Below are 108,337 nucleotides of genomic sequence, written 5' to 3'. Positions count from 1 at the left end.
CACGTAGAACTCGCTTTTCTCTTTATTAATTAAAAGTCCGGCTCCGTATAACGCGTCGAGTATCTTTCGTACGTACTACTTATACTCCTTTAAAGTACGTAAGTAAATAAGAATATCGTCGAGATAGTATACTATTATTTTATTAAGGTATTTCCGTATCGTATAGTTAACGAAAGATTAGAACGTTGCGGGCGTATTAGTTAGCTTAAATAGTATTACGAGATATTCGAAATAACTATAGGGTATACGAAACGCTATTTTCTATTCGTTTCCTTCTTTAATCCGTATATAGGCGTACCCGATAAATATATTTAAATGTATAAAATATCGCGCCTTTACTAATTAACTCCGTAATTTAGATATTAACGGTAGCGGGTAATTATTTTTTACCGTTTCGTTATTTAGCTAGCGGTAATCTATATATAGTCGTAAATTATTATCTTTTTTTAATATAAAAAATATGGGATATCCTACTAACGATATAAACTCCCTAATATACCTTTTCTTTAAATTCTTATTTAAGTATTTCCGTAACTCCTTACTTTACTTATCGTTAGTATAATAGACCTTAAATAGCCGTAGTTTAGCTCCTTCTTTTAATTTAATTTCGTAGTTCTACGGTCCTCGCTTTAAAAGCTTTTTTAAGTATTTAGCCGTAAAGGCTAGGTATCCTTAATATTTTACCGGTATTACTTTTTTCTCGCCCTTCTTTACGTTATTATAATAAATATATTTATTAATCTCCGATATCTTTACTAACGTCGTTAACTTTACTTTTTCGATTTTACTACCTATATCGATAGAATATACTATTACTTCCTATACTCTTTACGGTAATACCGTGGAGGGTGCTTATTTTACACTCTACTCCGTACGTACTTTTAATCTTCTATCGTTAGTTAAATATTTTTAAAGCTCTTTTAATCGTAAATAACTACTATCTTTCTAATCGATATCTAGATTATAGTCTTTATACTATAGTTACTTTAGGATTATATTTTTCGAGGGTCCTATATCTATAATATCAAATATAATTAATATTATTTTTCCTTCGACTATAATGTCTAGAGGTAATATCTCTTTATAGACCTTTTATATAAGAAATAGTCTTTATATAACGATTTATTTCTTTTTTTTCTTTTATAGTATACGGGCCTAATATATAAACTATAGTAAAATTAAATTCGTTTCTATACTACCGTTTATTAATATTATTGTCTAGAGATCCCTCTATCGTATAGTAACCTAAAGGCGTTTATCTTTCTTACTTCTTCCCTATATAGTAATGACTTCGCTAACGAGCGCCGGATCGTTATCCTATACCTTCGCCTTACGCCAATACTTTTAAAAATACCGTTTATAGTCCGTTAAAGGTTAACGGCCCTCGCGAAAGGCCGCGAATCGTTTTTTAAACGGTTATATCGTTTAAAAGCGTCCTTTTACTCCGGGTTAATTAATAATACGAAGTTTTTTAACTATACCCGCCTAGCTTCCTTCTATTTTCTATCTTTAATATTTACTCGTATTTACGTTCGATAACGGTTTTTTTATTTAGTCTTAAGCGTTTTAGTTTAATAATATCGCTTAACTTTCTTTCGTAAATATATAGCGTAGTCTAGGCTTTAGTACTATCCTAGTATTACTTCCTCCCACGAGCGTATATTATTATTTATATTTTAACCGTTTACGTATTCGACGTAGCACCTCGTATACTTTAGTACGATCTATATTACTTAAAAGCTATCTTTCAGTTTAATTAGGTCTTAAACCTTTTATAAAATATAGTCGTTTAGGTCCTTCTATTAAGCTTTTTCCTACCGGGCTATAGTCCTTTTAACTAGCTATAACTTACCCTCTTTACTTACCTTACGTACCGGCTAATAACTATATAGCAATTTACTTTAATAGTACTCTATATATCCGTATATAATATATTAAAACTAAGGTACTCTCCGATACTCTAAATATCTAAGATAAAGCTATACCGTATTTCCCTTATAAGGTATATACTATATAGGTATTAATATATCTCTTAATAACTTTGCGATCCCGATATTAATAACCTTCCTACCTTTTTAATACTCTTTTTAGCTTTTATATAAAAGCTTTATAGGCTATAATATATCCTATAAAATAGTAATTCCGTACTTACTATACTATCTCTCTAATATTATTTATTTAATAAGTCTTTACGTAAAACTTTTATCTTTAGCGACCTCTGTAGTAACTTCCGTAATAATCTATATTATTTAATTCCGTAAGGCCTATATCTAGAGATTTCTTTCCTCGTGCTCCGCCTTTAGCCTTTCTAGTACTTCTTTTACTTTTTAAAACTCTATATTTTTCTATCCGGCGTATTAGTTAAAGTTTTTTTCGGAGCTTACCGCTTTACTTTATTAATATCCGATAGCTACTACCTCTATAACCCTCGGTCCCTTCGATATAATAGTTAATGCGATTTCCTTTTTTTATCCGAGCCGTTTAGGTACCCTATAGTCCTTTTTAAAGTATTTTACTTTACTATAGTTAAAATACTTAAAGTTATTTTTGCTTTAGCCTCGGCCTTACGGCCTTTATTACTATATAGTATCGACGTCTATCGGTCCCGAGTATATAGTGCCGGAATAACTAGTGCTAGGGTATTTTCGCTTACGCCTATCGTTAGAACGGTTACCGTTAAAGTATCCCCTATAGCTATTACCGTAGCTACCTTTACCGTTACTTCCTTTTTTTTCTATATAATATTTAAATTACTAATCGTCGATCCGTATAGCTATAGTAATATATTTATCGATAGTATCGGGCTTTATTTCCTTATATAATTTATCCTTTACCTTATCTTTAAGGCTATAGTAAAAAAGCTATATTAACCCTTTATCGTTAATAGCGCTACGTAGGCTATCGATCTTAAACTAAGCCGCGTAGTCGGCTACCGAGTACGTTTAGCGTAGATTTAAGAGTCTACCCTGCGCGCGCTTTGCCTTATCGTACTTCTTAAATACCTTTTTAAGCTTAGCCTTAAAGGCACGATAACTCTCGAAGTATTTTACGGTAATCTTTTTCTAATCCTTTAGCTCCTACTTATAATAGTCGTTAAGGATAGGCTCGAACTATATAAGAGCTTTATTTTTAAACCTAGTGGCCGCGAAAATTACTTTCGACTTTTCGTTAGTAAACTATTTTAGGTATTAACGAAAATAGGTTTTAAGCTAGATTAAAAACCCTTTAAGCTCTGCCTTTTCTTCTCTATAGCGCTCCGGTACCGGAAGCTTAATAGTCGACTTAGACGTAACCGAGATAGCGAAAATCTGCTCCCGGGTCTATTAAGCTTTATCCTTAAGCTCTTTAAGACGCTTAATAACTTATTTTACGGTAGAGGGTATAGGTTTAGCAGAAGGTCTTTCGGCGCTTAAGCTAAGCGGAACGCCTTTTATTTAAACGTTTTTAGGTCTAATTATAATAGTAAAAAAACGCCTTTAACTTATTTGTAATAGAGTTAAAGTAAGTATATAATATATAACGAACCCCTATCCAGAACCTCTAAAAGGGATATCGGTTAAAGGTATTTCTAAATAATCTTAATTCGGTATAGCTAAATAATATATAATAAAATATTTCGATATAAATATTAAATACCGTAAATATAATTTAAATTATATATTACGGAACTATTTATTTACGCTAGCTAATTCCTCCGTATATATAGACCTTGGAACTCTAAAGTACTCGCCCTACTACGGCCTCGATCATTTTTAGCACATTATATCCTACAATATGCTCGTCGTGCTATACCTCTAATTACCCCTAGCACTTTGCATCCTGCAGACTGCTCGTAAGCCTTAGCACCGTAGCACTTCTGTCCATACCTGATTGGCCGTCCCCTAACTTCCTTAATGATTAGTTGGGCGCCCCGCGTCCCACATATAGCGTAGCCCGCTATTAGTTTAACTGTGATATATAATAGATATATTTATTAACCTTCGATATTTTTATTAACGTTATTAACCTTACTTTTTTAATTTTACTATTTATATCGATAAAATATATTATTACTTCCTATACTTTTTACGGTAGTACCGTAGAGGGTACTTATCCTATACTTTACTCCGTATATACTTTTAATCTTCTATCGTTAGTTAGATACTTTTAAGGCTCTTTTAGTCGTAAGTAGCTACTATCCCTTTAATCGATATCTAGATTATAGTTTTTATATTATAGTTATTTTAGAATTATATTTTTCGAGGGTCCTATATTTATAATATCGAATATAATTAATATTATTTTTTCTTCGATTATAATATTTAGGGGTAATATTTCTTTATAAACTTTTTATATAAAAAATAGTTTTTATATAACGATTTATTCTTTCTTTTTCTTTTATAGTATATAGGCTTAGTGTACGAACTATAGCGAAATTAAATTCGTTTCTATATTACCGTTTATTAATATTATTACTTAAAGATCTTTTTATCGTATAGTAATTTAAAGGTATTTATTTTTTTTATTTTTTCTTTATATAGTAGTAACTTCGTTAATAAGCGCCGGGTTATTATCCTATATTTTTACCTTACGTTAATACTTTCGAAAATATTATTTATGGTCCGTTAGAGGTTAACGGTTTCCGCGAAAGGCCGCGAATTATTTCCTAAACGGTTATATCGTTTAAAAGCGTTTTCTTACTCTAGGTTAATTAATAATATAAAGTCTTTTAATTATATCCGCTTAGCTTCCTCTTATCTTCCGTCTTTAGTATTTTTTTATATTTACGTTCGATAGCGGTTCTTTTATTTAATCTTAGGTATTTTAACTTAATAATATCGTTTAACTTTTTTTCGTAAATATATAGCGTAGTTTAGGCTTTAGTACTATTTTAATATTACTTCCTTTTATAAATATATACTATCGTTTATATTTTAACCGTTTACGTATTTAATATAGTACCTCGTATATTTTAATACGATTTATATTATTTAAAGGCTATCCTTTAATTTAATTAAGTTTTAAACCTTTTATAAAACGTAATTATTTAGGTCCTCCTATTAAACTTTTTTTTACCGGGCTATAGTCCTTTTAATTAGTTATAACTTACTTTCCTTACTTACTTTACGTACCGGCTAGTAACCGTATAGCGATTTACTTTAATAGTATTTTATATATTTATATATAATATATTAAAACTAAAGTATTTTCCGATATTCCGGATACTTAAAATAAAACTATATTATATTTCCTTTATAGAATATATATTATATAGGTATTAATATATCTTTTAATAATTTTGCGATTCCGATATTAGTAACTTTCTTACTTTTCTAATACTTTTCCTAGTTTTTATATAAAAGCTTTATAGGCTATAATATATTTTATAAAATAGTAATTCCGTATTTACTATATTATTTCTTTAATATCGTTTATTTAATAAGTTTTTACGCAAGACTTTTATCTTTAGTAACTTCCGTAATAATTTCCGTAATAATCTATATTATTTAATTCCGTAAAGTCTATATTTAGAAATTTCTTTCTTTATACTTCGCTTTTAGCTTTTCTAATATTTCTTTTACTTTTTAAAACTTTATATCTTCCTATCTAGTATACTAATTAAAGTTTTTTTCGGAATTTACTACTCCGCTTTATTAATACCCAATAATTATTACTTTTATAACCTTCGGTCCTTTCAATATAATAGTTAATATAATCTTTTTTTTTTATCCGAGCTATTTAAGTACTTTATAATCTTTTTTAAAGTATCTTACTTTACTATAGTTAAAATACTTAAGGTTATTTTTACTTTAACCTCGGCCTTACGGCCTTTACTACTATATAGTATCGACGTTTATCGGTCCTAAATATATAGTGCCGGAGTAACTAGTACTAAAGTATTTTTACTTACGTTTATTATTAAAGCGGTTACCGTTAAAATATTTTTTATAGCTATTACCGTAATTATTTTTACCGTTACCTCTTTTCTTTTCTATATAATATTCGAATTACCGATCGTCGATTTATATAACTATAGTAATATACTTATCGATAATATCGGGCCTTATCTTTTTATATAATTTATCTTTTACTTTATCTTTAAAGCTATAATAAAAAAACTATATTAACCCTTTATCGTTAATAGCGCTACGTAGGCTATCGATTTTAAATTAAGCCGCGTAATCGGCTACCGAACATATTTAGCGTAAACTTAAGAATTTACCTTACGCGCGTTTTACTTTATCGTACTTCCTAAATACCTCCTTAAGTTTAGCTTTAAAAGTATAATAACTTTCGAAATATTTTATAATAATTTTTTCTTAATCCTCTGGCTCTTATTCGTAATAGTCGTCGAGGATAGGTTCGAACTATATAAGAGCCTTATCCTTAAATTTAATAGCCGCGAAAATTATTTTCGACTTTTTATTAATAAATTAGTTTAAATATTAATAAAAATAAGTTTTAAATTAAATTAAAAACTTTTTAAGTTTTACCTTTTTTCCTTTATAATACTTTAATACCGGAAGTTTAATAGTCGACTTAAACGTAGCCGAGATAGCGAAAATCTACTCCCGGGTCTATTAAACTTCGTCCTCGAGCTCTTTAAGACGCTTAATAACCTACTCTGCGGTAAAGGGTATAAGTCTAGCGGAAGGTCCCTCGGCGCTTAAGCTAGGCGGGACGCCTCCCATCTAAATATTTTTAAGTCCGGCTATAGTAGTAAAAAGACGCCTTTAACTTATCCGTAATAAAGTTAAAATAAATATATAACGTATAACGAACCCCTATCCAGAACCTTTAAAAGGGATATCGGTTAAAGGTACTTCTAAATAATCCTAGTTCGGTATAGCTAAACAATGTATAATAAGATGTTTCGATGTAAATATTAAATGCCGTGAATATAACTTAAATTGTATACTACGGAACTATTTATCTACGCCAGCCAGTTCCTCCGTATATATAGACCTGTGGACCGTGGACCGTCGTCTTATATACGGTCCTCGGTCCGCTCCGTATTGGCCGATACTGGACCGTGGACCGTGAGCCCCGCCGCGGTCCCCGGTCCCCATCTTATTGGTCCGTCTGATCTCCTGGACCGTGAGCCCCGCCCGATGGCGCGGTCCAGTCTTGATTAGTCCTCGTAGCCCCACTGTCTTCCAGAACCGTGACATCGGTGCCAAATTCATAATTAGCTCCACGAAAAGGTGGGCCGAATAATGTTATTTAGGTTATGTCGAGCTGATAATAGGATGAGAATCGAGTGCGAGCGAGTAGGAAGTGTATGCTGGATAGGTGAGCGAAGGGGGATGCTAAACTAGGATAAAAGGAGATATGCCAAGCTTGCGATTAAATAGCACGTATTTGAGTAGGGGCTAATTAGTACCTTCACTTGTCATTGCGCTGTGAGAAACATTACCTAAGGGCCGAACTGCCTTAGTCAGCATCTCGAATGATAATAATAATAATAATTTACTAACGCCCGGCGGCTAAGCCGAAAGGCCAACTATTACCGATTGAAGCATACATTTCTCAAAATATACCCTAATCTCCTTAAAGCCCATGCAAAGTTCATTCTAGCTTATACACTCTGTTTTATTATTTCTCTTCGGATTCTCGTAGATTAGTAAGATTATTAGTAGGCTGGCTTGAAGTTGGTTCTTTAAGTGTTCAACGTCCTATTTTCGGCGGCTGAAGCCGTACCTGCTATTCGTGGCACAGGGTGATAAGGGTAGGGTCGGTGGAGAGTGGTAGTTGGCTGGTCAGGTATATTAGTCGGCCCGTGGTCATTGCGAACCGAATCGTTGCCCAAACGGCCTCGACATTCGGAGTCCAGTCTTCGTCATCCGATGAACAATTTCCTTCCCAGATAGAACGAAACACTGCCTCTGTGGGTATGCTCCATCGTTTCGTTCTCTTACACCTTAGCTTCTCAGCCCCTTACCGCCGGTATCCCAAAAGCCGTCCAGATCTTACAGGATTATAGCATATCGCCCCGATATCAAAGATCCCAAGACCCGAGATTTGTGGCTGGGCCAGAGGGAGCAAATAACTATATACCTGAGGTGCTGACCTGGGCTGTGCCGCAGTGATGAGCTAAGTCCAGTACAAACACGCACAGACATCCAAGTGCGATTCAGTTGTTTAGCTGAATCCTCAGCAAAACGCATTCCTTGCGATGGCATATAGGTAATCATGATTTCGGCTTCAAAGGTCGGTGTAGTAAGTGTCCAGATATGTAAAGAGCTATGCTGTATGATTATTCCGCCTGGGAGCTTGAAAATACGAGCTCGATATACCGATATACCTATATTTCTTACCGCCTATTTTATTTTCGATTTTTATGTTCTGTCGGCCCTTATATGCTTCAGGTTCATTGGAAGACTGAGACGTGTGAGTGTAGAAGATAAGGAGAGGAAATCTCCTCAGCTTTTGGCAGTATGACATCCGAAATCTGCGTTAGATTTCCCTGGAAATGACAGTCTGGGTGCATAACCTATTACGTCTTCCTCCCCATCACTAAAACGCATTTCCATTCTCTAAACATCATCCCACATCACCTTCATGGTAACAGGGAAGGGCGTCAAAGCACCCCAGTCCTCCCTGAGGTAATCCACCCCGTTCCCATCCGCCCTCGGCACCTTCTTTAGCTCTCCCTGCGGACCAGGCGCGCGCCGGACATTCTTCCTCTTGAACAGAGCACGGAACATCTCTGTGAGGGCAATCTGGCTGATCTCCTTGCCCAGGAAGGCATGGGGACCGGCGTCAAAGTGGATGTACTTGTCCAGTGGACGGCGGGGGTTGACGGTTTCTGGCTCGGGGAAGTAAGCTGCGTCGCGGGAGGCGGTTGACTAGAAACAAGAGAGGTTAGTACTGGAGGGGACAAAAAGGGTAAAAGAGGGGCATACAGAGTTGATGGTAACCTTGCTGCCGGGCTGGATGTGAAGCTCCGTGCCATTGGACGCCGTGACAGTGCCGGCGGTTGTGGCTTCAAAGTGAGACCGAGCTGAACCTGACAGGCGGATGCCTTCCAGGACGTAACCCAAGAGAAGAGCGTCGTTCTGGGAAGATGAGGGCTGGGAGGCAATGGCGGTAATGTCCGCTACGTGCGCGGCACCCTCGGGGGAGAGGTAGTAATCCACTGCCTGGGTGAACAGCTCCCCTTGGCTCGAGGCGAGGGCCGCAGCGGTGGGGAGGACATGGTTCCAAGTGATGTCGTGCGTGGCCAAACCGGCCTTCTTAAGCTCCTTGATAAAGTTGACGCCGAAGGTGTTGAGGACGCTGTTCTTGGCTGCCTTGGGGCTCTTGACCGTCTTTTCGACGAGGGTGCCGAGCTGACCAGCGACCGTCTTGGCTGCTTCCACCACGGGGAAGAGCTTAACAGGCTCCGAGTCGACGAAGAGGGCAGCGGCGATGATCTGGAGGACGGCATAAAGCTCGTGCTCGGTGTAGATGCCCTTGCTGTTTTCCTTGGTTGTCAACGGAAGGCCGAAGACACTGGCGGCAAAGTGGGTTGGCACGATATTGGCAATGTCGCGGACGAGGTCGGCAAACTTGCTGCCGGGTACCAAAGTGTAGCTCTTGGTGGTGAGCAGTTTGTCGGTCAAACTCTCGTAGAAGGCCTTGATCTGGGTGCCCAGCTCAGGGGTGAACAGCGACCGAGATGCAGTGGTGCGGTGTCTGTCGTGGACAACAGCATCGCCAGAAAGCTCAGGGCTCGCCTTGGCGCGGATGCCAGCGACACCAGCATTCCAGGTGCTCTTGAACTTGTCCTCAGCAGCAAAGATGCGCTGGGCACCATCGTACGAGGTGACCTCGGTGGGTGTGGCGATCCTGCCTGGCCGGGAGAAGTCAAAGAGATGAGCGCGCTTGAGGTCCTTGAGAATCTTGCTGTTCTCCGACGGAGTCACCATGGGGTAGTGCGCGTAGACCGAGTTGTACTTGAAGTGGTTGGGGAAAGCCCGGAGGAAGAGCTTGTAAAAGACGCAACCGTGGTTGATGTTCAAGTCATACTGGACTTCGTTGAAACCCCAGTTGGTGAGGTTTCGTGGCGTGTAGTCGATGGTGTAGTGGCGGTCACCTCTCACCAGACACACAGCATCCGACAAGACGACACGGGAGATCGTGTAGGTAGGCGCAATGCCGACACCAGGAACCATGGGCTCCTTCCTCTCCTCCGCCACGAGACCAGGGTACAGCTCCACAAAGTCGGGGTGATCATACAGGCGACGAAGAGACTCAGCAACACCCGGGTCGGAGTTGATGTCCTCAAACTTCTCGTAGGGCTTCAGGCCGAAGTGCTTGCGGAATTCGTTCAAGCCAGCAACATTCCATCTGCGGCCTTGAATGATACCGAGAATCTCAACCGCCCGCATAGACTCGGGCACGTTGCGGGCGCCAAAAGATCCAGCGGGGTCCTCAATGGCGTCTGAGATGCAGTTGACAAGGTCATCGTCGTTGAACTTGCCATCCGGCCCTCTCTGGAACTTGTTGAAGGGACGCTCCGCAGGGTCATCTGGGATCATGCCCTCGAATTTGCCGAAGCCCATGATGAGCTCATGAATAGAGAGGTCCTTGCCCGGCTTCTTGAAGAGATCATAGTAGAAATCCTGAATCCACTTGTCATCCTTGGCCGAGATGCACGAGTGCCAGCGGTAGCAGAGGTTGAACTCGGCCGAGCACACGTTGCCGGTACCACGCTCGGCACCCTCCTTGGTGTCAACGTTTATGCCAGTCTCGACACGGGGGTCAAGAGTCCAGGTGGTATCAACACGGTTGAGGTTGACAATGTTTCGGACGTAATCCAGCAGTGTGATGTTGATGTACAGACCAGAGGTGATCAACCGAGCATGCTGGAACAGGTCATTGTCGTACTTCTTCCACGCAGCCTCCTTCTTCTCGCCCTCAAGGTTGGGGCTGGGGGGAGAAAACCTGCCATCCTCGTTGATGCGGGCCAAGTTCTCAGCCACATGGTTGTGGACGCGATTGAACATGATCAAAAACACACCGACACCGGGTGGCATGCCCAGGAGGCGCTTGTCAGCAAAGCAGTCAGGCTTGATCTTGCCGTCCTTGAAGGTGCGGATGGTGTCCTGCATGTCCTGGTTGCTGCCGTACAGAGGAGACAGGTCCAGGTACGAAGAGGTCTTGGACTTGCTCATGTCCCTGTAGTCTGTCCAGAACAGATCTGCACAGTGCGTTAGTGATGATGTCGACAACCGGCAGCTGACAGGAACACCTACCGTGAATGATGATACTGGCCCAGTACCACAGAATGCTAGAGACGTTGTTCGGATGTTCTGTGTACTCCGTCCGCTTCATGACCGACTCGAAGATGAGATTGGGGTCTGGAAGAGCGCCCTGCCGAACGACATTGGCAGCCACCGATCTGGAGTACGAAGTGCCAGCGGCACCAAGCTGGGGAAACATAACATTCTGGAAAGGCGTCAGTATGAGGATGAGTAATTGAGTGATATGACAAACCCAAACTCACATTATATGACCCATCAGCCTGGCGATACTGGAACTTCTCACCCACATACATCGAAGGGGGATGCTCAAGGGTGTACCACAGCTCGCTCAAAAACGAGTTGGTGAGCTCTGTGCGTGTCTTGGAGTTGCTAGGCAAGTTGGACACAAGCTGGATGACCTTTTCCATGGCCATAGTCTTGTCATCCTTGATCTTCTCGCCCTTGATCTTGGCCTTGACCACACCAAGAAGGGTCTTGTAGTCTGTCTCGAGGTCAGCAACGGTGTTCCGACCGGACCAGTCACCACATCATCACATGACACTTACCAGCAAGCCGCAGTTGCTTGACATCGTCTCTGAGTTTGCCCCATTTCTTCGATCGGCTGAATGTGTCGGCGCCATGCTGATTTGGCAACGGAGCAACTGATGACTGCATCACTTGGCCATACCGCTCAAAGGCATTGGCAACGCCAGCTCTGTTTGCACCCGTGGGCTTCAAGTCAAGAGGAGTAGGCCTTGGCTTTGCTTGACTGGCGACAAGTTCCATTCCCTCGCGTGATTGGTGGGCAGACGAGCTCCCGTGGCTCGAGCTTGAGCCATTGAGAGCAGTAACTCCCGTGCCGTTCGAGGCCTTGTGCCCGTTGCCGTTGTAATCTGACATGATGAAAGCTTGTAAGAAGGGGTATAATGAGTATAAAAATGAAAGAACAAAAGTACTAGATGGGATTGATAACAATGGTAGCTTTCCCAAACGTCATGAGGAGATGTGAGATGAAGCAATGGAAGCACAGAGTGCTGCAGACAGGCCGGTTAAGAAGGGATGTCGAGAGCTCGAGGAGAGGTCCGGTCTCCCTGAGCTCGTGAGACTGTGTTGTGTGATGTCACCCTAGCTGGGATCGACCCGCCCCCCCATGCCGCCTCTCGCGCACTTTTTTGTCTTGGAGATCGAATGGTTGGAAAAGGGAAAATCTTCAGGTGAGACAAACCCCGCCTGGCTTGCTTGGTGGCTTGACTTGAACAACAGGGGAGCTATCTGGCCAACCTATTCAGGTGCACAGCACTCGGGTGCTCGCCGAATTCAGAGTGGCTTGAAGGGGTTCAACCCAGACGCGGACATCAACCTTGCAGCACAAGAGACCCTTAACGAAGCACCGCTTATCAAAGTACTACACTACCTACATGGTGATTGTTGTGCGGATCGACGTGTCGCCCAGGGGAACGGTAGCTCTTGGGCCCAGGCGGTGACAGCAAATGGCTGGGGAACTTTGACCTCTGCCGATGGACCGTGGAATACCATTACTAATAGTTGGTGGACATTGATGGCCGATGAGTGGTGGATAGGGGAAGGCAGGCCATGCCACTGGAGCATGCAGGTCTGTCAAGTGAGGTCGTCGAAATGGCTGCAGGGTTGTGCATCTGCCAATTACCGACGAGGGTGACCTTGTGGGACGGCGGGTCACTGTGGTCGATCAGGACGCTACCCAAGCCCACTACAAGGTGATTATCGCTGTCCAAGACGGTTTAGCGTCGAGCCCAAGACACCATGATCCGCTAAGATCGCCGTACCGTTCCTCCTCCCGGGAACGATCCGAGCACCCAAGGTGCGGGCCGGGATTGAAAAAGCTTTTAGTATCGATCTGGTGCATGGAGAGGCTGAAACCCAACCAATGATAGCCGTCTGCTTCGGCTTGAAGACCGCAATTGCCGCCGTGGTTCGGCGTCCTGACTTCCCCATCCGGCCCCCTTGCGCAGACCGCATAGCAGCTGAAGGCCGGGGTCATTGCTGCACTCTAACTACCCATCTCGTTGTGATAGGCCATCAAGAACCGCTACCCACGAACTAATGCCCGACCTGCCATCCTTCTGCCACATCGACCAATGGCAAATGAGCCGACAACCAGCATCGTGGACATCAGTGCCTCCTTTTTGATAGGACGACTGGTCTCTCCTCGCAGAGTGTCTCACCTCTCAGCGATCGGCATCAGTGCGTCGGGGGAAAAGATTGGGAGGTTCAAAGAGTCATGAAGGGAGGTGAATGTGTCAAGAGCGGGGGCTCTCGTTCAAATGACGGAATCCTGCAGAAGGGGGTGGTAGGCTGGCGTCGTGGATTGGTCCTCGAGAAAGTGGCATTGATAAAAGGGGAATGCTGGTGTTGTCCCAGAACATTGGTGATGCGATCACGGGTTCTTGCGCCGTCTTGATTCACTTTCTGTGTCACCCCCCCCAGCGTCGGAATTTTGTGAGGTCAGCCCACTGTAGAGAAATGGATAAGTCGCACCTCATGCCCGAGAGGCCGGGTAACCGTGTCAGAGTCTCCAGTCCAGATCGGGAGTCCCACATTGACGCACACGAAGACTTTTTCTCAACACATCTGCCATCTCGTCCTGTCACTCCAATGGGTCCAGACAGAGACCATCAGTCTCGCCACCGGAAGCCGAGCAAGATTGTGTTGTGCTTCGATGGCACAGGCAATAAGTTCCATGGCGACGACAGCGACAGCAACATTTTGAAGATATTTCGAATGCTGGACAGGACAGCGAGGGATCAATGTAAGTATTTCGATACCGTCTATTATCTGGCTGGAGTGCTGACAATACGATTAGTTCATTATTATCAACGTGAGTGATAAAGAATTGTATTACATTGTGTTGTAGGGCGTCGTACTAAACTGTATCCTGAAGCCGGAATTGGCACCTATGTTGTCTCGAGCAGCTTGACTCGCACGGGAACGGTGGCGCGTATCAAGTCTTGGTACATGAAAGCCAAAGACAGTGCCATTGGGTCCTCGTTCGATCATCATGTTGTGGGAGGCTATCGGTTCCTGATGAGGTTTTATAACCCTGGAGATGAGATCTACATCTTTGGCTTCTCGCGTGGGGCGTACATTGCGCGATTCTTGGCCGAGATGTTGGATTATGTCGGGCTGCTGTCGCACGGTAACGAGGAGATGGTGGTGTTTGCGTGGAAAGCCTTCTCCAACTGGCAGAGCAGGCAGGGAGACAACACTCCAGAAGGGAACCAGAAGAAGAGGGAGATGTACACCTTCATGAAGGGATTTCGTGAGACCTTCTCCCGCCCTGTCCGCCGCATCCGCTTTCTCGGCCTCTTCGACACAGTCAACAGTGTACCTCAGTTTGAGGCTGCCTGGATGCAGAGGAGCAAGTTTCCTTACACGGCGCGCACCTCGGCAAAGGTTGTCCGTCACGCCGTGAGTATTGATGAGCGCCGCGCCAAGTTCCGGCAGGACTTGGTGTACCAGAGCAAGAGCGGCAAGAAGCAGCACCACCATCACCCAGTGTCCGATGGTCTCCACAATCTCCACGAGAAATACAGACGAAAATCCGCTGCCGCTCCCGCCCACCAAGGTAAACAGGGCCAGGACGACAGAGGGCGACGGCCCACGTTGGGCGTGCCCACGGATCCAGAGCCATATCGCAGGCGCTCCCACTCGACACGATCACGGCACACCAACAAGACCGAGGCTTCGGCGCGCCCGACGGAGAACGACGTCAAATCCGAGGTATCAATCGAGCCCCATCCTCATCTGGAGGACGCTGAATCATTTGCCGAGAGTGAGGAAAGCGACGAGGAGGAAAGCCATCAGGACATCGACGAAGTGTGGTTCTCAGGAGGCCATGCGGATATTGGTGGTGGGTGGGAGGAAACTTTTGAGGACTCCAAGGTCGCCAGCCACGTTCCCTTGGTCTGGATGGTCCACGAAGCGATCAAGGCAGGCCTGATGTTTGACGAGGAGAAGGTCCGCGAGATGGGTTGCGTCGAGGCTCTCCATGGCCACGACGAGTCCGACACCGAGGATCATGGGTATAGGCCGCCGTCGGCAGGACAGGAACAGCCTCTCAATGACGAGATTGCCCCTCACGAGACCTCGGGCGAGCCCAACCCACCGATTCCAAACATCATGATCCGCAGTTCGAGTATGAGCACACCCAAGTTGTTCCAGCAATCCAGCTTCAAGGACTCATTTTCTCAGGCCAACGGCGGGGGCAGTGGTGCCAAAAAGTCGGGCGAGAAGGAGGGTGACTGCAGCGGGCAGCAGAAGCCTTCGTCGTTCCGAGAAATGATGCACAAAGCGCACACGGCTCGAATTCACGACTCCCTCGAGTTTGACTGCGGGCTGAGCAAGACTTCAGTGTTAGCTTGGAAGATTATGGAGTACGTAGCCACTATTTTCTGCCTTACCGTGTATGCCGGCCGGCTAACAGTTGCCCTCCCAGGTATCTCCCCTTCCGCCGTATGGACCTTCAAGAAGATGGCTCTTGGAAGCCCATTCGCTGGCCCCTCCCCTGCGGGGAAGTTCGTGACATTCCTGAGGATGCCCGTATCCATGGCAGTGTGATCCGCCGCATGAAGGCACACGAGAAATATCGGCCAGGAAATTTGATCATTGGTGGTGGTGGGAGAGGGGTGAGGCGTGCTGGAGAAGAGCATGGTATTGGCGATTGGGTCTGTGTTGAGAAGGATGGTTGTCCGATTGGGGAGATTTGGATGAAGAGGAGCGCTTGGGAGAAGATGCATGGGAATTGCAATGGCAACGAGAAGAATGGCAATGCCCACTGATGAGGATACGTGCCTAGTGTAACACTTGAGGATATGCTCAGAAACAAGCAAAAAGCATACCATCTTCTTCACCTTTCATCATGGGACATGTGAGGCGGCCAATGAAGAATCGCCTTGTCCTGTGCCACTCATGCTGATAGCGCTGCAGCCATTTGGGCTGAAATCCCCCGTGATCCCCTCACCCTTCATACCTTCCTAATCCCTCATCTGATCGGACGACTGAACCCCGACCACCGACTACCGTAGAACGTACCGCCTTGGTCCGCCCGTCCGGTATTCGTCAGGATGCGCCTGCTGCACACAACCACCCTAAAACTTGCGGAGTTTACAGACAATAGTGTGCCTCCCTATACCATTACCATCTTGTTACACACCTGGGGCTACGAGGAGGTAACGTTTCGGGATATGGAAGTGGGCTGCGCCATAGAGAAATAAAGATACCGGAAGATCGAGGCCTTTTGCGCCCTCGTCAGAGAGCGATACCAATATGCTTGGGTCGACACCTGCTGCATCGATAAGACGAGCAGCGCCGAGCTCTCAGAAGCTATCAACTCCATGTACCGCTGGTATCAAGAAGCCGAAGTCTGTCTCGCTTAACTGGCCGATGTACCGTCGCAAGCCCAGTTCTCTGATAGCAGGTGGTTTTCCAATCTAGGGCGTGGACCCTCCAGGAGCTCATTGCACCACGCAAAGTGAACTTTTTCGATGAAAACTGGACAAATCTAGGTGGAAAGCTGAGCCTACAACGAGCCGTGGCAAACTGCACCCGGATACCATCGGAGCTTTTTGACGGGAGAGTGATATTGATGACTTCAGTGTCGCTCAGAAGATGATGTCATGGGCAGCTGGAAGGGAAACAACAAGAGTCGAGGATCGTGTCTACAGTTTATTGGGAATATTCGATATCAACATGCCGCTAATGTATGGAGAGAAGGAAAATGCTTTCATCCGACTACAAGAGGTCGAGGAGAGACCCATCGCTATCTATCTTCAAGATCGCCTGTTCGGTACGGTATGACACAGTTCAAGCGGGTTTTGAGCAGCGATTTCGAGCCCGTCATCATGAGCAGACACCGACGGTCAATGTTTCCGCTTCGAAGGATGTGTATCCGCAAAGGGCGTCTGGCACGAGGCGACAAACTACCTAATATGGTTTTCCGCGCCGTAGAACTGGGCCATGAGCAGGTGATGGAAATACTACTGGCTCGAGTCGCGATCGGTGTTGAGCCGCAGGATGAAGATGAACAAACTTTATCATCGAAGGCTGCGAAGGCTGGCGATGTAGCCATTCTCAAACAACTTCTGGCAAGCGAGAAGGCTGATGTCGAATCCAAAGACAACGATGGCAGAACCTGTTTATCGTGGACTACCGGAAGTGAGCATTGGGATGCGACACAGTTGTTGACTGAGCATGGTGTCAATATTGAATCGAAGGGCACATCAAACCGTAGTTGAGGTGCTGCTCAAAAGAGGCGAGAGGTTGGTTAACAAGAGCCACTCTGAATTGCTAAGCAGTCATGTCCAAACGATTGACCTGGAAAGGAAGGACGCAAGTGGCCGCGCGGCATTTTTCAGTGCCGTTGCGGATGGTCATCAGTCGGTAGTCGAACTTCTCCTCGAAAAGGGGGCCGACATTGAAACGTCAGGTGCGGATGGATTGGCGCCGTTGCAACGCGCTCGTGCTGCCCCAGGGTTGAAAAACCTGAATCATATGATTCCCCTACTGCTGAGAAAAAGAGGCTCTCACCCGTTAATCATCCATGTTGAATGCAAAATGTACGGCAGAAGTTGTTGTCCCCGACTACAGAATTCTGTAGGCTATTTTATTCCTTTAACCTAAACCGAAGAAACGAGAAAATATTACAAACTTGTCCTCTCTGTCAAGCTGACATGATAGGGTTCTTTCTGCCAAAGCTCAAACGCCTTCTGATCTGTCCACTGGTTGAACGATGGAAACTTCTCCTCCCTGACCACCTCCATGTCAAAATTCCACAGAATCCGAGCCAACACAACGCGAAACTCGACCCATGAGAGGTTTTGTCCGATGCAGTCGCGGCCGCCGACCACGAACGGACGAACAACGCTGCGCACATCCCCCGCAAACTGCTCGACATCTTGCGCAAGAGCGCTGTCGCCAATCTTTTCACCAATCTGCCCCGCCTGCTCCACTGACAACCATCTCTCGGGCACAAAGTCGTTGGGGCGAGTGAAGTTCGACGTCTGGCGGTTTGCCGCAAACTGAGTAACACCAACAGCGGTCCCTTCCGGAACAGGGAACCCAGCAATCATGGTGCCAGGCCTGTTGACCACACGAGCAGGCCCGTTCGCGACCGGTGGACACAGCCTCTGCGTCTCCTTGAGCACAGCATTGAGGTAAGGCATGTTCTCCGTGATGAACCCAAAGGTAAGCTGCTCCTCGGATGTGACGGTTGCCCTAACCTCGGCCGTTATCCGACGCAAGACGGCGGGGTTTTCACACAGGTAATGCGTAGCCCCCAGCAGCGACGTCGTCATGGTTTCGCTCCCGGCCAACAGAAGCAAGATGCAATTCGCCTCGAGCTCGTCCTTCGTCAGCCCCTTTTCAACCCCCTTGCCCAGGGCAGCAGTGACGAAATCATCGTTGTCATCGGGCGGAAGAGTGCGGTTCATTCGACGCTCAATCTTCTCCCGCACAAGCCTGATAAAAGTATCTCTCATCTCCATAAGTCTGGCTGGTGCTAGGGTGAAAAGCAAGGAAGACGAAGGAGGATAAAACCGCGAGATCATCAACAACGCTGACAGTTTAAAGTGTGTCAATACCATCTCGATCCAAGGGTGATACGTCCTCTTCTCCAGGCAGCCAAAATCCTCGCTGAGCGTCACCCTCGCCGCCACGTCAAACGTCAAGAAGTTGTACCACTCGCGCATGTCTGCCGGCTGCTTGGTCTCGACGTATTGCTTGCGCAGCTGGTTGATCATCAGAGCGGTGTACTCCTGCACGATGCGCTCTTGGCGACGGGCAGAGTTTAGCGAGAAGAACTCCTTGCCGAGGAGGTTGCGAAGGCGTGTGTGGTTCTCATCGTCGGCGTCAAAGAGTGAGACAAAGGTCTGGGCGTTGCGGTAGGCGTCGTGCTTGGGGAAGCCCTTGTTGCCGTAGCCGCCGCAGTAGATGTCATGCCAGGCCCCGTCGAGGGTGAATGACAGCTCGTCGGGGGCTATCCGCACCACCGGGCCGTACTGGTCGTGCAGTTGCTTGATCCGGTGATGCAGCCGGCCGCGAACGAGGTTGGCGGCATATGGTACGCGAGACGAGGCCCACAGCCGTGGTCCTGGGAACACGGCTAGCGGGTGGAAGAAGGCGTTGTACAGCGCTCGGCCGACAACGAAGCACTGTCAAGAGTGGTCAGCAACTTATCCTTTGTTGTTGGAGTAGGCGAGACTCACAACGGCAGCAACAACGGCCGCTTGGGAAAGCGTGACGAGTCCAAGAATGGACATGATGCTTGGAAGCAGAGTAGGTATCAAAGGTGGAAAAGAAAGAATGAGGCAAAGCTGAGCGAACAATCTTCCCAAAATTCGGTGCTGACTTGCGTGCGGTGACAGTCTGGTCTAATGATGATAGGGATTTCAAGCATCCGCTCAAGAGGAAAGCCGACGACGCATACAAGAACCACCGCTACCCAGCGATGGCAACCCAGCACCGCAAAAATCTGCCCGCTTGCTCATTGCCTGCCTACCTGTGCCTTGTTTCCAAACAAAGCGTCACCACCGTGTCACCCAGAACCGAACTAAGCCGTCGCAGCAGCGAACACCTCCTGCGCCGCCTCAGCAAACCATCACCAACTGACGGACGAATGGAGACACTGCCGTCCATTTATGGAACCAAGTTCGTCCCGATGACCTGACCTTGGCCCGTCATGGTTGAAAGGATTCTAGGGATCGATCTGGCTGTGCCTAGATGAACGCCGCAACCTGGGTAGGTACAGGCAGCACAAGTCACGGTACATGGGGGCCTGGGGGCCCTGCTACGCCCCCCGGGATTGGTTTCCGGCTAGGCTTCGCGAACCGTTGGATGCTACAGTGTACCACCGGTGAACAAGCCACGGACAAACCTCAGAAGCCACGCACACCGGGTTTCACGGCTGACGGTGCCAACAACCGCAAACCAAGCAAAGATGAGACACACGAACCCGCCGACGTGATATCGACTCCCCTCCCTCCGAACACAACACCGGTGAGCCGTATGTCCCAGTGTCACCCTTCCATCACAGAAGCCCATCACCAACCAGCTCGCTGTCTCGCTCGGTTGCAGCCAGCGATCAATTCTGCTCGAGATTTTCATTCCCAGTCCACCACCCAACACTCCGGTAACATCCACCGCAACGTCTCAAGAGGCACAGTCTACTACAACCTGCCCCATAAGGCTCTTCCTCCCTCTCCCCCCCTGGCCAACGCAGATCCTTCCGGCAGTTATGGCGCCACTCCCGCTTTCTTGTCAGGGGGGAGGAACACGCGCTTCAGGGAATTCGGACCGTTTGGTGGCGCAGTCTTGTTGTGGGATTTTGTGAACAGTGACCGGTGCGGTGCGGGCAGCAGAGATCCTCCCCGGGCCCCTCCTCCTCTCAACAAGCGATCCCGAAGACGCCGAGATTTGCACCTGCCCGCGTTCGGGGATCAACGGACGGGCTGTGCCGCAGTGGTACTTAGGCGCCCGGGAATTACGGTGGGTCCTACAGCGTATGTTTGGTGGGAGAGGATGGGCGCACGGGAAAGAGAGAGGACGAAGAAGAAGTGATGCGATTGGATGACGTGAAGAGGTAAGCAATATACATCACAGCATATGGTGGGAATGGATGGATGGTGTTTGTTTGGGAGGTGCCCGGCTCACCGGGGGGGTGTCATCCTTCCATTCTCGTTGCAACACAGTAGGGTAGGTACCTGGATGGGTAAATTTGACTGATGTGATGTGGGTGTCATTTTTGGCGTGCGCCACGGGGGAAAGTGTTTGAGATTGAGACGAGAGGATGGCTGCAGTGTTGATTGAGGTACCGTGATGAATCGGGGAAGAAGTGATCGAGGGGGAGCGAGAGGGGGCGGGACAGATCTCCAAGATGAACCCGGGGGGAGAGCAAAGATCAGCCAAGAGGGCTGCCACATGGCTTCCACCTGCACGGGTGGTGGCCGCCGCTGATCCGGCACTGGAACAAGAACTGGTCGGGGCACACCCTGTTTTTACCACCGTGTGTTGGAGATTGATTCCACGTGTTTCACGAGGAGCAAAACGATTTGACAAGATCACGCGGTAGATTTACTGCTAGCTACTAAGAGAATCTCATCCATCTGTCAAAATCATCAGGAACCCAACATCAGGACCCAGAGACAGACTTGTAGAGAAGACGCGCGACGATAGATCTCAAAGACAATGTGTTTTTTATTTGGTATCATCAAATACTCATAAACCCGAGCGCGACCAACGCTCCTATCCAATCCCACAGTGACCGGATATATCCAATTCCATCAAATCACCCTTCTTCACCTCCCCTCAGTAACCGCATACCCCTTCTTCACCTCAATCCCCCCTTTGACCCCCTCCCCGCTCTCCCCGTCACTCCCTACCCTCGTCTCCGTCTGCGTCTGCAACGTCGGATCCATCCTAAACATCTCCCCTCTCACCTTCCTCTCCTTGCTCCTCTCATCCCCGTACAGCCCCGGCATGGAATCAATCACGTCAATCGTGTCCAACCCCACCTCCTGCGTGGTGTTCTTGCTGCTGCTCTTGCCCGTGGGCGGTCGGAGGGAAGCAGTACCGCCAAGCTCAGGGTCGATCTCCCCGCTTGCGTTGCGGTCCTTGGAGTTGCCGTAGTAAGCGTAGTCGTTGGCTGAGGGGTGGGAGCGGTTGCCTCGGGAGCCGCGGGAGCCGGCCGAAAGGATGCGGTCGCGGAGGGATTTGAGCGAGATCATCCAGTCGGCCGTGATGGGGGACTTTTTGGCGAGGGCGGGCAGGAAGGGGACGCAGGCGCAGATTATGCCGACGCAGCATTCGATTGTGCTGGGCGGAGTTAGATAAGATGAGATAGAAAGGAGTGGAGATAAAGGGGGGCTTACTTGACTAGGTAGACGTTGGAGAGGACCCAGGTGAAGTCGGGGTCGTCGGCGGCGCGGAAGCGGTAGACTGCGCCGACGATGCTGAGGATGCAGGCACTTTTTTTTTGTGGTTTGTCAGTGAGCGGTTCAATGGTACCTTCATATGGGGAGATGACATACAGGAAACCACTGGAGAAAATAACAATGAGACCAATCTTCTTTCTGCGCTCCATGCGAAGCCACACCACGGCAGTGAGAGGCAACACGAGAAGGTAGAAATCGGTGACGATGTTGAACACGGCCATGGCCTTGTTCGCCTTCCACGCCGAGGCCTCATCCATGAAGACAAAGACGAAGAAGAGCGTCGTGTACAGTGGCACGACGACAGCCATGCCCACGAGCGAGCCGATTCTGGTGAGGTCATTCACGGCGAAGAGCTTGTAGTAGAAGAGCAAGAGACCAAGCTTGGTGAAACCGATGGCGGGCTCGGTGACATCGCCAATGGCTCGACCAGGCTCGATGAGCTTCATGACGCTCGCGACGGAGACATCCCACATGTGTCTGCCCACGCCGTGGAGGGAGACTGTCTGATGGTTAGCAAATTATCACTCAGATCATCTGCAGAAAAAAGGTATCAACAACGTACGCCAGATAGCCAACCCAATATAGGCACCTTGACACAACTTATTACATCACAGTCAGTCACCTCCTTCATCACCAACAGCCTCGAACCAGCATTACTCACCAACGCCAAAAAGATAAACACTACCGCATCCGTCAGCACTCAATCCATCATGACTTGATCAGTAACAAAAACTCACAATCATCCCACCACGGCGCCCTCTGCACAAAAAACCGCGCCCAGAACCTCACACCGGCAAAAAACACCGTCAGCGCCATGAACACGGCCGCGACGGCGATGTACGCAGGCGCCTGGTTCACCGACGGGTTCTCAAAGTTGGGCACCTGACCCTCCGGCGGCGCCATCGCAGGTATGAGGTTAAGATCCATCGGCATCCCGTCTGGTCCGTCCATCTTGGCGGTTGGCGGCGGCGTTGTTGTTGTGTTTGCCTTTTCCAACAATTAAGAAAAAACCTTGGTTTGGGGGTGATGTCTAGGCTACCACTGCGGCGGCGGCGGCGGTGGTGGTTGTGGTGATGAACGGGCTGTGCTCGCTCTTCTCCTCCCCGGAAAACTCGGAAGAGAAAAAAAAAACACAGAAAAGAAAAGCAGAGTTTGTTGTGTGTGTGTAGCAGTCAGCTCGTCCGGTTAAAAAGGAGTTGTACACCCACGCAACTTTGTGAAGAATAAAAGGAGACGGACAACAACTCGACGGTTTGTTACAAGAGGCGAAATGCGGATGGCATGTGGAAAAATCCCCAATACCACATCGACCCTCTCCTTCGATGGCGTTTCTGCCAGCGAGCAATAGAGAAACGCAGTAGAAGGGCACGGCGTTGCAGGCAATGTCCTGAAAAGACAGACTGCAGAAGGTGGGAGCTGGAGGGTGTATGGAAGGATCGGACTCTTGTTCCCGTCCTTTGCAATGCATTTGTCAAATCAATACAAGCAGGCAGTCCTGTGGCGCAGCTGATAGCAACCAAGAGGGTTGAGTGGTTGTGTGCCGCCCAGCTGCACCCTCCACGACCAACAACCGTCCAATAATTCGTTCGGCTGGGGGGGTGGTATTGGTGTTGGTTGGTGTGTTGCACAGTACACACGGGGTCGGAAGCCTCCGCGGTGAACCCGGTGCCCGTGCCGCTCTGGAGTGGAACAGAATTCGGTCGAGATAGGCCCGAATTGTCTCGCTATTTCGTTTCTCCGCTGTGTGGTTGCCAGTTGGTGTGGTGGTCTAAATGCAAGGATTTTTCATGCAGCAGTGGACGAAGCAAATATTGTAAGAACTCGGTGTCAGATTATTGCTTGGAGAGAAAATAGTTCTAGAAGGCCGCCCTGCATTCACCTCGTTACATCCAAGCGGTTACCCGCATATGTGCTGAAACTCTTCAGTTTCCAATGCCGTATTCCTTCTTGATAAGGTCAGCAGCTCTCTCTGCAACCGCATACACTGTCGTCTGGGTGTTGCCACGCGTGGCCAGAGGAATGATACTGGAATCGACAATGCGAAGGCCCTCGACGCCGTGAACATGCAGCCGAGCATCCACAACACCTCCCCGCTCACGGGGAAGCATGGCACAGGTGCTCGTGGGATGCCAGCAGCTGAGCGCCGACAACTTGGAGTATTGCTTTGCCACATCCAGATCGCCGAGGTCAGCGGGAGCCCCCGCGTTCCGGCGTCCGCCTCGCTTGATGAACTTGCTCAGGGGCTCGGTGCGCACAATGGTCTCTGCGTACCGCAGAAGACGGGCCTGGACTTCCAGATCCAGAGGGTGCTCCAGATATCTGGGGTCAATGACCGACAGGTCTGCGGCGTTGGAAGACGTGATGTGGGCGCTGCCACGTGAAAGCGGGTAGCACAGCGCCGCACAGATTGTAACAAAGTTGGCCGGGGACGCATCCTTTACAATAATGTCGGCGCCCACGCTGTCAGGATTGACATTGGCGCAGGCCGCATACATGAATAGGTTTCCCGCACCTTCTGCTCGGTTTGCCAGGACCGAGTGCACAAACTCGGTGTGATGAGGCGTAAAATCGCCAGATGACGGGCTGGGGTTCGAAGCTGTTATCTGCTTGATGACCTGGTCAAGGGTAGACTTTCCATCAGGCCCGACAAAGTCGGCCACGGGTAGAAGTGACCCCGTGAAGTTGCCCACAGCAAAGGGGCCTGACTTGTTGGTCATGTATTCTTGCATCGCGGCACCGACGGCTTCGGGATCCTGTCGGGTCAAAGCATCGATGGTCTTGACGCCCTCCTCAACCTCAAAGCTCACGCTGGAAACGGGGTGATCTTGCAGATTCTCACCCACATTGGGGTTATCCACAACCACCGGAATGTTTAGCTTCTCAAGAAGCTCTCTGTTACCAACGCCCGACAGTTCCAGAAGCTTTGGCGACCCAAAGACTCCGGCGGCGAGGATGACCTCCTTCTTGGCGGCGAGAGTGACAGTCTTGCCGTCCTTTTGGATTTGGACCCCAACGGCCTTCGGACTCGCGCCAGCAGTGTCGAACAAAATCTTTTCTGCGAGGGCACTGGTCACAACATGGAGGTTGGGACGGGATTTGGCAGGCTCGAAATAGGCCGTCGCCGCATCACTGCGTGTGCGTGACTCGGGGTCAACGCTCAAGGCGTTGACATAGCCGCCAGAGAATTTCCCACTGAAGGGATCTCCAGAGGCTGGGAAGCCCAGGGCCCCGATGGTGTCGACCCAGGCGTTTGGAAGAGGATCTTTGGATTCTTCGGGGAAGGATGCCTTGATGGGGCCGTCGCAGCCACGGACGCTTTCATCGACATAGGAAAGACGGAGGTGTTTGCCAGCAGCGTCGGATGGGTGTGCTAAAGTGTGGAACCTCTTGTAGTAGGGGCCCAAAGTCTCCCAGTCCCAGCCCGGGTTGCCGAAAGCACCCCAGGCATCAACGGCAGCTTTGGAGTTGGCCACAAACGCCAGGCCGTTGATAGCACTTGAGCCACCGATGAGCTTGCCCTGCGACAGGGGGATGACTTTGCCATCAAGTCCTTTCTAGGCGACAGTTAGTGGCTGCTGACGATGAGGAGGATGATTGGGGCGTTCGCACCTGGGGGACGGTCTTGTAAGCCCAGTCAAAGTCAGGTGATCCCAAAACAGAAAGCCAAAAGGCCGGTGTCCGGATGCGTGGGTCGTTGGTGTGCTCGGTGCCAGCTTCAACGACAAGAACCGAAGTGTTTGGATCCTCTGTGAGCCGGGCCGCAACCACCAGCCCAGACGTGCCGCCGCCGACAATGATGAAATCGTGCTCAGAGTCCATGGTGGTTCAGGTAGGTGTGTGGAACTGGGAACCAGAGTAGAGGTAGAATGCCGAATATGGAGAAGGTGATGACCGGTAGGGAAATGGTTGGGAGGATAGCAAAATGAACAAGTAACGGGATCCGGTGCGAGGAAAAGTGATGCTTTCAACTTTGATGTCCTGCCACCAGGAGGTGGTGATGCCAGGTGACGATGGAGGGGCGGTACACTGGCATCCACTGGCAGCAGGTGTCCAGTTGGCGGGTGTCCCATCCCCGGTGCCTGTGTAACGTCAGCAAGGGCCCTTCTGCAGGGGTACTGTGTCGGGCACGGTGACATGGGCAGCCGCTCCAATCTGTTGGTTGTTTGCAGCGGTCCATTCAATCTACACAAGGCAACGCAACAGGCGGCGGAGCCAGTAGCCGATAATGCCCTTAGCACTGCCGGCCGTGCAGGATTGCGGCGCGGCGCGAGACGGGAGGAGGAGTCCTGGACGGACCGCTGAGACTAAGGTAGGTGGGTGAGAAATGACATCTGATCAATTTGTTGCTGACTTCATGTTCTGACTAGCTACCTCGCAGCGGATAGCTCGGGTTTGGACGCCGATACCACCAGCGAGTACTACCTACTCTTTTGTTTGATGTCTCTGCCGCAGGTAGACACGACTGGCCGGATTATGGAACGCCAGCTCCAGCAGCTGTATCTTTTGAGGTCTGACACCCCCCTTTCCACTCGGATGAAAGCTTACTTCGTACCGTTCCAGCATAGCCGCAAGCACCATTTTCATCTCCAGGGACGCCACGAACCGTCCGGGACAGGCCAGTCTGCCGTGCCCAAATGTCAAATGGTCGCGGTCCGTCGAAGTGTACTGGTACTTGGTCATGAACCCGGGGTCCTGGCGCATCCCTGCGTACCGGAACCCATCGAACTTGTCCGGCCCCCTCCCGATCGCCGATTGATCGATCATGCACACGTACGCCCCAGCCGGCAGCTTCAACCCGTCCGACAGCGTAAGCTCCTCCTTGACGATCCGTTTCTGGCTGAAGGGACTCGGCGCGTTCGTCCGCAGTGACTCCTTCATGAAGCTGTCCATCTTTACCAGTTTGGCTGCTGTGCCCCTTTCCCACTTCCCGCCGCTCTCTGCCATCACCTGCCTGAGCTCTTGGCGTAACGGCTCGACATGCTCGGGATGCTCGGCCAGGTCCAGCAGGCAGTCAGTCAGGGCACCCGAAACCGTGTACAGGGACCCAATCACCGAGTACACGTAACGCTCGGTCAGGTTCTCGGCAGATGACTCCTCCTCGCTTGCGCCGTCCATCAGCCACTGGAGAACATCCTCCTCCTCCTCAGGCACCGTCCCAAGTTCCGCCTGACGACGCCGCCTCTCCTCGATGAGCGGCACAAGGTATGACTGCACCTTTTTGATGCCTTCGCGAATGCGTCCGCGCGTGGGCAGAAGCGCCCCCACGATTGGGTGCAAAGCTGGCGGCACAAACCTGAGCACTATCGCCGTCATGAAGATATTCTCAACCGTCCGGATATTGTCGGTGTGCCAGCCATCGTTGCGGCTGAGCTCTTTGCCCACCCACACACGTGTCGTCAATCTTGACACGAAACGGGTGAAGACGTTGCCGAGATCAACGGCCACCCACTCTTTGGAGTCCGGTAGCTCTATCTTCAAGGCATCCTCCAGCTCTTCCATGAGCGGAGTGATGATAGCGGGCATTTTGGGGGTCAACTTGTTGCGAATAACATTGAAGGTCAAATGAGTGCCCGTGAGGATTGAGATTCCGCTGTACTCGTCACCCATGTCCTGCGGTGGTTGTCAGTCTCGATTTTGCAACCATCAACGGGTAAAAAATATACATACCGCAGCGAGCGCTTCAATACCATTGAGCTTGGTATCCGGCAGATTCTGAAGTTCATCCAGGTACCGCGGTGGGAGCACCGTGACGTTGGAATCAGGACGGGCAATCGTGAAGATGCGATCGCCATACTGAAAACCCGATTAGCATCGCATCCAGAAGGAGTAGCTAACAACAGAAGTGCTCACCTGATCCCATCCTGCCCGGGTGACCGACCAGCCGTTGAGAAGAAAACGATATCTTGTAAGAATCAGGGGTTCAAACCACCACTTTCGACCAGCGACTGGCGAACCAGACACAGTGCAGTACTTGGTGTTCCAGAATAATATGTTCAAAACGAAAACAAGGGCGACCAAGCCAACAATGGCTCGTCCACTCCCAGATGGCGCGTGATCCAGCAAGTCAACAAGCAAGGCCATGGTGGTGGGATAGATCTCGCATTGACCGTCACAGTCCGGTGAACCGGCAAGATTGTTGGAAGCAAGATGCCGCTGGGTGGACCTTTTGATGTACCTGTACCCCAGCTGCGCCGCACAGGGTGCATGTGACTGGGCGGCAGGGGTGAGTGAAAAAGGTACTCGACAGCTTTGTAGAGACCATATGCCGGCAAGGAACGGGTCTTTTTGTTCTCCAGTCTCCAGGCACGATACGCATCTTGAGTGGCTTGGACCAGAGCGGTGGGTATGATGGAATGCGACTCTGAAAGCGGCAAAGCAGCAATCATGCCGTGTGTTAGCCTTACGTGTGATCCGGGCCTTCCTGCCTAGCTGTGACTACCTGCGCAGCCCCTGGGGTTTTTATTTGGACTGCCTCGGTTTGATTCGGTTTGACGTAGCACCAACCGCCAGTGCGATAACCTCGTCTTGGTTTTCAGACTTGCGCCGCCTCCGGCCCACCTCGAGCCAACTCACATGCCGGTTTGTACCATGGCAAGAGAGGAGCCTGGAGGGAAGAGATGTGAGTCTGCCTCGATGTATCGCTATGTTGTCATCACGTCCGTTTAATCTCCGTGCCGATAGACTTATGTACATGTAGACATCTCCCGAGTGTTCCTGCATCTGAGGAGTCCGCTGCACATTCTTTGCAGACGCCATCGACATCACCATGCTTATCGACGCGGCAGCAGAGCTCGTTGAGGGTCTCGCCCGAGGCCATCACCCCACCTATGGCGTTGGGTCCATGACCTGTTCCATCTATGACACAGCATGGATCTCTATGATCACCAAGGTCGTCGGCGACCAGACAGAGTGGCTATTTCCATCCAGTCTCACCCTGATTCTCGACCAGCAGCACGAAAATGGCGGGTGGATTGGTCACGGCACTGAGACAGATGTCATCCTCAACACGGCAGCGGCCATTCTTGCCCTTTGCAAGCATCGGGGAGAGTCCAACACTACTGACCTCAATGATCGGATCTCACGGGCAACCCAATTCTTGGACAGGGAGCTGAAAGCCTTTTGGCTTGACGCTTCAACCACTTTGCCTGTGGGATTCGAGATGCTACTCCCGAAGCTGCTCCAGCTTCTCGCCAAGGAGGGAATCAACCTGGAGTTCCCAGCACGCGCCATGTTGGAAAAGATTCGGGCCATGAAGATGGCACGAGTCAGGCTTGACAAGCTATACGAAGGGCACAAATCAACACTCCTACACTCGCTTGAGGCCTTTATTGGAGATGTCGACTTTGACCGTCTCAGTCAGCACAAGCAGATGGGTAGCATGATGGCCTCGCCTGCGTCTACCGCAGCATACCTCATGAACTGTTCGACATGGGATGACGAAGCTGAGGCCTATCTTCAACATGTTGTTCTCTACGGTGCTGGGCATGGCAGTGGTGGTGTTCCAAGCGCTTTCCCTTCGACATATTTCGAATACACTTGGGTCGTGGCCACTCTGTTGGAAAACGGCTTCACTCGGGAGGACCTGGGGACCGAGAGTCTGGAAATGATTGGCCAGACTCTTGAAGGGGCGTTTGAGGCAGGATCTGGGTTCATTGGATTCGGTGAGTTGCCCTTTCGACACACATGGCAAGAATGACTGCTAACCCCGGTAGCTGAGGGGATGGAGCTGGATGCAGACGATACGGCCAAGGGTATCACCACTTTGAACCTAATAGGATCCCCAACCCCAGCGTCCAAATTGGTCACCCTAGTTGACAGGAAAGCCAAGGAAGCTCACTTCAGGACATATGCCGGTGAGAGAGACGCCAGCATCACCACTAACTGCAACTGCTTGACCTCATTGTGTGCAAGCCCCGATGCCAGTCAGCATGTTGATGTTATTGAGATGGCAATGCGATACCTCTGCAACAAGTGGAATACCGAACCTGTTGGCATAAGAGACAAATGGGTAAGTCTACCTTGGTTCCCAAACAGTTTGGACATAAACAGAAGTGCTAACTGGTTACCTTGGTCACAGCATCTATCTTCGCTGTATCCAATGATGCTCATGACACAAGGACTCATGAGCGGGTTAGACAGCTGGGGACGAGGGGTTCTACCCAACCTACCAACAGAGGTTGCTGTTGATGCCGTTATCGTCGCCCACCAGATTATGGGCCATCTTCTGCGGTTTCAACGAGACGATGGTTCTTGGGATGGAGAACGCGAATGCACAGCCTACGCCGTCATCGCCATTACTCGCATTGCTTCACTTCCCACCGTCAAGCCGATTCTTTCCCACATATATTCAGCCCTCGAACGTGCGAAGGGTTTCCTTAGACAATATCTCAACTGCGACCTCGAGCCCGAGCATCTTTGGATCGAAAAGGTGACATACGGGTCGCGCAACCTGTCTCAAGCATTTCTCCTCGCTGCCATGAAGTGCACAATTCTGCCCGCTCCGCCCCGTCTGCAAGAGCTCGTTCCTCCCAACCTCGAAGCAACACTCAAGTCAGCCAAATTGTTCCGGCAGTTGCCCATGTTTTCCGAGGTCTCCACCTCCAGGATTGATATCTCCCTCATCGAAAGCTCTCTTTTCGTCTCTCGCCTACGCGAGCGTTGTCTGGAGATATTCCCCGGTCGAACAGCCACCAAAGAGAAGCACCTCGCCTACATCCCCTTCACCTGGGTAGCAGGCAACGAGCTCCACGGCCGGCCCCTCGGCTCCCACATCCTTCTCGAGATGATGGTCATCTCAGCCCTAGCCTACCAAGTAGACGAGTTCATCGAGACCTCTGTCTCCCAGCTCCCACCCGAAGCCATCACCAGACTCCATTCAGAGCTCGACACTCTTTTCCATCTCCCGGCTACACCACCCACCACCACCCCATCCCTCTTCAGCTCCATCCCCATTTTGGGCAACCTATTCACCCCTCCACCAACCCCCCTCCTCGTCACCATCAAGCAGACCCTCTCCCACTTCCTCACCACCATCTCCGCCCTCCCTTATGTCCAGACCGCCCCACCCATCCTCCAGTCTAACCTCCGCCTCCAGCTGAAAGCCTACCTCTCCGCCCACCTAACCCAATTGGAATACAACCACGCCCTCTCCCTCCAACCAAACAAAAACACCCTTGTATCACCCCCCTCCCCTCTCTACGACTGGCTCCATACCACCTCAGGCACCCACACCGCCGGCCCCCTCGCCATATCCCTCTTCCAATGCCTCCTCTCTCCTTTTTTCACTCCCACACCGAAAGTCCAGCACTTGTTTAATTCCATCTCCCGGCATTTATCCGCCATCTGCAGGATCTACAACGACCTGGGCAGCCTGGACAGAGACAGGGAGGAGAACAACGTCAACGCGGTCAACTTCCCCGAGTTTGAGGGCGTGGTCGATATAAAAGAGCAAATGATGGGGATCGCCGGGGTTGAAAGGAAAATGTTGGATCTGGCACTCAAAGAGCTGGAAAAGGAGCTGGGGGGGACAAAGGGGGGGAAGGTGATGAAGGGGTTGGGGGTTTTTGTGAGCAGTGCTGACGTTTACGGGGAGATGTATGTGGTTAGGGATATGACACCCAGGGTTAAGTAGACCTGAGAGCGGCCGGGAAAGGGGGGAGGGGGGAGGTAAAGGGGTTCTTTTGTTGTGGCGTTTTAGCGGGGTGGTGGCGCGTTTGTTTGGGTTTGGGTTGTCTTTCTATCGGTCTGTCAGTGGTGGCTGTTGTGTTTTGCTTGTTCACGAGTTTCAGAGCTTTGTAATTGTTTTGAGAGATATCACTTTGTTTGTTTATTTGACAGTTCGCTACAGGCTGCTTGTGTCGTCGTTCGTAGACAATAAATCTTAGATTTATATTCTGTTCTACTCTGCGCTATTTGACCCATTAGGTACACCGAGCCCGAAACTGATAGTCAATGCTAAATTTGTAAGAAAAAATCAGCATCACAAGCTCAGACTACCTTGGAATCATGCCCCCCCCCTTCTCTTGCTCCGCACCAAGCTCTTTCTTTCTAACGCCTCCCCGTGGCCAAAATACTAAACCCCCCCATAGTATACTCGGCCCCCGCACTCGTCAGCAGCACATAAAAGTCAAAATGCAACGACATCAACCCCCCTTCCACTGGCTGCGACCCCCCGAACCCAACACTGTAAGCAAACGTCTGCTTGTACTCAATCCACTCCCCCAGCGGCGGGATCTTGGGCGTGTCGAGGAACGGCACGTTGTAGTTCCCGATCCACACCCCCGGAATCCCATTCGGGTACACGTACCCCTCTGGCGCGATCGCCTCATTTCGAATGCTGAACTTGATCTCGTACTGGACGTTAGGACATAAAATGGCGTGGGTTCGGAGGTGGAAGTCGTTTTGCGTGTTGGAAACGACGTGGACCGAGAAATCACCTGGCAGACCCGGTTGAGGTCCGAGGCGGGTGAGGGTGTACTCGGGCATGTCGGGCTGGTAGATTTCTGGGAGGGTGAGCCATTCGGATCGGATCGCCTGGCCTACCGAACAACCAGTGGGGGTTGGGGTAGCCGAAGTGGTAGGCACTGGTGGCAGCGAGCTGGTCGGCTGAGGCTCGTAGCATCTTCCATCGTAGCAGTAGCCCGACTGGCAGACGTTGCCGCATGTCCCGCAGTTTTTGGGGTGGGACTTGAGGTCAAGGCACAAGTTCCCACATTGGTCTTGCTCGCACTGGCACTTGTTGGGTGTTCCGGTACACTTGGTATGCTCCGGACACTTGAAATCGCATCCTCCACACATCTCAGGGTCGTTCAGGTTGACATTCTGACAGGCCAAGTACGTCTCTTGCCCACCGCTAGGACCACCAGCCTCAACAGGGCAGAGAGCATGCGTCGGCTTGTCACAAGCACATTCGCAGCGATCGGAATTTGCAGAGTTGAACGCCATCCACCCGATGGGCGAGCTGACAGCAGTAAAGTAAAACCCAGCCAGGTCAGCACAAGCCGGGAACTTCCAAACATCATGCCACCGAACAGTGGCATCCTTCCAGCACTGGTTCCGCATGCAGGTCCGGAACTCGGTGTTGCACTGCCAGAAGCTCTTTTCGCAGTTGTCGAAACAGTCATCGTGGTCGTTGCAGCATTCGCCCCAGTTGAAGTCAGGGACCAGGTCGACCGCGGCATCTGCTGCTCCACAGCCGTTGGGAGATTCGGGCCGGCGGCCAGGTTTCGGCACTGGAATGGCATCTGGGCCATATGGGCACCGAGGAAGAAGTGCAAACTCTCGACTTTGTAGACTTCGACGCAAGCTGATACCCGAGGTTTCAACTGGCCGTGGGGAGCGAAGATCTGGCCGTATAGCGACGATGCCGTGTAACTCTGCGTCTTCCGAGCCTTCGATAGCCAATGTGGTGCGGATTCCTTCATCAGTAGTGTGCCAGTAACGAGGAGTGCCCGCGCTTGTTTCCAGAAGTCTGCCACGACAGTCGACGGTGAACAGCAGAGGGTTGGTACTAGGCGACGACTGAAAGACGATATCGCTGGACAGCGAGAAGGCAACCTCGTAAGTATCGGCACCTTCCACGAGTTCCAGGACATGGAAGGACCCGACTTGTCTTCCGAACCTGAACAGAGGGGGCTGCCATTCGTCGATTGTCACCAGGATGGCCAGGGCTTCTTCTTGCGTTTCGGGTGCTTGGGGGGTGCCAGGACGGCCGTCGCGGTTAATGATGTGCGCTCCAAGGGGATCGAGAAGGTGCTGTGAAAGAAAAAATGGGTTAGCAAGATGACTCCTGGGACGGTTGGAGAGTATTGCATAGGCAAAGTATACTTACGAATAGGGCCCCAGGCGTCTGGACTGGATCGAGCATGCAGCTGGACGAGGTGGGCAGAACAGTGGCAGGTGGAGCGACCTGGCTGGTATAGTTGTAGGCGGGCAGAGTGGCCTCGTAGTAGGTATAGTCGGAGGTCCATTCAGGGGGAGGTGGCCAAGAAGCAGAGGCTGTCGTAGTCAAAGAGCTGGTAATCATGGAGGTGAGAGAGGGCGGCAGTGTAGCCGTTGCCGATGACTCGACAAGGTCTGTCGGCTCAGGGCTTGCGGGAGTCGTGATACTAGAACTAGCACTCGCTTCGTCACGCTGGCTAGAAGTTGATACTGCATCTTGCGAGAACGAGCCAGTCGTGCTGGCACCAGCTGTGCTCGTGTCAGCCGTTGACGATTCGTCCAGGCTTGAGGTCATCGTTGGTGATTGTGTCGAGGTTGCTGACGGAGGATCGTTTTCCGTCTGTGTGCTTGTTGCTGATGTTTCTGGACTGCCTGATGCCGTACTGACAGGTATGTCGGTCGACTCCACTGGTGCAAAGGAACTAGAAGACTCGATGCTGAGACCATGAAGACGAGCACCCCACACATGCGCAACTGCCGCAGGATTGTTCAGTGTACCCTTCAGGTAGCACTGGCCATTGGAATAAGCAACCCCTAAACAACCGCTGGCGGTATCACAGGCAGCAAGACAACCGCTGAACGTCGCCTGGGACGATGCTCCAATATCTCCTCCACCATAATCAACACCGCAAAGTATCTCGTAAGTCCTCCCCTCTGACGTCGTGTGCGTGGGTGTAGAAGCATGGCCACCAGCACAGGTCAGTGGCACCACCGTAGGTCCAGCATTAGGCGCGGTTGTCGTCCTCACACTAGCACTCTCACTGACACTAGGTTGAATAGGTGCCTCCAATATCTTCCTCGCCGTCCACACATGCCCAGCCTCAACCAACACCGTAACCTCCCGTTTTCTATAACACGCCTCCCCAACATACGAAACATCCACACACCCTACCAACCCCTCACAAGCCTCGATACACCCCTGAAAGGTCTTCGTATACACCATCTGAAGATCACCACCATAGTACTCCCTCCCACAAATGATCTCATAAACCGCCCCCGACTCCGCCAAGTACGCCGTCCCATCACTCTCCCCACCCAAACAGCTCGGCGGATCAGAACTGGGAACCAAACTCCCCGTCGCAGAAGGAGGTGCTCCCGTCGTGGTGCTCGGCCTCGTAATCCTCCTCCCAGTCCAGACATGTCCCGCAGTATTCAACGGACCCAATGCCCTCTTCAAATAACACGACCCCCCCACAAAAGAAACATCCACACAGCCAGACGTCTCAGCACAAAGATCCATGCATCCTGCAAACGTCCCCGTCTGCGCAGCGCTCATGTCCCCTCCCCCATAGTCCACCCCGCACAGCACCAAGAACTCCACCCCCTTCGGCGATTCATAGACAGTCCCATTGCTGACGTTATCGACACAGCTAACATCAACCCCAGCCTGAGCTGAAACCCAAGAGGCAAGACCAAACAAAATGGCAGATATGCCAGCCCATCCAAGCGGAGCCATTACCGCCGAAGTCTCCAAAGAAAACGAATAGCCCTCCTCCTCGTCGATCAATCCATTCCGGCGCTACGTGGCTGATATATACTATACCATCCCCTCTCCCGCCCCCAGACCCTCCTCCCAAAGAAAATCCGCCTACCGAAACCCATACGATCAAAACCCAAATCCATCGCGACCCAGACCTCGATAGTGTGGCGCGCTAGCCGTTGGCAATGCAGCGCCAAGAGGCCCCAAAAGGAAACGCGGACACGAGGTTGGGAAATGCGGGAACAAGCTTTCGTGTGGTCACATCCCCGGAAATGAAATGCTTATCATCCTCTCATGAAGTCGCCTTGGACCCCTGGCTTCGTCAAGGCCGCAGTATCAATGTAACGGTGGCTACTCATAGCCCCCATGCAAAGCAACCGTTGAAAGTTTTCAGCTGGTGGGCTGCAGGATGAATCAGGACGATGAGGTTGTGCAATGGAAGAGACCTTGGCAAGATTGGTGATGGCTGTCAGGGTGATCAGGGGTATTCAGGGGTGACATTGATCTGACAAGATAGCTATCTAGAAGAATCTCCATGTGTCAAGCTGGAACCAAAAGCAAAGACAAACAAAACAACAAGACAGAAAAAGAAAACCCACATCATACACAAGGCAATATGGCATCGACATCTTATTCCACATTTTACTCCATCCCCTCCGCCCGCGACACCCCATCCACCAGCTCGTGATCCAAGCCCCCAATCCTAGCTCCACACTCCGGACAGCGGGCCACCTCCATGGGCATCCCGCATTCACCAATGGCAAACTGTTGAAAGGTCTCGTCAGTCACTGTTGTTCAAAGTTCGAGACAAGTCCAAACGTACCGGATGCCCGTTCTGACAATTATACCAGTGTCCCGAATTCGTACTCATCCCCCCAGACCCACTCACCATAGCCAACTTGATAGCTTTGACCTCCTCCCTGCTGACCTTCTCGTATCTCGTTGACTTCAAATCCTTCAGCGCCTCTTGAACATCCTCCCTAAAACTCTCGCCATCCTCAAACGTCCCACAAAGCTGCAGCGCCTCGATCAGCAGTTCTCCAGCAGTAGCACCGTAATCCCTCCACTCCACAGTACGAGCTCTGTACTGCGCAGAATATCGACCAGCCAGCTGGCTGGTTTGTGCGTAAAGCTGGCTGAGGGAGATCACAAGCCGCGGAAGCTTCCCCTCCCTCGACTTCTTGATGCCCTCCATACAATCCTTCATAAGTTCTGGCACATCAGTCCCAGGGCGATCAGCACCCTTGAGACCTTCTTGCAATTCAGGAACCTTGGCCGCGATCCTCATCTTGTCTTGGAGGATTGCCGCCCGAACCTGCAAGTGGAGTGCCTCAGCCTCAAGGAGAACTTGGGAGTTGTACGCCGGAGGTGGTCCAGTCAAGCTGAGCTCAGGCAATCTCTGTTCCATGGACAATGTCTTCAGCCGGCGACGTCGAGAGCTGACGATGGCGTCAAACAGCTTTTTGGCCGGTTGATGTTCCGTGTCCATCTGTTGCTTTGCCTTTTGCAGTGCCAAGTTGATGCCGTGTAGCTCAAGGTGCCTGTCGCGGAGGACCGACGAAGCACCGGACCCAGGGACTGTATCATTCCACTCCGGGATGTTGTCCAAGGAAAGCTTGGCTGTTGCTGCAGCCAGTCTTTGCTGGAGTTCTTGGAGGCGTCGACGACCATCCACGAAGAATCGCTTGATCGTTTCATCCATCACTGCCTTGTTCACCACCCGATTGTAACGTCTTGTGGCGAATTGACGGATGGGGATTCGGCAATCCGGGCATGAAGGCACTCCAGATGTGGACAAGGTGCCTATGATATCTCGAAGTCCGTTGTATTCACCGTTCGAATTGGTGGTGTATACTTGGGTCATTCCTAGCGAGCCGTCCAGCGTCTCGCCTGTAAAGAAGTGACCACAACTGAGAACAATGATTGGACTGTCGTCAAGATCAACTTCGCGATACAACTTCCACTCGAGAACATCAACACGACGTTGCCTCCGTTCGTCTTGACAGCACAGCTGACACAGATCCTCTGGGCACTCTTCTCCGCAGAAGCTAGGACACTGATGCCCGCACTTGAGCTTTCTTGAGCATCGCTTGTCGCATGGCAGACGGTCGCATGGTGCAGCACATGGTAGCGAGCATTGTCCCATGTGCTCGCAAGCCCAGCCGCATTTTTCGATGCAAGGGGCACAGGGCTTGTGACAAGGCTGGGGGCAAGAAGAATGGGGGCATCGTACCTAAGCAAGTCAGATTTATCTGTCACGGGGACTGGATAAGCTAGGAAATGTGACTTACTTGGCATGACTGACGGCAGCTTCCACACAGCTCTCCGGTATGACACTTTTTGTCGCAGAGATGATTGCAGGTTGACGATGGAAGCCTACAGATCCTCTGACATTCTTTATGGGAGTGCTGACACGTGCCACACTTACCAGCACATCTATCCCCACAAGCCAATGTCGCCTCGCAAGGTGTTGGGCAGTGATAGTACTGAGACACATCCGTCTCGCATGGTACCTTAACCTTGTGCTGACAATCAGGGACGATCTTCGTCACAGGGTGCAAACATCTGATCGTTTCCGGATGAGGTGTCTGACAACATTCCATTTCATCAGCGATGTGGCCACAGGGAAGTTCAACGTCCGTGACCGTGACACGACAAGGACCGCAGTCCTCGCCACAGAGCTTCGGGCAGGCGTGATGACATGTTGTTCGGATACGGGGACATGGCTGTGCGCAGCTGAAGACGTCGTGGAGTGCCTGTGAATGGCACATTGCCGGACAACGATGGCCGCATGGGTCAAGACGCTGATCGCATCGAAGAGTGCAGCCCCCTTCCGGGCTGCGTCTAAGAAAGTCGTCAGGATTGGAGCACACGATTGGGATATCAGGATGCCGAGGACAACAAAGCGCAATCGAATCCCCTACCGCACCCCTCTCTGCAAGCTGTTGGTAGACGTCGTCCCAAATGTTGACCCCTCGGTAGGTTTTCGCGTTGCCGATAAGATACATCCCATGTTGGGCTCGACTGAGGAGCACGTTGACACGATTCTCTGTTCGGAGGAAGCCAATTTCGTTGTTGCTGTTGCTGCGAACCAGTGACACAATGATCACCTTAGCCTCTTCTCCCTGGAAGTTGTCCACTGTGGCAAGCCGGATAGCATTAACCAACGCTGTCTTCTGCAACATCCTGCCTCGGTTGTGCTCAATTCTCGGGGCGTCATCGACTGAGTCGACCGAGTCGAACTCGTCTCCATCAGCGTGTCCAAAGCCATCGTCTGCCAACTTTTCGAGGTCACGATCGCTGAGGAAGACCTCGAAATCGCCGCTCAATGCAGCCCTAAGCTTCTGGAGCTGGCCAGTGTAGGGTGTCAAGAGTGCAATGTCTGTGCTTTTGTATTCTCCCTGTCGTACGAGGTGACGGACCAAGGCTGTTGACATGGAGACTTCCCAAGAGTTGCTGTGTGATTTCACCTTCGCGCCATCGTATCTGCCATCTTCAGGATGTTGGTGATCGAGCCAAAACAAATGCTCTCGCATCCCTGTTACCCCTGGGAAGTTCTGAACACAGTCATGGTCCTTCAAATCTGGATACACTGTTCGGATCAGTGACGAAATCTCAGGCCTCATTCTTCGCTGCACATTCAGTTGTGCGACGGGAAGGGGAGCCAGGCCCGGCTCCCCCTCGGCCCGACGTTCAAACTGGCTGCGATCAAGCTGAAATTTTTTGCCTCTTGAAGTTTCCACACTGAAACCGTAATTGTTGATCTGGGGCCGCAACTGTCGATGGTCGCCAATCTGAATGAGGTGCTCAATCCCAGGCATCATGGCGGAAATGAGGTGAGGTTCCATAACCTCGGCTGCCTCTTCGCAGATAACCACTTTAGCGCCAATACCGCGCAGCATGGCGATGTTCTTGGCTAGCCCTGTTGTTGTGATGCCGATCACATCGGCCTTCTCCAGTATTCGACTGTTCACATCCGCGTGAACGCTGTTGATAGCCTCCTCGGCGTCCTTCACCGCGTCAAGATGATAAAACAGATGGTCATTGGCGGCATTGACGATTCTTGAAAGCCAACTCTCTGCCAGAGCCCAGCGCTCTTGTTTCCCAAGGGACCAAACATTGTGTTCGGCGCGTTGCTCCAGTGACACAATATCGAGCTCTTCATCCCCATGCTGGCGCCGAATCCATGGATTGTCCTCTCTCCCCAGCCAGACATCAATCGGGTCGTTGCCAGCCAGTGTGAATCCTTCGGCATCCTCTCCTTGAAGCTGAGCAGCAATGCTGGGGTGATATTCTGCCAAATACGTCGAAATGCCTTTCCGGTCAACACGCCTTCTTCTAGCCATCCTGATTCTGTGAAGGTAGTTTTCGGCACAGTCTAGCTCTTCCTTGATTAACCCAAAGCTCGAGCCCAGGTGATAGCTTTCACCGGACGTTTTAGGCTCGTGTCTGCTCACAACTCGGAGGTTCTTGCCGGCAAGCTCTTCAGTGCGACACTGGCCACCGATGCGAATGATGCTCTCAATTCCGACATGCAGGAGATGCTTCAGAAACTGGTCCAATGCATGGTTTGTATAACATCTGAGAATCCATGTTAGTATCCTGTACTTTCGTGTGCATAGATGGGTGTACCCACATGACAATTATCGGCCCTAACGCGGCAGACCACTTGTGTTCCAACAGAACTCTCAGCAGCTGCACTCCAACATAAGACTTTCCTGTTCCCGGTGGACCTTGTATGAGAGCGTATTCTCGACTGAGAGCATGGATGAGTGCTTGGCACTGTCCCTCATCGAGCCCAGTTATCGCCTCAAGACGCTGGAGGTTGATGTCATCGGGGCAGGCCGGGTTGAACGCAAGGCGGTCCACTGCTCTGGGGATGATTGGGCTCAAATCAAACGAGAACCATGGCTTTCTGGCGTACAGAGGGGGAGGAACATCCATAGTTTCTTGTCGCTTGGCTATGTTAAGCTTGGACGATGGCAAGACCCACTGTGAGAAAGGCATGTGGCCATCTTCCATCATATGTTGCAAGTTTTTGAGAATCGGCACAAAGGTCTCAGGAATGATCCCAGGAAAGTCGACAACCGCACCAGTTCTTTTCGTGATGAAAGCCTGGCTGAGAAGTGAAAGGGTACGTTCATCTCGAGACACCAGTTTGACTGATACTGAGGGATTTCGCCTCTGCGAGACAAGTGAGCTCTGCAATTCCGATTCTTCATCTTTGACATCATCCACACGTTTCTCCGTAACCACAAACATAAACATGCAAGGGTCGTGAGGGTCGTCAGAAGTAACCAAGCAGACAAGACCTCCAGGTTGAAGGCGGGACGAGTCCTTCCACCATCGACGGCATTCTGCTTTGCTCCGAGAGTGAAGCTGTGGTAGCGGAGAAAAGGACAAGACGGCCTCAAGCCCGGATCCTGGGCGAATGAAAAGTTGCTCGACTGTGGCTCCTGAATACAAATGCGCCCTGAGACTGGAGCTGATTGCGGAGAACGCAGCTTCGGTGTCTTTAGAATGGAGACCCTGTGTCAAAGGCCGCAGGGCCTCCTTCATTGAGCCGAAAATGTCATGTCGGAGGAGACGGAATGCAGTATCGATGTGGCGTTGGACAGGATCGTCGTAGAAATGGGGCTCGGAAAAGTCGGTGCTGGGTAGAAATTCCACATGGTCGCTTTGAATCTCCTCAAGAGTGGGAAATATCTGGATCCTTGTAATGTCGGGACAGTCATTGTCATGATTGCCTCCGGGGATCGTGATCGACTTAGGGAAGGTCGAACGAGTCGGGTCAACAGCCCGTGTCTCTGTCCCAGGATCCACGGATGGGTCCGAATGACGTAGGCGGACGACTTGTTCCATTCTCATGATGGACTTGACTTGGACCTTGGCGACTTGGAGTTCAACGGAAGTCGAAGTGTCCTTTATGACATCGATGGAGTCGCCCAACATCTCGAGCACAGAAGAGAGTTTATCGTTCAAGAGGATTCGCATCTCTCTTGAGAGAAGCTCGCGAAGTCCAGTGGCGATCAAAGCTAGGATCGCGGTGTAGTTGCTGTCCTTGGGCGAAACAATCGTCAAAATGCTCCTGAAGCAAGCAAGACCCCGTTCTCCGCTGAACCCCCCGAGAATTCGATAGATGGTGCTGACATACGACTCGATGGAAAGTGGCGTCACTAGTGATTTGTGCGTGATAGTCTTGAGAAACGCCTCGGCCAAAGGAAGCTGAGGGATTTGATCATGCCGATCCATGCAAGCCTCTATCGTGTGCAAGATGAAGCCTGGTCCGCCGAGATCATCATCCACAAGATCACGGGCAATTGCTTGATGTCGTTCACGAAGAGGACCATCGAGTACCGAAGTGGCAAGTGCCCAAGTTTCCACAAAGTTCCCTGACGTTCGTTTGACCTGTCGCTTGAAGGTCAAGTAGTGGTCTCGGGTCGTACTCTCCAACTGGCTTGGAGCTAGGCTGCTGAAGGAAAGGGCAGTGGTCACCCCATCTGTTGGTGTCCTGGAAGGGTGCTCAAACTTGCAGCTCTCCCCATACGCGCACCGGCCGCGTTGGAAAAACTCGCAGACACGGCGAGAATGTGACGGTTCGCCATGCCTATTGGACCGCCCCCCTCTCCAACTTGTGGCAGCTCCGGAGCTTCCTCCTACCCAGCCCCCGCGTTGGTATTGGGCTCTGCCTCCTCGCCAGCTCCCCCTACTCGCAGTATTCCCACCTCGCCAACTGGACCCTTCAGACATGTCTCGTCTGTTCCTCCAACTACCGTCAAGCGGCTTTCTGGATGTCGATTCGGAGGAGGAGGATAGCATGGTAATTGTCGTATCTATAATTCTGTGTGTATCGGGAAGGTCGTGGAGATGGAAGAGATGTGGAGGGAGGTGACTGTATGAAGAAGCTGGTGGTTGGCTGGGTGTCTGAGACAGTGTGGTATTGGTGACAGGACGTACTGGAACAATGATCTCTGCAGGTAGACAAGAGGAGCAAAGGAAACAGGTTTCAGAGAAAATTGTCGACTCTTTGAGCTTGAGCAGTTGCTCTGTCAGTTGGGGGTTAATATAAGGCGATGCGACCACCCGCAATCAAGTCTGGCGTTGGTTGGGAAGAGAGAGCCAGTCACGTCTTCTCATCTGTTTGTTGTGGTGGGGCACGCTGTAGGCCTCACCCTACCGGCTGGCTTGGTTGGCAAATGTCCTTCGACACTGCAGATGAGCAGTCATACCAGGCTTGTATTCTCTCTGTTTTTCTACCGCCTCGTCTCGATTACAGGCAAATGTTAGCTCATGTAAAGGCCGAGAACTCGGGTCCAACTTGTTATTCATTGCCTTGCTCTTCATGCTTTTCATCAACAACAACCCCAGCTCCTAATAGGTGGGGGAGGCTGCATGTTTTGAATTTTGATGACCATGAATGGTCCCAATGAGCAAATCACAACATGCTTGGTATTCCGTTTGTCTCCTGCCGGGAGGCGGTTACATCGGACTGGAGTGGCGGCTAAGCACAGGCGAGACAAAATATCAGCTTTTCTTCCCCATTGTATCGTCATATGACTTGATATTACTGCGACTTCACTCAGATCTTCCCTACTCCCGCGCCAAACTTCACCAACGGAGACACCAACAGCAGCGGCGTCAACTTGTACTTGTACGGCGCCTTCACAAAGTCTCCCACCTGCGTGATGTTGACCGTCGCCCCGCCCCAGTCGTTTCCTAAGCACAACTCCTGTCAGCAACCATATTCCCACCCCACAACAAGACGGAAACACTTACTGGCCCCCAAATTCGCAAATCCATCCAGCTCCTCATCCCCACAAACACACGTGTTCGGCGAATCATCCGGGATCACCAACCCATACGTACTCAACGCCTCCCTCGTCTTACCCCTAAAGACATTCCCCTCCACCAGCACCTGGTTGTCCGACCTCGAGTGGATAGCCTGGTACAAAAAGTCCTCATACAAGTTGTTGTAGACGTGCTGATGACCAAACCGTCCGGCCGGACCGCGAGTCCCCTCGTTGCGCCAGTGGTTGTGGTGGTAGGTGATGTGCAGGTGGCCAAAGTCAATGTCACGGAAGTTGGCGTCGTTGCCGACGAGGGAGGACTTCCAGTGGTCGTGGAAGTAGTTCCACGAGACGGTGATCCAGTCGGAGCCGCGGATGATGTCGACCTGGCCGTCCTACGGAGCATCAGCAAGTTGGGCTCAGGGAAAGGGAACAGGAAAGCCACCCACGTATTCATCTGGCCCCTTGGAGATATCGCTCGTAAACTCGTTGTGGTCCACCCAAACCCTCGTCGAGTTTCTTATCGTGATGCAGTCGTTATCCAGAATAAAACTAATCTTCAGATTCTGGATGATCACATTCGTCGCGTTGACGATATCCAACCCTGACCCGGTTATCTGCGCTGTCTTGCCCACCCCGATCACTGACTTGTTGGATCCGATTTTGGGCCTCGAAGGGAAGTTTAGTTCTCCACTGACGAGGACAATCTTTGGTTCATCACCGGTGACTGCTGCTTTGAAGTCTGCGACGGTGGACACGGTGACAGTGGGACCGCCTTTGCCGCCGGTGGTAGGGCCGAGGGGGTTATCTCTCGCGAAGCCTTCCACGTCCCAGGAGGCGAGGCCGAAGAGGGAGGTGGGGAGGAGGGGAAGAGCCCCTGATAAGGGAGCAAACAGTAAGAGAAGGTTGAACCGCATTTTGTGGGTGATGTCTCAAACTAGTCGTGAGCGACCAGCCCTGTGTAAATTGCGGTGATTGCTTAAGCTCTTATAGTAGAGGGCCAGTGTTGTCATGACGTGACATGACGGTGAATAAGCTCAATGGGTTACCATCCCAGCGGGGAACCCTGCCTAGAAAAACACGATGGCTTGCGGCGTGAGACCTCCTTCCAGACATGGTGGTGGTGATTTTATCCGTCTTGGCCAAGAGATCGCGCCAAGGCCACCCCTAAAATCGCCCCTGAGTGGTGGAAATATGTCTTCCGATCGGATCAGCGTTGCGAGAATGCTACTTTGATGTGAGAACTTGGGTCAAGTCGGAAAAGGGATTAACACTAAAGTTTACTCATGGATACTGTTGTACTGTTGTGAAAATCAGTCTTGAGACTTGATCGCGGGGAAGTTGGTGATGGCGACAAACCCATGCACTATTGTGGGTTGTCGGGATGCAGACGGTCCATATCTAGGATGATACAGCAATAATTACCATGGTGACACAGCATATATACGACCATTTAACATCGACTTACAGGGTCGCTAGAGTAGTAAGTTGCAATCTTTCAGCATGAATGCCATTGCCTCTTTTTGGATACGACTGCGAGTCAAGAACGGTATCAAAACCAGATCGTCATGTAAGGTATGGGAAGATATGAGCAGAACCAAAAAAGGCATTACCACCAAGATGAACCTACACTGAGGTATCAAGGCATCCCCATCACAACCCTCCTCGCCTTCCCCCTCAACTTCGCCTGTTTCCCAAACTGCTCCTCTCTCTCCCTCTTGATCTTGATCTCCATCTCCAACCGCCTGATGATCCCCTCCATCCCCTGCAGCTTCTCCTGCCCAAACTTCCCCGGCACCCCAAACCCATCAATCTCCCTCTTCACTTTAAGAGTATACTCCAAAGCCTTGTCCAGGTTGCCAACGTGGTAGTACATCCTGGCTGGATACTCATACATGTCAGACATCTGATCGGTGAGACCCTCCTCCTCGACGAGCTGGAACATGTGCTCCGCTTGCTGGAGCGCTTCTTCAAACTTTTCTTCTTGGGCGAGCTTGGGAATGGAGGCTTGGTAAGAGCGGATTTGGGCGCGGTTGTCATCAGACTTTTTGAGAACTTCGGGGGGCGAGGTGCAGAGGGCGCACGAGCTGGGATAGGTTAGCAGCTGAGTTGTGGGGATGGAGGGGGAAAGGAGGGGGCTGACCATTTGAAACCCCAGATATTTTCGAGGGCTTGTTGTCTTTCTTTGGACAGAAGACCGGCGGTGGAATCTGTGAGATAGGTACGTTAGTGTGTATTCAGGTAATCAAGGGTACGGTGAGTGCGGCTTACATGTAATGGAGATTTCCTCCCCAGGTTCAATGTCTCTTGAGGCCCAGACGGTCATGGCCAGGGTTGTCTCGGAAAAGTAGATGAAAGCACTGCAATATGTCAGTGGTGGTCCAGTTATGGTTCCCTTCCACACTCACTTTGGCTTGCAATCGTGGTTAAACCTCTGTTCAATGTTAGCATCTCGAGGCACCATCCTTCCAAAACCATCACACTCACCGACAGATCCGCAAACAAAGCCATAAACTCCTTCCCCTGAATCAACACCGTAAAGCTGTTCGTCAACAACAAATCCTCAATCTCGGTTGCCTCGTCACCCCTCCCCTTCTTCGACAGTCCCAGCACCTTTTCTGGCTCTCCCAACCGGTGCACCGCCGTCTCCAACAAGTCCTGCACTTCCTCCCTCATCACATCAGCAGGGTACTCGACCGCTGCAACAAGCGACGCATGATCCACCAGAATAGCCTTCCCCTTCTCAATCTTTTGCGTGGCAATCACCCCCTTTCCTTTGCCAGGAATGTCAACAACCTTGTATGGTCTTGGCAGGTAGATCTTCTCGGGGGCGAAGAATTTCTGGTCAAAGGGGTGCTCGAGAATGTTCAAGGTAGTTCCGGCAATCTCAGGGGTAGTGATGATGCTGATGCCGTGGCCTTTTGGAGAGGCAGCGTTGGTGTAGACACACCATGGCTCTTCGTTAGCCTCGAGGCAGTAGGGCCTATGTGTCCAGGGGCTCCAGGCTGCTGGGTCGTAGGAGTAGGGTCCGATGGTGGTCAGGACAGTGCGGTTGAAGGGAGTGGTTGGGAGACCGCGGCCGCATAGCTCATCGTCATCTGGCAGTTCTGATGTGGCTCTTGTACCTGTGGTAAAGTGGGAGAGGGTGAGAGCGGACGTGAGGAAAGTTGTCAGGGCAAGGCAAGCCATCGTGAAAGTGAATGCTTGTGGAGGCTCACGTTGTAAAATGGTGCTTGTAACTTTCTGTCATGAATCGAAGACCCGATACTAGAAGTCGACATGTTGACAGCTTGCATTGTTGCTGTCGCCCACGGTAGAGTGTGCATTTAGCCGACCACAGTTGTGTAGTCTCATTGGAACAGCCAGGTGTCTTCCCGATGGAAGCGCGATTGGTACCGGATGATTTACCCGAGTCGTTGTAACCAGGTTTTGATCAGTAGATGCGAAATGTCTTCTCTGACGAATTAGTATCGAGAAAGTTGCCATACATCAATCCATCGATGTATGCATCTCCCCGATAATAGTAGCCCTCACCAACGCTGTCACGCCTGCGAAGAATGATGGGAGTCCTACCGCCCCAGAGTATCGTCACAATATCACCCCTCTGAAGACCGTTGCGGCCAAGCCCCAACATTCCTTTTCTGGTCTTGAATAGCCTTCGATTTACGTGTCTAAAACGATCCTTCTGTCGCGCATGGAAGGCAAAGGATGCGATTTGTCGGCTGGTCAATGCCCTCGGGTTTGGCGACCCTGATCTGAGCCGTTCCAGCACGTCCTGCTCGGCTTTTGTCAAGCTTTTATTCTTGGTCTTCTTTCCCCGCATCATTCTCAGCCAGAGAGAGAGGCCATCTTCCTGAATGAGTGGCAATCTTCGTCCTTCCATGTCTGCTGGATAATGACCCCGATGGTGACATGTAACAGTACGCCAAATCTGTTCCTCTTCAGCTCTGGACCTAGATCCAAGCTCAATAAACCTAGCCATCTGCACAAGATACCGATTCCATTTCATTGTCAAATCCTTCGAACGGTGGACACTCCATGACATCTTCGATTTCATCCACGTCACATACGCTCAAAAAAAGAACCCCGTCATCTTCCCAAACGCCAGTCGAGACCTCAACGGACGGGGGCTTTGAGCCACTCGCCTTGAATGAATAAACCTGGTTAATGGGAAACGGAGTAAGACCTTGGGTTCCGATGTCACTCCAATCGGGGATCCATGTAGGCAGTCCTTGTGAGCCATCGGGCTCATTAAGGGGGCATTGATCCGAAGAAGAATAGTCCCCGAAGGGGTTTCCCCAACATGATGCGTGAAGACTGCTATGAAGCAAGATCCGTGTCAAAGTCGTAAACACGTCAGCAACCGACCGATGGCAGTCCGCCTGTATATCCAAACTGCGTGTCCTTAGAATATGACGTGCAAGCCCTAATACACCGCAGAGAATATCTCTCGGGTCAGTAGCCATGTAATGCGGTTCACCGACCATGATGATCGGGAGGTGGGCAAGGACCACCTCCTGAATGATCCATATTCGGTGCTAGTACTCCCTTGACACGATGTATGGTAGGCCCCTGTCCATCGCCCCGTGTAAGTTTATGTAGTCCCCAATGAAGTCATACCAAAACGCGCCCAGCTTAGAGTCCGGGCAGCTAAGCGTTTCTGCTGAACTTGTGGCCAATTCTCTGAACGTGAGATATTCTTCAACCTCTCTCCTCAGTTCTCCATTCCGAGGATTAGGAATGTATAGCTGACTGAGTTCAGATCTGAGCAATATAACTTGCGGTGCGTGCGTTGCAAAGTGATCCATGACAGCATCTGTGGACATAGTTCCACGTCCCGACCAAAGATAAACTCGGTTGGCAAGACTGCAGATAGTGTGCATATATGTCACCTGACGTAGTATTTCCGGATGATCCGCCATGTCGATGCATAGGGCATCCAATCCAGAGCCACCCGGTGTCGATTTGACGGAGTTGTTGAAGAGCAGCATTGAGGTGCTTGGTGGCTGCAAACGTGGAGTTTTCCACGGTCATGTTGATCGGAAACCAAAAAAAGAGGTCAGAGGTAGAGGTAGGTCAGGTAGATACTGTGGTCGACTATGGGTCAGTTGACTGGGCGGCTACAGATGATTGTGGGGAGAAGTTGCCGGCGGTCTCCTGCCTGTCTCCCGTCTCTCCGAAGACCACTCGGTGCCACGGCCCCACCAGAACGCCATGCCGTGCCGAGCCAGCGGCTTCCGCAACGGCCCCACAAAAACCCAAGATAGTGACGACATCATTCTACAGCATTACGGTGACAGCATAGATTCCTGACATTGCCACATAAAACAGCTGCAGCTGCAGTTCATCCGATCTAGAGCAATCTCGTAGGCCACAATCAACCCAACTGCATACAACAACACCCAGATCATCCCCATCTACCTATCCACCATGACACGAACCGACCGCGTGTTCCAGCTCGTCGGAAGCTGCAACAACTACCCCTGGGGCAAGCAGGGCGAGAAATCACTTGCCGTCCAGCTCCACAAGAAGACCGACCCCAATTTTGAAATTAAGAACGACGAATTCTACTCTGAGCTCTGGTTCGGGGATTATCCAGACTTTCCTGCTCGAGTGCTGGAAACAGGCGAGCTTCTCCAGGATGTCCTCCAGAAGCACAAGGACGAACTCCTCGGCAAGAAGGTTATCGAGGAGCTAGGTGGACAGCTGCCTTTTCTGCCCAAAATTCTCTCCATCGCCAAAGCCTTACCTCTTCAGATTCACCCCAACAAGGAGCTCGCCGCCAAGCTTCACAAAGAAGATCCAGAGAACTTCACCGATCCGAACCACAAGCCCGAGATTGCAGTGGCGCTTTCCAAGTTCGAGGTCTTTGCTGGGTGGAAGCCGCTGGAGGAGGTTCAGTTACTTTTCAAGCGCCTCGGGGTCCTGCGCCAATTTGTCCCTGCTGGCATCGAAGACTGGTCAGAGTTAACCCTCCGCGAAGTCACCCGGTCCCTTCTCCAGGCCGATGAGAAGACCGTCAAGTCCGTTGAGGAAGCCTTGGCCAAGGCATCCAAGGAAGAGCTTGGCAAGCAGACATACATTCTCGATTTGCTGCCTCGTCTCCAAGACCAGTATGGAGCTACTGATAACGGATCTCTGGTTGCGTTACTCTGCATGAACTTCCTCGTGTTGGACGCGGGTGACGCGATTTACATTCCGGCAGACGGCATCCACGCCTACTTGAGTGGTGATATTGTCGAGTGCATGGCTCGCAGCAACAATGTCCTCAACGCTGGCTTCTGTCCTCCGGCGGATCGCAACAATATCGACATGTTTGCCGACACACTCACATTCAAGCCAAGCACGAGATCAAAAGACAGCGTCATCCTGCCGTCGCAGGACCAAGGAAAGGTCAAGATCTACAAGCCACCCATGAGCGAGTTCGACATGCTCAGGCTCAGCCTGTTCCAGGGAGAGGGAGAAGACATTGAGGCGCACCGAGGGCCGGGTGTTATGATTATCACACACGGCAACGGAACAATGCTAGCGGATGGAAAGACGTTTAGACTGGAGGAAGGGTCGATTTTCTTTGTCGCACCGGGGGTGAAGGTTCGGATCGATAGTCCTGGTGGATTGGAGGCGCATATGGCTGTTGTTGCTTGAGTGGGCGTTTTTGACTTGCCGACGGAGAGTCTGGGAGATTGCGCTGTTACGTCCTGAAGTCTGGCGAGCAGCTGTTGGCAACGTCGCACTTTACAAGACCGAGTTCCACGTCTACACCTCAAATGATAGGTCAGCAATTCTTGTGCTTTGGTTATGCGTGCCACCAACAACATGAACGAGGCGGAATGCAAGCTCCGCCACAGTACCTTCACCACTGGCCGGGCCTCGACATGAAAACACGCAGTGTCTGCAACAAGGCGCTCGTGGCTGTGTAGCATTATCCTTGACCATCAGATACCATCCCATTCAATAAAGCAAAACAGCCCATCCAGCCTCCCTAGGAGTTCATATTTACCTACTCATCACTGTCAGGTGTCAAACATACTTCCAACCAGTCTGTCTAACCTTTTGCTGCCTTTTCAAGCTCGGAGTACTAAAACAATATCAAGTTTTACTATCCTTCTTACGCCCCATGGTACAAGATGTCATCTGGTTACTCCGTGGGTGACTTTGTCGCTGGCGCCGAGATGGCCCAGAAACTGCACATCCTCGTGAAGACTTCAGCAGACACTCCCTCCGAATATGAAGCTGCAATGAAGGAACTTGTCCTGACCCAACAGGCCTTCATCACTGTGAGCCAACTCAGCCAAAACCAGGTTTTTCTGCCCCGAAACACAATCAGCGCGGCGTCATTTCTCATCTCCTCGTCACTGGACACGATCTCGAAATTCCTCAAACGAACCGAATCCCTGAAAAAGAGTTTGTCCAGTAACGGGCCGCCAACTATTCGAGATAGTGGGTGCAGAATTGGGTGGGAGTTGTACGGGAAAGACGAACTGAGAGAGCTACGCGAGAAGTTGCATAACTGTCTCGCTGCGCTGAATCTTCTGCTCTCCGCAGCGAACCTGTATGGATATTGATACCTGGACAGAATTATTTTGGATAACTGGCTAACTGTTGTGCAGCGGACATCGCTCTATTCTCCCTCCATCCACCCCATCGCACGCTCCGACCCTCGATCAAAATGATGGATATACCTCAGAATCTACATGTGTGGATTTGGAAGTCGTCGACCTCATAGGGGAAGAACTGGGTTCGATGCGTTCGGATCACCAGACTGTCAATGAGTCCCCAAAAACTTCGGCCAAGCCCTCGCAGCTGAAGACTGAGTTTGGAGGCAGGCTTGAGGCTGCCAAATCCCCTGCTTCTTCACTCGAGAAACCCAAAACGCTGAGCAGCACCGGTGGCCCCGACCATGCATTGTTGGAGCGGCTTGCAGTCTTGGAGAAGCTAGCAGCAGAGAAGAAGGATTGGGAATCTAGTCAAGCCGAGCGGAGAAAGAATGCCGACTTTCTGATCCGCCACGCAGAATCTGCATTTGGGTCCAAACTGCAAGGCAAAAGCATTCCCAAAGGAATCTGAAGACTTGACGACAGACGTACCTATTTCGTTCAAGGATGCAGTAGGAAGAAAGTTTCATTCCCGTACGATGCTTCCAAGAGCTGGATGGACCTTGAGGAGCTCATAAAGCAGGCATCTGTGAATATGGAGGTCGGTGGTTCTCGTGTCCATGAGCGTCACTACGACTTGATCAACAAACGAGGGTAATATTGTCCGGCCAAGTCTCTGCGAAAGGTCGGTGCAACATGGATGGAAAGCCTCTATGCACGTGTGACCTATGGAAAAACACCCTGTGAAAATGAGCCACCCCGGAAGCCACCTAGACTCGACGAAACCTCCTTTACAGTCCCCCGAGTCCTCAGAAATCCCATGGAGACCTCTGACACCCCGTCACGACCATCGGCCCCGGCCCCCTCAGAATTTCTCCATCCAACAAGTCATGGGGTTTTCTACATCACAATTTCCCAACTTCCCATTGAATGCCGAACGTGACGACCAACCATTCTACCCCAGTCTTCAACAATTCCGGCAAATGAATTGGAATAGGGACCGGCCACCCAGCTTCACGGCGGAAGGAATACCACCATCATCGCAAGATGATTCCTCGACATGTAGTGATGAGGGTTTAAGAGGGGACAAATGACTTTGTGCTATAAAATCTTGTTTCGTTTCGGATGTAGTGATCTTCCAATCTCCTTGATGAAGCGTAACTGATGACATGTGCTCTCGCGTAGCTTGGTGTTGTTGGTATCATGCCAAGACCTGTGTAAGTCCTGCCAGCTGGCGTGCAACTGCCTCCCGCAACCACATCGAGGTTCCACAGAACGTCATCGATTCCGGAGCATCCATTCCACAAAAAAATCGATGATCATGTTCGTGTTTGGCAAGACCAAGAGATTCTCGAATCTGAGATTGGGCCGTCACTCAAAACGGAATGGCACCCAAACGACGCTCCCCCAGCAGGTTCGAACCATGGCTCTGGCACACCTGCGTCACCGACTCCATCTTTATCCGCCCGTTGATTGGCAGCCATTGATGTCATTGCCGTCTTTCAGCCCAGCACCAGGAGCATCAATAAAACCACTGGCGACAGTGTCTGTGTCTATGACCCCCCATCCACCACCTGCCTGCTCTCAACTTACGTAGAATAAAGCTCTTTTCGTCGTCCACTTGGCCCCAGGCCCGGCCACCATCCTACCTTATCATACTAACTACCCTTTTGCAACCCCCTACCTAGACTGGACAGACCTTAACCTACACGGTCATGGCTTCATCCCAGCCAACGGCACCGGACGTGCCGTCCAAGGACGAAAATGAAAACAGCCTAGGATCTGAAATCGTCGACTTCTTACCCATCCCCGCCGTCAACCCTACCACCTCTGTCGAAGGCCCTCACAAGCCCGAGCCCAGTGACAAACTGGGAAACCAACAAACTCTCTCGCACGCCTTGGCCACCGAGGGCACCACCGAACACCCCCAAGGCATCGCCCAACTCGACCACGACGAAGAGGTTCGCGACCTAGGATGGAACGAGCCCAAGCAAGAGATTCCAGCCCCTCTGGTAGGTGGTATGGACAACGAAGAGCTCTGGATGCTCGTGCGCCGGTTCAACAAGGTATGTCGACGTCAGAAATGGTCTCTGCGCATATGTCAGGTCTCAAGCTAACGCAACCGCTCTGACAGCAAATCTTCCACACCAAAGCCACCCCCTACCCCCCGCCCGGCGGTCTCGATCTCAACATTGCGGAACAGGAGGAGTTCTCGCCAGACAAGATGCGCGGCAACTTTGAGCGCCTCTATATGACGGTTGGCGTAGGGATGCTGGCGGCAGTTAAGCACATTGCTCGTCTCCGTTCCTGGAAGGAAACCCGGCGCACAGCAGGGTTTTGCAGTGCTTATTTCCTTGCGTGGCTGTTTGACTTCCTCACACCGCTGCTGATTAGTGTTCTCGTGGCGCTGATCGCGGTGCCGTGGACGAGAGAGTATCTCTTCCCCCCTGCGCCAGTGTCGCTTGTCGACAGCAAAACAGGCGGGATACAGAAACCCAAGGCTGGTGTGCTAGGTAGCCACGACAGCGCTACGGGCGCGCCTGAGAACCACAAGGGTGAGGCGGTCGAGCAGGAAGCTAGCAATTTTGTGAGCGGGATCGCGACGGTGGCGGTGAGCGGCGCTGTCGGGCAACATGCTCAGGGGGATCAGGAGTCGGCAGAGCAGTCCACGACCGAGATGCACAAAGCTATTGGGTCGAAGCCGGGAACCAAGAGGGACAAGACGGAGGTGCCGATGCAGACAGCTATGTGGTCGAAGCTTCAGCCCATTATGCATGCGCTGGGGGCTTTTGTGGATACCTGGGAGAGGTTTGCAAAGTGAGTTTTGTTGCTGGTGAAGTTGAGAGAGGACTGATGCCAACAGAGTGCTGTAGCGCGTTGTCTCCTACGCCGCCGTTTCCCACCGATGTTCACCGTCTGAGATTTGTCGCGCTCATCCTGCCTCTTCTCGCCTTGTCGTTCGTCGTCACTTCGTACATGTTTGTCAAGGGTGTCACCTTTGGCATTGGGTTCGGGTTCTTCGGTGACCCTATCATCTCTCGTGGTCTGGACTGGCTCAACAGAACTATCCCCGACTGGAAGAAGTTGCTGGAGTTGCGAAAGTATGTCTTGATTTCTGTCATCCTTGAAAGGCTCAGTACACTGACTATCTTACCTTGTAGTACTCTCCTCAAAGGCGTTCCCACCAATGCTCAGCTCACCATCACTCTCCTCCGTATTGGGGAGGCGAACCATGCACCCCTCCCACCACCACCCCGTATCAACGAAGTACCTCCCGACAAACCTGCCCAGCTTACCTCCAATGACCTTTCCGCTGTCGGTGCCGATGCTCCCATGAACGCAAGCGCGGGTGAACTCCAGGAAGCGATCCACTACGACCCCAGCATCAAGCACGACAAGGGCGGCAACCAAGGCGGGCACAGTGTCATGGTGAAGGGTCAGGACAAGGAGCAAAACAAGAAGAGCAACAAGTTCCTCAACTTTTTCAGGGGCACTGCAAAGACTGCTGTCAAGACTGCCGTGGGCGCTGATACTATCAGGGGCAAGATGGGCATCAGCCATCACGCCAAGGACAGACTAGGAGTTGTTCCCCCTGCCGAAAAGGTGCCCATCAGTGGACCGGTAGAGTTCGAGGCGAGATACGACGGCAAGAAGGGCAATGTTTATTTGTCGACGGCAGCAACAATTCCGGTCGTGGCGTTTGGAACGAAGAAGACAAAGGAAAAGATTGGGCCGGATGGGGAGGAGAAGGAGGATTTACATGCCATGTGGAGCGTGCCCGTGTCGGAGATTGTCGAGTTGAAGAAGCTTGGCGGATATGGGTGGAAGGCGAAGTTGGTGGTGGGGTGGAGTTTGGAGAGGGAGGTGAGCGATGGGTTGGAGCTGAGGACGAGTAGGGGGGAGGTGTACAAGATTACGGCTATTCCGCTGAGGGATGAGTTGTTTAATCGGTTGATTGCTGTTGGGGGACAGAAGTGGGAGGCCTGGTGATAATACCCTTTGGTCATGTTGTGGTGTTGGGAATATGGAGGAGGGTAGGGATTGGAAAAAGGAGGTTGTTGCAGTGATACCTGTTTTAGCTTTGTAATGACTGATCAACAACACCACTATTACTACCGATTTCGTTTTGTTGTCTTATCTCAGCGAGGCGTGTCAGTCCCCAACGGTGACCACCGTCCCGCCTTGACATCTTCCCTCACCCGCCTAACACTCTCCTCGTCCGCCTCGGCAAAGTGGTTGATCTCCTCCAACCACTTTTCTTCTCCTTCGTTTGCGTCCCGCCCGGTTATCCCATTGAGATAGGGGTACCTCCCAAACCGGTCGACGATCGGCTTGTGGACGTCGAACAACATGCCCATCCACCACGTGAAGCTCTCTCTCGTCACCTGATCCCCCCGCGGCGGTCCGGCGTTGTAGACCCTGGGAAAAGCGTACGAGTCGCCTAGTATCTCGTCGCGTTCCTGGCGGTAAGGGTCAGCCGACCCGGTTTCCTTCTCCACAGTCGCGCGGGTTTCTTCTGTGAGGGTTATGGCGATTTCCTGCAGTTCCGGCTTTTCGGAATGGACGAATGGTGTGGCGAACCAGAACCGGACAGCGATCCAGTAGTCCAGGGCGACGTTCTGCTCGTGCTTCCAGCGGGCGTGGGAGTCGGGGCGGAGGTGGGAGGGGAGGGAGTGCCAGGACAAGGCGAGGGATTGGGAGAGGTGGGAGAAGAAGGAGTAGGTGTAGCGCTGGTCGATGCCGCGGAATAGAAGGCGGGGGATGTGGTCGAGGAGGAGGAGGAGGCCGAGGGTTTGGGTGGGATAGGAAGGGGAGGAGGGGGGTGGGAGGAAGGTTGCTAGGTCGGGGATGGAGGCGAGGGGGTGCTGGGATAGGGCGAGGAGGGCGGGCCAGGCCTGGGGGGAGACTAAGGGGGAGTAAGGGTCGGTGAGGAATATGGTGTTGGCGAAGTGGGAGAAGTTGATGGGGGATTGGGGGGGGTAGGGGAGGCGGTTGGTGACGAGGTGGGAGAATAATTCGGGGGTGAGGAGTTTTCGGAGGGAGGATTCGAGGGGGGAAGGGGGTGCGCCGCCCATGATGAGGATTAGGGGGGAGGGGGTGGGTTTGAGGGGTGTGGTGATGATGGATGAAAGGGTGAAAATGGGGGAGGAAAGGAGATGAAAATGATGAGTGGTTTCCCCTCTATTCTCACACACACATACACTGTGGTCCGAGCTGTCGGAGATAAATAGACATCTCCGGGTGAGATGAATCGAGGTGTACTCGAGCGCAGATTGACTCGATAAAACATCGAGGATACTTTGGCGATTCAAAAGTATAGATGGGTATAACGATAAAGCTTGAGTTGCAATAAGTACAGCTTTTGTAAGGTCATATTTATACATGTCGCATGGGTGTTTTAAAGATAGGTATCCAGTTAAACACCAACGGGGCATGGATGGACTCCGTCTAGTGGCTTGATCAACTGCCGTTTCCGGCGTTGGGTGCTGCTGACCACCATAAAAGCCTTCTGCAACAACAAGTGGCATTGGGCCAACGCAACAGATAATTCGTATTTGAAATAGCGCAACTTAACACTCGAGCTGCCGGGGGGGGGTTATTGAGGTTGAGACGCTGGTGATGAACAGGAAATATGACGAGGTGACGGATTTATCAGTTGAGCTGTGGGTGAGGTATATCCCGGGGGACAGGGTGAAGAGGATCAAAGTTTGAGGAGTCGAGTCAGTCACATAGCGCATTAGGAGGTGAGAAAGAGATTTATGGGGGTTCGTGCTGTTTTTTTTTTTTTTTTTTTTTTTGGGGGGGATGGGGATTTTTGTGTGATCTGGAGTGATGAAAAGTGTACAGGATCTGAGAGATTAGACATCGCTGAACGATGCTTAGCATTTACAGGAATTTCACCCCAGGAACACGACACGAAGTTGTTAGCAGCTTCCAGAGTTCAGAAAACTCCTCTTCCAGAAGCCAGCTGTAAAATCTTTGCTCAAGGTTGGAAAGCACAAGTTATTGTGTTCCCCCAACCGCCACGTGAAGCCATAGCCACTTCATCAAGACCTGCCAAAACAGGGCATCGCTATCAACCACAATCCATCCCGTCGTCCCCCAACCATGGACCAAGTCAGGAGCAATGAAGAGATTTTGCTCCAGTGGATCTGAGCTTGGATTCACATGGCCCTCTTCTAGTGAATGGAAGGCTATTTCAGGGGAACAAAACTCTACTGTTGAGAGCATCGTCTATTCGGCATCGTTTGCTGAACAGCAACCCACGATATCCTCACTCTTCACAACCGTCCTGCTTCTTGCTGCCGAGAATAACATCACCACCGCCATCATCTGGTATACTCGTCATCACGGAGTACTCCGACGAGTCCTCTCAACGCCAGCCCCGGACGCCCGCCTCCGTCACCATCATCGACTGGAGGCCGCCCCCAAAGACCTGGTAGAAACCCTGCCCTCTCTCCCAGCATCACCCCCCCTCCCTCTACCTCGACCTAGAGGGGGATAGTTAAGAAGGGGTTCAAAAGGTGTAGGTGTTTGAACCATGGGGGGTGTGGATGATTGGTAGTGGGGAGAATGTAGGAGATGATATGGGATTGGAATATGTGGACGTCTGTCTTTCTTGATTGTGAGCGTTTGGTTTGGCAAGAGGCCGGAATAAGGGGCCATCAGCATTGGCGCTTGGCAACACCAACCTCTGACTGCCGAACAAAAAGATGGAACAAGCGGGCTATTTATTGGACCTCAAGACAATTGCCATTTGTATTTTCGAGCCGCATCCTGCACTGTTTGGTTACGAGCAGCTTCACAACGGGCAAACTCTCGTGAAAATGGACAAGAAGAACACCCGAAACCAACTCACAATAGTATCAGCAGAAAGTTCAAGAATAAAATTCAAATACTTCATCACCCCTTGCCCTCTCTACAAATGAAACCCAAACTCTCCTCCCAACCCCCAAGGCCCCTCATGCGTAACAACCTCCCCTCCCTCCCCTCCGAGAACAACAACCCTCTCAACCTTCACATCCGTCTCAAACCCAAACGTCCCGTTCGCAGCAAAGCTCTGCCCATCCCACACAAACCCAATCTCCGACTTGTTCCCCCCCACATCCAAACTGGCCCCATCATCCAAGTACAATTCCCCCTTGGCAGTCCCGTCCTTCCCCGGCGCAACAATAATCCTAAAGTTCTTCTCCCTCAACTGGGCAGTAGTATTCGCTGATTCAGTCCTCATAGCAAGGATAGTCCCGCCTCGAATGTGAACAGGAATCTCATCCCACTGCACCCCGTCCAACCTGTGCGTTTGTCCACCCCCGGCCTTTTGCTCAAAAGTCCAAAAGTCATACCAGATATCGTCCGGAAGGTAGAAGCTGACGCTCTGGGAGTCGTCGTCAACAACTGGAGAAACAAGCAACGCGTCTCCAAGCATCCATTGGTTCTGGATGCCAAACGTGTTGCTATCCGAGGGGTAGAAGAACCACAGCGGGCTGGCGTTGGGCGTGCCGTCAGCGCTCGCTTTCCAGAGGGAGGTGTACATGTAGTCGAGCAACTTGTAGCGAGTATCAATCGCCTTCTTGGCGGCTTGGGTGACCAAAGGCCACAGGTAAAATTCCTGACGGTTGGCCGTGGTATCTGCGTGGTTGCGGTAGAAGGGCTGGAACGCGCCTAGCAAAGCCCAGCGGGCGCACATTTTTTCCGTCGCGTTTTCGTTGAAGCCACAGACGTCAGAGCCAACAAAGGGCACCGCGTGCAGAGCAGTGAAGGACAACATTTGGCGGATAGTAGTTCGGTAATGATCCCACCTAGAAGCGTTGTCACCGAACCAATGCGCTGCCACTCTCCCCACGCCAGCAAAGGTCGATCGAGTGAGGACGAAGGGCCTGACAGCCGAGTTTCTGCTCAGCAGAGCGTTCCGGGTGGCGCCAGCCATCATGGTGCCGTAGAAGTTGTGAGTATCATACTGGTGGGTTCCGTCGGCATTGGTGATGTTCGTCCACAAAGTTTTGCTGGAGATGTCGCCCCATCGGTTCTGTATGCGATACAGAGGGTTGAAGAGATCTCTCTCTGGCACTCCAAGAAATGGAACCGGGTCCCCGTACCGTTTCCTGACCGCGATACCCTTGTTGGCAACCCAGGTTCGAGCAGATGTTGAAGCAAAGCAGCTGGTGCTTTCACACATGTTGCTCGCCTCGTTCATGTCAACCCACAGCCCATCGACGTTGACGCCTGAGTTGGGGTCGTAGAACCTCCTGATCTCATCTGTCCACCATTCCTGTGTGTTTGGATGGAGCCAGTCAGGCCAAACCACTTCGCCGGGCCATTGAAACCCGCGATAAAATGAGCCATCTGCTGCTTTGAGAAAGACGTTCTGTTCGGCGCCTCTGGTGTAGGTTGGGTAACCACCAGCTCGATGGATTCCCGGATCCAGGATTTGAACATAGTGTTGTCCATCATCGTGCAGACTCTGAACCAGCTGCCGAACTTTCTCCAGGGGGTAACGGCTCCCGTCCGTGGTGAAATCCTGATGGTCGCTCATGTAGTCAATATCACCCCACATCGTCTCCAATGGGATCCCAGCGGCCGCGTAGGCGTCAACAACTTGTCCAACTTCATCAATGCTTTTATATCCATACTTGCACTGATGGAAACCCAGGACCCAATACGGCACAAACGCTGGGAGCCCGACAACTTCGGCATACTGCTTGCTGACGTCTGTTGGGGTCGGGCCTGCTAAGAAGTAAAAGTCGAATACGCCGCCAATCACATTGTACTCGAGGAATTGCTGTCCCTGGTCCGAGGTGCCCAACTTGACATCCATGCCGTTGGAACTCCGCAGAAACACGCCGTGCGTGCCTGACTCGCCCCGATGGTCAAAGTACACCGGGTGCGAGCCGTAGAGATTGAGCCCATTTGGGATCATGGGCGATTCCGTGTTCCATAGCGTGCGGGTGTAATTCCATGTTGGAAGGCGAAAGTCATCCGAGTGTTCGCCCAGCCCATAAATATTTGGATTCGACGGCAAGCGAGTTCTGAGTCGGATGTACTGGGTTTCAAAGATCAACGGCGTGTCGGCCGTGTCAAAAAGGGTCTCCCCTGTCGACGCTCTTGTAACGCTAAAGGCAAACGGGCTTTGGGTGAAACTGAACTGCAACCCAGAGCTGCTCGAGGACGCGTTCTCGCTTCTCGGTCGGGGGAGGACGTGTTCCTGGATTTGAAACACTTGGGAATCGGCATCTGTGATGAGGACATGCAGCCGTGAGTCTGTTCGAGTCAGTGACCTTAGACGGCATCGTGATACTTGACAAAAACATGACGTGCTCACCTGTCTGGTACTCGACAAGCAACCTCAGGTTCTCGATGTCGCTGCTGTGAGAGCTGCAGTTGCCAATGAGAACAAGATCTGCAATCAGATACGAGTCCGCCTTCAGCACGTTGATGGCTTCGTAACCCGAACATCGTTCAGTCTGTCCCCGTGCCCCCCACAGAGAGCACAACACAAGAGAGGCGATCCAGAGAAACGCCATTCTGCAATGGAAGCTAGCAAAAAGCAAATAACACCAGAGCAGGCTGGCCGGCATGTGGGAAGCAAGGGCAAGGAGAGGAGGAGATAATTGGACTCGCCAAAAAGATATCTGATCGCATCATCATGACCGCGGTGCCACCTCAACACCACCGGCGATGCGAAGATAGATTGGATGAACCATCGTGTTCGCATGTGGTGAGCATGCGGTCCCAGCAAGCTGCCTCCCGTGACCGAACAACACGGCTGGGCTGTAACGTGGTGATCATCAAGGTAGGTACCCCAACCCACCAAGAGTCTCCAATTCCTCCACCCGCATGATGGGGTTTTCTCCTCGGCATCCCGTGGGACAGCATGCGGGGAATGCTGCCTGTGCGACAGGAGGAAAGCTTGGTAAAAAGACGGAGGCTGGGAGGAATGCATGATGAGATGCCCGGCCGTGTTCCTTTCCCCGGATTTCCAAGCTCCAACTGCCGGTCCTGGGTCTGTCTGTCCCACGGCGAGCGCTGCAACCTTCCCTTTAGGGCCGTGACTTGGGGTTCCAGAAAAAAGAAGCAGATGATCAGAGGCGGTCAGCAGCTCTCGGACATTGAATTGTTTGTTGCGACAGTGCTGTGTACCACAGCAGGAGAAAATAGAGAGACAGAGGTCGTGCGTGGATGCCATGCGCATGTTGAGGTTTGGTGCGCCTCCAGGAGGACGGCCGTTTGGGTGCAATATTGTCCACGTCGAGCTTTCCGGTGCGGAAACATGCGGGCTGCCGCGGCTTCGTCTGGAGGTTAGGGGAGTGTGAGACAGAATTCGGCAACAATATAAGTTCTTGAGCCGAGAAAACCTTTCTGCAATGAGCTAAATAATGTCGTGATGCGGTGGAGGGATGGGACTGACCAAGACCGAAAACAGAAAGAGTCTCTACTCCTCCTAAGAGGGTCTGCCGAAAATATCAAAAGCTCACCCACCAACCCGTGGGGTGGTGGGCTACGAAAGCCGTTTGGGGGTCCGTTTGACCATTTGGCCGTCGGATAGTGGGCTGCTGTTGGAAGTACTACAAGTGCCGCGTATTCCTGAGGTAGGCAAGTACGGCTGTCAGTCTGTTGCCAGGTGTAGGAAGCTGGACAGGTGCTCCCGTCCCTCTCAGGAGAGGCACTGGTGGTTCACCTGGAGGCAGTCACTGCCACGCAGTTACCGTCAGAGACCTGCCACATCGTCGCTACCCATCACTCACTTTCTCATGTGTAAATGCCGTGGCAATCAACGCCCATTCATCAGAAGACATAACCTAAAATAAGTGTAAAATACTTACCTATCCAATCCTAGATCAGACCAAAAATACCTTACACACTGGGCTTCATACCCGAGTACCGAGTGGTTGGGTCCGAGGGGTTGGCTGTGAGGGTGAGAGCGGGTGATGATGGTGAGGGTGAGGGTGGAATGGTGGCGTTTGTGGCTACGGAAACGTTCTCCGCCGGCATACAGTGGGAATCATGATAGTCAAGAAGACACCTGAAAGCACGACGAATGCTCTGCGACATCAAAATTCATCTCAAATTACAACCAACCACCACCACCCTCCCCCCAAATTATATACTCATATGTACACGCCCCAGCCCCCAAACCATCAGCAAATAACCCTATAAACCCTCTTCCACTTCGGCCAACTCGCCCTCTCCTCCTCCTCCTGCGCCTTGATAATCCCGAGTCTGCCAAAATCCCTCCTCCCCGTATCAATATCCATGTCCTCCACCTTGATCACGCTCGTCCTATACCACAGCTTGTGCCCAATCAAAAACAACAACACCACCGGGATCGCCAAACACTGCAAAAAGAAATTCTCGGCCCGCTGACTCGACGTCAACGGCTCGCTCGTAATGGGCCAAATCGCCACCCAGCACTGACCGACGAGAATGAGACAGTTGCAAAACAGGCCGATCCAGCTGCCGATCGTTCCCCCCTGAGCACGAAAGGCCATGTCGCTGACTGATCTGTGATGGTACGCCCATGCCTTGCGGAGGCGGATGTGGGCGAGACAGGTGCTCCCCCAGGTGAAGACGCTGCTCAGGCCTGATATGGCGAGGAGCCAGTCGAACACGTGGCTGTGGACTTTGGAGTTGGCCATGAAGGCCAGGAGACCGACGCTCGATGCTGCGAGGATGGAAACTAGCGGACGGCCGCGGCGGTCGACGTAGGCGAAGATCTTGGGCGCCTGGCCCAGCTCGGCGAGGGCGGCGAGTGTTCGGGAGGATCCAAAGACGGAAGAGTTGCCGACGCTGATGACGGACACAAGGATGACGCCGTTCATGATGCTGGGTAGAATAGTCGTGCCTGCGCTTTCGATGGCGATGACAAAGGGACTGGCTGAGGCGTCGGCGATGCTAGTAGCACCAAGCAACCTGGGCTCGTTGTACGGCACCAGGAGACCGACAAGCGCAAGCGACACAATGTAGAAGAGTGTGATTCTCCAAAACACTTGCTTGATGGCGGTGGGCAATGACTTTCGCGGGTTGGCTGTCTCGGCGGCAGCCAAACCGACCAGCTCCGTGCCAGCAAAGGCAAAGGCGGCCGTGACAAACACGCTACAGAGGCCCTTGAAGCCATTGTTGAAGGCGCCCGGGTCGGACCAGTACTTGCCGCCGATGTAGCCGCCTTCGGGGGTCCCTCCGATGTTGATGACGATACCGAGAAGGCTAACAGGGCGGTCAGCAACGTTCCACCAACAGGTAAGCACCCGTGCGAAACTCACATGAACCCGACGACAGCAGTAACCTTGACAATGGCAAACACAAACTCTGCCTCGCCGTACCCCTTTACTCCAAAGAGGTTGATGACAACAATGACCGCCAGAAACACGGCCACAAATATGGCCTTGTTCAGACTCTCGTTCCAATAACCGATAGTCATGGCGCCGGCAATAATCTCGAGCGGTAACACCACTATCCACTGCAAGGCATAGCTTCAGTCACACCACGTTAGCATGCAACACCAGAACAACGGAAGAAAAAGGGTGACGCGGGATGTCTCCCCATCAACAGAAAAACGGTCAACAAAAACAACCTACTTCCAACCCATAGCAAACCCCCAACTCGGATCCAGAAACCTCGTCGAAAAAGCCGAGAACGACCCCGCTACAGGAAACACCACGGCCAACTCCCCCAACGCCTGCACCGTGCAATACAGCATCACGCCCACAAAGATGTACGCCAACAACACCGCCGCCGGCCCCCCCTCACTCAACGCCTTCCCACTCGCAACAAACAAACCCGTCCCGATCGACCCCCCAATCGCAATCATCTGCAAATGCCTCCCCTTGAGCTCCCGCGCAAGCAACGTCCCCGCCGTCCTGGAGTTCGCCGTCCGTAAGTCATAGTACCTCTCCCCATTATGCTGCCTCACCACCGCCACCCCCGAAGCAGAGCCAAACCCATTTGTTGTTCTGGTTGTCGTCGGTGAGTCGCCTGGGCCACCTTCTGGGTCAGTGACGTGAAGCGCAAAGTTGGGGTCGTCGTGGTAGCGGACGTTGTCTGGGTGTTCCCGGCGGAAGGTGTCGATGAACCTCCCCACGCGAGCTTTCATCCCTCCGGCACCTACGCCGACGGTATTATGAGGGTGGTGGTTGTGGTGGTGATGATGATAATGATGATGATGATGATGATGATGATGATCAGGATCCGAGGCCCGACTTTGACCCCGGACAGTGAAGCTGCTGCCTTCGGCCAGACTGCGGGTGCGATCCAGCTGGCTCATCTCAATGTCGCGGTCGAGGGTCATCTCTGTCGGATCATTGGAATGGCGAAGGCGACGGGGATGGCGAGCGAGATCAAAAATGGCGGGTCTGACAGCGAGATGGTGGGTTGCACAACCGTGTCTCTCAACGGCCCGCGATTACCATGCGTTGGTGAGCTCCGGGTTTGTTTCGTTTGATTTTCTTTCGCGACGAATCCCGCCGTCGACAATAGAGTTGTTCGGCCTGGCAGTTGAGTGAAAGTGGCCCCCCGAATACCGGGCACAAAACGGAGACAACGGCAGGTGACGGGTCCACTCCACTGATAAACGGTTGTGTTCGTGGAGAACCCCTGGCGCTGGGCCTGTTGTAGATGGGGACACCCTAGGAGATAACCGCCGTGGTGGCCTGCCGTTCGCAACGCCGTCTGTCCCAGCAGCTAATGAAATTTCCACAGCGTAATAAACCGGCCGTGAAGGGTGACGGTGACAGCGTGTATGCGAGAGATGGGGAATCCAACATGGAAATTTTCTGCAGCAGGAGATGACGGGTGGGTGGGTGTCGTGGGTTTGTCGTCTAGCGGCGTCAGAGAGATAAGAAAAGATGGGCGGTCCTGCCAATATTTGCCCCGCACTGCCTGCTGCTGCTACTGCTGCCGCTGCTGGAGTCTCCGAGTTGGGGGGTGGGTGCTTGTCGTTTGACTGTCACCTCGGAGGATTGCCGATCCAGCCGTTGAGGGTGTGAGAGGTGGTGGTGATGCCCGTGTTGGACGGGAGTGTCGACTGATGCTGCTGGTGTCAACACTGTCCTATCGGCAGGCTGTCTACATATCTCATCCGAATGCAAGAGGACAAAGGAAAGGATAAAAGGCGAAATGATGCCAGCCATGATTGCCATCACCTCAAAGATTGCTGGGGTTGCAGCGAATCGAGCGTCCCCGACGAACAATAGGTGTCGGGTGGCCCCACCGTGCCGCCCTCCACCAACGACTGCAATCGCCTGAACCAAGCCGACAGGGGTTTGCTCTGGGTTGCATTAGCGCCTTTTGGGAACCGATTGCGTGGTTTTCGGGTCTGAGACCTCGAAGTGTACCTGATGGACGTGCCTCTGCTCCCGAAGTCTGTGGGAGAGTGTGGGTGACGGGAGCTGCCCGTGCTGCTTGGAAAGGGGGGTCTAATACTTGGAACAATGCCTGTGGCGCACATGACAAAGGCCTTGTTTGAGATTGTTGAGGTCTCCTACTCCGCCGTAGCAGAGACAAGCATCGGTGACTGTGATGATCACCGTCAACAACCCAACAACCCAATAACCTAACAACCCCATAACCTAATAAACCCCCCCTTCCAAATCTAGCTCATCAGCTATTGTCCGGGCATAGAATAACAAAAAAAAAAAAAAAAAAAGAGCGGTGGGATTCGGCCGAGGTCATCTTCACGAGATGCAACAACTGCCCGTGGGCCCAGGACCTGGTATGCCACGAGCCACGAGGGTCGTGCCGCTGGAGAGTCTTGTGTCATGCCTTGGAGGGAGCTCCACAAACGATGATCCCCCCCGCCCGCACCCCCGCAGGATTCAGGGCACGCCGCACACTCCACCTGGGAAAAAGCAAAATCACGACAAAGGTCAGGTAGGTATCATCATGTTCAGAAAGTAAACACTAAAAACACTAAAACTGATCGTAGGTTAAGGTGCCTCGCATCTACCCGTCAGCGCTGTTGCTGCTCCGTCTCCTCGTTGTGAGTGTCTGGCATCGGTTTCATCTCGCGAAGAAGGATGCTGGACCCCCTCCCTCGTCCGTTTGCCGTCGCTGTCACCACCCCGTGAATGGGGGTCAGACAGAGCCCTACGTGGGCTTCCTTTTTGCACCGAACATGTTCCTGATCATCAGACGACGAGACTGTCATCTCAAAAGTGGTGGTCTTGACCACTTGGGTGGCAGGTGTCTGTCGACCCCTAGGAATCAGCGAGTCCATGCTGGCTGACCGACTGCTGTGGTGCACCCTGGGGGACTTGATCTCCCTCTTGGCTTGCTCGGCCTCTCCTGGTGTCGAGGAGATGTCGGGCGTCTTTGTACGACTCAGCCCTCCGCGTTTTCCTTCAGAATAATCCGCCTCCATGTCATCATCCTCATCCCAGGACGGCTTCTTCGAGATGGCCATCGAATCCTTCCTCGAGTTTCTTCTGTTTTGCGACTCTGTCGGCTCGTATTTGAACTTCTTCTTCTTGACACCCTTGTCTCTCATAAACGTCCCGATGGTAAGTGCGTTGGCCGCAAATGTTGCCATCAGGATATCGGCCGAAGCCCATGTCGTCCTCGTCGCTTGGTATCCCTGCTCGCTGATGATCTGAGGCACCCGACAGATGGTCACCACCACCGTGAAGATGTGGAGACAAAAGAGGGCAACCAGCAGCGACTTGTGTCCCATCGGCAGTCGGCTTTGTATGACAATGGGCACAGGGAACACAACCAGCAGCAGGTCGGTAGCCGCGTTGCAAACTGATGCTGTGAGGAGGTTTGCGTAGCCCTGACGACACTGCGGTCCCGGGTCCGGACTGACCTGCCAGTACTTTGTGAACGGCTGGCATTCCGCAAGATCACTGACGACAACCGCCACAAAGGTCGCGACCAAAGCGATGCGCATCGACCGAAGGAGCAAGGTGTAGCGGTTCCTCCCAGAAGATCCAACCAGACGATCAAAGAACTCGAGAGTAACCAGCTTGAGCAGCCATAGTCTTAGAAACACAATGTTAGCCACCGAGTTGCTGCCCAAAACTGTGGAGGGACCTTACACCACTGCGTACAGCATACGACTGATCAGCACCAGTCCGCTCCCAATGGCCCGCCGCCGGAGCCCCTCGTCCGACAAGTCCAGCTCATCGTTCAACTCGACATTGTTGGTTCCAAACAAGAGAATGGGGTGCACAAAGGCCATTCGCAGGAAGAGGGGTATCAACACCAGAGCGGCGACCTTGTCCTCTCCAAACAGCTTCTCGACCCGCACAAACCGCCCCACGAGACGGAGGAGGATGATGAAGGCACATAGCAGCGTGATCCACCACGATGTCAAGAGAGTCGGCTTGTCCTCGCTGAAGGGCCGTGCCGGAGGCGGAGACGAGTAGAGAGTCATGGTTGCTGGCTCATGGCTCCTGTTCTGAGGAGCAGGTGTCTTGCTTGAGGCTCGTCAACGAGCTGCCTCGGCGCAAAGTGATGTTAAAGAAGATGTTGAGGTGAAAAGAGGCTCAAATCGCCAAACGTGATCGGCAGCCAGAAAGCGACCCCCAAACGAGAGATCAACAGGGTCTAGATGTTCTCTGTGGATCTCGACTGGAGCCCCGTCATCCTCTCTCGAGGTTGGCGTCCACAGGTGTCGGATCTGCCACCAAATTCGTCCGGTTGGCGGCTGGGAAGAGACATCGAACCACGAGCTCTTTTGCGCTTCAGACGGGCGTGATTGGTCCGACATGTCTATCTGCACGGCATGGTTGCGCAAGGTGGTCTTGATGTGGGGTGTCTCGCCTGCCCAGCAGTAAGCTGTTCTCCACGTGTGAGAGAGTGTCTTCCAGGGGCCAAACAGATACCACTTTCCTCAATTCATTGCCGTACATACCCAGCCAACCTCGTTCCAGCATGGCGGTACGGCTAAAGGACCTGGGAGTAAGCTGTCTGAGCGGTGATAACCTCGTGGTTGACAGATGTCGGGTGTCTGGCAAGCAGGCTGTCAGTCAACCTGTCTCTCCGTTGACCTCCTTTCTTGCGCGGCTTCGTGTTTTTCTTTCTAGAAAAGACACCGAAGCCATCCCCCGAAACCTTCCATGCAGCACCAGAAGACGCCACTCTCGCGTGTCTTGACCGAAACCAGTTCAGCACCCGCAAGCCACACACAATCCTCAGACGGCCCGGCCCCTTTTGCGCGAAAACGTTATCAAATGACGTTGCGCTAAAGAGAATCAGCGCCCGCCAAGCCCGCATACACAGGGCAAGGATCAGGGGCACTGATAATCACCCCCTTGTACCCTTGTAAAAGTCACATGTCTCTTTGCCCTCCCTTTCTCTCTCTTTCTCTCACACAACCCACATCCCGAAAACAAACAAGTATCTCATGATGATTGCCGTCAGCCTCAAGATCACCCGAGGTTTCTTTTTTCCACATACCCAAGATTGAATATGCACAAGCAAGTGACCCCCCCCCCCCCTCCCCCAACCATGATCCAAACCGGTCAAGACGCAGTATGCAGGGGCAAATCCCACTTCTCCTACATAATACTCTGTTCCAAATGAATGCCGTCCAAAGTGCCAAGAACGTACCAACCCAACGGTCAACCAGCTCTCGTCTACTCACCAGTGACAGCTCATCCGGGTATTCTAACCTGCACCCAAGCGCTATCAACGCTTTTGACCGGTGCAGCAAGTAATATGGAACCGTCCACCCGGCGCTCGCGTTGTATGTCGGAACCAACCGTCGGTAATGAATCCTGTGGGAAAAAACACGCGTCGTATGCGGGAGATGTGCAGCCCTACTGTGCCTATGTAGCGACGAGATATAGTACCATTTTTATCACTATCACCAAGAGAATCTCTCACCCATTATGGAGAAAAAAAAGTATGAGAGAGAACGGAAGGTGGTGCCAACACAACTCAACCTACCGACCGTCATCGATGCCGATACTGGCAGCGGGAAATGAGAAATCGTCTGTATATGCCGGTGATGACTTCCGGCACCGTGAAATCAGTCCAACACCTCCCTACACAGTCAAATAATAATATCGAGTGGTCACATCCCACTCCAGCACCACCTCAGCCTCCACCTCCCCAACCCCAACCACCACCTGCATCCAAAGCCCAACATCATACGCCCCCGGCAAGATAGCAGGCACAACCATCGCACAGAGATACCTCTCCCCCTAGTTTTCTCCCCCATGATTAACCTGCACCCCAGTCAAATCCCTCACCCTCTCCCCCACCGCATCAGCCCTCGACAGCACAACCCCCATCTGCTCCGTCCCCATCTGCTCCGTCCCCATCTGCTCCGTCCCCATCTGCGCCGCCCCAGTTTTTCCAACTGAACGGTAAGAGACAACCATGCCCGGCCTAATCCTCTCCTTGAAGGGGACATCCCTCGCGTGCGGCGGCCCTTCGATATCCGCGCTCGAGTAAAGTCTTTCCATCCTCGTCAACTTGACCTCAGGCTTCTCTTTGGAGTGCTGGGAAGAGGACTGAGAGCGCAAGTTATCAACATGCAGCTGCCAAAACTTGCTCTCAAACGTCGTGGCCTGCTCCATCGTCACCCCCGGAGTCTTGAGACACCTCTCCACAAACTCCCCAACAGGCAGCCGTAAAAGCTGCGCTCCCGATTCCGTCGGGGCGAGGACGTTTCCCATCAACACGAGGGGTTTCCGACTGTCACCATCCCATCCGGCCTTGTTAGCCTTTGCATATCATTTACACTAAGAAACCATCAAAACTCACATTCTTCCCCACCCACTCCCTCACCTCCCCATTCCCCCACGTGACCGGCCTCTTCTCATCATATTCTTGTACCTTCTTCCCCGCCGGGCCAAAAGCCGTAACCATCAACAACTCCGCATACCGCAACGTATTCCTGCTGGCCTGCGTATCCGCCAAACAAGGATTCACACACGCCACCACAACTCTCTTCCCCCCCTCTTCAAACCCCCCACCGGGCTCGGATCAAACACATGCTTCAACGTCTTCGTCAGTGTGCTCTGCCTAAACGGCACATGCGCCTTCTTCCCAGACCTCTGATCAAGATCAACCATCGCCCTCCCCCTGATGCAGTCTTTTAGAGCAGAGAGGCTGGTGTTGATCTCTCTCGCTTCCCTCATCCTCGCCGCGTCGTGGGTGGACTTGTCGCGGGCGGCTTCCGACCCGGCAAGGTCGATGAGGTAGAGGAGGCCATCTTCTGCTGCCGGAATAGAGCGGTTCCCGATGCGGATGCGGCAGATGGCGTGCGAGCGGGAGGACGAGTCGTTTTTGAGGGTTGGGGCCGTCTTTCGGAGGGAAGACGCGGTGGGGATGAGGGAAAGAAGCTCGGCCTTGGACGTGAGGGGGTGTTTTTGGGCGCTGGCGAGCTGGGGTGTTGCCTAAAGAGTCTTCGAGGATGGAGATTTGCTTGCGGGAGTTGAGGAGGTCTACTCGCCTGGCGTTAGTTGGGGGGTCAAGGGGGGGTGATTGCCTGCCAAAGGCTGTCTGTCCGGCTAGTTCAATAATGGACATGCACAGCTTCCTTTCTCCCTCTAGGGTACCATCCATCAAACGTTTCTGCAACGTGCCGTGCTCCTCCAACCCGCTGACGGTGAAGGTTTTGCCTGATCCTGTCTGCCCGTAGGCGAACATGGTGCTCACACCTCCGCCCTAGGCCAAGGGGACGAGGGGCTGGATAATGGCATCGTAGATTTGCTTGGTGGTGCTGTCGGGGCCGAAGACGCGGTCGACCGGGTAGCTGAAGGACTGCTCTTGTTGAAAAGCTCGCACTATTTCCAAGCACTGACTGACAGTGACTTACATTCAGACAAGGCAGCCCCCTCACTGACTTCTTGAGCTCGTGCAAGTCGACGATATACGCACCACCAGGCCGTGAACAGACACTCTCTGGAAAGCCCTGAGAGATCTCATCTCGTAGCAGTGGTCTAATGCGAGTACTGACGAGAAAGTCGGGGTTTGTTGAACCCGCTCTGACCGGAGCCACGGGCTTGGGGTTGAAGGCCTGAACCAGCTCCTCGTAGCGGTCGGCGTCGTCGATGAGAAATTGCTCCATGATGACTGATATCTATTCAGGCTCAGTGAGGATGCAAAGATGAAGAGTTGGAGAGAAGTGAAAAGGATCCTGACGGTTGTCCTTGGAAGTCGTGAGCAGTTAATATGCTGAGTGAGCACTGGGACCAAACCCCTAAAAGCACAGCTATTGGTGTCCGCAGCGAGTTGCCCCGCAACGTCACTTGTTCACTTGTTGCCGGCCAACCCCCTGAGTTCAGGCAACCAAGCGTCGGCCAACGTTGACTGACTGTTCACGGATATCAGAACATCGACACTGATGCCTAGCAAGCGGCTACAAGTAGCTACCTACACATTACGTGAATGTCTCGTATTATCACAGACAAGAATGAAACCGCACGCCACTGTTTACTTGGCAAAAATCGTGACCTGGCCAGCCCCGCCCCCAACGGCCTTCACCCTCGACCCAATATCCAACGGACTCCCTTCGGAGATTACAAAATGTCCCGACTTAGATCCAGGCTGCTTCAGTCCCAGAAGCTTGTAAATGTTACCACTTACCAAGTCAAGGGCTCCCTTCTCATCCACCTTGCCGCCGCCGTTCCGGTACACAATCCCAGCCAGCAAGCCCAAGTCCCTCACCAGCCAGTCCTCCTCCAACCCGATGGCTGTCACCACACCAGCCTCCAACAGCTTGTCAACGGCGGTTCCATTGGTGAGGGGAGCACCGGTCAAAGCCCGCCTCTGATCCCAGCTGACAGCATACGACTGCAAGGGGGCTAAAACCACACCGACCTTGGCAGCCGCCAGCTCCTCGGCGACGAGCCAAGATTCAGCACCACCCAAGATGACCAGTCGAATAGACGCCTTCGTCACCTCATCCACCGCCTTTTTGACCTTGATCAGAGCCCCGATGGTATCGGCGCTGTGGACTGTGATGACAAGAGGCAGAGAGCCATTGACCACCTTTTGGAGGAATGCCGACTCCGAGTGCACATCCTTTGTCGTCTCATCAGAGCTCGGCGAAGCGTGGGCCTCCAAAAGCTTCCGACGAAGGCTTCCAACAGCGGCCGAAATAGACGGCGTGCCATCCTGTTTGACTGAAGTATCAAAAGTGTAGTGGGCTGACACATCACTTGCGAAAACAGCGTCCTGTCCCACCACCGTCTTTGCGCCGGTCAAGAACCCCACGCTCGTGCCATGGTGACTGAAACCACCCCTGAATGAGGGAGCTGAAATCGCCTTGGTGACACCATACGTGTAGGACGCGTTTGTCTTTTGATTGTCGAGAACAAGACCGTCCTCTGCTCGGACAAACGTATTGGGATTCGGCCCGTCGTCGGTATCATCCTCTGCGTCGATAGCGTTGAGGCCGATCTTGGAGCCAAAGGCCGTAAAGGACTCGGTCAGGTATCCGTTCTTGAGCTGGATGACGGGGGTGTTCGACTTGGTGGCAGCCTGCCGTTCGTCTTGACAGTCCCCAAGACAGGTCAACCGGCCCTTGGAAAAGACCACAGCAATTCCCTTGGCACCGATCTTGCGATCCACACTGGTCTCGTCGAGAAGGACATGAGTCACCCCGGTGAATACCACCTCGTCCGCCTGAACAGGCTCGCCTGGGAGATGGGCAAGATCTTGGTCGGGAACAATAAGCTCCACGGCCGGCTTGTCCAACTCCACTGGGTCCTCGAGCTGGGCTGTTCCGTCAATCCAAACTTGGACTGGCGTGGCACCGACGCTCAACGGGTCACTGTCCCAGACCACAACGTCGGCGTCATATCCGGGCTTGATCTTACCCAGCCGCTGCCCGAACCCGAGGCGCTCTGCGGGCGCTGCGGTGACGGAAGCAAGAGCCGCATGGTATGGCAGACCGTATTTGTACGCTTTGGCAGCCTCGAAAAGAACATGCTGGGCATTCAACACCGGGTTGTCGCTGACATAGATGGGCGTCAGGCCGCTGTCCCACAGCATTTTCCCAGCAAATTCGCTCGCAACATTGGCCTCGGCCTTGTAATACATGTTATCCGCAAACAAAGCGGAGGCAGGAGGGTCTCCACCATAGGCACGTTTGAGGATCTGGCAGACCGTTAGTCTTGAGGCGACACACCCATCATGTCACAGACAAGCACTCACCTCGGGGACCAGAAATGTCTGGTGGGCATGGTGGAATGCTCGGAGCTTGAACTTGAACTCGTTCGTGTGGTCGATGAACGCCTCCAAATCGCTGATGGTGTAACAGTGCGTGTTCAGGTGCACCTGGCCGCGTAACAGAGCACCGAGCGACTCCCACCTTAGCTCCTGTGGAAGGTAGCTCCTGTGATTGTGCACGCCGTGGGCCGCAGCGGTGTCACACCAGTCATCTTGCTCCCGCACCACTTTGGTTGCTTGTTCAAAGGCGTGGCGAAAGTCCCAGCTCTCGCCCATCCGGCTCATTGGCCCCGCCTCTCCTGGTCTTCCGTAGACTCGTTTGGCATTCTCACCGCACGCCATCTTCATGTACCTCCAGTTCCGGTCAGGGTCAGCCAGCAGGTCGGCGGCGCTTGTCTCGTTTCTCCCATCAGCCTTTCCAACAGCGTGCTTGATCACGTATGCCTCACCGCCCATGTTGTTTCCAGACCCTGGCAGCACAAGACTTGTGGTTACGCCGCCGGACTTGATCACCTGGATCTGAGGGTCACCTGGGTGAAGGGCGTCGATGGAACGCACAAAGGGACTAATGTTGGCCGACATTTCGTTGGTATCCTCGTTACCCCAGAGACTAGGTAGCGATCCCACACCAGCGTGACTGTGCATGTCGATGATGCCGGCCGTCAAGGGCCGGCCACGTGCGTCGAACACGATGGTGTCAGACGCGACAGAGGACAGGCCGATGGCGGCCTCGACCTTCTTGATGAGTCCGTATTCCAGGTAGACATCAGAGCGAATCCAGCCGTAGCCTTTTCCGTTGCGAGCAGCCTCGGGGTCGGTGCCTTCTTTTGGTTCGCCAACCCAGACGGTGGCGTTCTTGACGAGCGTGGGGGCATGGCCGTCGATGTAGCGGCTGTTCTCCTTGCGTCCGAGGCCGATGGGATCCTGAGGTTTCCTGCGCAGGGCACTACACGTGGCAAGGTCGTCCTGCAGGCGCTTGACCGAGAGGCCGTGTACTGTGATGTCCGAGCCGGCCGGCGGCACAGAAGATGGTGAGTGTGGGAGCTGCCTCCACTGGGCGTACGCGATAAAGCACAAACACGCTGAGAGCAACAGGCCGGCTGTTCTCCGAGCTGTCCTTCGAGGCCTGCTGCGCCCTTGCCAGCGCGGACGGCCAGGCACGGGCTGTTGAAGAGGCAGACGGCGCTTTCCGTCCACGTCCATTTTGACCAACGGAAGACTGTTGGATGGAGAGAAGAAGAGAAGAGAAGAGAAGAGGGGATGGAATCGTCACCTCATCCATCCAGTGCCCGTTGTTTGCGCTGAGTGGGGGGCATCTGCTGGCGGCGATGTGATCGGCCAAGCGAGCCAATGAGGGGTTGTTGACAGATGAATAAGAGAACCCACTGACTATCTGCTGCTAACTTTGAAGCGCCATATCTTGCAGGGAAGAAGATAGTGCAAGTTGGCTCTCTAGGCCATGGGGCACACACCAGTTGCGCCATCAGCCTTCCAGGGTGGGTGGTGTGCCCCTCTGCTCCAAGGCTTATCTCAACATCAAGGTTGACAAACCGTGAGGTGTACCTGAAGGGCGCCAGGTGTAGCCTCAAATGCGGTTGACCACGACTAGCAACCAATGTCAACAATCCACTGCAGAAATGAGCATGGCGCAACAATGGCTACTCTGGTGCTCCCAAGGCAATCACCAAACAACCGGGCCGGGCTGCGGCTCTCTCGGGCCAACCTCATAAAATGCCCTCGATAATAACAACCCTCTCCTTGCCCGGTGGAAGAGTACCCTGTTCGAGCACACGCCCTCGGGGATGACTACGACAATATGCCGCCAGGATACTATGCCTCATCGACCACGGCCAAACTCGCCCTGCGAGATGGCACATCCACATCACCACCGACACCCGAAGAGACATCAGGAGTGGTGATCCTGCTGGCCGTCCTGGGAAGCGCCGTGTTTGCTCTCTTGTTCTTTTGGGCAGTGAAGCGCTGCTACTGGGACGCGTGGTGGTATTCAGGTACCTACTACCCAATATCTGCACCTCGGCCTGTGGAAGTAGTGTGGGCGCCGAACAATAGCAACGACTATTGCTCAACTTGTTCAGGCGAATCCCACATCACGGTTCCCAGTACGAGCAGTCCATCTTCATCTCCGTCGCTTTCTGTCAAGCCTGGGTAACCTGCAGCTTTTCCTTCCTGCTATCTCTTCTGTTCTCTGCCTTGAACCAGTGCTGACGGTCCGACAGCGCCAGCGCGGGTGCGATTCGTCTGATCAGCAAGGATGTCGGTGACGGCTTGGAGGATGACGAGACGAGTAAACGCAACATGATAATGCCTAATGATGCCACGAATAATGAACCAAGGGGTGGAATGTTTTGGAACAAGGGAACCGGAGCAAAAGCAGGTGCAAGAACATGTGTGGACTTGAAACAGCTGGACTCGGGGCCTTTCTCGAGCACAGTCATGTCACAATGTGGCACCGGGACGAGAGGTCTCCAGGAACAGAAACAGGTCGAGGATTCTAAATCGTGTATCTTGATGTAGTGTCCGAGATCAACAATTGACCAAGATTACGATGCTGCAGAGCCCCCCCTCCCCTTCCGGAAGAAGGAAAGGTGGATCAATGGTTGCTGCAAAGCCCCCGACATGCCACGCCGTATCCGCGAATAGGACGTGACAAGACGCCCGACGTGCAGCTGGAGGGAGCCCCGCCAAGTCTCGCCATAGCACTGCAACATGCCATTCGGATTGGGCCGCAGCATCTGCAACTCTGCACGACAACGCATCCACAATCTCGCCAACTCCAGCACCAACCTCCTCTCTATCCATCTCTCAACTATTCCGTCGCAGATGCTGGGGACACCCTAAACCACCCTCGCGCCGTTGAGGCCCGTGAACTCAGATGCAGCCGTACATCGTCGAGGACCAGTACGCTGACCCCGTGCCTATCATCGACGCATGGGCAGCATTCCTCGCCGCCAGGTTCTCCAAGAGAAAAGATCTCTATGCAAGCTTTTCCGGCCCGGAGAAAGAAATTGTCAGAAAGGAGCTGCGTCGCATCGGCTTCTTGAGGGACTATTTCTCGGGCCATCGGCTCTCCCAATCTGACCGGATCACGCTGCTCGAGTCTCTCCAACGAGCTCACACCACTTGGAGAGAGAGAGCTTCTCGTCGTTGCAAGGAGGATCTCCCCCGTATTGAGGTTGAGATTGCCAGGTCATCTGGGACCCGCCGGCAGCAGCATAACCGGGACCGTCTCATTCTCAAGCAAGTGCAGCAATGGCCGACTCAGCAGTATACCAGCCTTCAGCGATCAGTGGCACCCGACAGCTATATTGAGGGCCTTTACTCGCAGGAAGACAGCATCGACGATGACCACACCGTGTCGAATTACGGCTACAATGGTTGGCTGATTCAGTTTGAGAAGGGCAAAGGCGGCGTGGACCTGGACCATCCCCTCTGCCATGGCAGGTTTCCACACCAAAAGATTGCTGTGCAGAAGCTTCTGTACGACAAGAATCAAACACCATTGAGACGAAGCCAAGACCGGACAAAGCTACGATACTTTCACCTTCAGGCTAATAACATGAAGTGGGTTGAGGTATGGAGCAGACCATGCGGTCCGTGGCGCTGTATGCTTGCTGACCAAGCTCAAGGATGCCATCTCGCGATACTATAGCGAAGACGACTCTCGGTTTGACGCTCACCGAGGACTGTACCAGAGGAAGCTGTTCCAGCCGGGGGCCAAGAAGTCCGAGTCGAATACTGAGAAGCTTCTGAAGCGCGAGCTGTGGCACGGCCAAGAACGAGGCGGTGGTGATAGTCACATGCCTCCTCACTCACGCCAGATACGCCCCCGTTGCGCTCTTATTCCGTCCCCTCCGCCGAAGCAGGGAGCCAAGCCTCCGGCCGCGTCTGCAACACACGCGTATCATCATTCTTCCTCGCAGCCGCAAGATGTTGTGCTTTTTGTGAGTGAGCCTCCTCCAGATGACACTGACAACTGCCCATGGTCTGACCAGAGGTGCAGATGCCTTACCTGCACTGGGAAATCGAGAAGAGGCTTGTCAGAATGACCAATGTGATGCGCAAGACACGACTCGAGAACGAAGAGGAGTTTGCCTACGAGCGTCTGAGCAAGCGGAAAGGGACTTGGGGCAGCGTTGTCGACAGAGCTCGAGCCCGAGCTCAACGGATGAACAGCACCACGTCGGAATTCGGGGAGTGGGACGAAGGGTCCCCATCATGGAGGCCGCAATCGCCTCTCGGGAGCTACCTGTGGCAGGCGTCGAAGCTGTATCAGCTCATAGACGAAGCGGCAGACTGGCGCCTGATCACAAACCACCTTTACTCTCCATCGCCCCTTCACCCACGAAGGACGCTTGAGCAATACTACTACTGGACGGCGGACGACACAACGCAGAGAGATCGTCAACAAGTTGTTTACCGGGCCACGCAGATGAGAAGTGACCCAGAGGCTATCCCAAGGGTGGTGATGGTTGACCAGTTATGGCTGTGGATCTTGGACGAGAGTGAGCTGCTTGCTTACGACTTGGCTCCAGACTTTTGCTAAGGAAAAGTTACAGACACCATTCTATCTGCCTTTCCCCGCCGGTGGGGCCGCAATAAGCCAGACCCGTCTGCTGTGCATCGCGCCATTCGAGATCACCTGGGGGCCATCGACCATGCCCAAATCACCTCGGTCTACGACTTGGCGTTGATCATTATCGACGAATGTTCCAAAGTGTTCTTCGACCGCACCAAGCCGGACCTCCGACCCGAAGTGGTAGACATGTTTAGCTCTGCCATTTCAAGCATTGTAAGTTCACCAACCTGGCAGTGCGTCCGCAAGCCAGCCACTGACATGGAAGGCGTCCAGTCAGAGAAGAAGACCGACGCTTACGAACGTTTTGGAAGAGATGTCAAGAGAATGAACACCCAAGACCCACTCCAAACGGCAGAGGAACTGCTGAGAAAGTCTCTCAACATCAAGTTCGAATGGTCGGTGCTGATGGAGGCGCAGAACCTCATAGACCAACTTCAGATCATGCAAGAGATATTCACCCAGCAGATAACCGTGATGGGCGACTTTGAGAAGGCGCTCAGGGCCATGAGCTCGGAATCTCAGGGCCCTTCTGATCTCAAGCCTGCCCTCGCACGGGCAGCGGCTCTGATTGAGGACATGAAACTACGCCGGGATGAGCTTTGGAATTTGGAGAAGAGACAGGCCAATACTCGGAGCCAGGTGACTGACTCCTCTCACGTCGTTATCGCGGATCTGGGTATGCTGACAGCAATTCCTGTAGCTGCGAGAACTCCTCGACATGAAGCAACAGCAGTCGGGAATTATCGAGGCCAAGGCCGCCATCCGCAGGGCAGACGAGAGCGTTGTGCAAGGCAGATCGATTGTCGTCTTCACCGTGGTGACCATTTTCTTCGTAAGCTGACCTGTCCTCCTCACTGCCCCCCCGCCCGCTCCGCTATATTATAGCCTTGTGACACGGGTGCTGACCAGCTGCGCACATCATCAGCTTCCTCTTTCCTTCTTCGCCACCTTCTTTGGCATGAACGCGCAAGAGTTAAACGAGGGCTACATGAGGCTGAGTACCCAACTTGTATACATGTGTGAGTTTTTGGAGCAAAATACGGACTTTTGAGTAGGTACGGGCCGAGCGGCTGACGTTGTACTGCCACAGTTGTCCTGTCAAGTATCGTCATCTGCGCCTCACTGGCTCTCGCATTCAACACCTGGGCTCGGACAGCATTTTTTTCTGCATTCCGGGCCATCTTTGATGCTGCGAACAAGGTCGGGGGCAAACAGTCTGCCCGAACTGCAACACAGTTGTCGAACGCCTCACCGCGTGCTCTGCGAGAGTTTATGATTGAGAAACGAAGAGAACTGGAGATCAGAGATCAGGAGAATGGTGTTGCTCTGGCTAGCGGGGCGTTGCCGTTGCATCGGAACGCCGGCGCGGAACCACAGGGAGGAAGACGGCCGAGTCGGGCGAGCACGATTGCAAACATGTGGAGGTGGAAGTCAGTGTGATGATGCCAATCTGACGATTGATTGTAATGTGTATATATCTGTCTATCATGAGGGGTATCATCTGGAACCAAAACGCCTGCCCATGTGATGTCGAGAAGAAAATGCAACCCTAGATCCATCTACCTCCCTGCCTCCTTCAGCACCTCCCCCGCCAGCTCGAGCATCTTGCCATGCACGCTCTCATCGGCCGTGATCAGCCCCCAGTTATTCGTCAACTTCCTCCCCGTCCCGAAATCTATCGGTCTCCCTTCCAGGTCTGTCACCTTCCCGGCCCCCGACTCCGTGTAGATAAGCTGCGAACCCGCATGATCCCAGACGCACCACGGCGCCGCCTCCCCTCTCGGTCGCTTCGGAAACCTCACCTGGACAAACTCCCGCCCTCCCAAAACCATAGCCGCATACCTCATGTGCGAAGAGTAAATCTCGGTCCTCTCCCCCGTCCTCCCCGCCCCGGCCCTCCTCGCAAGCTGTTCCACCATCCCACTATCCGTAGCACAGCTCACCCTCGAATCCACAAAATGCAACTCCTCCGTCCTGATCTCCCGCTGTCTCCCCTTTCGCCTGTTGATCCTCTTGACAACCTTGTTCAACCCCGCCTGCCCCATCGATCTCACAAGTGCGCACCCCTCCCCCCGCACAGCACTCAACATAACCCCCCACCCCTCCCTGTCCACCTCGCCCTCCTCAATCCTCCCCCCGCCGACCACCACCCCAATCCCCAGATTAGGACACCCCAGCAACCCCATCAGCTCCCTCCCCTCCCCATCCAACAACGCCAAGCTAACAGCGTACTGCTCCCCTTTCAGAAACGCGCTCGTCCCGTCAATGGGATCCATACTCCAGCACCTCTTCCCCCTTGTCCCCCTCCCACAGCCCAGATCAATCAACCCCAGCATCTCGGGTATGCTCCCCGGTCGCGGGCCCAGCAACGCCTCCGCGGCAGGGTCCGAGAGGTAAGTGGTGGAGACGAGATCAAAGACCTGGGAGCAGAGGTCGGGGTTGTGGCGGAGGGAGGAGGAATCTTCTTCCCCGATGAAGGTGTCGGACGGGAAATGGTGGTGGATGGTGGAGATGAGGAGCGCTTGGGAGGCAAAGTCGGCTATCGTTACCGGGGAGGCGTCGGGTTTGGCGATGGAGAGGCGGCGGGAGGAGGGGTCGTAGGATGGGTTGAGGCAGGTGGTGGTGGAGGGGAAGAAGGGGTGGCCGGTTACGGGGGTGGAGGGGCAGGTTGTTGGTGAGGGTGGGTTGTTGTTGTTGGAGGTGAGAGTTTGGAGGACGCGTTTGGTTAGGAGGGAGGCGCGCTGGATGGCGAGGGAGGCGATGAGGAGTTCGTGGGTGAGGTTGTGGGTGCTGTTGTTTTGGTGGTGGTGGTTTATGAGGGTGGTGTCCTCCAAGGGGAGGAGGAGGGGTGGTGGGGGGGGTGGTGATATGTGCATCTTGTGTTACGGTGTTGTTGATTTTGATAAACTTCAGAGTGTGGAAGATGAGAGTGGTTGAATGACGGCAAACGATGGATGTGTATCGTATTTATTCTTTTGCTCTCCAAATCTCATGTGAGGTCGCCTGGCCTCGAATGATGATGAGGGCATCCCGGTTGGCGGCCGCGAGACCTGTCATGGGAGCTCATTGGCTGGCCACACGTGATGGGGCCGTGTCGCCGGGACAGCCAGTGGCGAAGCACGAGGCGCAGGACAGGGACAGGGAGAAAAAAGATCAATCTCCCATTTTCCAGCGAGCGGGCTGGTGGGGCAGGGGATCTCGCTGCGTCACGTGTTGCCAAGATCTAAAAAAAATTATATAGATATATACATATATACATGTATATATATATATAGATATATATATATAATACTCTCTCAAACACAAGCAACCACACCACTGCACGACGACACACGTCCAAGGCTCAAACCATCTGGGAAGCTCGCGACGGCAACATCCCGGAAAATGATACCTTTTCAGATCCCTCCTCGCCCACCATGCTGATACTGCTATGCCCAACCCGCCGGCTCCCAGCTGTTACTGTCGTGGCCTCTCGACTGAAGCTTGCCAATGCTCGGCCGCAGCGGAGATGGCTGAATTTGTGGCTACACACCAAGGACAAGTGGAAGACTCTACCATGGGACCAAACAGTCTATCTTCGTTTGCTCAAGGAACACGAAGAGGCAGTGAAAGCAAAACGTGATGACGTAGCCTGGGGCCTGCCCTCAAGGCCATACATCTACAAGCGAGGCATAGTTGTGCACGCCTTGAATCTGAAGCACTATGTCATCTTGCTGGACCGCGTGTCGCTGTCAGTGAGGCTGGATGATCCACAACAAGAGCCAGTCTTGACGGTGGACGTCCTCATGGTTTGTTTTTATACCCAATCATCTTGTCTTGGACGGCCGACTAATACGCAGCTGTGGCCGTCTAGCTTACTAGCACTGGCGCTTTGAATGCGAAAAACAACCATTTCAGCATTCGGTGGTCCGACCTTGACAGAGAACCCATGCTGGGAGATCAGGATCCCTGGCAGCTGACCCCCTCCATCGAGTACGAGTTCCGACCCGAGGAGAATCCCAACCTCCCGATCACCAAGGTGGCCCGCATGTTCCAGAAAGAAGTCAGCCGCCCTGTCTTGGCACCCGGGGCACTCACCATACCGGTCAAGCACTTGAGCACTCCGCTTCCCCACCGCTGGTTTGCCTTGACTAGAGAATCAATCGACCGCCTTGACCCGACAGGCGATCATGGCCCGTCCACTCGAGAGTTTCTTGCCTTTTGTCCGGCGCTTGGGGAACCCGCTGTTGGTCGTGCCGACGTCTATTACCACGGCCACCAGAAGATATACTTGCCGCCGGGTCGTTGGCCCTTTGAAGACCGCACAGCCGTTGTCTTTTCACAGATCGAAAACACAGAGGACGAAAAGCGGCGCATGGCTGCTGCTGCGCAAAGGCTAGCGCAAAAGTTCAAGGAGATGGGGCGGGTTCGTAGCACAACAGTAAAGCAGCTCCGGCTAGCTGAAATCATCAAGAAGGCATGGCCTCCCAAGGACTATTCCAAATTCCTCCCGCAAAAGGCAGAGAACCACTGCAGGGTGCTCATTGCCAGAGCACTGGAGAAATGGCGTGGAACGACAATCGTAATCCACGTATCGACAGAGCTGCCGCAAAAACCGACCCGGCTGCTATTGGAGGAGGTTTCGGCAAACATGAAACAAGATACAGCTGTTATCATCTCGTTGATGGGCCGGAGGCTATACGACCGCATCTTTAACCACCGGGACGAGAAAGTGCGCGAGACGTTTGCGACCGAAATCGTGTTCAAGCCGCCTCTGAGACCGGCACCCGTTGTCGAGGAGCCAGTGCCCGAGACTACCGCTCAGGAGGACGAAATGCTCAAACGACTCATGGAAAAGTTCCTCTCCCAGAACGAGCAAAGGAAAATGCGAGAGCGAGAAGAAGCTGAGAAGGCGCGGAGAGAAGAAGAGCGTCAAAGAAAGTTGGCCAAGGCCCGGAAGAAGGAGGAGGAGGAGCGACAAGCTAGGATACGGCACGAGAGGAAGATGGAGAAGGAAGCCGAGAAGCGACGGAGAGCGGCCGAGCGCGAGCGGCTCAAAATCCAAAAGGACGTCGAGAGCATGTTTGAGGCTGCAGTTCAGTATGAGATTGATGCCTCCCTGCGCAAGGAGGAGTCAGTCGGTGAACGCGTCTTGGTCGATGACGCCGAGCACGCTTCGGCCGATGACGCCGAAAATGAGACCGAGGAGGCTCAACTCAGCGAGGGCTCCATCAACATCACAGATGGCGCGATTTGCATCGAGACGGAAGGCTCTATTGACGTGATGGGCGGGTTCCTGAACAAGCGGGACGGCTCCATCATCATCAAGACCGGCTTCGTCAACATGGTCAGCGGCGACATTGACTTTCTGCACCGTGACGACCGGAAGCGTTTCCAAGAAGATCTCGGCACGGTGTCCATCAGTTTTGAAGATGGTGTTTCTCGTCGGGGGATCAACGTCGACGACGCTGATGGCAATCCGGACCTGATCAGCCTCACGGACGCGAAGATCAAGATCACCGAGGGTTATATCGAAATCAACGACGGCTCCATCAAGGTCACCGGAGAGGAGGGCTTGGCCCACGCCAAGAAGATATTGAGTTCCATCAGAATCAAGCGGGGCGCAATCCACATCATCGAGGGGTCCGCCACCTTTACCGACGGGCAGGACGACTTTATCAACTGCTCATTCGACATCAAAGAGACCACCCTAGGCTTCAAGGACGGTTACACCGACATCGAAGCCCACAAGGACATGTACTCTACCCGCGACTGGGGCCGAGGCTATCAGCCCAACGTCGATGGCAACAGCGACTCTACCAAGAGCTGGAGCTACGATCTGCCGCAAGACAAAGCCAGGGAAAGGGTTCGCAAAATGCAGGACGACATTGAGGAAAAAGCAAGGGAGCAATGGGCGGCAGAGGAGAAGAAGAGGGAGAGGGAGGAGCAGCAGAGGAAGAGGAAACTGGAGGAGGAGGAGGAGGAGAGAAAGAGGAAACTGGAGGAAGAGGAACAAGAGCGGATCAGGAAGGAAATGCTTGCCAGAAAGAGGGAGAGCCTGCGGAAGAGCCTTTCCACGACGTTTGTCACTGACAGCAGACGGAAAAAGAAGGACTGATGATGCTGATGCTGCCTGGGCTGGCGTGGCATTGGAAAAAGGCAAGACAACTGGAACTTTGCTCGAGTATATAAGAGAATATGAGAATATGAATCCCCATTCCATCAGTTATTTTGACATCAGCAAGTAGGTACAAAGGAACCAATAAGAAAACATATATAAAAAGTGATATGTACGTCCCCCCCCAAGACCAGAGGACCAAGAATTACACCCCAAAACCCAAAACCACAGTATTAACCCCCCCCCCTTCCTCCCCCTCCTTCCCTCTCCATCTTCCAATATTACACACTGATCTCATCATAAATAAGGTAGGTAAAGTAGATTATCATGACAACCATGTTTCCCCTCCTCTCCCTCTTCACCTTTTCCACTTGTCACTTTGTTTGATAGACACCCCCACGAGTCATTGCTAATCCCACCCCTTGGGCTTAACCCAGTTGCTCGGCAACGCCGGCTGAGCAGGCTTGATAACAGGCATAAGACTGTATCTGTGCGAGCCCCCCGTTGTCGGCCTCGAAGGCGGTGCACTAGCAGCAGCAGCAGATGTCTGTTGAATAACCCGGGGCACAGCCGGCACCGTCTCTGGCTGCAACACCGGCCAGTTACACCCCGTTCCCGTCGTCGGTCTTGAATTCCCTGGCGTAGAAGGCGGCATAGGCCAGCTGATCAACGAAGGGGAAAACACCCCGCTAGAGGCTATACTCGCCGCCCCGATGGAATCCTGACTCGACCGCCGGGGGATCGTCGGAGACGGAATAGTTGGCAATCCTGGCGTCAGGGGGGAAAAGTCAATGAGCAGACCGCTCGTGGGGGAGGAGGCGCGTTTGTCCATTAGGGATAAGTTGTTGTTGTTGTTGTTGTTGTTGTTGTTACTAGGGGCGCAATCCAGCCTGAGGGGGGGGATCGTGGCTGCGGCGGGGAGAGTAACCGATGAGGAGACTGGGGGAGGGGGGGCAGTGGCGGTGCCGTAGTTCATGCTGCTTCGCTTCTCGTACATTGCCGAGTCAGCTGCATCACCGACGTCGCTGAATAAGAGGCCGTTGCCCATTGATGAGCGTTTCTTTTCCTTCTTGCTGTAAGGGGCGATTTTGAAGGGGGTGCATCTTGTCAGGAAGGCTTGGACGCGGCGGGTGCGGCGGTAGCGGTAAAGGAGGGCGATGAGGAGGAGGAGCACTACCAGGAGGGCTGGAAGAGGTGTTAGTAAGAGGGGACAGAAGGGATGGATGAAGGGAAAGACGGACAGACTACGGCGCCGATGATGCCAATCATGGGGCTGGAGCCTTTCTCGTTGGGGTTATTGGTGTTGTCGTTACTGCCGGGATTTGAGCCGTTGTTGGTGCCTGTTCCTGACGTCCCCCGAACGCCCCCTGAGTTCTGGTCAAGCTCGCCATGATAGGTGTAACCAAACTCGTCGGTGGAGGTGTAATCTGAGCCAGGAACATAGCCGCCGCCTGTGGCTGAGTCGGCGCCTTTCTGGGTGACTTGGTTCTGTCCGTCCTGGGTGCCATCCACAGCCAAGAGGGCGTTTCCTGCGGTGGAGGGAAACGCCTTTTGGGGCTCTGTTGATGTTGAGCCGGCTCCCTGGTTGCCATTGCCTGAATTGCTGTTGGATCCTGAGTTGCCATTGCCAGATGAACCCGAGCCAGAAGATCCAGAGTTGGAGTTCCCAGAGGTTGGGGTTGGCGAACCAGAGCCATTGCCAGAGCTCGATCCTGAACCAGACCCATTGCTGGAGCCGGAGCCGGAGCCGGAGCCAGTCCCTGGGTTCGATCCTTGATTTGAACCCGAACCCGAACCAGAACCAGAACCAGAACCAGAACCAGAACCCTGTCCTACACCAGGGCTGGGAGTTGAGCCCGAACCTGATCCTGAACCCGACCCACTGCCTGAACCATTCCCCGAGCCATTGCCAGAACCACCGCCCGACCCGTTCCCTGCACCAGATCCTGTTCCAGGACTAGACCCATTGCCCGACCCATTTCCTGACCCTCCTCCACCTCCCGAGTTCCCAGGCGTAGGCGCACTGTTCTTTGGCGGGTCCTCCGCTGGTGTCTTGACTGGATTAGTAACCGGAGTATTGTTGACAGGAGGCTTCTCCGTATCCGGGGCCGATGCCGGCGTGGTAGGAACCGGCGCGGGCACCGGCACCACGGGGGCTTCCAATGGAGGGTTCGTCGGCGTGGGTGTCGTCGGGCTCGGCTCCGGCTGGGGGGTGGGCTCCTCAGGCTTGGGACATCCCAGCGACTTGGGAAACGTCTTGCACCATGGGCTGATGAGCTTGTTCCAGAACTCCTTGATGTCCCTTTTCTCTAGCTCTTGGCCAGAGGTTGGAAGATGCATTCTTGTGACTCCAGATTTGCGAAATAAATAGAAGGATGATCAAGGCCACATGCTTGCTGTGTTGGACGTGTTGTTGTTGTTGTTGTTGTTATTGTTGTTGTTGTTGTTTATGACTGTTAGTGGTGTTGTATCTTCTCAAAAGGAGGGTATAACGAGGGAAGCCAGCTTCTAGAGACGAACGAGTGAAGACTCCAGAGTGGCATCAAGGAGGAGGAGAAGAGACGGGAGAGACATCGCCGCGGGGTTGTCGGTATTGTATGCGGTGTCAGCATGCTGGTGACTGAAGAAAACCTGCTAGGTTTCGCTGTGATGAGTGGCACTTGGAAGAAGCAACAACCGAGCCCCACAGCTGGGTGACATTGGGGGTCTGGACAACAACGGTTAGCACCCATGTCGTCCCCATGTTTCGGGAAGGGATCGTCGGTTCGGTTCCTGGAACTATGCCATTCCCGGACTAGCCCCTCTTGCCATTCTCTGCCAACCCCGGCACATGCACGGCCAACCCGGCGGTGGGGGGCGGGGGGGGGGGGTGTTTGTGTCTGTCTGTCCCGAGAGGTCTCCCGTTGTTCCAGTCCACCGTCAGTGCTGTGCATCCATCACCAGAAGAAACTTACATAAACTCCGGGCTGCCGCTTCGGAGCAAAAAGACAGTCACGGAAAATTTGGAACACGCCCACCGTCAATAGCGCGAGAAAAGAACTGCAAGACGGGACAGAACGTGGGCAGGAATCACGCCGAGCACAACACGAGATTGGCACCTTATCAAATTTACCTGGCACATCCTTCCGTGATAGTGGCCACCTCGCTGCAGGCCCCCCCTCTCCCCGCTGCATGGGTCCCCCTCTCTGTCAAGCACCGTAGCAGGCGTCTGGCCGGCATCGAGTTTATCTGCCTGTTTCAGAAACGAGGAATGCAGATCACCGAATCCCCCCTCCAATTTCGATACTTATCAAATCTTGTCTCCCACTCCGTCTCCGCCCCCAGAAAATGACACCTCGCCAATCCCACACTTCATAGGGAAAACACTGCGCAGTTCCCCTCAGAAGCGATACGATAAGCTCCCCGTCGGATCAACATGACCATGGCCCATGAGCATGGTGATGCTGCTCTCCCGAAGAGATCACACAACCTTCGATCGCGCTTTGAAAGGTTGGGAAACGATCGCCTTCTCTCAAGGCAAGTCTGGACCTCCTCCACACCTAAATATCCAAAGGAGCCACCCAACCGGCCCCTGCGTAATGTACCACTGCCTCGCATGCTGGACTGCAAACGTAATAGGACCGACCACTAAAAAGTTCCCACAGGATCAAGGACTCTCCAGCTCATCATCCATAGCCGAATAGCCACCAGCAGCAGCAGAAAAAACCAAGGCTTGCGAACCAAAGTTCGGGCCCCCTTGGCACCTTACCCCCTGTCTGTCAACCAGAACTGGGTTCAAGCAGGGGCATGTCGTCAATACCCAACGGCCGACGATCTACCGAACCGAACACAAGCGCTCGAACAACAAAGCAAAACCACATGGACCACTGGCCACGTTGGTAGTGGATACGAAGACCTCACGTGGCGTTGACAATACTAACGGCACGAGGCGGGACAATACCAACTACCATATGCTGTAGGACCTCTGCTTGTAAAAGGGGGCGGGCGACATGGACACAACCATGGTTACGGTGATGGTTGTAGTAGATAACTTCGTTCGATTCATCTCCGCCATGATCTCAAGTCAGCCACACCAAGCCCGGGTCCCCAGTCCGGGCGAGGCCTTCGTCGAGATGGCCATCTTGGCGCTCAAGGGGCTGGTCCCCATGGTATGGCTTCGCAGCAAGACCTCCCCGGTTGAGTTTCTCGTTGGAGGGGCCGCACTGCTTGTGATGGTCCTCGCCGTCAGCCATTTCCATACTGCCGAGCCGAGCAAACCTTCTTCTGCCGAAGGAGGGAGGATAAAGGGCATCCTCCTCAAGGCGCCAAAGCCTCGACATGCGTACAAACCGAGGGTTGCATTTGACCCGGCGTTGGACACGGGTAACAAGGTCCTGAAGCGGAGTCACGACGTGTGCGGAGATGGGGGAATGATGTAAGAATGCAACAGTGGAATTTCCTGCGCCGTCTGGATTGTTTCAGATTCAAAGGTATCCGAACTTGTGAATTGCTCCCCCTCCCCAAACGCGCCTGGTGTGCATCCTGCTGACGAGAAATCTTTGTCCGAGAGAGCCCACCGTTGCTCTACCTCTTCTCTATCCGCACCATCAACCCGTGGATATCCCAGATGGTAGGGTTATCAATCGTTGGCAGGCGTAACGGATCTGGCAGAGACCAGTTATACCCTCTCAGTAACTACAATCAATAAACGTCAGCCACCATCATCCCACACTTCAGCTACCAAAAAAAAAAAAAACAGTGTAATGTGTAAGATGAAACTCACCTCGGGAAACAACTTGTACATCTGCATAAACGCAATCTTCTTCCCAGCACAGACAAACTTGCCACTCCCAAAGATCAAATCCACACACCGTTCCATCTCAGCCCGTCTCTCCTCGTTCGCTTCAAGCCACCTCTCCGGTCGGAAGAGGTTCGCGTCCGGACCCCAGAAGTCTTCGTCGCGGTTCATACTCCACATGACACACCCTGTGCCGATGGTGGTTCCCTTGGGGAGGTAGTACCCGTCGACTGTATCCCCCGTCTCAGGGACCTCCTTGAAAAACGGGACGATTGACGAGGGGGGGAATAACCGGAGTGACTCTTGAATCACAGCCTGCATGTACGGAAGATGCCTCTTTGCCTCATCGTTCGTCACCGGCCGGCTGATTTTGCCCTTCTCTGCGGCGTCGTCGATTTGCTCTTGTAAACGCCTATACACAGTGGGGTGTGTCATGAGCAACAACATCGTCATTCTGATGGCAGATGCAACCGTGTCCGACCCGACAAAACTATCACACACACATAGGTTAGCTTCCGTTTTTGTCCCATATGAGTGAGTAGATGAAAGGAAAGGAAAGGAAAGGAAAGGAAAGGAAAGGAAAGGAAAGGAAAGGAAGGGAAGGGAAGGGAAGGGAGGCATACAAAGACATGGCAACCTCACTCCTCAGCTCATCCCCCTCCAGCCCATTGTCCATCATGCTCTGCAGCATATCCCTCTTTTTATCCACCCCCTCCTCCCCAACCTCCCTCGACCTCTTGTTCACAATCTCCAGCGCCAGGCCAAACACCCTCCCAAAACCGACTTTGTCCCCTTTCCTGGGTAGGAGGTAGTAAAAAGGCCATTTTTGAATCGTCTGGAAGATCTTGTGGTGGTTGTGCACCGCGCTGAGCAGAGGGAAGGTCGCGTCGCCTGTTTTGACGATGCCGAGGACGTCGCTGTCGGTGTCGAGGGAGCCGAAGGACTGGCTGTAGGCTATTTCACCGAACGAGTCCAAGGTGTAGAAGTGGGATTTCTGGGCCAGGTTCATGAGGCGGTGTTGGGAGGGGGATGAGAGGTATTTGGTGTCGATGAGGTCGAGGAGGGTGGAGATGGTTTTGTCAACGGCGGGTTCGAAGTCGTCTTGGTTTTTGCCCGAGAACTATCTCTGTCAGTGTCGCTCCTACTTGAAAGGCTGGAGGGAACTTACTGCTGGGAGGACATGTCTCAGCCTCTTGGCTCTCAGCTTTGGATCTCTCATTGAGAGGAGATTATCCGCCCCGGGCATCACCCGTGCGAGGAGGTACCAGTCACTCTTTTTGTACTCTGACCGCGCGCTGGTGATGCGGTAGATGGAGTCAATGTTGTTGATGATCACCTTGTTTGGAGCTACACGGACGACAGGACCATATTTCTTGGTGAGGGCGTGCATATCTTCGTAGACTTTGTAGCTGATGAAGCCGCGGGTGAGCCAGAGGGAGGTCCATCCTGCTAGGAAGGGGCCAGGGACATGACAGAGTTTATGCCAGCGGTGGACACGGTAGGCGAGACTTAGGAGGAGGAGGGCGATGAGGAGGTGGAGGAGTATTGAGCTCGTGAGGAGGTTGGCTAGACGGGGAAGCTGAGGGGATGGTAGGAGTAGGGAGGCCATCTTTGGTGACTATGCTGGTATCTAGAGAAATGCTGGAACCCAGGCACAACAGACCCAGGGGAGAAACGAGGAACAGCTCCATGTTATGGATGACGGCCTGTCTTAGAGTTAGTATACCTTGATTAGTAGCATCAAGGAGGCTTGTACACCCACCAGGTAATCCTCCAACCTGCTAGGTACTTCCGTGAGACCGGGCAACGTACGTATCCCTCCAGGTAGCTCTTGGTGTTGGCTTAGACCCCCAACCCCAAGCAGGCATCCCCCTCTACCTCCACTAACATTCTTCAATGGCTGAGCCACGTCGGGGTTGTCCATACTCGATGTCTGTGGCGTCCATGTTTGCCAGGCAAAGGAGGAGTGTGATATGCGAGTGCCTAACTAGATCTGGATGTGTCGGCAATCTAGTGGGTGTGTCGGGATGGGCAATGATTCGTACCAAGCATGTGCTTTCAATCCCATGTGGCTTTTCATCGCAAGACATATCCGCAGTCGTGTCCTGCCGCGGTATGCGCCGCTGAACCTGGAGTCGGTGCGGGAAGTGATTGAATGCCGATGCTAGCCCCGATATCCGAGTGAATAAAACTGCCTTTCTGTGGTGCTGTGCCCTGAAGTTGGGGGCCCCTCCTCGGCTATCCCTCACCACCCGAAAAACCGAGAATCCTGAAGGAAGAAAATATTCTGCGGCACGCGAGCAAAGAGCTGCCGTGTGGTGTGACAGGGATTGTTCTTCAGCCCTACGGGGCTCGCCGGGAGCCACATGGTTTTGATCTGTTCTGTGCTTATTTTTCTGGTATGTCTTCCACCCAGCGGCACAGGTTTCTGTGACGGATCGGTTGCTGCCTGCCTGTCTGTGGCACTTCCTCTACATCGATCAAGAAGTATGTCCTCTGCACCTCAATTTCTGTCCCCATGACCTCAGCGCTGACACTCCCTCACTTCACCGCAGTGCGATTTCCTCCCCAAGACCCGCAAAGCTGTCAGATCAGAGAGGTACGAGGCGTGAATATAACACAGTCATCACTCGAAAAAGATACACGTACCTGCATCATCCAACAGCAGGCACAGTCAGACTGCTCTGTCAGCCATCCCATCATCCCGGTTCAAACTGCCCGCCTCGCGGACGAACCATTTTTGTGGTCAAAGGTGTGGTTACACAGCATCTCGTCACCAACGATTCCAACAGTCCCCCGCCCCCAACTATGCTGGTGAATGCACATGCTGCCTTGTCAAAACGATCATGTGAGCCCGTGTGATTGTGCGCCGCAACAAGCCACGATTGTTATCCCTTGCATAAGATGCCCAAGTAGTCTGGAATACGAAGAAGAAGAAGAAGAAGAAGGACACGATACACTGGAGGAAGTGACGGGATGGGCAGTGGCAGATATCACCAACAGACCCCTTCAGCAAAGAAGCGGTAACTGCTGGTGAGTCTTCCACAGGATAGACAGCGGCTGAGGCAACACCTTTGGGATTGTTGCTGAAAGAGGTTCGGTCATATCATGTAGGGCTCTTGAATGTCACTTTATCGTTTTCTTTAGTTTCTAAAAAGGGGCCAGCCCCAGGTGCTATTGGCTTTTGCCACGGCGAACAAGGTTTGTAGGATTATGTTCTAGTATATGTCACAGCCAATGGTCTCCTTTCCCGGCAACCGGAAAGGGGCATACAATGGAAGACGTAGAGTAAACCATCCATTCTGCCATCATGCGCCCGCATCTGGTTCACAAATTCAGTAAGCAGACAACGTTGGGATCGGTCTTGTGCATTTAGCCAACAATAACTACCCTACTTCCCGATGATGATGGACCAGGACTGACAAAGCTTGATGTTGTTTCTGCAACTGACTCGTTATTTTCACGTATCACTCACCCTAACAACAATCCTTGTCGCCGCCGAGCCCCTTGTCTCAGATACAACGAAGTACCCGGTCAGTCTGGGAGTTTTGGAACAGTGGCATCGCTCGCTGGGATGGTACTCAGCAAACGAAATTGAATAGAGTTTGTGGCTTGTTGTTTGGGCTCGTGATCTATTCGTTGGCAATAAAGACAAACAGATAGACCTTTAAGCTTCAATGTAAGCGCATATTGGATTCTGAGCGTCAAGGGCTCCCTGTACATGCTTACCTATGGAAGCCTATAAAAGCCTTATGATTTTTGGACGTCAATAAGGGTATATATAATCATATTTCACAAGCCTTCATCCAAAAGCTGGGACTGATCTGGCCCCAGGAGTCTTATATAGTAACATACCTTATACTCAATAATTAGTACCCAGCTATCTTCTTTCTCTTATAAATATCAGGGCTGCTCGTCTCCCACCATCTTTGTGTTGTTTTACCCAAATAACTGGTTCCACTTTTGCTGCCATGCCTGGTTGCTCTCTGAAAATAGGGGTTCGAGATGAGGAGACTGGGCTCTTCCACCCTATGGTGTATGCCACTGTTCGGGATGGAACAAGATAAACCAGATCTCAAGATGTCTTCAGGAGACAGATGAGACGCATACCGGGAGATTAAGAAGACACGAGTATCGTTAGCAGAAAATGGCGCGATAAGGACGTTCCTACCTCAAGAACGGTCTTCCTGCTCATAAAGCACGCTAGTAGATGCCCTGGCCTATAGGCGGTAGGCCTTCTGTAATTTTCAGTGCTTGTCTGAGGGGGTTTGTTTACTTAAGGTCTTCGTCTAGCCCCGATGTTTTTCCTTTTTCATTTATTCACCTCCACGCCCGCGAGAATTTTCTGTTCTCGCCCTCGCTCGCCTTCGCCTCTGCTTCTGCTTCGCCTGCCCCCGCTATCGCCCCGCAAGAACGATCGTAGGTATTTCCTTTTCTTCTTGTTGTTTTCTTTATCATGATGGCTTCAAGTCTCCTGCTTGGCTTGTTTGCGGTCAAATCAACTCCAGGGTCGTCGAGTCGCGACTCCTGGCCGTCTTCCTGACTATCTACCACTCGATCACAAGGGTGACGTCACAGTTTGCATCCTCAGTCTGCATGGAAGCAAGGTCTATCTTGAAGAAGATGGTATCAAAGCTATGAAATTACGATGTTGGGGCACACTGCCTGTTCAACGTCAACTCTCAAGCGAGGGATTCCTACTTCTCCAAGGCCGAGATTCCCTCTGCAAGGGAACACATCTTTTCACGAGCACTGGCACCTCCGAGTCGTCTTATCAAGAGTTGGGGTTACCTCTTTCAGATGATTGGGCGAATGTCTTGTCAATTGCTTACAGCACTACCACTTTCAGATCCTTTGCTAACTGTTCTCGCAGACAACCAACCAAATTTCGCCCGCTCGAGAGTACGTATTATTCCACCATTCCCGCACACCATTCCTATTCCAGTCTGATATTCGCATCACACTTCCATCCATCTTGTCTCCACACAAGAGTTTGTGTCTTGACATTGTTCCCACACCAAGATCCTCTATCTGGACATACCTTCTACATCAACACCCTTTCCTCCCTTCCTCTACACCGGCATCCTCCCCATGCATGGAAGCCTTTTGGGCTCAGCATTGCTTCCGCACCAAGTCTTTGATCTTACCTTTGTGTCACGCACAAAAGATTTTGATCTTAGTATTGCCTTTACACCAATATCCTTTCTTGCAACGTCATACCGCCACAAGACTTCACAAAAGTCCACCCCGTCTACACACAACACGAGCACTGCCGCAAATGCTTTTGAACGTTGCTTCCTGGCAAGCATTCTGCCTTTCAACCCCCAAACCCTGTCTACCTTGCAGCATGTTCTCACAAGTGTGAGGTCTGTTTCCAAACCCCCCTTTTCAGAATTGGCATTGATTCTCACATATGTGGGGACTTTCTCGTCAATTTGAGCACAGAAAAAAACAATTCAAGTCAAGGATTTGAGATCTGTCTTTACACGGACTTTGTGTTTTCAAACCCCAAATTTGACTTGAGGTAGCAGTGCTTTCTCGCGAGTGTGATTTTGACTTCACAAGTATGAGATTCATCTGGCCATAAGGATTCAAACATTGGTCTTTGACTTGGCACTGTTTCTTCACAATTTCTAAATTTGTGAAAAGATATCTAAGTCAAACTTAAAGTTTGCAATTCTTAGGATCTGAGATTTGTCTGGCACATGGACCTTGTCTTTTCCCAGACCAATTTTAGGTTAGCAGTGTTTCATTACAAGTGTGATTTTAACTCAGCTGCGTTATCTTGTAAGTGCGATTTTTACTTGGCACGTTTTCTCACGAGTGTGATTTTGACTTAGCAGCGTTTTCTCACGAGTTGTGGTATTCGTCTAGTCACAAGGATTTGGCGTTTCCAAACCCCAGATTTTGACTTAGCATTGTTTTTTCATGAACCCCAAGATCGTGAGAAAACGTGCAAGTTAAAAGTCTGAAGTTGCATAAACATTCACAAACGATGCATAGCCGTGTACACACCGATACCTCATCGTCTCCTTACAAAATATCACCGTTTTCACACGAGATAACACCGTTTCCTCACCAAGTCATGTCGTTTGCACGCAAGACAGCAGCGTTCACAAACGACCAAGGAACATCCCAGCTTAACATGGACTGACATTCTCTTCTTTTTCTCCTAGGAGAACATAATGCCTCTCGAGTTTACCTCGATCCCCGGCCAGGGGGAAACTCCTGGCCACCCCTCCTCCACCCCTCCCATCCCCACCACGGGGAGTCCGCCCTTCCAGGTGGACACTCCGACCCCGGCCGCGAGGTACCCAGTTACCATGGGTACTCCCGTTGGCACCGACCTTCTTACCCTCGACCCCACCTCTCCCTCTCTCCTTCTCCCTCCTCCCACCACTCCCCTCGGCAGCTTTCCTGCCGCCATCTCCGCTCCTCTCGCCGGCTCGCCCGCTGGTCCTCCCGGAGGACATCCTCACGACATCCTGGGGATGCTCCAAAGGGAGCAGACAGCCCTGGAGAAGAAGTTTGTGGAGGGGAAGAACGCCTGGGGGTACGCTAGTGTCCCCCATACCGACATTGTTCGGTATGGTGAGGTCCTCGCAAACCTCGCCACCGCCACCGCCACCAACGCCCCTGTCGCCCCGGCCCTGTCTTCCGTCTCCGCCGCCTCTCTCAACAGAGAGAGGGCGAGGCTCGCCGACTTCGAGAAGATCCTCCGCCAGAGGGAGAAGCGGCTTCTCCAGGCCGAGGTTGAGGCGAAAGCCTCCCTCGATAGCCTCGCCAGAGCCATCGAGGAGAAGAAGCACCGGCTCGCGGGTCTCGAGCCCCGTGAGGCGGAACTCCTCCAGCGGGAGGCTGTGGCTGTGGAGAGAGAAACCGCTCTCAATGAGCGGGAAGATGCCCTCACGGCTGGGGAGGACGCCCTCGACAAGGAAAAGGAGGATTTGGAGGTAAGGGAGAAGGCTGCCGCTGCTATTCTTGAGCAGCAGAAGATTGTCGAGACCCAAAAGGTCACCCTCCGGCTTTGGAGGGAGGATTTGGACGACGAGAATAAGGCCCTGGAGGCGAGGAAGAGGGAGCTGGAGGAGGAAGAGAAGAACCTGGAGGAGAAGAAGAGGGCCCTGGAGGAGAAGGAGAGACGTCCCCCGGAGGAGACGGAGCTGGGGAAGAAGGAAGAGGGGTTGAGGATGAGGGAGGAGGCGTTGAAAGAGAAGGAGAAGGCACTGAAAGAGAAGGAGGAGGAGTTGAAGAAGAAGAACAGGAATTTCGTCGCCGTCAACACCAGCCTCGTCAAGAAGGACATGGAGAACGCGGCAAAAGAGAAAGAGATCGAGAGAAGACTGGCCGAGATGGCGAAGAGAGAGGCTGCCCTCGACCCCCGGTCGGCATATCACAGCCTTCCCAGCGGCTGTCAGACCGCCCCCCAGTTCGTCGCCGATATGGATCAGCGGGTGGTGATCGGATACGACCTCGGCTGGCAAGCCGCTCTCCCCATCGGGGTTGAGCAAGGTCGTCGAGCCGCCGCCGCCCAGACAACAACGATGCATATCCAGCATCAAGAAACCGTCCTGGCCAGAATCCGGAATATGCTCGCCTGTTTTGGCGCAGAGAGGATGGATTTGGACGTTAGAAAGGAGTTTAAGACGCTCCAGTTAGTTATCAAATCCAACATCGACGTCGAGCGTATCCACGCCGACAGCATCGAGATGACTGCGGACGAGAGACTCGATGCCAGCATCCCCAAGCCCGGCAACAAGGTCTGGGAGTTTATCAGGGTGATGAAGATCGAATGTGGCTGCCCGGTCTATTACTACTTCCCCGCCCACCCCAAGTCCGGCCCTCAGCCCACGGCTGGAATTGTGAGGCCCGCCCCTCAGGGGGAAACTCCCCAGTCTTTGGCAGTGGCGCCGGTGACTATCGTGGGCAACACCTACAACCTCCCTCCCGGCGCCCGGGTCGTCTTCCCCACCCCCGCTGGACCCGACCCTGCCCTCCTCGCCGGACCAATCCCCTCCCTCGAGGTCACCGCACCCGGCGGCGTGAGCCGCACCATCACGGGGACGCCAGGCCCGAACGAGAGACGCCGTGTCCGTTCTGTGACCCCCTCCCCGGGAGCTTTACAGCCTCCCCCGAGGGCCGATACCAAGAGAGCCCGGTCTGGATCCCCCCCTCCGGCCCCGGCCCCAGCCCCGAAGAGAACCCGTGGTCGTCTCCCGAAGAACAAGAACGTGATCACCGTGACGACGGTGACGGACCCTCCTCCCGCGCGCCCTGGCCGGCCTACCACTGGTGGGCTGCGACCTCTGGCTGCTGCTCCCGCTCCGGCGGTTACGACGGCAACGACGGTGGTTGGTACAACCACAGCTCAGGAGGGATTTACCTCCTCAGCTTTTACCCCCGCCCCCGCGGCTGCGGCTCCCGCTCCCCCGACTGTAGGGGTTGAGCATGACGCTGATGATACCGAGTTTGATGAAGAGCAGGGCCAGGTGGTGGTCCAGAAGAATGAGGAGAAGAAGGCAGGTAAGACTGTACATGAACAGCTTGGAAGAGAAGATGCACGCGAGACTAACAATGACGAACAGGCCCCCGGAAATGTCGACGACGAGAACAAGAACGAGGATGAGGATGGCATGGATATACACCTCGCTGCTCCGGTTGGGTGGATGGAGCGCAAGAATTGAGCTGTTTTTCCGCCCGTGAGAATGACAGTAGCAGCACCAGGGACGTCAAGATATTTGGGGGGAGTTATTTGCCTTTTTCCCGGCTCGGTTTTGTTTTGTTTTTGGGACATACCCATGGTCAAGAAAGGTTCATATGGGCCTTTTTAACGGATTGCAAAAGTGGGTTTATTATGCACCAAAGGAAGCGGTATTTGGGTGGTTACATTCTGGTTTTACAATAGTCTGGGGAGTTATTTGCGTCTGGGCTTGCGTTTTGGGGGGTTCATTGCATTCGGTTTTCACATGATCTGGGGAGTTGTCAAACTGGCGGATTCATTGCCGTGTATTATATAGTTTTTATAATAACAGGGGCGGTGTATGATGGAAAAGGGGTTCTGAGTTGTCGATTTGGCTGCTTGAGTGTGTGACATGTTGTTTGGATGTGAATTGGCGTGAAAAAGGGGGTTGGCATGCCTTTAGATGGGAGTAGGAGGCGTGCAGTTGTGAGTTAAAGGCCTAAAACGGGGGTAAAAATACCCTCCGATGATAGTGAGAGGGCGTGCAGTGTTGCCAATCACAACGCCTTGTTTGATACGCGAATAGGCCTTTGTTTGCAATTGATATGCCTTTAGACGATAGACAAAGAGAACCATGGGAAGTGGCTGAGTTGAAGATGGGATGAACTTCAGACATGCAACTTTTCTTTATTGGTTGTGAGCTTGGGTGCCTTGACGGGGAGCTCTTAGGCATGGATGGAATCCGATAAGTGTTGTTCGGGGACAAAAACACATTCAAGAGGGCAGCAGCAAGATCGGTAGGAAGGAAGGAGAAAGTAGATGTGGCTTTGGAAGATCAGACAAAGCAAGACAAAAGTGGTAGGTACAGGTCCAAGACCATTTTTATTACTACTCGCAAGATATCCAAGCCTCCCAGGGGGTATTCTGAAACCGGAACCACAAACTATTATACTTCCCAATAATCACATCCTTCAACCAATGTGCAGATCCCAGCACTTTTCGAACCCACACACTCTCAAACAATCAAATCCAAAAGAAAAACGCCAAATCTAATCCCAATTTAACCAGAGTAGCCCCAGCGAGGAGCGTTGATGATGATGCCCATGAGGCAGCCAGAGATGATACCAGCGACGGGGAGAGTGATGAACCAGCCGAAGTAGATCCAGCCGACCATGCGCCAGTTGACAGTGCGCCAGGTGCCAGAGCAGAGACCGACACCGACAGTGGCACCAGTGATGCACTGGGTGGTGGAGACGGGGAGCTTCAAGCGGGTGGCAAGAATGACAGTGATGGCAGAGCCAAGCTCCATGGAGAAACCACGGGATGGCGACTGGAGGGTGAGGCGGTTACCCAAGTTCCTCATGATGTTATAGCCATAAGTCCAGATGCCGAGGACGAGCATGGCAGCGCCGAAGCAGAGAATCCAGGTGGGAACGGCAGCCTTGCCAGTTTCGGGGAGTACGCCGGAGTTCCAGATCTCGAAGACGGTGGCATAGGGACCGATGGCGTTAGCGATGTCGTTGGCACCGTGGGTGAAAGAGGCAGTGGCGGCAGTCATGACCTGGAGGAAGCTGTACATGTATTCGGCCTTGTTGTCGTAGCGAGCAGCGTGGGCGTGAATCTCCTCGACATCACCAGCGAGGGCGCTCTTCTGTCCAGCAAGGTTGACAACATCCTGATCGATACCGTGGAGGAAAGCCCACTTGATGCCGTACCAAACAACGGGCAAAGAGTACCACTTGCCTTCGGGTCTGCCCTTGAGGAGCTTCTTGTGGGGCTTGCGGAAGTCGGAGGGCTTCTTGCGGCGGACAGGGGCAGCGGCGTCGTTGCCAGAAGCACCATCGGTAGAGTCGGCGGCGCCAACAGTCTTCTCGGGGAGCGCACCGGCGGCAGAGATCTCGACATCACCACGCTGGGCGGCCTTGGTGGCGGCGAGCTCATCCTTGGGGCTGATCTCCTGGACAGGCTCATCCTCATACTCGTCGTCGGGGTTCTCAGGGACGGGGCCGCGGCGGAGGAGGAGGAGACCGAGAGGAATGTGGTACCAGCGGAGCTGCCAGTCGTCGAGCATGACAACGCGGTAGAGCCAGGGCATCAAAGTGACGCACATGAGAAGGGCGAAACCGACACCGACGGCAACAATGACACCGGGGAGCTGGGAATCAGTGAGCTTGACCTCGTAGTTGCCACCCTTCCAGAGAAGCAACATGGTAAGGAGCGCCGCGGCGAGACCGAAGTAGACTGGCACGTAGATGAAGGCCTTCCAGACGGGGTTCTTGCGAAGCATGACGCCATACTTGGTGATCAAGAAGATGATGGAGGCGAAGATAGCGGAGAGACCAGGAGCGATGATCCAGGCGAGGAAAACCTGGACGACACCAGAGTTGATGGCACCAGTACCGGGACCCTTGCCAACCCACTGGACACCTAGAGATCACCAAGTTAGCGGCCTGTCAAAAAGGTACCCGAGAGCCTGGTCAGCCTTACCATCGGCGCCAACGGCGGCAACACCCATGCCAATGACACCACCCATGATGGAATGGGTGGTGGAGACGGGAAGACCAATCTTGGTAGCCATGGTGAGGTAGATGGAAGAAGCGGTAACAGCGCAGACCATGCCAAGCATGAGAAGAGCGGGATCATCTTTGAAGAGAGCCGTGTCGACAATCTTGGTGCGGATGGTGTCGGCAACGCGGGCACCAACACCAACGGAGCCGGCAAACTCCATGATAGAGGCGAGAACCATGGCCTGGAGGTAGGTCACGGACTGGGAAGCCACAGAGGTGGCCCATGAGTTGGCCACATCGTTGGCACCTGGAGGTGAGAGAGAGAGCTGGTTAGGAGCTGATATCAAGCGGTGGTGATGGTTGCATGTTGGTGTATCAACTCACCAATGTTCCAGGCGTCGAGGCCTGCGAAGATGGTGCCAATGGCGAAGAGGTAGTCGAATTGGTGGAGGACCGCCATTGTAGTTGGACGGTGGATGTCGCGTGCTCAGAGACGAGACTGCGAAGGTTGTTGTAGCGGGTGGCTGATCGACCTGTTGAGGAGGGATGCAGAGTCAGGAGGAAACACAGGTTGTGCCGTCTGTATTTAACCAGACGGACATATGGAGAGGCGATGGTCAGCGCAGGGGGACATCAGCCAGCGGTGGCACACACGTGGGTTGGCTCTTCGAGCTCTTCTGCTGTTGTCGAATGAATGGTTCTGGTTTTTTTGCCTCTCCCCACAGTACTGGTGCCTTGGCGAAAACAAGACCTGCTCGCCTGCTGCTTCTGCTTGCATCGGGGGGGGGTGGTCGAGATGCTGGTCGGGACAACCTGGTGGGTGGGAGGTGCTGGAACCCTTGCTGGAGGGGTGGGCCTTTGACGGCGGGGGGGCACTGGGGCTTGGCGGGTAGAGCCGATCGCGCTTCCAGGCCTGTCTCCCTCCATCCTTGTTCCCATCCAACCCACACGCGTCCGAGACTTTTTGTCTCTTTCTCTGACATCCAACTCGTTCCTCCCTCGGTCAGAAGAAGAGGCAAGGCTGGCAGGCACTCTCTGATGTGCGTGATGTGAGACGTCGCAATGAGTGGTTCCATTTGGTCCCCGGAGAGGGGAGGGGAATACGCATATCGCAACCCTCCCGCTGTCTAGCCTTAGCGAGAAAGATCCGTTTGTGTATCTTGGCTGCATCATGTACAAAGCCGATAGATGGCGGATGTAGTGTATATACTAGGGCAGTGGACATGTGTGGGATATGCACTCGAAAGAGAGCACCATCACAGTATGTATGCGGTATGCTCGCGTGCCGCGTTCAAAAATGGAATATTGAACCTGTCCTCTTAGTGTGTGTAGTTCTATGCCGCTAGAGCAGATATCACCTGCCTAGGCAGTCGTCAGATACTAGTAGGTGAGAGAGGAGATGTCCGTGATTCCCCGGCCGACCGAAGCTCAACGAAGCCGTCAGCCGAGAATCTCGATGTTGGATGAACGGTATGTTTCGAAGTCCGTCCCACAAAAAAAGGCCAAGCACCGAGAAAAAAAAGCCAAACCGAGGAGTGACGGGGAGGGAGGCAATAGCGGGCGGATCATGGGAAAAAACGACACCGCTTCTTTTTGGGAAGAGAAATCCACCTCGGATCCATTGAAGAGGAGAACCCCACGGGGCCAAGCATTGGCAGGCTTGGCTGAGGGCGACGGAACAAGCGATCATCCTTATATGCTTGCATCATGGTTCGCGCGGGGACGACGACGTGCGTTTGGTGGGCTCTCGCAGCCAGTGAGCGCTGAGGGATGGCAATGTTCAGACAATGAGGGAAAACCAGCTTCGACGTTTGGCGTTCGAGATTTGACACACGTGGGGTTCAATCCCCCGGTCGCCAAGTCTCCAGGTCCCGCTCTTGGCCATGCGGGCGATGTCCTTGGGAGAGGTCAGAAAGTCTTGGCTCTATGAGATGATCCAATCGGAGTCTTTGTTTGAGCAACGTGCACGATCAAGAGGCTGATGGCGATAACAAGAGCCGGGACCTATTTTTGCGGGGTCTGGACCAACCAACCTCCGTCCTGGACTTTTGATATTCCATGGCTGTTCGAGACGAACCACCGGCTTCGAGATCGTCAGGAGCAGTGAGTGTCCCACGTTGGTGAGTGCCGCACACTTGTATGGACAATCAATGACCTACCACCACAGGGATGATGATGGAATGCTGCCTGTTTCCTTCCCCAGTTTGATGGTTGGCGCCCGTTACGATTTACGTCGGCGTGGTGGGCGAGGATGTCAGTCCCAGTGTTGGCTTCCCAAGAACTTGGCAAAAAGGCTTATTGCTGTTCAAATTGCACCAAAAGTCTAAATCCCATATCGCCGAGAGAACGGGTGGCACAAGTGGTTCGCGGGGTTCAAGCTCAAAGTCGAAGCCAACCCCTGGAAATGGTACCCCCCATTCCATTGGTTGTTCCGTACTTATGTGGCAGGGTGTACGCTTACACCAGTCCAATCAGCTCCTCCCCATTGTGCTCGTGCTGGCTGAGCTCACGGGCCCTATCCCGTCCAGCCTGCATTGATGATACGTGGGGGGCAGTCATCAGTCTTCCCCGGAGATGAACCTCGGATGGTCTTGATTCCACTTTGGGCAGGCCCTTGAAGTGCTGAGAGCAAGGCTAGCAGAACAAGACATTTGTGGTGTGTTGACAAGTCGATAGCCATGTGTGAATGGCTTGAAACCTCCACTATCAGGTTGCTTTAGGCTCTGGGCGTTGCGTAACAGCATGGCTGAGACGCTGTGCTTCCACGCCCACGTGTGTTTTCATCCTCAAAATCCCATTCCGGCTCCGAAGGCGGCATCATGAGTGAAACAAGCATCTGCGCTACGTCCCTAGCCCGGCTGGGGATACCGGAATGGTATGATCGACGGCTCATGTCCGCGGGATGTCGCCCTTTACGATGTGCATGCCCGTTCCTAAACATCATGGGATGCAAGGTAGCGGGATATTACAGGAGAAAAAAAGTGGCATGTGAAGATGTCAAACCAGTTTGGTCACCGAGCTTGTTCAAAAGAGCTACCGAATGGAGATTAAGAGAGGTATTAGAGAAACTTTTGGGTGTATGAGAAGAGAGCTCTCTCGTAATGAGATCTCTGGCTTGATGTCCAGTCACCTCTCTCAACATCCCTATCCGTAGGTAGTTTCTCATGTCATCCAAAGGCTCTCATGGAGACCCAACACATGTGATGAATGTTTTTTTTCTCTTTTCAAACTCAGGGAGTCGTTCTATCCTCACCCATGCCGTCCCACCTGTGAACCAACACCACCACATTCAGGGTCCCGTCCACCGTAACATCCGAGTCTCGTGGCTTAATCAGAAACAGTGGATACAGCTGCAGTCTAAAGTCGTGCAATGAAGATCCCAGAGGGTATACCTCATGTCATAAGAAAAGCGTGGGCATCATGCGGTGCCTGACGCCTAGTCACTGCTTTTCCCACTCATCTCGTTACGCATAGTCTGCTCATGCACCGTGGCACAGGCGCCAGTACCAAGGCTCCGGGACTCTTCCCATTGTTGGATTGGCGGCGGGCGCCGAGTGAAAATTCTGAGCTGATGGTGAGGCACAGATGTGATGGTAATGTCTTGGACGAGAAAAGTTCCATCAGCAGCCGAATGGGCGAAGAGCGACCTGTTAGTGGGAGAAATCTGGAGCCAATGGTTGTTGAGCGTGACAGCCACGTGCACGACCCGCAAGTAGGACTTGCTGCCCTGTGGGAAAAGGTTGTGACAATTTGTCAGGCGTGAATGGCAAATAATTGGACCATGTTCGCCTTCATTAGTCGACACAATCGTGTTCTTTTTCTCTGTCTACCTATTGTGCTATTCAAGCTCACTTGTGGCAATTTGATGTATTCTCGTACGAAAACTCATGATTTGATGTGTGCTGATCAGTGACGTTAGTAATTGTGGCACGCTCGAGATTTGATAATAGTAGACGTTGACGGCAACCATGTACTGCTTTGAGACTTGCAATGCCACAATATGATCCTATGTCACCTTCTCTTATCGCAGCTGTTCTCGATTCACATTCGCAAATGCATGATGACAAGATTTGTAAGCAATTGAGATGCTTGTAATAGCGAGAACAGTCGATATACCCAGTTTAGTAAACTCTGAAATGACACACATGGATGTTTTTTTTTAATAACGAATAACGTTGATGGAAACATATATCTTGATTGATTTGATCATGTGAATGTGTGACGAACCCCTATCCAGAACCTCTGAAAGGGATACTGGTTGAAGGCACTTCTGAACAATCCTGGTTCGGTACAGCTAAACAGTGTACAACAATGGCTTGCCTCAATCACAGTAGTCTGAATACCAACGATTGCGGCTTGTATTGCATACTGCGGAATTGTCTATCTACACCAGCCAGTTCCTCCGTATATATAGACCTCGAGACCCTGAAGTGCTCATCGTGCTATGGCCCCGATCACTCCTAGCACATTGCATCCTGCAGAGTGCTCGTCGTGCTATGCCTTCGATCACCCCGAGCATCTTGCATCCTGCAGAGTGCTCGTGGGCCTTGGCGCCGTAGCACTCTCTGGCCAGCCCCAATTGGCTGTCTCCTGACTTTCCTAATGATTGGCTGGGGACGTCCTGCGTCCCACATACTGCGCGGCCTGCCGTTGGGTTAACTTGTGACATCACTCTTTTGTTGCCTCAGCTATCTAGGGTACCTTAATAGTTAGCTAGGTGATTACCCGTTAAACGATACTAGTCTTGTCCGCTCCTAGCATTTCGCGTTGCACTATCTTACTTGTGACAAGGATTGCATTGTGTCCAATGCCCCAAGGTTTATGGAGCGAGCGAAAGCCGTTAATGCCTCGGTGAAAACCTTGTGAAATATAAGGTTCAGTGATGAAAAGAATAATAGTGAACAGCATAGCTACCTAGGCACCTTTGTCTTCAGGTTTGATGTCCTTGTTTACCAGAGTGGAGCCAGCCCCTGAACCCCTGAACCCCTGAATTTTGAGCTTCACCTTGCAACAAACAAAAACCATCTATATGGGGACTTGTGGCTTTTACGGCTACTGATTGTCCCACTTTGATTCCAGATAGAATGAGAAGCGTCAGCAGATCGATCAACTTCCGCTAGAAAGCGTGTCAATACACGAGCCGCTGCGTATGTCGAGGCTCAATTACGCCTCAAGTACTTTACGTACTTAGTGTGATCAGTTATGCATATACGGTCCCTGAAATCACGCAGCTTGTTTCCAAGTCTTGACCAAATTCTCATCATAATGTGGACTTTAAAGGAATTCCCAATTAATAAGGGCCTTGCAGCGTGTGAATGGGTTAGGGTTCTTAGAGGCTCATTTACATAGCGCAGATGAAGTTCGGACTGATGAGCGGACTTGATGGAGGCGCTGGTTCGGATTGCCAGGTAGGTACCCCGCTTTTGCCACTGCGCGCAAAACAACTGTTGGTGGTCAGATATAGACTATAAGTACCCCCCAGGAGCCGCTCTTGTAGAAACCAAACCTCGCTGCTCGCAGCCATTGACATTGATCACCATCATCAGCAAACAGCACCCTCATCATCGCCAAGTTCCTGCATTCACAATATGGCCCGTACAAAGGAAATAACGAGGAGGCGCAGCGACAGTTTGGTGACCTGGACACGGTTCCATCTACCAGTTGAGCGAGAGTGGCCGACATGGGCGGTGGATCACGAGAATGTGCACTTCGGTCCACTGGATGACGTGACCGGTGTGAGAAAGGGATGGTTGGGAAGAATGGTGGAAGATCCTGAGCAGGCTGCCTATATCATCGGTAGCGTTTTTCCACTGCCACATGCGCAAAGGTCCTTTTAGAGCCCACGGCTAATCTGTCATTATGAATGTAGAGTGGGAAGACCTGGAGCACTTGAAACAGTTTCGGTCTTCTCCTGCATGCGCCGCGTTTCTGCAAAATCTACCCGAAAACGACCACAGTTTGCAACTTTCCAGAGACGGCTCCTCTTCAGAACAGAGCTCCTCATCTGTTGAAGACGCATCGTCATCCTCATCTCCAGCGTCGCGATTCCTCACATTGCGAGAATCCACCCAACGACCCAAGTCGGACGTGGAAGGCCGTGTAACCTTCAACGCATTCCTGGTACCACATAAACAAGGTCACGAGACCACACGGAGCGCGTACCATGCCCTGAGGGACGAACTCTGCAGTTTTCAACCACGCGGCTTTGAATTCATTGCAGGCACAGGTCTTCATTGGGAATGTTACATGAATACGTGGTTCTTCGCGCTTGAGGAAGATCAATGGGTGCAAAACAAGTTTGGGAAGTCGGAGCAAACGGATGAGAACACAGACGGTCGAACGGTCATCTGCGAGTTTCACCTTTGGCCACAGGAATATGGTGCCACGCCGGAGCACGAAGAGGCATCGGCATCGGACCCGGAGGCGAAGGCGTCATGGAATGAAGCCGTGGCCAAGGTCATGCCTCCCGTTACCGCTTGGGTGCAAGAACGTTGGGATGTTTTGCCTTTGCCGTATTACGAGCCGCCCTATGAGCCTACTGAGGAGGAGCTTGAGCATCACCGGAAGCTGGAGGAGTTCATAAAGTATCACAGAGAAAACCCCAAGCCGGAGGTGAGGTGGTGTGGAACGCGTTTCTGATATTGTAGTTCAGCCTGAAAGTACCAATTCCATCTGTACACTCTCCCCAGGTAGGTATGTAGCTAGTTGTTCTGAATTAACAGCGGCCTTACAACGAGCTATTCTGAGCAACAGCGCGGTTTTCACACATCTGGTTAAATGTTTAACTTCGCCCAGGTTGACCTGGCTCACTGCTTTGTCCCTTAGGTACCTATTTGTCACCTGGTGGGTATATCACATGCAAGAGTGCAGTTCTTGTACTGAAGATGCTGGGTCCTCTTGCAGCAAAGTCCACAGTTCGAATCACGCCGCTGGTGCCCTGAGTTTCCTAGCATACCTAAAGAATGTATATAACTGTTCCTGACACCCAATGCTCTAAAAGCACATTTCTGTTTGTCCGCTCCAATGTCACCCTCATCAGACTCTACGCCACCTCGGTCCTATTACGGGGGTGGCGCTGTAGCCCCATAAACACGGTTGCTGCCGCTGCCAGTAACACTAAAGTCCCAGTTTCCCCCAATAGACCACGGTTCATTCCCATCTGGTTGACCCAACATGTGGTACATGTGGGCGACGAAGAAGACATAGTTTTCCGGGTTTCGCCGGGCTAGTCCAGATCTTCTTGATGCAAGGTCTAAAGCGTCAAGGAGAGGATCTGACATCTTCAAGTTAGTGTCTATGCTGAAACAGATCTAGATATGGATGCACACTGCTTACACTTTTCGGCTGGGCCCGACAAATAGTAATCGCCTCCCACAACGTGAAAGACCTCGTGAAGGAGCGTCGCGCTTTTGGGAACAACAAGGGCGAAGTTTGTGCCCTGTGCGATAAGATTGTTTGCATCCCTGTAGTTGTCTGGTTGTGTGCTTCCAACAAAGGCGTGTGGACAGATGATGACGCTTGCATGCTGTCTGTTAGGATCAGTTCCGGTGGCGCCGTCAGTCAGCAGCGGTTTAATGTGAGCAGTGGCGCCTAAATGGTTCCCTTGGCAGAAGTTACCACCCTGTTCATCGAAGTAATAGCCGTTCAGATTGGTAAAGTCACCAGCCCACCACGGCGAAGCACGTGCGTCCTTGACGAGAGCAGCGCGATAGCTTGGTATGTTTTCAATGGTGACTTGGTTGCCATTCTGATCTACTATGACCTGTCCATTGAAATCAAATGCTGGGCTGTTTGGAGCGCGAGGCACCAGGAAGGTGCTGTCGCAGTGGAGGTGGTTGTATGTGGAGTCGTAGAAGAAGTTGCCATTCTCCTGGTGGTGGTTCAAAAATTCATAAACGTGGGCGAGGTTATCTGGTCAACGCGTCAGTCCAGCTTTGTACGTGTGCTTCCCGTCGCCCTGTAGCTAACGTGGACCAAAGGGCTCTAGGGAGAATGAGGGTGTTGACGGTCAACACTTACCTTTAATATCATTGACAGCTTTTGGCGTAGCTCGCCCTCCAGTGTTCCTGATACCGAAGAACGTCGACAAAGCTCTGCGGACCCCGACATTTTGACGGTAGTTATCGATGGCGGTCAACGCTACGTCAAGGCTTTCGAGACTGTCTGAAAGCCAGACATCTAGCGTTGCCATTCGAGCCCCGCAGCCGCCATTGTTGGCGGCATTCCGCTCTACGTCGAAGATGTCGTAGATCTCTACTCCGACTGTCAGTGGCAGGAGAGTGAGTAGACACGCAATCAAAGATAAAATAAAAGATAGTGTTGCCATTTCTTTCAAGGCCAAAGACTTAGAGGAATTTAGAACTGGCCAGTGTTGACGATCCTCGACTGGAGCAGGAGATAGTTCGACAGGCACAGTTTGGTCAAAAGCAGAACAGCTATGAGCGTGCGGATGACCTTCTAATGAAGCGTAAAGATGCACATCCTGCTCCTCTCAAAGCTGAGCGCTCCCGTCGGATGTCATCTCGGATCACTTATGCCACGCCTTGGTGACATAGCTCCGGTCGGGCTTTGCAAGCCCGCACTTCTCGAG

At 52.5% G+C, this 108,337-nt stretch overlaps 34 protein-coding genes across 34 annotated transcripts; 13 read left to right on the top strand and 21 right to left on the bottom strand.

The window, feature by feature from the left end:
• Nucleotides 1-8,123: 8,123 nt before the first annotated feature.
• On the bottom strand, nucleotides 8,124-16,054 carry QC763_501240 (uncharacterized protein). Its single transcript, XM_062912725.1, has 5 exons — nucleotides 11,774-16,054; nucleotides 11,471-11,709; nucleotides 11,220-11,412; nucleotides 8,886-11,164; nucleotides 8,124-8,828 (listed from the first exon to the last, which is right to left on the bottom strand). The coding sequence occupies exons 1-5, from the start codon at nucleotides 12,105-12,107 to the stop codon at nucleotides 8,517-8,519; spliced, it is 3,357 nt and encodes a 1,118-aa protein (XP_062763934.1). The 5' UTR covers nucleotides 12,108-16,054; the 3' UTR covers nucleotides 8,124-8,516.
• QC763_501250 (uncharacterized protein) lies at nucleotides 12,971-16,151 on the top strand. The gene is made up of 4 exons (XM_062912726.1): nucleotides 12,971-13,995; nucleotides 14,050-14,064; nucleotides 14,101-15,619; nucleotides 15,682-16,151. The coding sequence occupies exons 1-4, from the start codon at nucleotides 13,590-13,592 to the stop codon at nucleotides 16,022-16,024; spliced, it is 2,283 nt and encodes a 760-aa protein (XP_062763933.1). The 5' UTR covers nucleotides 12,971-13,589; the 3' UTR covers nucleotides 16,025-16,151.
• Nucleotides 16,152-17,818: 1,667 nt separating this feature from the next.
• On the bottom strand, nucleotides 17,819-21,045 carry QC763_501260 (uncharacterized protein). The gene is made up of 2 exons (XM_062912727.1): nucleotides 19,448-21,045; nucleotides 17,819-19,393 (listed from the first exon to the last, which is right to left on the bottom strand). The coding sequence occupies exons 1-2, from the start codon at nucleotides 19,499-19,501 to the stop codon at nucleotides 17,885-17,887; spliced, it is 1,563 nt and encodes a 520-aa protein (XP_062763932.1). The 5' UTR covers nucleotides 19,502-21,045; the 3' UTR covers nucleotides 17,819-17,884.
• A 339-nt stretch (nucleotides 21,046-21,384) lies between these two features.
• On the bottom strand, nucleotides 21,385-23,122 carry QC763_501270 (uncharacterized protein; the record flags this gene model as incomplete). Its single annotated transcript, XM_062912728.1, has 6 exons — nucleotides 21,385-22,052; nucleotides 22,109-22,204; nucleotides 22,268-22,670; nucleotides 22,734-22,770; nucleotides 22,833-22,852; nucleotides 22,909-23,122. The coding sequence occupies 6 exons, from the start codon at nucleotides 23,120-23,122 to the stop codon at nucleotides 21,536-21,538; spliced, it is 1,287 nt and encodes a 428-aa protein (XP_062763931.1). The 3' UTR covers nucleotides 21,385-21,535.
• Nucleotides 23,123-24,093: 971 nt separating this feature from the next.
• Nucleotides 24,094-26,294, bottom strand: QC763_501280 (uncharacterized protein; the record flags this gene model as incomplete). Its single annotated transcript, XM_062912729.1, has 2 exons — nucleotides 25,781-26,294; nucleotides 24,094-25,725 (listed from the first exon to the last, which is right to left on the bottom strand). The coding sequence occupies exons 1-2, from the start codon at nucleotides 25,988-25,990 to the stop codon at nucleotides 24,094-24,096; spliced, it is 1,842 nt and encodes a 613-aa protein (XP_062763930.1). The 5' UTR covers nucleotides 25,991-26,294.
• A 182-nt stretch (nucleotides 26,295-26,476) lies between these two features.
• QC763_501290 (uncharacterized protein) lies at nucleotides 26,477-28,339 on the bottom strand. Its single transcript, XM_062912730.1, has 3 exons — nucleotides 28,022-28,339; nucleotides 27,839-27,964; nucleotides 26,477-27,781 (listed from the first exon to the last, which is right to left on the bottom strand). The coding sequence occupies exons 1-3, from the start codon at nucleotides 28,250-28,252 to the stop codon at nucleotides 26,594-26,596; spliced, it is 1,545 nt and encodes a 514-aa protein (XP_062763929.1). The 5' UTR covers nucleotides 28,253-28,339; the 3' UTR covers nucleotides 26,477-26,593.
• A 193-nt stretch (nucleotides 28,340-28,532) lies between these two features.
• On the top strand, nucleotides 28,533-32,033 carry QC763_501300 (uncharacterized protein). The gene is made up of 3 exons (XM_062912731.1): nucleotides 28,533-29,832; nucleotides 29,884-30,179; nucleotides 30,249-32,033. Exons 1-3 carry the CDS (start codon nucleotides 28,938-28,940, stop codon nucleotides 31,800-31,802), a joined length of 2,745 nt encoding a protein of 914 aa, XP_062763928.1. The 5' UTR covers nucleotides 28,533-28,937; the 3' UTR covers nucleotides 31,803-32,033.
• QC763_501310 (uncharacterized protein) lies at nucleotides 31,838-35,787 on the bottom strand. The gene is made up of 2 exons (XM_062912732.1): nucleotides 34,002-35,787; nucleotides 31,838-33,925 (listed from the first exon to the last, which is right to left on the bottom strand). The coding sequence occupies exons 1-2, from the start codon at nucleotides 35,565-35,567 to the stop codon at nucleotides 32,219-32,221; spliced, it is 3,273 nt and encodes a 1,090-aa protein (XP_062763927.1). The 5' UTR covers nucleotides 35,568-35,787; the 3' UTR covers nucleotides 31,838-32,218.
• Nucleotides 35,788-36,062: 275 nt separating this feature from the next.
• Nucleotides 36,063-42,410, bottom strand: QC763_501320 (uncharacterized protein; the record flags this gene model as incomplete). The annotated part of the gene is made up of 4 exons (XM_062912733.1): nucleotides 36,063-36,356; nucleotides 36,415-37,794; nucleotides 37,883-40,172; nucleotides 40,228-42,410. 4 exons carry the CDS (start codon nucleotides 42,408-42,410, stop codon nucleotides 36,234-36,236), a joined length of 5,976 nt encoding a protein of 1,991 aa, XP_062763926.1. The 3' UTR covers nucleotides 36,063-36,233.
• A 760-nt stretch (nucleotides 42,411-43,170) lies between these two features.
• QC763_501370 (uncharacterized protein) lies at nucleotides 43,171-44,725 on the bottom strand (the record flags this gene model as incomplete). The annotated part of the gene is made up of 3 exons (XM_062912734.1): nucleotides 43,828-44,725; nucleotides 43,368-43,773; nucleotides 43,171-43,307 (listed from the first exon to the last, which is right to left on the bottom strand). The coding sequence occupies exons 1-3, from the start codon at nucleotides 44,293-44,295 to the stop codon at nucleotides 43,171-43,173; spliced, it is 1,011 nt and encodes a 336-aa protein (XP_062763925.1). The 5' UTR covers nucleotides 44,296-44,725.
• A 74-nt stretch (nucleotides 44,726-44,799) lies between these two features.
• QC763_501380 (uncharacterized protein) lies at nucleotides 44,800-46,711 on the bottom strand. The gene is made up of 5 exons (XM_062912735.1): nucleotides 45,866-46,711; nucleotides 45,787-45,812; nucleotides 45,650-45,738; nucleotides 45,522-45,588; nucleotides 44,800-45,465 (listed from the first exon to the last, which is right to left on the bottom strand). Exons 1-5 carry the CDS (start codon nucleotides 46,565-46,567, stop codon nucleotides 45,018-45,020), a joined length of 1,332 nt encoding a protein of 443 aa, XP_062763924.1. The 5' UTR covers nucleotides 46,568-46,711; the 3' UTR covers nucleotides 44,800-45,017.
• A 2,097-nt stretch (nucleotides 46,712-48,808) lies between these two features.
• On the top strand, nucleotides 48,809-50,023 carry QC763_501390 (uncharacterized protein; the record flags this gene model as incomplete). The annotated part of the gene is made up of 1 exon (XM_062912736.1): nucleotides 48,809-50,023. The coding sequence occupies one exon, from the start codon at nucleotides 48,809-48,811 to the stop codon at nucleotides 50,021-50,023; it is 1,215 nt and encodes a 404-aa protein (XP_062763923.1).
• Nucleotides 50,024-50,505: 482 nt separating this feature from the next.
• On the top strand, nucleotides 50,506-51,559 carry QC763_501395 (uncharacterized protein; the record flags this gene model as incomplete). Its single annotated transcript, XM_062912737.1, has 2 exons — nucleotides 50,506-50,930; nucleotides 50,989-51,559. 2 exons carry the CDS (start codon nucleotides 50,506-50,508, stop codon nucleotides 51,443-51,445), a joined length of 882 nt encoding a protein of 293 aa, XP_062763922.1. The 3' UTR covers nucleotides 51,446-51,559.
• A 720-nt stretch (nucleotides 51,560-52,279) lies between these two features.
• Nucleotides 52,280-54,963, top strand: QC763_501400 (uncharacterized protein; the record flags this gene model as incomplete). The annotated part of the gene is made up of 4 exons (XM_062912738.1): nucleotides 52,280-53,039; nucleotides 53,108-53,790; nucleotides 53,847-54,074; nucleotides 54,135-54,963. The coding sequence occupies exons 1-4, from the start codon at nucleotides 52,689-52,691 to the stop codon at nucleotides 54,961-54,963; spliced, it is 2,091 nt and encodes a 696-aa protein (XP_062763921.1). The 5' UTR covers nucleotides 52,280-52,688.
• A 149-nt stretch (nucleotides 54,964-55,112) lies between these two features.
• On the bottom strand, nucleotides 55,113-56,048 carry QC763_0080850 (uncharacterized protein; the record flags this gene model as incomplete). The annotated part of the gene is made up of 1 exon (XM_062906107.1): nucleotides 55,113-56,048. One exon carries the CDS (start codon nucleotides 56,046-56,048, stop codon nucleotides 55,113-55,115), a length of 936 nt encoding a protein of 311 aa, XP_062763919.1.
• QC763_0080860 (uncharacterized protein) lies at nucleotides 55,533-55,893 on the top strand (the record flags this gene model as incomplete). Its single annotated transcript, XM_062906108.1, has 2 exons — nucleotides 55,533-55,631; nucleotides 55,792-55,893. 2 exons carry the CDS (start codon nucleotides 55,533-55,535, stop codon nucleotides 55,891-55,893), a joined length of 201 nt encoding a protein of 66 aa, XP_062763920.1.
• A 544-nt stretch (nucleotides 56,049-56,592) lies between the features above and the next one.
• Nucleotides 56,593-56,685, top strand: QC763_0080840 (uncharacterized protein; the record flags this gene model as incomplete). The annotated part of the gene is made up of 1 exon (XM_062906106.1): nucleotides 56,593-56,685. One exon carries the CDS (start codon nucleotides 56,593-56,595, stop codon nucleotides 56,683-56,685), a length of 93 nt encoding a protein of 30 aa, XP_062763918.1.
• A 1,207-nt stretch (nucleotides 56,686-57,892) lies between these two features.
• Nucleotides 57,893-61,349, bottom strand: QC763_501420 (uncharacterized protein; the record flags this gene model as incomplete). Its single annotated transcript, XM_062912739.1, has 2 exons — nucleotides 60,293-61,349; nucleotides 57,893-60,231 (listed from the first exon to the last, which is right to left on the bottom strand). The coding sequence occupies exons 1-2, from the start codon at nucleotides 60,546-60,548 to the stop codon at nucleotides 57,893-57,895; spliced, it is 2,595 nt and encodes an 864-aa protein (XP_062763917.1). The 5' UTR covers nucleotides 60,549-61,349.
• Nucleotides 61,350-61,423: 74 nt separating this feature from the next.
• On the bottom strand, nucleotides 61,424-65,663 carry HIP1_2 (histidine permease). Its single transcript, XM_062912740.1, is given in 6 exon segments — nucleotides 61,424-61,554; nucleotides 61,572-61,621; nucleotides 61,705-63,174; nucleotides 63,231-63,440; nucleotides 63,546-65,518; nucleotides 65,544-65,663. The coding sequence occupies 3 exon segments, from the start codon at nucleotides 64,253-64,255 to the stop codon at nucleotides 62,109-62,111; spliced, it is 1,986 nt and encodes a 661-aa protein (XP_062763916.1). The 5' UTR covers nucleotides 64,256-65,518; nucleotides 65,544-65,663; the 3' UTR covers nucleotides 61,424-61,554; nucleotides 61,572-61,621; nucleotides 61,705-62,108.
• Nucleotides 65,664-65,831: 168 nt separating this feature from the next.
• QC763_501440 (uncharacterized protein) lies at nucleotides 65,832-68,274 on the bottom strand. Its single transcript, XM_062912741.1, has 2 exons — nucleotides 66,999-68,274; nucleotides 65,832-66,941 (listed from the first exon to the last, which is right to left on the bottom strand). Exons 1-2 carry the CDS (start codon nucleotides 67,334-67,336, stop codon nucleotides 65,915-65,917), a joined length of 1,365 nt encoding a protein of 454 aa, XP_062763915.1. The 5' UTR covers nucleotides 67,337-68,274; the 3' UTR covers nucleotides 65,832-65,914.
• A 677-nt stretch (nucleotides 68,275-68,951) lies between these two features.
• QC763_0080800 (uncharacterized protein) lies at nucleotides 68,952-70,563 on the bottom strand (the record flags this gene model as incomplete). Its single annotated transcript, XM_062906105.1, is given in 6 exon segments — nucleotides 68,952-69,110; nucleotides 69,135-69,215; nucleotides 69,270-69,606; nucleotides 69,692-69,891; nucleotides 69,906-70,290; nucleotides 70,442-70,563. 6 exon segments carry the CDS (start codon nucleotides 70,561-70,563, stop codon nucleotides 68,952-68,954), a joined length of 1,284 nt encoding a protein of 427 aa, XP_062763914.1.
• An 18-nt stretch (nucleotides 70,564-70,581) lies between these two features.
• QC763_0080790 (uncharacterized protein) lies at nucleotides 70,582-70,984 on the bottom strand (the record flags this gene model as incomplete). Its single annotated transcript, XM_062906104.1, has 2 exons — nucleotides 70,582-70,677; nucleotides 70,733-70,984. The coding sequence occupies 2 exons, from the start codon at nucleotides 70,982-70,984 to the stop codon at nucleotides 70,582-70,584; spliced, it is 348 nt and encodes a 115-aa protein (XP_062763913.1).
• A 365-nt stretch (nucleotides 70,985-71,349) lies between these two features.
• QC763_501460 (uncharacterized protein) lies at nucleotides 71,350-74,387 on the bottom strand (the record flags this gene model as incomplete). The annotated part of the gene is made up of 2 exons (XM_062912742.1): nucleotides 73,075-74,387; nucleotides 71,350-73,017 (listed from the first exon to the last, which is right to left on the bottom strand). Exons 1-2 carry the CDS (start codon nucleotides 74,290-74,292, stop codon nucleotides 71,350-71,352), a joined length of 2,886 nt encoding a protein of 961 aa, XP_062763912.1. The 5' UTR covers nucleotides 74,293-74,387.
• QC763_501470 (uncharacterized protein) lies at nucleotides 72,959-75,624 on the top strand (the record flags this gene model as incomplete). Its single annotated transcript, XM_062912743.1, has 2 exons — nucleotides 72,959-75,255; nucleotides 75,327-75,624. Exons 1-2 carry the CDS (start codon nucleotides 74,906-74,908, stop codon nucleotides 75,622-75,624), a joined length of 648 nt encoding a protein of 215 aa, XP_062763911.1. The 5' UTR covers nucleotides 72,959-74,905.
• Nucleotides 75,625-77,110: 1,486 nt separating this feature from the next.
• QC763_501480 (uncharacterized protein) lies at nucleotides 77,111-79,109 on the top strand (the record flags this gene model as incomplete). Its single annotated transcript, XM_062912744.1, has 4 exons — nucleotides 77,111-77,612; nucleotides 77,667-77,899; nucleotides 77,960-78,518; nucleotides 78,612-79,109. 4 exons carry the CDS (start codon nucleotides 77,111-77,113, stop codon nucleotides 78,707-78,709), a joined length of 1,392 nt encoding a protein of 463 aa, XP_062763910.1. The 3' UTR covers nucleotides 78,710-79,109.
• Nucleotides 79,110-79,245: 136 nt separating this feature from the next.
• Nucleotides 79,246-80,562, bottom strand: QC763_501490 (uncharacterized protein; the record flags this gene model as incomplete). Its single annotated transcript, XM_062912745.1, has 1 exon — nucleotides 79,246-80,562. The coding sequence occupies one exon, from the start codon at nucleotides 80,560-80,562 to the stop codon at nucleotides 79,246-79,248; it is 1,317 nt and encodes a 438-aa protein (XP_062763909.1).
• Nucleotides 80,563-80,974: 412 nt separating this feature from the next.
• On the top strand, nucleotides 80,975-83,933 carry QC763_501500 (uncharacterized protein). The gene is made up of 2 exons (XM_062912746.1): nucleotides 80,975-81,474; nucleotides 81,540-83,933. The coding sequence occupies exons 1-2, from the start codon at nucleotides 81,103-81,105 to the stop codon at nucleotides 83,781-83,783; spliced, it is 2,616 nt and encodes an 871-aa protein (XP_062763908.1). The 5' UTR covers nucleotides 80,975-81,102; the 3' UTR covers nucleotides 83,784-83,933.
• Nucleotides 83,934-84,192: 259 nt separating this feature from the next.
• Nucleotides 84,193-86,123, bottom strand: QC763_501502 (uncharacterized protein; the record flags this gene model as incomplete). Its single annotated transcript, XM_062912747.1, has 2 exons — nucleotides 84,193-84,968; nucleotides 85,025-86,123. The coding sequence occupies 2 exons, from the start codon at nucleotides 86,121-86,123 to the stop codon at nucleotides 84,193-84,195; spliced, it is 1,875 nt and encodes a 624-aa protein (XP_062763907.1).
• A 1,649-nt stretch (nucleotides 86,124-87,772) lies between these two features.
• QC763_501505 (uncharacterized protein) lies at nucleotides 87,773-88,201 on the top strand (the record flags this gene model as incomplete). Its single annotated transcript, XM_062912748.1, has 1 exon — nucleotides 87,773-88,201. The coding sequence occupies one exon, from the start codon at nucleotides 87,773-87,775 to the stop codon at nucleotides 88,199-88,201; it is 429 nt and encodes a 142-aa protein (XP_062763906.1).
• Nucleotides 88,202-88,213: 12 nt separating this feature from the next.
• On the bottom strand, nucleotides 88,214-91,392 carry QC763_501510 (uncharacterized protein). The gene is made up of 6 exons (XM_062912749.1): nucleotides 91,323-91,392; nucleotides 91,210-91,239; nucleotides 89,729-91,134; nucleotides 89,184-89,680; nucleotides 88,546-89,050; nucleotides 88,214-88,457 (listed from the first exon to the last, which is right to left on the bottom strand). Exons 3-6 carry the CDS (start codon nucleotides 90,167-90,169, stop codon nucleotides 88,347-88,349), a joined length of 1,554 nt encoding a protein of 517 aa, XP_062763905.1. The 5' UTR covers nucleotides 90,170-91,134; nucleotides 91,210-91,239; nucleotides 91,323-91,392; the 3' UTR covers nucleotides 88,214-88,346.
• Nucleotides 91,393-95,051: 3,659 nt separating this feature from the next.
• On the top strand, nucleotides 95,052-97,244 carry QC763_501520 (uncharacterized protein; the record flags this gene model as incomplete). The annotated part of the gene is made up of 2 exons (XM_062912750.1): nucleotides 95,052-96,674; nucleotides 96,696-97,244. The coding sequence occupies 2 exons, from the start codon at nucleotides 95,052-95,054 to the stop codon at nucleotides 97,242-97,244; spliced, it is 2,172 nt and encodes a 723-aa protein (XP_062763904.1).
• Nucleotides 97,245-98,061: 817 nt separating this feature from the next.
• Nucleotides 98,062-101,699, bottom strand: PHO89 (Na+/Pi symporter). The gene is made up of 3 exons (XM_062912751.1): nucleotides 100,132-101,699; nucleotides 99,728-100,054; nucleotides 98,062-99,667 (listed from the first exon to the last, which is right to left on the bottom strand). The coding sequence occupies exons 1-3, from the start codon at nucleotides 100,205-100,207 to the stop codon at nucleotides 98,301-98,303; spliced, it is 1,770 nt and encodes a 589-aa protein (XP_062763903.1). The 5' UTR covers nucleotides 100,208-101,699; the 3' UTR covers nucleotides 98,062-98,300.
• Nucleotides 101,700-105,248: 3,549 nt separating this feature from the next.
• On the top strand, nucleotides 105,249-106,393 carry QC763_0080680 (uncharacterized protein). The gene is made up of 2 exons (XM_062906103.1): nucleotides 105,249-105,543; nucleotides 105,617-106,393. Exons 1-2 carry the CDS (start codon nucleotides 105,336-105,338, stop codon nucleotides 106,384-106,386), a joined length of 978 nt encoding a protein of 325 aa, XP_062763902.1. The 5' UTR covers nucleotides 105,249-105,335; the 3' UTR covers nucleotides 106,387-106,393.
• Nucleotides 106,394-106,808: 415 nt separating this feature from the next.
• On the bottom strand, nucleotides 106,809-108,073 carry QC763_0080670 (uncharacterized protein; the record flags this gene model as incomplete). Its single annotated transcript, XM_062906102.1, has 3 exons — nucleotides 106,809-107,020; nucleotides 107,083-107,658; nucleotides 107,767-108,073. The coding sequence occupies 3 exons, from the start codon at nucleotides 108,071-108,073 to the stop codon at nucleotides 106,809-106,811; spliced, it is 1,095 nt and encodes a 364-aa protein (XP_062763901.1).
• Between the last annotated feature and the right edge of the window lie 264 nt (nucleotides 108,074-108,337).

The sequence above is a fragment of the Podospora pseudopauciseta genome, assembly GCF_035222475.1.
Source record: "Podospora pseudopauciseta strain CBS 411.78 chromosome 5 map unlocalized CBS411.78m_5.2, whole genome shotgun sequence".
Classification (NCBI taxonomy): Eukaryota; Fungi; Ascomycota; class Sordariomycetes; order Sordariales; family Podosporaceae; genus Podospora; species Podospora pseudopauciseta.
This window is presented reverse-complemented; position numbering and strand designations above follow the sequence as displayed.

Bases quoted from the DNA above. Each gene is read 5' to 3' on its own strand.
- QC763_501240 (XM_062912725.1), bottom strand. From the start codon at position 12,107: ATGTCAGATTACAACGGCAACGGGCACAAGGCCTCGAACGGCACGGGA. The intron at 11,710-11,773 runs GTAAGTGTCATG...ACCTCGAGACAG, and splicing joins CAAGCAACTGCGGCTTGCTG to ACTACAAGACCCTTCTTGGT. The intron at 11,165-11,219 runs GTAGGTGTTCCT...CGCACTGTGCAG, and splicing joins GGCCAGTATCATCATTCACG to ATCTGTTCTGGACAGACTAC.
- QC763_501250 (XM_062912726.1), top strand. From the start codon at position 13,590: ATGCTGGTGTTGTCCCAGAACATTGGTGATGCGATCACGGGTTCTTGC. The intron at 15,620-15,681 runs GTACGTAGCCAC...TTGCCCTCCCAG, and splicing joins TTAGCTTGGAAGATTATGGA to GTATCTCCCCTTCCGCCGTA.
- QC763_501260 (XM_062912727.1), bottom strand. From the start codon at position 19,501: ATGTCCATTCTTGGACTCGTCACGCTTTCCCAAGCGGCCGTTGTTGCT. The intron at 19,394-19,447 runs GTGAGTCTCGCC...CACTCTTGACAG, and splicing joins CGGCCGTTGTTGCTGCCGTT to TGCTTCGTTGTCGGCCGAGC.
- QC763_501290 (XM_062912730.1), bottom strand. From the start codon at position 28,252: ATGGCCTTGCTTGTTGACTTGCTGGATCACGCGCCATCTGGGAGTGGA. The intron at 27,965-28,021 runs GTGAGCACTTCT...TCGGGTTTTCAG, and splicing joins CCCGGGCAGGATGGGATCAG to TATGGCGATCGCATCTTCAC. The intron at 27,782-27,838 runs GTATGTATATTT...CAACCACCGCAG, and splicing joins GTATTGAAGCGCTCGCTGCG to GACATGGGTGACGAGTACAG.
- QC763_501300 (XM_062912731.1), top strand. From the start codon at position 28,938: ATGCTTATCGACGCGGCAGCAGAGCTCGTTGAGGGTCTCGCCCGAGGC. The intron at 29,833-29,883 runs GTGAGTTGCCCT...TAACCCCGGTAG, and splicing joins ATCTGGGTTCATTGGATTCG to CTGAGGGGATGGAGCTGGAT. The intron at 30,180-30,248 runs GTAAGTCTACCT...CCTTGGTCACAG, and splicing joins TTGGCATAAGAGACAAATGG to CATCTATCTTCGCTGTATCC.
- QC763_501310 (XM_062912732.1), bottom strand. From the start codon at position 35,567: ATGGCTCCGCTTGGATGGGCTGGCATATCTGCCATTTTGTTTGGTCTT. The intron at 33,926-34,001 runs GTAAGTATACTT...TTTCTTTCACAG, and splicing joins AGACGCCTGGGGCCCTATTC to CACCTTCTCGATCCCCTTGG.
- QC763_501380 (XM_062912735.1), bottom strand. From the start codon at position 46,567: ATGGCTTGCCTTGCCCTGACAACTTTCCTCACGTCCGCTCTCACCCTC. The intron at 45,739-45,786 runs GTGAGTGTGGAA...GACATATTGCAG, and splicing joins AACCACGATTGCAAGCCAAA to TGCTTTCATCTACTTTTCCG. The intron at 45,466-45,521 runs GTCAGCCCCCTC...AACCTATCCCAG, and splicing joins AATATCTGGGGTTTCAAATG to CTCGTGCGCCCTCTGCACCT.
- HIP1_2 (XM_062912740.1), bottom strand. From the start codon at position 64,255: ATGACCCTCGACCGCGACATTGAGATGAGCCAGCTGGATCGCACCCGC. The intron at 63,441-63,545 runs GTAGGTTGTTTT...GTGTGACTGAAG, and splicing joins GGGTTTGCTATGGGTTGGAA to CTATGCCTTGCAGTGGATAG. The intron at 63,175-63,230 runs GTGAGTTTCGCA...CCGCCCTGTTAG, and splicing joins ACTGCTGTCGTCGGGTTCAT to CCTTCTCGGTATCGTCATCA.
- QC763_501440 (XM_062912741.1), bottom strand. From the start codon at position 67,336: ATGACTCTCTACTCGTCTCCGCCTCCGGCACGGCCCTTCAGCGAGGAC. The intron at 66,942-66,998 runs GTAAGGTCCCTC...TGTGTTTCTAAG, and splicing joins CGTATGCTGTACGCAGTGGT to ACTATGGCTGCTCAAGCTGG.
- QC763_501500 (XM_062912746.1), top strand. From the start codon at position 81,103: ATGCTGATACTGCTATGCCCAACCCGCCGGCTCCCAGCTGTTACTGTC. The intron at 81,475-81,539 runs GTTTGTTTTTAT...GTGGCCGTCTAG, and splicing joins TGACGGTGGACGTCCTCATG to CTTACTAGCACTGGCGCTTT.
- QC763_501510 (XM_062912749.1), bottom strand. From the start codon at position 90,169: ATGGCCTCCCTACTCCTACCATCCCCTCAGCTTCCCCGTCTAGCCAAC. The intron at 89,051-89,183 runs GTATGCCTCCCT...TGTGTGTGATAG, and splicing joins AGTGAGGTTGCCATGTCTTT to TTTTGTCGGGTCGGACACGG. The intron at 88,458-88,545 runs GTGAGTTTCATC...TATTGATTGTAG, and splicing joins TGTACAAGTTGTTTCCCGAG to TTACTGAGAGGGTATAACTG.
- PHO89 (XM_062912751.1), bottom strand. From the start codon at position 100,207: ATGGCGGTCCTCCACCAATTCGACTACCTCTTCGCCATTGGCACCATC. The intron at 100,055-100,131 runs GTGAGTTGATAC...TCTCACCTCCAG, and splicing joins CCTCGACGCCTGGAACATTG to GTGCCAACGATGTGGCCAAC. The intron at 99,668-99,727 runs GTAAGGCTGACC...GGTGATCTCTAG, and splicing joins TGCCGCCGTTGGCGCCGATG to GTGTCCAGTGGGTTGGCAAG.
- QC763_0080680 (XM_062906103.1), top strand. From the start codon at position 105,336: ATGGCCCGTACAAAGGAAATAACGAGGAGGCGCAGCGACAGTTTGGTG. The intron at 105,544-105,616 runs GTAGCGTTTTTC...TTATGAATGTAG, and splicing joins GCAGGCTGCCTATATCATCG to AGTGGGAAGACCTGGAGCAC.